Consider the following 121,627-nt stretch of genomic DNA (forward strand, 5'->3'; position numbering starts at 1 on the left):
TTTTCTTCTCTGATTGCAGGAGCTAAAACTTCCAAAACTATGTTGAATAATAGTGGCGAGAGTGGGCAACCTTGTCTTGTTCCTGATCTTAGTGGAAATGGTTTCAGTTTTTTCAACATTGAAGATGATGTTGGCTGTGGGTTTGTCATATATGGCCTTTATTATGTTGAGGAAAGTTCCCTCTATGCCTACTTTCTGGAGGGTTTTTATCATAAATGGGTGTTGAATCTTGTCAAAAGCTTTCTCTGCATCTATTGAGATGACCATATGGTTTTTCTCCTTCAGTTTGTTAATATGGTGTATCACATTGATAGATTTGCGTATATTGAAGAATCCTTGCATTCCTGGAATAAACCCCACTTGATCATGATGTATGATCCTTTTAATATGCTGTTGGATTCTGTTTGCTAGTATTTTGTTGAGGATTTTTACATCTTTGTTCATCAGTGATATTGGCCTGTAGTTTTCTTTCTTTGTGACATCCTTGTCTGGTTTTGGTATCAGGGTGATGGTGGCCTCGTAGAATGAGTTTAGGAGTGTTCCTCTCTCTGCTATATTTTAGAAGAGTTTGAGAAGGATAGGTGTTAGCTCTTCTCTAAATGTTTGATAGAATTCGCCTGTGAAGCCATCTGGTCCTGGGCTTTTGTTTGTTGGAAGATTTTTAATCATATTTTCATTTTCAGTGCTTGTGATTGGTCTGTTCATATTTTGTATTCCTGGTTCAGTCTCGGCAGGTTGTGCATTTCTAACAATTTGTGCATTTCTTCCAGGTTGTCCATTTTATTGGCATAGAGTTGCTTATAGTAATTTCTCATGATCCTTTGTATTTCTGCAGTGTCAGTTGTTACTTCTCCTTTTTCATTTCTAATTCTATTGATTTGAGTCTTCTCCCTTTTTCTCTTGATGGGTCTGGCTAATGGTTTATCAATTTTGTTTATCTTCTCATAGAACCACCTTTTAGTTTTATTGATATTTGCTATCATTTCCTTCATTTCTTTTTCATTTATTTCTGATGTGATCTTTATGATTTCTTGCCTTCTTCCAACCTTTGGGTTTTTTTTGGTTCTTCTTTCTCTAATTGCTTTAGATGCAACATTAGGTTTGTTATTTGAGATATTTCCTGTTTCTTAAGGTAGCATTATATTGCTATAAACTTCCCTCTTAGAACTGCTTTTGCTGCATCCCATAGGTTTTTGGTCGTCATGTTTTCATTGTCATTTGTTCCTAGGTATTTTTTTATTTCCTATTTGATTTCTTCAGTGATCTCTTGGTTATTAAGTAGTGTATTGCTTAGACTCCATGTGTTTGTATTTTTTACAGATCTTTTCCTGTAATTGATATCTAGTCTCATAACGTTGTGGTCAGAAACGTTACTTGATACAATTTCAATTTTCTTAAATTTACCAAGGCTTGATTTGTGACCCAAAATATGATCTGTCCTGGAGAATGTTCCAGGAGCACTTGAGAAAAATGTGTATTCTGTTGTTTTTGGATGGAATGTCCCATAAAAATCAATCAAGTTCATCCTGTTTAATGTATCATTTAAAGCTTGTGTTTCCTTTTTTATTTTCATTTTGGATGATCTGTCCATTGGTGAAAGTGGGGTGTTAACGTCCCCTCCTATGAATGTGTTACTGTAGATTCCACCTTTTATGCTTGTTAGTATTTGCCTTATGTATTGAGGTGCTCCTATGTTGGGTACATAAATATTTACAATTGTTATATCTTCTTCTTGGATTGATCCCTTGATCATTATGTAGTGTCCTTCTTCGTCTCTTCTAATAGTCTTTATTTTAAAGTCTATTTTGTCTGATATGAGAATTGCTACTCCAGCTCTCTTTTGATTTCCATTTGCATGGAATATCATTTTCCAACCCCTCACTTTCAGTCGGTATGTGTCCCTAGGTCTGAATTGGGTCTTTTGTAGACAGCGTATATACAGGTCTTGTTTTTGTATCCATTCAGCCAGTCTGTGTATTTTGGTGGGAGAATTTAATCCATTTACATTTAAGGTAATTATTGATATGTATGTTCCTATTATCACTTTCTTAATTGTTTTCTGTTTGTTATTGTAGGTCTTTTTCTTCTCTTGTGTTTCTTGCCTAGAGAAGTTCCTTTAGCATTTGTTATAAAGCTGGTTTGGTGCTGCTGAACTCTCTCAGCTTTTGCTTGTCTTTAAAGGTTTTAATTTCTCCATCAAATCTGAATGAGATCCTTGCTGGGTAGAGTAATCTTGGTTGCAGGTTTTTCTTCTTCATCACTTTAAATATGTCCTGCCAGTCCCTTCTGGCTTGCAGAGTTTCTGCTGAAAAATCAGCTGTTAACCTTATGGGGATTCCCTTGTATGTTATTTGTTGTTTTTCCCTTGCTGCTTTTAATATGTTTTCTTTGTGTTTAATGTGTGATAGTTTGATTAATATGTGTCTTGGCGTGTTTCTCCTTGGATTTATCCTGTATGGGACTCTCTGTGCTTCCTGGACTTGTTTAACTATATCCTTTCCCACATTAAGGAAGTTTTCAACTATAATCTCTTAAAATATTTTCTCAATCCCTTTCTTTTTCTCTTCTTCTTCTGGAACCCCTATAATTCAAATGTTGGTTCATTTAATGTTGTCCCAGAGGGCTCTGAGACTGTCCTCAGTTCTTTTCATTCCTTTTCTTTATTCTGCTCTGCAGTAGTTATTTCCACTATTTTATCTTCCAGGTCACTTATCTGTTCTTCTGCCTCAGTTATTCTGCTATTGATCCCTTCTAGAGTATTTTAAATTTCATTTATTGTGTTGTTCTTCATTGCTTGTTTCCTGTTTAGTTCTACTAGGTCCTTGTTAAATGTTTCTTGCATTTTGTCTATTCTTTTTCCAAGATTTTGTATCATCTTTACTATCATTATTCTGAATTCTTTTTCAGGGAGACTGCCTATTTCCTTTTCGTTTGTTAGATCTGGTGGGTTTTTACCTTGCTCCTTCATCTGCTGTGTATTTTTCTGTCTTATCATTTTGCTTATCTTACTGTGTTTGGGGTCTCCCTTTCGCATGCTGCAGGTTCATATTTCCCGTTGTTTTCAGTGTCTTTCCCCAGTGGCTAAGGTTAGTTCAGTGGGTTGTGTCGGCTTCCTGGTGGAGGGCACTAGTGCCTATGTTCTGGTGGATGAGGCTGGATCTTGTCCTTCTGGTGGGCAGGTCCACGTCTGGTCGTGTGTTTTGGGGTGTCTGTGGCCTTATTATGATTTTAAGCAGCCTTTCTGCTAATGGATGGGGCTGTGTTCCTGTCTTGGTAGTTGTTTGGCATAGGGTGTCCAGCACTGTAGCTTGCTGGTCGTTGAGTGAAGCTGGATGTTGGTGTTGAGATGGAGATCTCTGGGAGATTTTCACCCTTTGATATTATGTGAAGTTTGGAGGTCTCTTGTGGACCAGTGTCCTGAAGTTGGCTCTCCTACCTCAGAGGAACAGCACTGACTCCTGGCTGGAACACCAAGAGTCTTTCATCCACACAGCTCAGAATAAAAAAGAGGAAAAATAGAAAGAAAGAAAGAAAGAAAGAGGATAAAGTAAAATTAAATCAAATAAAGTAGGATAAAATAGTTATTAAAATAAACAATTATTATGAAAATATTTTAAAAGTAAAAAAAAACAACAAAAAACGGACAGAACGAATCCTAGGCCAAATGGTGAAAGCAAAGCTATACAGACAAAATCTCACACAGAAGCATACACATACATAGTCACAAAAAGAGGAAAAGGGGAAAAAATATATATCTTGCTCAGAAAGTCCACCTCCTCAATTTGGGATGATTCGTTGTGTATTCATGTATTCCACAGATGCAGGGTACATCAAGTTGATTGTGGAGCTTTAATCCGCTGCTTCTGAGGCTGCTGGGAGTGATTTCCCTTTCTGTTTGTTCGCACAGCTCCCGGGGTTCAGCTTTGGATGTGGCCCCACCTCTGCGTGTAGGTTGCCTGAGGGCGTCTGTTCTTCACTCAGACAGGATGGGGTTAAAGGGGCAGCTGATTCAGGGGCTCTGGCTCACTCAGGCCGGGGGGAGGGAGGGGTATGGAGTGCGGGGCGAGCCTTTGGCCACAGAGGCCAGCGTGACATTGCACCAGCCTGAGGAGTGCCATGTGTTCTCCCAGGGAAGTTGTCCCTGGATCACAGGACCCTGGCAGTGGTGGGCTGTTCAAGCTCCCTGGAAGGGAGGTGTGGATAGTGACCTGTGCTCACACACAGGCTTCTTGGTGGCGGCAGCAGCAGCCTTAGCGTCTCATGCCTGTCTCTTCCATTTGAGCTGATAGCTGCGGCTCGCGTCCGTCTCAGGAGCTCCTTTAAGCAGTGCTCTTAATCCCGTCTCCTTGTGCACCAGGAAGCAAAGAGGGAGGAAAAAGTCTCTTGCCTCTTTGGCAGGTCCAGACATTTCCCCAGACTCCCTCCCAGCTAGCTGTGGCGCAGTAGCCCCCTTCAGGCTCTGTTCACGCTTGTAACCCCATTCCTCACCCTTTGATCCGAGCGAAGCCTGAGCCTCAGCTCCCAGCCCCCGCCCGCCCTGGCGGGTGAGCAGACAAAGCTCTCAGGCTGGTGAGTGCTGGTCAGCACCGATCCTCCGTGCGGGAATCTCTCCGCTTTGCCCTCCACACCCCTATTGCTGCACTCTCCTCCCCGGCTCCGAAGCTCCCCCTCCGCCACCCATAGTCTCCGCCTGTGAAGGGGCTTCCTAGTGTGTGGAAACCTTTGCTCCTTCACAGCTCCTTCCCACTGGTGCAGGTCCCATCCCTATTCTTTTGTCTCTGTTTTTCCTTTTTTCTTTTGTCCTACCCAGTTACGTGGGGAGTTTCTTGCCTTTTGGGAGGTCTGAGGTTTTCTGCCAGCGTTCAGTAGGTGTTCTGTAGGAGCAGTTCCACGTGTAGATGTATTTCTGATGTATCTGTGGGGAGGAAGGTGATCTCTGCATCTTACTCTTCGGCCATCTTCTCCTCCACCTCTTGTTATTGAGCTGTTTGTACATTTTGGAAATTAATCCCTTTTTGGTTGCATCATTTGAAAATTTTTTCCCATTCTGTAGGTTGTCTTTTCATTTTGTTTGTGGTTTCCTTTACTGTACAAAAGTTTGTAAGTTTGATTAGATCCCATTTGTTTAGTTTTGCTTTTACTGCCTTGGGAGACTGACTTAAGAATTAATTGGTACAATTTATGTAAGTTTATGTTTTGCCTGTGTTCTCTTCTAGTTTTATGGTGTCATGTCTTTAACTCTTTAAGCCATTTTGAGTTTATTTTTTGTATGGTGTGAGGGTGTATTCTAACTTCATTGATTTACATACAGCTGTCCAACTTTCCTAACACTGCTTGCTAGTGATGGACTGTCTTTTCTCTACTGTATACTCTTGCCTTCTTTGTTGAATATTAATTGACCATAAGTGAGTGGTTTATTTCTGGGCTCTCTATTCTATTCCATTGATTCTTGTCTGTCTTTATGCCGATACCATGCTGTTTTGATTACTGTAGCTTTGTAGTATTGTCTGAAGTCTGGGAAGGTTATGCCTCCAGCTTTGTTCTTTTTCCTCAGGATCTCTTTGCCAATTCTGGGTCTTTTATGATTTCATATAAATTTTAGGAATTTATTAGGAATTTATTAGGAATAAATTTAGGAATTTATTAGGAATAAATTTAAATTTTAGTTCTAGTTCTGTGAAAAATGTCATGGGTAATTTGATAGGGATTGCATTAAATGTGTAGATTGCTTTGGGTAATATAGCCATTTTAACAATATTAACACTTCCAATCCAAGAGCATGAGATATCTTTCCACATCTTTGAATCATATTCAGTTTCCTTTATTAATATTCTATAGTTCTCAGCATATGTCTTTCATCTCTTTGACCTAGACTGTTTTTATTTTTAAGACCATAATGTTCATTTTGGAAATTTATCCAAACACAGATAGTTATAAATAAACAGAAATTGCCTATAATCTGGAGATAACCGTTATTAATATTTTGGTTATTTAAAGTAGAATTGTTTGCTATGCTGATATCCATCACTATCCTCTCACCGTAAATTCTTTTTCTTCATGAGCTCATTATCATATTTATTTACTACTTTTTCTATCTTCTTTACTATGTTTAGCCCACTGCTGCAAACCCCAGGCCCTATAATAATGACTTGCACACGGGAGGTGCTCAGTAAGTTTCTGTTGAATAAATGAGTCTCTTTTAATATATAGAACAGAGCTGAGGTCATACTTTACATACAGGTCTAAATTTTTATTCATTTAACATTATATTTCATCATGCCACTGACTAGTTTAAAACCCTTCAGTGAAGGGTTTAAAACCCTTTCTCATTGCCCTTAGAACAAAGCCTAAAATCCTTACTATATCCTGAAAGATGTTGGTCTTTGGAAAGACACACCATCCTTATCTTTGGAGCTACAACATAGCCCAGCTCTAGGCTTTCTTTCCCATTTTCTCCCTTCCAGCCATGCTGGGCTCCTTATAATTTCCACCAACACACCATACCCTCTCTTGTCTTAGGGCATATTCGTTTTCTAGTGCTGCTGTAACAAAATTACACTGGGTGGCTTAACAACAGACATTATTTTCTCACAATTCTGGAGGCCAGAAGTCCAAGACCAAGGTGTCGGTAGGGTTCATTTCTTCCAAGGCCTTTCTTCTTGGCTTATAGATAGCTGTTTTCTTCATGTCTTCACATGGTCTTTCCTCATGCATATCTGTGTCCCAATCTCCCCATCTTATGAGGACACCAGACACTCTAATTACCTTATTTAACCTTAATTACCTCCTTAAAGATCCTGTGTCCAAATACAGTCACAGACTGACGTATTTGGGATTAGAACTCCAGCATAAGATTTTCGGGTACATGATTCAACCCGTAACACAAGGCTTTGAACTAGTTGTTCCTTCTGTCTCTCCTCTTATTTGAGATCTCAGCTTAAATTTCACTTTTCAGACTTTTCCATGACAGCGACCAGACTAGGTCCCTACTTTATATGCTCCCATAGCATCAGTGTCATCCCCTTTTAAAACCTTCATCACGGGCTCCCCTGGTGGCGTAGTGGTTGAGAGTCCACCTGCCGATGCAGGGGACGCGGGTTTGTGCCCCGGTCTGAAAGATCCCACATGCCGCGGAGCAGCTGGGCCCGTGAGCCATGGCCGCTGAGCCTGCGTGTCTGGAGCCTGTGCTCCGCAGTGGGAGAGGCCACAACAGTGAGAGGCCCGCGTACCACAAAAAAACCAAAAAACAAAGAACACAACCCTCATCACATTTGTAATTACTTGTTCCATGTCTGCCTTTTGGATTCGACTATAAAATACATGAGAACAAGACTTGGAACTGTGAACATCACCTTCTTCCCAGAGCTTAGTTCAGTGCATGGTGAATAGGAAGGGCAATAAATCTTTGCTCAATTAATCCAAACTGAAGAGCATGCTCTTAGATATTAAAAACTTTTTATAAACATTGGTTTAATGAATGCACATTATTTTTATTGAGGGGCCCTACTGTTCTTAGTATTTACCCCATAGACATCTATATTATATCCAAATTTTTTCTCTTATTCACAATATTAGGATGGAAATCTGTATCTGCCCCTCTGTTTCCTTAGATTCCTAGTAATAGGTAAACTGAGTTAAAAGGAAATAAACCATTTTAAGGCTTTAATGTATACTGCTGAGTTGATTTCTAAAGATTGAATGAACTTAATACTTCTGTTAGCAGTAAAAATAAGCACAAACTGATGAAAAGTATATGGAAAAGAGCTTGTTACATAAAATTTTGGTGAATATTTTATTGCCCAGTTCCTCAGAAAGGAATGTAAATCTGTGTTTTGTAGGTTTGGGGGAGAATTAGATTTCTGGATCTTGAATGAGGCATCCCTGTGTATGTATGGTGTCCAATATTTATTTTCACAACTCCCAGTTATGGAGATAATTTAATGCTCCCTTCAGTGTTAGAATATACATATGGGAGGGAATAGTAAGGGGGGGTGGGTGGGAATCCCTTCACCTTTGTGTTCGAGTCTAGCGGCCTGATTCTTCTATTTTTCAGTACCTCTAGTTCGAGTCTGGGGGTTCCTGCTCTCCAATTATCAAAGTAGATGATTGTCCTAGAATATGTGTAGGGAAATTTCCATCAAAATAAATGCAAATAAAGTCATGTGGATTCAGTAGGTAGAGAAGTTGGTGGAAGTTGAAGTCACGCTCATCTGCGTCTATTTTCTCAATGAAATATACGTGGTGAGGTCATCACGTGAGTGACGGGAGGAGCATAGGATATTTGAAAAGAAAGGTGGTGTGAAACTGTAGTCTCAGAGTGGGAAAATAAATTAGCTAGAGAAATGTGGTTGGAATTGCGGGAAGTATTGAATCTCATTTGAGATTTCTGTTCATGATTTAAAGTCAGGCCAGTCAGCACTGGTGGTGTGATTTCATCCAGTTCCAACAGCTACTTAAGTTTAGGTGAAAATCAGTGAGTAGTTGGGTTTAATAAGATTTAAAGTTTTGCCAAGTTTGTTCAAAAGGAGAAGAGACATTAATGGTGGGTAAATTGGGAAGTGAGGTCATGGGGAGGGGTGATGGATTCTGAGAAACTGGAAGGATCGGTGGATTGGAGGTCCTGAAGAACTATCCAAGAGCGTGGACAAGGCTGAGTTGAAAGTAATGATTAGAGACTGAGATCACAGGGCTTAAAGATATTTACATATTTTATTAAATATTAATAATGTAATAAGACAATTGGGGCTGGAATTCTCTTAGCTTAAGACCTCAGGTAATAAAGGACTAATGAACGGATTAGCCCTTCTAAAGGTAGCAGCTGTCTAGGACTGCCTTGAGAACTTCATCTACTCTACAGTGGAGGAAGCTCGATTGGGAGAGTGGGGAAAGAGAGTTTAGGACAAGCTAGCTGGCAGTGTTTGTCAGAATGCCTCTTGACCCAAGGTCAGTGGCTTTTCCCAGAAATTGGGAAAAGATAAAGTAGGGGGTTCTCGTGTGGGATGTGCCTCCAGTTGCTGCACAACTCCAACACCAGTGTGGTGGTGGTGATGGTGGTGGGAGGGTAGCAGTCAGTCCCTTGGTGTTAAGTTCTTCTTCCTCTATTTAATGACTTTGGTTCTCTCCCTTAACCTGTGAGGAAGGTTTTCAATCTTTTCATTTTAAGAAACCCCATCCTACTATTACATCCAAAGTATTTTTTCGTTATTACCTGCTGCTGCTATTTCTGAAGACAATACCACTTCTTAGACAGCTGAGACTGAAACAAGGATAGAAATGCGCTCTAACACCATAGGACTTCTAAAGTTATTTCTCCCACTATCATCTGGGATGATGAGTGCATTCTTTTATGGATTAAGAGAATCACCAGGGTTCTACCAATCAGTGGCCTCCCATTGACTACTTCACTGTAAAGGATGGATAGAAACTATAGACCTCCAGGCTTATTAGGCTAAGTTAAGAGCAAGGCTTTGAGAAGTATAAGCCTTCCTAGCAGGTAGATGCTGACACTCGTTTCAACCCTTAAATTACTTAGCTTCTCTTAGTAGACAGACCTCTTAAAGCTTGCTTTACCCAGAAAAGAGAAGCAACCTCCCCTTTGAAATCTTCCAAGAGATACTCCTGGATCCTTTAACTCTTCCTGAAATAGCAGTGCTTTGTCCTAGAGGAATGGAGGCACGCTGAGACTGGAATTAATGCCCAGACAACCTGAGAATGGATGCTAACATTTCTAAACTTCAATCCCAGGTGGGGAGAAAGTGGTCAGGTGGGAAGGGAGTGGCTGAGCAAAAGGTGAGCAGAAACTGAAATGGGGGTGGAAGGAGGGGAGAGAAGGACTGAGAAAGGAAGGGAGAGGGTGGCACACCGGAAGGAGCATAGGCTCTGGAAATAAACCAGGGCTCCTGTTCCACTGCCCAGGCACAAAATGTCGGACTTCACGTAAGATGCTTAGAACTTGTTCAACTCTCAGTTTGCTGATCTTAAAACAATTATCAATAAATAATAGTGATCATTATCAGATCTTTCAAGGTATCTGTGTTCAGAAACCCTGGAACAGTACAGATGAAAAGCATAGTATCACAGTATCTGAAAGTGGCTGCTAAATGAAATGGTCTCACTGGAATTAACAAGAGAGGTCAGTATTACTCTTGATGACAATATTAAAAGGACAAATGATTTTATTAAATATTAGTAAACTCAAAAAATACGTTACCAATATTGACACTGTGAATTACTAACTCCACTCTGAGGGTCCTAGTTGAGTTGTGGAACTGTTCAACATATGTTTGCATGTCTATACTCTAAGTTGTCCCCCAAATTTACTCTCGTAGGGTAAAATGAAAATTAAAGGGAAGACAGTGGTGAAAAAAGTTTAAAGATATCAAAGATATGCAAAGTGATGCTAAAAATTAAAATTAGACCAGGATATTTACATATTTTATTAATCTTTACAGTCATTATAATCAAATACACAACTATGTACAAGGATTATATACATTTTGCCCAGACTTTTACATCACAGTACATAGTTTCCCTTAGAAATATTGTATACATTTATCACCAAACAATAAAATCCAACAACAGTAGTGTTACAGCACCTGTTAGTACAGACATCTTTTTCATAAATTACATCATAAGAAAATATACGGCTGTAAATTGGGCTTTTAAAAATGTCTTTTATAAAATCTGAACATACAATATTTCATTCACAGAATGTTATTTTTTTCTATGTTCTGACTGAAGCCTTGTGCATAAAACGACCGGTTGGAATATTTATTAAATGCCCCCACCCCCGCCTCTACAATTATAAGCACTATTTGAATTACTGACGCTGAGCTTTCTTTATGATGAATTTGGCATGGGGTTTGGTGAGGGAACAAATGCTGGTTTTACTATTATAAGGGCTGTGAGATGGTAATTTAAATTAAAAAAATCTCGAGAGCATATTAGAAGTTAAAATTACAGAGTGCACAATTTTTTATTTTACCCTCTTAACACTGTGAAGAAAAAGGGAAAAGTATAATGTTAAAAAAAAATTGTTCTGAAACAATTGTATTCTTGTTGGAAGCCTATTAAAAGTTAAAAAGAAAACCTACCCAACAAAATATCCCATCCCAAACATATCTGGTAAATTACAATTCTTTCACATCTAAAACTTTATGGGAAAAGCACTGCAAATTAGGGTATATCAATCATTTTAATGGACCTTCCTAAGCAGAAAAAACTATTAACTATTTTTAGTAGGTAAACAAGAAGTTTTAAAACTTGAAAATACCTGAATTAAATACTTTCTCTAATATCTAACTTTTAACTTTCAGATAAAATCCTTACTTGATTCCGGGTTTGTAAACATTGTATAAATCCTTCTTAGTCAATCAATCTTATGGCTGTGGTGATCACTTCAGCTCTATCTCTATGCAGTCAACATCTAACTGAGGTAGACCAGATGTTTCTAAAATTCAGGGTTACATAGAATCCCCTGAATCTTTAGGAAGTAAATAAAATGCTATAAAAGATTTAAAAACAAAACATTTAAAAAAATGCCTAATGATGTTGAAATTTTTTAATGAAATAAAAAACTTTGTGGCAGTATGTCAATTAAGAATGGAGAGTCAATGACAATGTTGGAGTTTTGAAGCTGAACACTATACCTTCTTTTCCTAGCTAGGGAAAAATCACATATAATTCCTTCTGGGTATTAAGTATAATTTGTTAAATTTTTTTCCTTTCTTTTTTTTTAAGGATTCATTTTTCTAAACAAGCCAGCAATTTGCTTCTAAACCACAATGAATTGCAACAACTCCCCCTAATGGCCAAAGAAAGGGTAAGTGGCAGTAAGCTGGCTTTTCCTTGTATGCCACAAGATCTCTGCTGGAAATAAAATTATGTTGCTTTGATAACTTAGAAAATTTAGATTTAGACAACAATGGCTCTGAGATACAAAAAGAAAATCAAATCAATGTATATACGGCTTCTGTAATCCAAGTCTTAAAGGAACATCTCCTTTTCTCCAAGCCCCAGTCCTATAAATCAAGGCAAGTCAAGTAATTAAGCTTCAGCTATTTTGGCAGCTTTGCAACTAAGATGAACAAAGCACTATGTCTATCCTTCTGTATACTATATGTATTATAGTTCTATCTTCTTACACCAAATTTCACATGCAGAGAGACTAAAAATATCCATTTTGGTGTCAGGTTTAATTAAGGGCCAATAAAGGTCTGGTATACTACTCTTTTTCCCCTATTAGGTTTATTACTCACTGATTTCCCCCCCCCCCTCAAAGTGAATTCTCTATTAGGTTTATTACTCACTGACCCAATTAAGTTTAGCTGGAATTTTTGAAAGCAGCTATTTATCCCCTTATAAAATAACATGTTTACCTGGGATCTAAGACATACTGTACATGAATATACATAACTACAATACAGCACTGCTGTTCTTTTAACAGCTCCATATACAGTTTAAGTTCATCAGTACCTCAAAAACTGTGTTTTAAGAAAAAGGGTCGTTATACAATGTCATGGTACAGAAAAAAGAAATTAAGTCTCAAATATTCCTTTAGAACTGGTTCAGGTAAGTTTAAAAAAATAAATAAAATGAGTAAAGCCATGATTTCAATTACAGGGCTGTCTACAGATATCAACAAAGTTTTTAAAACTTAAATGTGGCCAGCACCAGACTGCCCCCCCCCCCCCCCACACACGCAAAGGAAAAAAAATTCTCATTAAGCTATATGGCTATATGTTAGTTGCTACTGTGTGTTTTACACAGGTTACTGTAGACTAATTTTCAAGTCCATATCAAAAGGAATATTTGTTTAAAAAAAAAAGCAAACTTAAAAAAACCATGATTCCACAGAAAATGTGACAGACTCCGTAGGTGCAACTTTAGAAACTAGTTTCAAAGAAGGAAAAATAGTAGTTACTCCAGAATTTTTAGATCACTACCACAGTTTTATCATGGCTCCCTAAGACAGAAAAATGGAACAAAATGTATTCAGCTATTGGCAACATAGGCCTTGTGGCTCAAAATGCATTCTAAACATGGGATGGAGTAAGGCTGATGGCTAGAGGTAAACACCTCCAATGAAATGAACTGGAAAAGATTTATAATTTACCCTACAAAGATATAACTAAGTTCCATTTCAGAGTAGTCACAGCTTTCCTTACGGAAGGCCCAATGGCAAGTTCATATTGCAACATTATAGTTTCTCCCTTGCTCCATTTTTCCAAAAGTATTAAGTAACCAATTTCCACGATATATGACCTTTTTACCTGGTCCCAATGATTAGTCTTTATGCAGAGAACTCACTGAGAAAGTACACTGGCTTCACCTTTGGTTTAAATGAAAAGGGCACTGTTAAAGAGGGAAAAAAAAAAAAAATCAAGTCATCTTGATCATGTTACACAATGAAGCAAGTGAAAATGATGAGCAAAGACTGTTTTCACCATGAATGTATTTGCTTCATAACCACTTAGGTCACTTTTGAGTGTTTCTGTGAAGGCAGCATAACCAGAATGCCCAAAATACTCCTATGTGTTTTCCCCAAAGAGCCTCTGACCCCAGAACCAAGCAAACCGAGAGCTTCCTTCAATTAGAAAGTTGTACAAATTCGTATTCCCCACCTCACAGTTAACTGAATTTGTTTCTTATCTACCGTCTAGAGAGTGCAGAAATCTGGTTCCTAGAAACGCCCCATAATCTTTTCCTGGCCTGAGATGCAGCAGGATGGTGCAATGCTGTCACCTGAGGGGGAACTGTGAGTTTGCATGTTTGACGGGACAGTTATAAACAAGGTCAGTTCTAACACAGCGTGGTCCAGATTCCTAGGATAACTAACTCTCCCAGTCAGAACGTGGCTGTTCATCACCATACTTAGAGCCTCCCACGAGAGCCTGCTTAGTATCAGGGTATCTATTATCCACAGTTTACCTTTTCTTTTGAAATACCGACCACCAGGTAGACTTTAGTGAGTCAGAGCTCATCCTTCTCCATCATTTCAAATGCTTCTATATCTTCATTCCAGTCTGCTAATATGGAGTCTATAGGTTGGACCTTTTTACCCCAGCTAACATTAGGATTGGAATCCTCTTCAGTTTCTGATTGTTCTTTAAGTTGGTTATCTAAATCTGTACATTCACCATCAAGACTTGTAGTCTCATGGCTTTCCGTGGGATTAGAATTCTGTTCAGAAGGAGAAATGCTTGCAGCATTGTCCGTATCTGCCGGAGACAGAGATTCTGGGTGAGAGTTTAGAGAGCTCTCCTCAGGAGACTCCTGATCAACCAAATCAACCTCCTGAGAACTTGATGCAATCTGTTCAGCGCTCTGATTCTGAGACTCATTTTCAGAGGATGGTGGTTCTTCATTTTCCATCTCAGGATCTGTATATGAAAGAAACAAACTTCATGCTACTTTCCCGACAAAACATGTACTATCACATTCTCAAAACCATACTGGTTTTGATAATAAAAGTTAAAGAAAATCATGTTAATGCAGAATGACTCTAGTAACTAATAAGACTGCCTTCAATGGGTATTAGTAAATGCCAAGAAATATACTAAACAATAATACAATGAAAATGCATATAAATTTGTATTATGTCTCAGATTAAATATTTAAGTTCAGGAAAGCCTGCACATGAGAACATATTAAACAGAATACATTTTATTTATTTTAATTATTTATTTTAAACATCTTTATTGGAGTATAACTGCTATACGATGTTGTGTTAGTTTCTGCTGTATAACAAAGTGAATCAACTATATGTATACATATATCCCCATATCCCCTCCCTCTCCCACCCCGCCAGGTGGTCACAAAGCACCGAGCTGATCTTCCTGTGCTATGCAGCTGCTTCCCACTAGCTATCGATTTTACATTTGGTAGTGTATATATGTCAATGCTACTCTCTCACTTTGTCTCAGCTTACATTTCCCCTCCCCGTGTCCTCAAGTCCATTCTCTACATCTGCGTCTTTATAAATAGAATACATTTTAAACAGCACATGACATTGCTGTATTTTAAGATAATATTCTTTGAAAACTGAAATTCCCACTCAGTAAACCATGAAAATGCAGATAATACAAAACTTTGAATAATTCATGGATATCAATGTGATTGATCAAATGCAATATTTTCATAAACACAAAACCAGATTATTTACAAAACTTCTATTTCATTATTAGAGATCTATGAATTCTAAGATATAATCATCAAATCCACTGGAAAGATGAAAAGCAGTTTAAACTTCTTGTAATGAATATAAAATAAAACCACTAGAGGCATTTTATTTAGGGTTCCTACAAGAAAGTGCTTAAATATTAGCATCGACACCCACATGCTGCATTCTCAGACTCTGCAGGCAGTTGGTAAAGCTCTCCCGAGTGTCCACCGTGTGGCAGACACTGTGTAAGGTGCTAGGGATAAAACGAGGTGAAAACAAACATCTGACCTGCCCTTCTGAATCTTACAGTCCAGCTGGGGAGAACAACGTTTAGGAATAATCACACAATAGAAAACTCTGTGACACATGTCATGGTGTTAGGAAAGAATATGGAGATTTGAGGGCTTCCTTCAGAAAGTGATACTTAACTGTGATATAAAAGATAATCAGAGTTAATTAGTCAAAGAAGAAAGGGAAGATGGACTTATTATAAAACCAGAAAAACTGAAGCAAAATACAGGCATTCAGGGAGGTAGAGGAGGGTGTGTATACATATACTCTAATTAGGTAGGATTACCTGACGAGGGAAGTTTAAGATAGTTCTTAGGTGGGGTTTGTCAGGGGGAAGGAGGGCAAGGGGGAGGAGTCCCCACACATTCTCTCAGCTGTGGAAAGGGTACATTTTAATTTGACATCAAGGCAAACTATGGTGGGGCCCAAAGAAGAGAAAGCAGTGTCTGGCTGCTTAGGGCTCATTTATGCTAGGCTATCCTAAGTTCGAGGGAGAAGGGAAAGAAGAACCTTCAACTTTGTTTCTAGATTGCATTAATCTAGCTTAGAAGAATAGGAAAAAGTGTAAGGTTATTTCTTCTAGTAATAAAGACTAATTTTGGCAAAAAATCACTCTAGGGTTACATGTTATATAATATTATTTTGGAAATCTAGCTAATAAAATGGAATAAGAAAACAATAGTATAGGCTCCAATGAAGATGGCTGTGGTGAAGAACGTGGAACTCACCTCCTCCCACAAATAAACACATCAAAAATACATCTACAAATGGAACAATTCTCACAGAACACCTACTGAACACTGGCAGAAGACCTCAAACACCTGAAAGGACAAGAAAGAGCTCTACGTAACCGGGTAGGACGAAGGGGGAAAAAAAAAGAGGAAGTGGGACAGGACCTATGCCCCTGGGAGGGAGCTGAAAAGAGGAAAGGCTCCTGAGCCCTGGGAAGCCCCCTCAGATCAGCTGGGACAGAAAGGCAGCTTCGGAGGCGCAGAAGAGAGTGCAACAACCAGTTTGTGGCAGGCAGGAGAGAGACCCACACAGGCTGCTGTACCGCTACCCTGCGCGCCCCAGCCTGAGACGTGTGTCCGCTGGTACGGGCAGGGGCCGAGTGCTGATACTCGGAGTTTAGAGGACAGACCTAGGGGAGAGGACTGCTGTTGGATGTGCAGAGAAAGCCTGAAGGGGCTGGAGTGTGGTATGGCTACAGCCGGGGGTGTCTGCAGAAGCCCAGGCCTGCCACAGAACTGAAGAGCCATTGTTAAGTGGGGCACAAAGGGAAGGGTGCCATGGCAGCCCCTTTCTCCACATGCCAGCCTCTGCCTCCACAGACCCCGGGACACTGCACACCAGCCACAGCCTCAGGGGCTCCAGACTCAGCAGATTCCTGCAACCCAGCTGCCACCTCGGGCTCCCACCTGGGCAGGCTCAGGGGTCCCAGCCACCGCCTAGGCTGGCACCTGCACCAACCACCACCTCGGCAGGCCCCAGGAGCAGACACCAGTGAGCTGCCCACACACAGAAGCAGGCCTGAAACCACAGCTGAGCCCCAGGGGCCGCGTGACTTAGGATGCAGGGTTGCAATCTCTCCCTGCAGCCGTGTGAGCCGTGCATTTACACCTTCGCTGCTGACTTTGTAAATTCAGCACCTGCAGGACATCCGAGTAGACAATAGGTGCTCCCATGCTGGGATGGGTCTGGCCTTAGCAGCTGTGGGTTTTGTGGGCGCGTGCACATGGGGGCTGGGCTGCGCCTGGGTTTGAGCTGCCTCCGTGGCTCCCACAGCAGGTCCAGGTGTGCAACTACTACAGTCCTGGGACCCGGCTTTAGTGGCTCTGTGCTGGTGGCCTTGTGAAAACAACACCTGAGGGACACCAGGGCTGATTGCCAGCATTCCCAAGGTTGAGACGGGGCTGAGGGCAGTATACTTTGTGAGCCCACACAATGCGTGACAGGTGACACAACAGAGCACACTCACTGGTGAACAGCTCTGGTAGAGGAATACTCAGTGGCTCCTCTCCCTGTGGGAACACTCCAATCCCACCTACCTCACATTGCAGCTCAGAAACGGATCTGGGGGCTTCTACTCCAACAGCTAGGGAACAGACCCAGCCCCTGACAGGGCAGTAACAACCACAGAGCAAAAGAGGAGGCCCCGATCAATATCCAGTGCAGGCTCTGGTCACAACACCAGTCACACCTCCTATCAAGGGGATAACAGCCAGCATACACAGGAAAGAGGCAACAGGCATCCACACTAAAAACAGCCCTCACACCAAAAAATATTAAACCCACACAGGCTATACAGGGATGCTCCCACATAAAAACAGCCCTCCAAGACCACATCGATAATTGTTTCTCCTAAACTCATAGAGCAACAGAAGTATAAGTAAAATGAAGAAGCAGAGGAACCACTCCCAATTATTAAGATCAAGAGAATTCCCCTGAAAGAACAAACAATGAAACAGGCCTCTTCAGTCTAACAGACATCGAGTTCAAAAAGGAGATAAGAAGGACTATTGATAGAAATGCAGATTACTATTACTAGAAACTATAAAAAGGAACCAAGAAAAATTAGAGAACTTATTCACTGAGACAAAAGCTGAGCTAAAGGCAATGAATAGCAGAAAAAATGAACAAATAAGTGATCTGGAAGATAGAATAATGGAAATCACCCAGTCAGAACAACAGAAAGCCACATGAAAAATAAAATGAAAGCAATGTAAGAAAGCAATATAAGAATAAATAAAGCATGCCAGTGTACACTTAGTAGGGATCCCAGAAGAGAGAGAAAACAGGATTGAAGATGTCTTTTAAGAAACTATGGCTGAAAACTTCCCAAACCAAACGAAGGGAACAGATATCCAGGTACAGGAAGCACAAAGGGTCCCAAACAAGATAAACTGAAACAGACCTACACCAAGACATATTATAATAAAAATGTCAAAAGTTAAAGAGGATTCTAAAGGCAGCAAGAGAAAAACAGAGTTAATTACAAGGGAAACCCCCATAAGGCTATATATCAGTTGCTTTCTCTACAGAAATGTTGCAGGTCAGAAGGGAGTGGCAAGATACATTCAAAGTCCTAAAAGGGAAAAATGTGAAATGTAGGATACTCTGTCCAGCAAGATTATCAAATTTAAAATCAGAGAAAGAATTTCCTGGACAAGCAAAAACCAAAGGAATATAGCAATATTAAACCTATCCTAAAGGAAACATTGAAAGGTCTTCTCTAAATAGAAAAAAAGTTAGAATCTTTAGGGAAAAAATCATAAATGGAAAGTAAATCATTTAAATAAGCCAATACACAGATTTTTAAAAATCACAATTAAAAAAAATTTCTGTGAAAGCAATGATAACCAGAACGAACAGCAAAAGGATGAAGATGTAAAAGAGGACATCAAAATCATAAAATGTGGGGCAGGAGAGTAAGAAAATGTAGATTTTTTTTTCCTAGAATGTATTTAAGCCTACATGACTACCAGTCTAAAGCAAGCAGATATAGGAAGGGGTTAATATACTTGAAAAACAGGGTAACCACAAATCGAAAACATACAATAGATACACAAAAACCAAAACCAGATTTTATGAATCTATCACATACAACAGATTCATAAAACAAAAGAAAATCATCAGACCACAAAAGGAAAAACGAAAAGAAAAAGAAAGGGACAAAGAAATATAAAATCAACAGGAAAACAAGGTTTAAAATGGTAATAAATACATATCTATCAATAATTACCTTAAATGTCAATGGATCAAATGCTCCAATCAAAAGAGACAGAGTGGCAGATTAGATTAGAAAAACAAGGGCCTAAAATATGCTGTCTACAAGAGACCCACTTTAGAGCAAAGGACACACATAGATTGAAAATGAGGAGATGGAAAAAGATATTTCATTCAAACGGAAATGACAAGAAAGCAGGGGTCGCAATACTCTTTTATCAGGCAAAATAGACTTTAAAACAAAGGCTATAAAGAAAGATGAAGAAGGACACTACATAATGATAAAAGGATCAATACAAGGAGAGGATATTACACTTATCAACACATATGCACCCAATATAGCACCCAAACACATAAAACAAACACTAACAGACATAAAGGGAGAAACTGATGGGAATACAATAATAGTAGGAGACTTTAACACCCCACTCACATCAATGAAAAGATCTTTGAGACAGAAAATCAATAAGGCAACAGAGATCCTAAATAATACAATAGAACAGTTAGACTTAATTGATATTTTCAGGACATTACACCCCAAAAAAGCAGAATACACATTCTTTTCAAGTGCATATGGAACATTCTCTTAAGTCTGACCACATACTAGGCCACAAAACAAGCCTCAGCAAATTTAAGAGTATAAAAATTATTTCAAGCATCTTTACTGACCACAACAGCATGAAACTAGAAAACAATCACAAGAAAAGAAATGAGAAAAAACAATTACATGGAGACTAAACCACATGCTACTACAAAACCAATGAGACAATGATGAAAAAAGAAATTAAAAAATACTTTGATGCATTTCCCCAGTGGTCCAGTTGTAAAGAATCTGCCTTCCAATGCAGGGGACGTGGGTTCAACTCCTGGTCAGGGAACTAAGATCCCAAATGCTGTGGGGCAACTAAGCTGGGTGCCACAACTACTGAGCCCATGGGCTTCAACTAGAGAGCCTGTGTGCCACAACTACACAGCCCACACACTCTGGAGCCTGAGTGTCATAACTACAGAGAGAAAACCCACACGCCACAACTAGAGAGAAGACCGCGTGCCACAAGTAGAGAGAAGCCCGTTTGCTGAAATGAAGATCCCGCGTGCCTCAACTAAGACCTGACACAGCCAAAAATAAATACTTTGAGGTAAACGACAATGAAAACACAACCATACAAATAACATAGGATGTAGCAAAAGCAGCTCTTAGAGGGAAGTTCATAGTGATACAGGCCTTCTTTAAGAAACAAGAAAAGTCTCAAATAAACAACCTAACCCACCACCTAAAAGAATTAGAAAAAGAACAAACAAAACCTAAAGTCAACAGAAGGAAGGAGATAATAAAGATCAGAGAGGAAATAGAGATAAAAAAAACAATAAAAAAATAATCAGGGAGGAATCAAGATGGCAGAGGAGTAGGACGTGGAGCTTACCTTCTGCCACAAATACATCAAAAACACATCTACAAGTGGAACGATTCACACAGAACATCTACTGAATGCTGGCAGAACCCAGACTTCCGAAAGGGCAAGAAAACCTCCACGTAAACAAGTGGGATGAAAGAAAAAAAAAAGAGAGAAAGGAATCACGATGGGGCTTGTGCCCCAGGGAGGGACCTGTGAAGAAGGAAACGTTCCGCCACCCTGGGAAGTCCCCTCACCAGTGGGGAGATCAGCCTGGACAGAGGGGGTGCTTTGGAGACTCAGAGGAAAGTACAGCAACCAGTTTGCAGAAGGCAAAACGGAGAGAGACCTGCACAGCTGGTTGGTACCACCACCCTACGTTCCCCAGCCTGAGATGCTCATCTGCTGGTATGGAAAGGGGCTGGAAGCTGAAGCTCTGGCTCTGGAGGTCAGACCCGGGGAGAGGACCAAGGGTTGGCTGCAGGGAGACAGCCTGAAGAGGCTGGAGTGTGGCAGCTGAGGATACACTTGGAAGAGGTCTGGGCCTGACAGACAGGCAAGGCACCATTGTTGGGGGGCACACGAGGAGAGGTACGGGACTGCCATAGGAGCTTCTTTCTGTGCGTGTGGGCTCTCAGGCAACAGGACGCCACCTACACGAGCTCCAGGTGCAGGCACAAGCCACTGCTGCCATTGTGGGCTCCAGAGATGGGCATGGGCCATTGCCACAGCTAAACAACCTGTGAGCAGGCACCAAGTGCTGCCCCAGCTGTCCCGGGAGTGTGCCAGCCACCTCCACCATTGGGAAACCTGCAAGCAGGCGCCAATCACTTTCCCTGCTGCCCCGGGACGTCACCACTGCTGGGAGACACCGCAGTGGGTGCCAAGCACTGCCCCTGCTGTCCTGGGAGTGCGAGGGCAGCTGCTGACGCTAGGCGACCCAGGAGCAGGCGCCAGTTGCTGCCCCTGCTGTTCCAGGGGTGCGTGGGCCGCCGCCACAGTTAGGGGACCCACGAGCAGACTGCAAGCACTTGCCCCTGCTGTTCCGGGCACTCACAGCCCACTGGCACTGCTGGGAGTCCCGCAGGTGGGCACGAATTGCTGCCCCACCGTACAGGGAATGCACACAGGCCACCGCACCTAAACATCCCATATCACGGGGTAACGGCCAGCACATGCTTAGGAAAGAAGCAGCAAGCATCCAAACCAAAAGCACCCCTTGATTCTGGACGTGATGGTGGAGTAGAAGGACTTGAGCTCACCTCTTCTCATGAAAACACTAAAACCACAACTAACTGCTGAACAACCATCAACAAAAGACTGGAACCTACAAAAAAAGGTACATCCAAAGACAAAGAAGAAGCTACAATGAGATGGTAGGAGGAGCTTCTGCAATATAATCAAATCTCATAGTCACTAGGTGGGCAACCCACAAAACTGGAAAATCATTATATGGCAGAGGTACTCCTGCAGCAGTAAGTTCTGAGCCCCTTGTCAGGCTCCCTAGCCTGGGGGGCTGGCATTGGGAGGCGGAGCCCCCAGAGCATTTGGCTTTGAAGCCCAGCAGGACTTGAGTGCAGGTGCTCCACAGGACTGAAGGAAACAGAGATTCCACTCTTGAGGGTGTACACAAGATTTCACGTGCACTAGAACCCAGCACGAACTAGTGACTCCATAGGAGCCAGAGCTAGACCTACATGAGGATCTTGGAGGGTCTACTGGGGAGGTGGGGGTTGGATGTGGCTCACTGTGGGGGCAAGGACACTGGTGGTGGAGGCTCCAAGGAATATTGGTCAGCCAAGCTCTCCTGGAGGTCGCCATTTTGGTACTGAGACCTGGCCCCACCCAACAGCCTGCAGGCTCCAGTGGTGGAACGCCTAGGCCAAACAATCAGCAGGGGTGGAACACAGCTCCACCAATCAGCAGACAGGCTGCCTGAAGTTGTACTGAGCTCACAGCCACCTCTATACACACCCCTTGACACGGTCCTGCCCACCAGAGGGACAAGACCCAGCTCCACCAAACAGTGGAGAGCCCCAGTCCCTCCCACCAGGAAGCCTGCACAAGCCACTGGACCAACCTCATCCACCAGGGGACAGGCACCAGAAGCAAGAGGAACTACAGTCCTGCAGCCTGTGGAAAGGAGACCACAAACACAGTAAGTTAGACAAAATGAGACGGCAGAGAAATATGTTTTAAACTAAGGAATAAGATAAAAACTCGGAAGAACAACTAAGTGAATTAGAGATAGTCAATCTACCTGAAAAAGAATTCAGAGTAATGACAGTAAAGGTGGTCCAAGATCTCAGAAAAAGAATGGAGGCACAGACCAAGAAGATACAAGAAATGTTTAACAAAGACATAGAGGACTTAAAGAACAGAGATGAATAATACAATAACTGAAATGAAAAAATACACTAGAAGGAAACAACAGCAGAATAAATGAGGCAGAAGAACGAATAAGTGTGCTGTAAGACACAGCGGTGGAAATCATTGCCGTGGAACAGAATAAAGAAAAAAGAATGAAAGGAAGTGACGACAGTTTAAGGGACCTCTGGGACAACGTTAAACACACCAGCATTCGCATTATAGGGGTCCCAGAAGGAGAAGAGAGAGAGAAAGGACCTGACAAAATATTTGAAGAGATGATAGTGGAAAACTTCCTTAACATGAGAAAGGAAACATTCACTCAACTCCAGGAAGCACAGACAGTCCCATACAAGATAAACCCAAGGAGGAACAAGGCAAGACACATATTAATCAAACTGACAAAAATTAAAGACAAAGAAAAAATATTAAAAGGAAAAAGGGAAAGCAACAAATAACATACAAGGAAATCCCCATAAGGTTATTAGCAGATTTTTCAGCAGAAACTCTGCAGGCCAGAAGAAAGGTGGCATGATATATTTAAAGTGATGAAAGGAAAGAACCTTCAACCAAGAATACTCTACCCATCAAGGCTCTCTCTCTTTCAGATTTGATGGAGAAATGAAAAGCTTTACAGACAAGCAAAAGCTAAGAGAATTCAGCACCACCAAACCAGCTCTACAACAAATCCTAAAGGAAGTTCTCTAGGTGGAAAAGAAAAGGCCTACAACTAGAAACAAGAAAATTATGAATGGGAAAGCTCACCAGTAAAGGCAAACATAAAGGTAGGAAATCATCCACACAAAAATATGATATCAAAACCAGCAATCATGAGAAGAGAGTACAAATGCAGGATACTGGAAATGCATTTGAAATTAAGAGACCAGCAACTTTAAAAAGTCTTGTGTGTAAACATATATATATATATATATATATACTCCTATATCAAAACCTCATGGGAACCACAAACCAAAAATCTACAATATATACACACACAAAAAAGAAAAAGCAACCCAAACATAACACTAAAGATAGTCATCAAATCACAAGAGATACACACACAAAAAAAGAAAAAGCAATCTAAACATAACACTAAAGATAGTCATCAAATCACAAGAGAAGAGAGCAAAAGAGGAAGGGAAGAAAACAGACCTACAAAAACAATTCCTAAACAATTAACAAAATGGCAATAAGAACATATATATCAATAATTACCTTAAATGTAAGTGGATTAAATGCTCCAACCAAAAGACATAGACTGGCTGAAGGGATACAAAAACTAGACCCCTATATATGCTGTCTACAAGAGACCCACTTCAGATCTAGAGACACATACACACTGAAAGGGAGGGAATGGAAACAGATATTCGCAAATGGAAATCAAAAGAAAACTGGAGTAGTAATACTCCTATCAGACAAAATAGACTTTAAAACAAAGACTATTACAAGAGACAAAGAAGGACACTAAGTAACAATCAAGGGATCAATCAAAAGAGAAGATATAACAATTGTAAATATATATGCACCCAACATAGAAGCACCTCAATACGTAAGGCAAACGCTAACAGCCATAAAAGGAGAAATCGACAGTAACACAATAATAGTGGGGGCATTTAACACCCCACTTTCATCAACAGACAGATCATCCAGACAGAAAATCAATAAGGAAACACAGGCCTTATATGACACATTAGACCAAACAGACTTGGTATTTACAGAACATTCCATCCAAAAGCAGCAGAATACACTTTCTTCTCAAGTGCACATGGAAAATTTTCCAGACTAGATCACATCATGAGCCACAAATCAAGCCTCAGTAAATTTAAGAAAACTGAGATCATATCAAGCATCTTTTCAAACAGCAACACTACGAGATTAGAAATCAATTTCAAGAAAAAAACTAAAAAACACAAACACGTGGAGGCTAAACAATATGTTACTAAACAACCAATGGATCACTGAAGAAATCAAAGAGGAAATCAAAGAATACCAAGAGAAATGACAATGAAAACATGACAATCCAAAACCTATGGGATGCAGCAAAAACAGTTCTAAGAGGAAAGTTTATAGTAATCTTACCTCAGGAAACAAGAAAAATCTCCAAAAAGCAACCTAACCTTATACCTAAAGCAACTAGACAAAGAACAAACAAAACTAAAAGTTACAAGGAAAGAAATCATAAATATGAGAGCAGAAATAAATGAAATGGAGATGAAGAAAACAATAGAGAAGATCAATGAAACTAAAAGCTGGTTCCTTGAGAAGATAAACAAAATTGATAAACCATTAGCAAGACTCATCAAGAAAAGAAAGGAGAGGGCTCAAGTCAATAGAATAAGAAATGAAAAAGAAGTTACAATGGATACCACATAAATACAAAGGATCATAAGAGACTACTACAAGCAACTATATTCCAATAAAATGGACAACCTAGAAGAAACGGACATCATAGAAAGGTACAACCTTCCAAGACTGAACCAGGAAGAAACAGAAAATATGAACAGACCAATCACAAGTACTGAAAGTGAAACTGTGATTAAAAAACTTTCAACAAACTAAAGTCCAGGACCAGATGGCTTCACAGGCGAATTCTATCAAACATTTAGAAACTGAAACTCTTCCAAAAAACTGCAGAGGAAGGAACACTCCCAAACTCATTCTATGAGGCCATCATCACCCTGATACCAAAACCAGATAAAGATACCACAAAAAAAGATTACAGGCCAATATCACTGATGAACATAGATGCAAAAATCCTCCACAAAATACTAGCAAACTGAATCCAACAATACCTTAAAAGGATCAGACACCATGTTCAAGTGGGATTTATCCCATGGATGCAAGGATTCTTCAACATATGCAAATCAATTATTGTGATATACCACATTAACAAACTAAAGAATAAAAACCATATGAGCATCTCAATAGATGCAAGAAAAGCTTTTGACAAAATACGACACGAATTTATAACTCCAGAAAATGGGAATAGAGGGAACCTACCTCAACGTGATAAAGGCCATATATGACAAACCCACACCTACCATCACTCTCAACAGTAAAAAGCTGAAAACATTTCCTCTAAGATCAGGAACAAGACAAGGATGTCCACTCTCACCACTTTTATTCAACATAGTTTTGGAAGTCCATAGTTTTGGCAATCAGAGAAGAAATAAAAGGAATCCAAATTGGAAAAGAAGAAGTAAAACTGTCACTGTGTGCAGATGACATGATACAATACATAGAAAATCCTAAAGAGGCTACCAGAAAACTACTAGAGCTCATCAATAAATTCAGTAAAGTTGCAGGATACAAAATTAAAACATAGAAATCTCTTGCATTCCTATACACTGACAACAAAAGATCAGAAAAAGAAATCAAGGAAACAATCCCATTTATCATCACACCAAAAAGAATAAAATACCTAGGAAAAAACCTACCTAAGGAGGCAAAAGACCTGTCCTCTGAAAACTATAAGATGTTGATGAAAGAAATCAAAGATGACTCAAACAAATGGAAAAATATACCATGTTCTCGGATTGGAAAAATTAATATTGTCAAAATGACTATACTTCCTAAAGCAATCTACAGATTCAGTGCAATCCCTATCAAATTACCAGTGGCATTTTTCACAAAACTAGAACAAAAAAATTTGAAATCTGTATAGAAATACAAAAGACCCCAAATAGCCAAAGCAATCCTGAGAAGTAAAAATTGAGTTGGAGGATTCAGATTCCCTGACTTCAAACTATACTACAAAGATATAGTAATCAAAATTGTATGGTACTGGCACAAAAACAGAAATACAGATCAATGGAACAGGACAGAAAGCCCAGAAATATATCCACACACCTATGTTCAATTAATCTATGACAAAGGAGGCAAGAATATACAACAGAGAAAAGACAGTCTCCTAAATAAGTGGTGTTAGGAAAGCTGGACAGCTATACATAATAGAATGAAATACGAACATTCTCTAACACGACCCAAAAAAAACCCCCTCAAAATGGATTAAAGACCTAAATGTAAAGCAGGATACTGTAAAACTCTTAGAGGAAAACACAGGCAGAACACTCTTTGACATAAATCGTAGCAATATCTTTTTGGATCCACCTCCTAGAGTAATGAAAATAAAAACTAAAATAAACAAATGGGACATAATTTAACCTAAACACTTTTGCACAGCAAAGGAAGCCATAAACAAAATGAAAAGACCACCCACAGAATGGGAGAAAATATTTGCAAATGATGCTACTGATAAGGGATTCATCTCCAAAATACACAACAAGCTCATGCAGCCCTATACCGAAAACCAAACAACCCAATCAAAATATGGGCAGATCTGAACAGACATTTCTCCAAAGAAGACATACAGATGGCCAACAGGCACATGAAAAGATGCTCAGCATTGCTAATTATTAGAGAAATGCAAATCAAAACTACAATGAGGTGTCACCTTACACAGGTCATAATGGCCATCATCAAAAAGTCTACAAACAATAAATGCTGGAGAGGGTGTGGAGAAAAGGGAACCCTCCTACACTACTGGTGGGAATGTAAATTGCTGCAGCCACTATGGAGAACAGTATGGAGGTTCCTTAAAAAAACAAAAATAGAACTACCATATGATCCAGCAATCCCACTCCTGGGCATATATCTGGAGAAAACCATAATTCTAAAAGATATATGCACCCTGGGGAGACCTTCAAGATGGCGGAAGAGTAAGATGTGGAGATCACCTTCCTCCCTACAAATACATCAGAAATACATCTACATGTGGAATACCCCCTACAGAACACCTACTGAATGCTGGCAGGAGACCTCAGACCTCCCAAAAGGCAAGAAACTCCCCACGTACCTGGGTAGGGCAAAAGAATAAACAGAGACAAAAGAATAGGGACGGGACCTGCACCAGTGGGAGGGAGCTGTGAAGGAGGAAAAGGCCCTTCACTGGTGGAGACGGTGGGTGGCGGGGAGGGGTAGAAGCTTCGGAGCCACAGAGGAGAGTGCAGTAACAGGGTGCAGAGGGCAAAGCGGAGAGGGAGAGATTCCCGAGGTGCTGACCAGCACTCACCAGCCCAAGAGGCTTGTCTGCTCAACCGCCGGGGCAGGTGGGGGCTGGGAGCTGAGGCTCCGGCTTCCGAGGTCAGATTCCAGGGACAAGACCGGGGTTGGCTGCGTGAACACAGCCTGGGGGGGGGGGGGGGGGGCTAATGTGCCACAGCTAGCCGGGAGGGAGTACGGGAAAAAGTATGCAACTGCTGAAGAGGCAGTAGACTTTTTCTTGCCTCTTTGTTTTGCAGTGCGTGAGGAGAGGGGATTAAGAGCACCACCTAAACGAGCTCCAAAGATAGGTGCAAGCCGTGGCTATCAGCAAGGACCCCAGAGATGGGCATGAGACACTAAGACTGCTCCTGCAGCGACCAAGAAGCCTGTGTGCGAGCACAGGTCACTCTCCACACCTCGCCTCCCAGGAGCCTGTGCAGCCCGCCACTGCCAGGGTCCCATGATCCAGGGACAACTTCCCTGGGAGGAAATACGGCGTGCCACAGGCTGGTGCAACGTCACGCCGGCCTCTGCCACCGCAGGCTCACCCTGCATTCCGTACCCCTCCCTACCCCCTGCCTGAGTGAGCCAGAGCCCCCTAATAAGCTGCTACTTTAACCCCATCCTGTCTGAGTGGGAACAGATGTCCTCAGGTGACCTATATGCAGAGGTGGGGCCAATCCAAAGCTGAACCCCAGGAGGTGTGGGAACAAAGAAGAGAAATGGAAATTTCTCCCAGCAGCCTCAGGAGCAGCGGATTAAATCTCCACAATCAACTTGATGTACCCTGCATCTCTGGAATACCTGAATAGACAACAAATCATCCCAAATTGAGGTGGTGGACTTTGGAAGCAATGATATGTATATTTTTTTCCTTCTTCTCTTTTGGTGAGAGTGTATGTGTATGCTTCTGTGTGTGATTTTCTCTGTATAGCTTTGCTTTTACCACTTGTCCTAGGGTTCTGGCTGGGCTTTTTTAGTATAGTTTTTAGTGCTTCTTATCATTGGTTGATTCGTTTTTTGGTTGGGTGGCTCTCTTCTTTCTTCCTTTTTTAAAATTACTTTTTAATTTGTAATAATTATTTTTTATTTTAATTATTTTATTTATTATTTATTCTTTCTTTCTTTTTTCTTTCTCTCCCTTTTATTCTGAGCCATGTGGATGACAGGGTCCTGGTGCACTGGCTGGTGTCAAGCCTGTGCCTCTAAGGTGGGAGAGCCGAGTTCAGGAAATTGGTCCACCAGAGACCTCCCAGCTCCATGTAATATCAAATGGCGAAAATCTCCCAGAGATCGCCATCTCAACGACAGACCCAGCTCCACTCAAGGACCAGCAAGCTACAGTGATGGACACCTTATGCCAAACAACTGGCAAGACAGGAACACAACCCCACCCACTAGCAGAAAGCCTGCCTAAAATCATAATAAGGTCACAGACACCCCAAACCACACCACCAGACGTGGACCTGCCCACCAGAAGGACAAGATGCAGCCTCATCCACCAGAACACAGGCACTAGTCCCCTTTACCAGGAAGCCTACACAACCCACTGAAACAAACTTAGCCACTGGGGACAAACACCAAAAACAACGGGAACTACAAACCTACAGCCTGCAAAACGGAGACCCCAAACACAGTAAGTTAAGCAAAATGAGAAGACAGAGAAACACAAAGCAGACGAAGGAGCAAGGTAAAAACCCACCAGACCAAACAAATGAAGAGGAAATAGGCAGTCTACCTGAAAAAGAATTCAGAGTAATGATAGTAAAGATGATCCAAACTCCTGGAAACAGAATGGAGAAAATACAAGAAACATTTAACATGGACCCAGAAGAACTAAAGAGCAAACAATGATGAGCAACACAACAAATGAAATTCAAAATTCTCTAGAAAGAATCAATAGCAGAATAACTGAGGCAGAAGAACGGATAAGTGACCTGGAAGATAAAATAGTGGAAATAACTACTGCAGAGCAGAATAAAGAAAAAAGAATGAAAAGAACTGAGGACAGTCTCAGAGACCTCAGGGACATTAAACACACCAACATGCAAATTATAGGGGTCGCAGAAGAAGAAGAGAAAAAGGGACTGAGAAAATATTTGAAGAGATTATAGTTGAAAACTTCCCTAATATGGGAAAGGAAATAGTTACTCAAGTCCAGGAAGCACACAGAGTCCCATACAGGATAAATCGAAGGAGAAACACACCAAGACACATATTAATCAAGCCATCAAAAATTAAATACAAAGAAAAACTATTAAAAGCAGCAAGGGAAAAACAACAAATAACATACAAGGGAATCCCCATAGGTCAACACGTGATCTTTCAGCAGAAACTCGGCAAGCCAGGAGGGAGTGGCGGAACATATTTAAAGTGATGAAAGGGAAGAAACTAAAACCAAGATTACTCTACCCAGCAAGGATCTCATTCAGATTCGATGGAGAAATTAAAACCTTTACAGACAAGCAAAAGCTAAGAGAATTCAGCGCCACCAAACCAGCTTTACAACAAATGCTAGAGGAACTTCTCTAGGCAAGAAACACAAGAGAAGGAAAAGACCTACGATAAGAAACCCAAAACAATTAAGAAAATGGTAATAGGAACATATATATCAATAATTACCTTAAATGTAAATGGATTAAATGGTCCAACCAAAAGACATAGATTGGCTGAATGGATACAAAAAACAAGACCGGTATATATGCTGTCTACAAGAAACCCACTTCAGACCTAGGGACACATGCAGACTGAAAGTCAGGGGATGGAAAAAGATATTCCATGCAAATGGAAATCAAAAGAAAGCTGCAGTAGCAATTCTCATATCAGACAAAATAGACTTTAAAATAAAAACTATTACAAGAGACAAAGAAAGACACTACATAATGATCAAGGGATCGAACTAAGAAGAAGATATAACAATTGTAAATATTTATGCACCCAACATAGGAGCACCTCAGTACATAAGGCAAATGCTAACAGCCATAAAAGGGGAAATGGACAGTAACACAACTACAGTAGGGGACTTTAACACCCCACTTTCACCAATGGACATCATCCAAAATGAAAGTAAATAAGGAAACACAAGCTTTAAATGATACATTAAACAAGATGGACTTAATTGATATTTATAGGACATTCCATCCAAAAACAACAGAACACACTATCTTCTCAAGTGCTCATGGAACACTTTCCATGATAGGTTATATCTTGGGTCACAAATCAAGCCTTGGTAAACTTAAAATTGAAATTGTATCAAGTATCTTTTCCAACCACAATGCTATGAGACTAGATATCAATTAACAGGAAAAAATCTGTAAAAAATACAAACACATGGAGGCTAAACAATACACTACTTAATAACCAAGAGATCACTGAGGAAATCAAAGAGGAAATCAAAAAATACCTAGAAAAAAATGACAATGAGAACACAATGACTCAAAACCTATGGGATGCAGCAAAAGCAGTTCTAAGAGGGAAGTTTATAGCAATACAATCCTACCTTAAGAAACAGGAAACATCTCAAATAAACAACCTAACTTTACACCTAAAGGAACTAGAGAAAGAAGAACATAACAACCCAAAAGTTAGCAGAAGAAATCATAAAGATCACATCATAAATAAATGAAAAAGAAATGAAGGAAGCAATAGCAAAGATCAATAAAACTATAAATTGGTTCTTTGAGAAGATAAACAAAATTGATAAACCATTAGCCAGACTAATCAAGAAAAAAAGGGAGAAGATTCAAATGAATAGAATTAGAAATGAAAAAGGAGAAGTAACAACTGACACTGCAGAAATACAAAGGATCATGAGAAATTACTACAAGCAACTCTATGCCAATAAAATGGACAACGTGGAAGAAATGGACAAATTCTTAGAAATGCACAACCTGCCGAGACTGAACCAGGAAGAAATAGAAAATATGAACAGACCAATCACAAGCACTGAAAGTGAAACTGTGATTAAAAATCTTCCAACAAACAAAAGCCCAGGACCAGATGGCTTCACAGGCAAATTCTATCAAACATTTAGAGAAGAGCTAACACCTATCCTTCTCAAACTCTTTAAAAATATAGCAGAGGGAGGAACACTCCTAAACTCATTCTATGTGGCCACCATCACCCTGATACCAAACCAGACAAAGATGTCACAAAGAAAGAAAACTACAGGCCAATATCACTGATGAACATAGATGCAAAAATCCTCAACAAAATACTAGCAAAGAGAATCCAACAGCATATTAAAAGGATCATACACCATGATCAAGTGGGGTTTAGTCCAGGAATGCAAGGATTCTTCAATATGTGCAAATCAATCAACATTATACACCATATTAACAAATTGAAGATGAAAACCATATGATCATCTCAATAGATGCAGAGAAAGCTTTCGAAAAAATTCAACACCCATTTATGATTAAAAACCCTGCAGAAAGTAGGCACAGAGGGAACTTTCCTCAACATAATAAAGGCCATATATGAAAAACTCACAGCCAACATCATCCTCAATGGTGAAAAACTGTAACCATTTCCACTAAGATCAGGAAAAAGACAAGGTTGCCCACTCTCACCACTCTTATTCAACATAGTTTTGGAAGTTTTAGCCACAGCAATCAGAGAAGAAAAGGAAATAAAAGGAATCCAAATTGGAAAAGAAGAAGTAAAGCTGTCACTGTTTGCAGATGACATGATACTATACATAGAGAATCCTAAAGATGCTACCAGAAAACTACTAGAGCTAATCAACGAATTTGGTAAAGTAGCAGGTTACAAAATTAATGCACAGAAATCTCTGGCATTCCTATACACTAATGATAAAAAATCTGAAAGTAAAATCAAGAGAACACTCCCATTTACCACTGCAACAAAAAGACTAAAATACCTAGGAATAAACCTACCTAAGGAGACAAAAGACCTGTATGCAGAAAACTATAAGACACTGATGACAGAAATTAAAGATGATACAAATAGATGGAGAGATATACCATGTTCTTGGATTGGAAGAATCAACATTGTGAAAATGACTCTATTACCCAAAGCAATCGACAGATTCAATGCAATCCCTATCAAACTACCACTGGCATTTTTCACAGAACTAGAACAAAAAATTTCACAATTTGTATGGAAACACAAAAGACTCTGAATAGTCAAAGCAATCTTGAGAAAGAAAAACGGAGCTGGAGGAATCAGGCGCCTCGACTTCAGAGTATACTACAAAGCTACAGTAATCAAGCCAGTATGGTACTGGCACAAAAACAGAAATATAGATCAATGAAACAGGATAGAAAGCCCAGAGATAAACCCACACACATATGGTCACCATAGTTTTGATAAAGGAGGCAAGAATATAAAATGGAGATAAGACAGCCTCTTCAATAAGAGGTGCTGGGAAGAGTGGTCAGCTACATGTAAAAGAATGAAATTAGAACAGTCTCTAAGAGCATACACAAAAATAAACTCAAAATGGATTAAAGACCCAAATGTAAGGCCAGACACTATCAAACTCTTAGAGGAAAACATAGGCAGAACACTCTATGACACAAATCACAGCAAGATCCTTTTTGACCCACCTCCTAGAGAAATGGAAATATAAACACAAATAAACAAATGGGACCTAATGAAACTTAAATGCTTTTGCACAGCAAAGGAAACCATAAACAAGATGAAAAGACAACCCTCAGAATGGGAGTAAATATTTGCAAATGAAGCAACTGACAAAGGATTAATCTCCAAAATTTACAAGCAGCTCATGCAGCTCAATAGCAAAAAACCAAAAAACACAATCCAAAACTGGGCAGAAGACCTGAATAGACATTTCTCCAAAGAAGATATACACATTGCCAACAAACACATGAAAGAATGCTCAACATCACTAATCATTAGAGAAATGCAAATCAAAACTACAATGAGGTATCACTTCACACCAGTCAGAATGGCCATCATCAAAAAATCTACAAACAATAAATGCTGGAGGGGTGTGGAGAAAAGGGAACCCTCTTGCACTGCTGCTGGGAATGTAAACTGATATAGCCACTATGGAGAACAGTATGGAGGTTCCTTAAAAAACTAAAAATAGAACTACCATACGACCCAGCAATTCCACTACTGGGTATATACTCTGAGAATACCATAATTCCAAAAGGGTCATGTACCACAATGTTCACTGCAGCTCTATTTGCAATACCCAGGATATGGAAGCAACCTAAGTGTCCATCAACAGATGAATGGATAAAGATGTGGCACATATATACAATGGAATATTACTCAGCCATAAAAAGAAACGAAATTGAGCTATTTGTAATGAGGTGGATAGACCCAGAGTCTGTCATACAGAGTGAAGTAAGTCAGAAAGAGAAAGACAAATACCGTATGCTAACACATATATATGGAATCTAAGAAAAAAAATGTCATGAAGAACCTAGGGGTAAGACAGGAAAAAAGACACAGACCTACTAGAGAATGGACTTGAGGATATGGGGAGGGGGAAGGGTAAGCTGTGACAAAGCGAGAGAGAGGCATGGACGTGTATACACTACCAAACGTTAAGGTAGATAGCTAGTCGGAAGCAGCTGCATAGCACAGGGAGATCAGCTCAGTGCTTTGTGACAGCCTGGATGGGTGGGATAGGGAGGGTGGGAGGGAGGGAGAAGCAAGAGGGAAGAGATATGGGAACATATGTATATGTATAACTGATTCACTTTGTTATAAAGCAGAAACTAACACACCATTGTAAAGCAATTATACTCCAACAAAGATGTAAAGAAAAAAAGAAGATGTGGCACATATATACAATGGAATATTACTCAGCCATAAAAAGAAACGAAATTGAGTTATTTGTAGTGAGGTGAATGGATCCAGAGTCTGTCATACAGAGTTATGTGAGAAAGAGAAAAACAAATACTGCATGCTAACACATATATATGGAATCTAAAAAAATAAAAAGGTCATGAAGAACCTAAGGGCAAGACGGGAATAAAGACACAGACCTACTAGAGAATGGACTTGAGGACATGGGGAGGAGGAAGGGTAATCTGGGACTTAGTAAGAGAGTGGCATGGACATATATACACTACCAAATGTAAAATCGATAGCTAGTGGGAAGCAGCTGCATAGCACAGGGAGATCAGCTCAGTGCTTTGTGACCACCTAGAGGGGTAGAATAGGGAGGGTGGGAGAGAGGGAGATGCAAGAGCGAAGAGGTATGGGGATATATGTATATGTATAGCTGATTCACTTTGTTATAAAGCAGAAACTAATACAACATTGTAATGCAATTATACTCCAATAAAGATGTTAAGAGAAAAAAGAGATATATGCACCCCAATGTTCATTGCAGCACTATTTAAAATAGCCAGGACATGGAAGCAACCTAAATGTCCATCAATAGATGAATGGATAAAGAAGATGTGGTGTACACACCATTGTAAAGCAATTATACTTCAATAAAGATGTAAAAAAAAAAAAAGATGTGGTGTGTGTATACACACACACACACACACACACACACACACACACACACACAATGGAATATTACTCAGCCATAAAAAAGAATGAAATAATGTCATTTGCAGCAACATGGATGGACCTAGAGATTATCACACTAAGTGAAGTAAGTCAGAGAGAGAAGGACAAATACCATATGATATCACTTAACATGTGGAATCTAAAATACGACACAAATCAACATATCTACAAAACAGAAATAGACTCTCAGACACAGAGAACAGAGTTCTGGTTGCCAAGGGAGAGGGGAGGTGGTGGAGGGAAGGACTGAGAGTTTGGGATTAACATATGCAAACTAGTGTATATAGGATGGATAAAGAAACAACAAGGTCCTACTGTATAGCACAGGCAACTATATTCAGTATCCTCTGATAAACGACATTGGAAAAGAATATATATAACTCAATCAGTTTGCTGTACAACGGACATTAACACAACATTGTAAATCAGCTATATTTCAATTTAAAAAAGTAACAGTGTAATATAGGAAAAGGAAAGATCAAGTGTATTTTCAGATTGTGTTTTATACTTAAACTCAAAGCAACTCAATTTTTAAAAACACTATCAAGATAAAAGAATTTGATAAGGAGGGTAAAAATAAGTAGGCAAATAACCCCAATAAAATACAAATAATGCTAATAAAATACAAATAACCCCAATAAAAGTGGAAGCTACAACACAGAATTAAATTTATTAAGAAATCTTATTGCTTAATACTATAAAATCTCAATGAAAACTTAAAACAAGATCTGATTCAATTTACAGGTAAGTGTATGTTCCTTGATGGAAAGTCAATATTTAACAAAATTTTCCTGTTTATATGTAAGGTGTGCAATTATACAATTCCAAAATGAATCCCAATTCTACTTCTCTTTCTTTTCTTTTGGGACCAGATGGAATTATTTTTAAATTCCTATGGAAGAGTATACATCACAGAGAAGTCAAGAAATTCTGAAAAGTATTTGTGACAGGAGAGTTGCCTTATCAGATATTAAAATTTATTCAAAATAGCAAACTTTTATTATTGGCACAGGAATAAACAAACAGATTAGTGGAAAAGAAGAGCAAGTCCAAAAACAGTTCAAATATATAAGAATATCTGATATATAGCAAAGTGGCAACAACCAGCTAAATAAAAATGGCAGTTGGAGAAGTACAAAAAGGAAGAAAGAATCTACCACACCACTACAAATCTTCATTCTAAGGTGCCTGCTGTCACAGTATGGAGTATCATAGTCCTAAGAGTGTAATGACTATACATCATTAAATTCAGGAATGGTGTATCAGAAACACAGGAAGCAAAAAGAAAAAAAAGAATGAAGAAAATCTCAAGATACCAAAAAAAAAAAAAAAGAGAAAAGTACTAAGTTTTAATAATGAGAGGACAAAGGAACCTTGGCAAAGACTTCGAGACTGGATGTTCTACAATCATTCATTCATCCACACAACCAGCATTTACTGAAAGCAAGGAATACAGAGCTGACACACAGGTAAAGAAGTACAATGTAATATAAATGTCAAAGTATCTGTGCAACCATATTAAGAAGATGTCCATACATTTTATCTATGAAAATAAGAGAAAAGTTCATAGAAAAGATAGCATTTAAAATACTTGGTATTTAGAATGACTGAACGTTTTTAAAGAGGAAAAGGTTGTGGGAGTGGGATAGGGATTAACAAGGATTAATTTCCAGAAAGAGGGAAGAGATGTGCAAATGCAAAAGTGCATGAGAAAACACGCGGTGGTTGGAGAAGAGAAGCTGGGGTAGGTAAGTATTGATTCTGCTAATGTTTCAGTTGCCCCTTTCCAGGCAAAGATGCCATCTGTTTGCATACTAGATTTGTCTCCTCAGAATCAAATTCCTTCCAATAGCAATCTAAGTTCTACAGATCAACCAAAGGACAGATTCACTGCAATCAAGCTGAGTGGAGGATAATCTTAGGAAAAGTAACACTGCCACACTTAAATCTTGAGCAGTTCAAACCATGAGACCTTTCTTTTATTTCCTGTTTTCTCTGTCTGCCTCTTTACCAGACAGACACAAATATAGGAGTAGCCCTGAGAATATCTGTCTATAGCTCTTAAGGCACTGGAATTCTACACTATAAACTGTAAGTATGACAATGTATTGAAATTTTTAAATGCTGATGTTTTTTTCCCCGTTGAGAAATACTACTGGGAAAAGTCAATTGAATCTCAATTGTAAATTGTTTCAATTTGGATCTAAGGGTAAACAACACAGTGTCCTTTGTTTGTGGGCACAGGGTGGGAATTATTATTAAGTACCTTTACAAATTCTTGAAATTTTGGAAACGGACACATGACAGACATGATATTAACACTCCTATGGATAACTTAATTTTTAGAAGTGTGACTGGTTTGATCTGAGGAAGCAGCATTTCCACTTGATAAATTACTAATGCTTTATTTCTGAAGAAGAATGTGTAGTCATTTATCTGGACATTTTTGCTAGCAGATAGGACTGTTGCAGATACTTCTATATTAATAGCTGGGACTTAGAAGGTGGGAGTGGGGGCTTGTTCTGGGGTTTCTGTTTTCTGTCTTAATACGTGGGAAGAATGCCTCAATCAAAACTGTGTGACTTTTTAAGGGAAATACGTATCTGTGGAATGAGATTTTTAGAAAAGCCAATCTGGATGACATTTTATCGTTCAGATTTAAGGCTGCTATTATTTGGTGTACTTATGTAATCCCACCTAGTACCCTTGATGGCACAATATGGCCAGATACAGAGCTAGGAGATAAAAAAAGAGGGGCGTGGGGTGCCTTCTTGGTCTTGTTTAGTGTTTCTCAAAGTATAGCTGTGTGCAATTAACTGGGATGCTTGTTTAAAATTTCAGATTCTGATCCCCCACTTTCAGAGAGTCTGATTCAATACTCTGGAGCAGGACTCAAGAATCTACACTTTTAACTACTACATCAGCTGATTCTGATGCAGAAGAGAAACACTGATGCATGCAGTAATGGCAAAGGACAAATTAATGATAACCACTACAGACGTTAACTTAGAATATTTTCCTAAGTGAATAAAGCAGTTGATTTAATAAAACTATTATCATTGACTTTAGTTACACTGATAAATATTACCAATTATACTATAACTCATTGCTGATAGTTAATAATGCCGTACAGTTCTTTAAAAAGCTATACCAAAAGGGCAATTTTTCAAGACTCTGTCAAAATATCACTCTATAACAGAAATACAGTTCAAAAAATTGACTATCAAAACTTAAAAAAAATATATAATTTAAATAAAGCCCTTTTATTTCAAGGTCCTTAAGGGAATACTGTTACGCTGTTCAGACTTTTTTTAAATAGTAGAACTGATCTTTTTTCATATCTTTTCTCTGGTATAAGAAGCACATGCTTTACCAGTCTTCCAGTCCTCACCCCACACACTCCTACACATATACGGGTTTTTTAAACAAGTCGATCTTTTAAATATTTTACACTGCATTCAAATAAAAAGTAATCAAAAATAACACGTGCCATACAACGTCTTTGTTAGAGTGACTCTTGCGTTGGTACGGACTACTGAATTCACCTATTGGATATTTCATTTATATGTAAATAAACTGATTTATAGATCAATAAAGAATCATGATTATGGGGGCTTCCCTGGTGGCGCAGTGGTTGAGAATCTGCCTGCCAATGCAGGGGACATGGGTTCGAGCCCTGGTCTGGGAAGATTCCACATGCCGCGGAGCAACTAGGCCCGTGAGCCACAACTACTGAGCCTGCGCATCTGGAGCCTGTGCTCCGCAACGAGAGAGGCCGCGACAGTGAAAGGCCCGCGTACCGTGATGAAGAGTAGCCCCTGCTCACTGCAACTAGAGAAAAGCCCTTGCACAGAAACGAAAACCCAACACAGCCATAAATAAATAAATAAATTTTTAAAAAAAAGAATCATCATTATGGGACAGCTGACTAGACATGAAAATAATCTAATTACTTTAAACCAGATATTATCATGGTAGCCACTGAAATATATATATGTGCACACACATGTGTGTATATACATGTATATATACACATACATATATGTAATTTAAGGCTTATTAAAGATACTTACTACTATTAATAATGTAGCTCGGAATCATTTTACCTTTTAATATTGCTGCTGAAATTCCAATGGTAGCACAAAATAGGGGGGAAAAAAGCAAAGGCATTAAAGAGTTATATGGAATAATATTTTGCCTGTGTTTGATGTGCTTAAATGCATGTATACAGGAAAGAAGATCTGAGTTGGAAAAAAGGGCTCAGAAAAAAAAAAAAGCAGGCACATAGGCGGATTTAAGAAGATCAGAAATCCTTTCTACTGTTTCTATTTATACATCCTTACATACATCCTACTCACTCCACAGTCCTTAAATAGTTGACATCTCAATGAATCTCAAAGAATAAAGCAATACAAGAAGACAAGACAAAACACTAATTTGGCTAGCACTAGATTATTGCTAAGCTTTTTTTTTTATTGTTCCACTTGGAAGATATACTGAATTGAAAATGAATAAGTTTCCTACCTATCTGCCAAGCAAACATCCCAACATCAACAACCCTGTGCAGATTATACAACTTTATCCATTTAAGGGGGGATGGGAGGAGTACTGCTCTCTCTATAGGTATCTCCAGTGGATAAGAAAGACTGCTGTTATAAGCAGGATTTCAGTCTATATCTGATGGTTCACTTTCCCTCATTTCTCCTCTATTCCTAGATGTGAAACTATGAAAGAATACTAGTTAAGACCTTGCATTTATACAGCAATTTGGGTTTCAAAGAGCTTTCAAGTTACTAACAAACATTTTGGCCTAGAGAGGACTATATCATGAATTAAGGCATGCTATCTTGTTCTTCAGGCATCTGCCATGTATAACTCTTGTAACTTATAAATACCTATGTGATGAACTTGGATCTCAATGGAAAGAAGCTGCTAGATTTCTATTGCCTTCATCAAGACAGTGGTCATTTGATTATAGGTGGCCTGGTAAAACCCCACTACTATTATATTGTATACAACACCCTTCTATACAATCTCTTTTTATTCCTTATTAAAAAAATAGAAGATGTAGCATCAGTGAAATTGAATGGTGAACATCTGTGGATATTAAAAATGACTCAGTGTAATCTCTTGTATTTTTATCACTGGGCAGAATTATAGCAAAAATTATAAATTACATACAAAAATATAATTCTAGAAACATTCTAACTCACCGAACAAAGCAAAATAAACATTTTACTACCCTTTTTTCCAAAAGAAAAATATATTTTGAAACCATCTTCTAAAAAGTTTACTTCTTTTACCAGTGAATCATAAATAATCTTTTTGTAACTCATTTTTGTTATCAAGTTAGGAAAATTAATGCTACGCTGAATACAAATGATTTTTTACCCTTACCTCGATCTTTTGCTTTGTCAGAAAGGAGGACCTCTACCTCCTCATATTCCCGGATGGCGTCCAATATGATACTTCCTTCTTTACTGAATAAGAACAGCATGGGGATTGTGATGTCATCTGTGTCCTTTCCATCACCTGCCATCTGGAACAGAGGGGCAGTATCACTGCTGCTCCCCTCATTGTCATCTAGCCAGAAAATGAATACAGCAAACATAAAAACGTTCATCCATTAAAAAGGTCTAGCTACCAATCTTTACCGTTGTTTACCTGTTGACAGCATTAATTTTCTGCATCAAGAACCATAGAAACACTCATACTTTTGGGGCCCACTAATTCTACTCCTAGAAATCTATTCTGAGGAAATAATTCAAAAGAAGCAAAATGATCTATGCCTGAAAAAGTTTACTGGAGTGCTTTTTGTAACTGTCAACAACTGTAAACTATTATAAGTAAATTATAACGAACTACCTGAGGGAACACACAGAAAAACAAAATGTTATTATTACATAAAAAAAGTAGAACACAAAATTCTAGGATTATGACTATAAAGATTTCACATGCTTGTGAAAAAGCCTAAAAATGGAAAAATTCAAAGACTTGAATTACAATGATAGAACTATGAAATTTTATTGTTTAGGATTTCTTCGAATGGCATTATATTGTTTTACCAAACTACAAATTGACGGTTCTTTTTAATATACTGTTCACAAGGAATAATTATGACTATACTGTTTTTTCCTCTGTAAGCTGAATGACACACTATTGTTACTTTACGCCGGCTAAATAATAGGAGTACGACTGCTCAATACTGTTTTACTGGCGATGCCAGTTATGTCCAGCCCTAATCTTACATGCCAGTCTCCCTGGAGAACTTGCCCATCCCTTCACAGGCAGCTTGCGTGGATAGGCCCTTCTAGGTGGAGAATACCATGTAGAACCCATCCCCTTAGCAGTAACTGACTAGACAAAGGATGGTTACCTGACCCTCAGTCTCTCTGCTGCTTGTCACTGTTACAACCACTCAACTCCACCACTGTAGCTTGAAAGTGGCTATAGATGACATGGAAACAAACTGACATGCTGTGTTCTAGAAAACTTTCATTTACAAAAACAGGCAGTGAGCTGAACTTGGCTTGCAGGCTGTAGTTTGCCAACCACTCATTTAAGTTATGAAGCAGAATTTCTCCTAATACTTACTTAGACTAATGAAATTCATGCATTCATTAAATTAACACTGGCGTGCCGATATGAGATAAGCAAACGGCAAAGTAAATAATGTTTCACTGAACTAAATCCTACTGTTTTATTTTAAATCTCTTAATGTTTATTTACCCTGAGTTCAAAAAGGAAATCTATCCTAATTAGAAAGAACAAATTCAAAATGGAGTTCCCCTGGGAGACAATCTATACAGAAGAACTAACTTCAAAAATAGGATGTGACCTCAGGTTTTCCAGTTCTTTCTGAATGTAAACTCATATTTACTTAAAGCATAGAAAAATTTATATTTTCCCTGATAGTCATGCCCTGCTTGTCAGGATATCAGTGATTTTTCTGTGGAAAATGAAAAGGCAAACACACTGGTTGAAATACATGCGTAAAATGATTTGAAGTTTATAATTTCAGTGGAAAAAGACCCAAGGAGATAAAAACTTGCTAGCAACTAGTGCTTATACCCATGGTATGTCAGTTATTTTAGGAAATTTTATATATACTATCTTCAAACCTTACAACCACCTAAAGGATATTTATTACCATTTTCACTGGAGCTAAAAAATACGCTATGGAATAAACAGATAAAGAAACTAAAGCTGGGCCAAGGTCACACCATGATTTTGTGGTACAGCCAGGAACTACAACCCCACGTGTCTGACTCCAAAGCCGGCACCTATGTGGAGTCATGGATACTTTCAGTGACTCCCCACTGGAGGTGGCAGGGTGTAATTCTTGCTCCTAGAGGGCTTTGGATCTCGTGGGCCCATTTTTTTATCCGTGGTATTGGGTGTTTTTAGCACTCACTCCTACTGCACCTTCACACCGGACCCCAAGTACTTTTATTGGCATTAATATACAGAAACCCAAATCTAGACTTTCAAACAAGATATGAGATATATACACATTCTTAAGAGTCATTGGATTACCTATCCATTATGCTGGCTAGTGAAGTAAAAATAATGCCAAACTCTGATAAAAGTTTGGAAAATGAAAGGAAAAATCCTAAAAATTATGTCTTAGTCAACACAATGACATGGAGGCTTACTTACCAATAACAATGCCACCAATGGCTCCAGCATTCTGGATGTTGCGTGCCTTTTCTGCAAACATGCACTGTCCTCTTTGTATCAAAGCAATCTTTCCCATCACTGCCTCAGGGTTAGTAAGCTCTGAACAACCATTGTACGGTTTACTGCTTGCAACAAATCCTCTTGTCTGGCAGAAATAAAAGTAACTTAAGTAATCTTTTATCTTCTCCAATCACTACCTAGCCATTAAAATTCAATATCTAGAGCTTTAAGTAGACCTCACTTCTTTTCTAATGCTAACATATACAATATATATTTAGCATAAATTTTTGTTTTGAACATTTTGTATATTATAGTACCCAACCAATATTTCTACTGTGCTTTGCAGTTTATGAAGCATTTTTACGTAAATTACTAAACCAGATCTTTATAATGACTCTGAGTGAAGTAATACAGATAATATTTCCATTTTACGTATGGGAAAACTGAGATTCAGTTTACATAATTTGCTCAAAGTCACTATGTTAGTAAGTGGTAAAGTTGGAACCTCAGGCTGACTCACTACGTACCCATACCTACACTTACAAGAAGCTGGGAACCATTTTTAAACCATCACTGGTAACAGGAAAAATGGATTTAATCTACATGAATCTGCAAGCAGCTCTTCTTCCTAGAAAAATTAAATCCACCAGAGAACTGATTTTAAAGATGTGAGTGTAAAGATGTTTTAAGATCCTTCTCTCTCTTAGAAGGTAAACTCCACGAGGGCATAAATCTTCACTGGTTTTTGTAAACTTGATACATAGCAAATATCTAAAATACTACCTAGAATAAGAGTTATTGAATAAATGAATCAACTGTAAACATACATAGCTTTAAAATATACACTAGAAAAAGTTTAAATTGGGGGTAACAGAGTTCAAAGACCACTGGCTTTAGATGATCAGAATACTTGGGTTCTGGTCTAGTGGCTAGCTTTGCTACCACTTAGTCAGACAGTTGAACCTGTGAACTTCATTTCCTACAGTAAAACTAATACGATCGACTAGCTTAATGGCCTTCCAAATTTGCTCAGTGGAACCTCAGTGTCTGATGCTCTCCACAGCCACGTGTCCGGAGCACCTCTGCTTTAGCTGTTCCCTACATTAAGCCTCTGAGTTATTAGATTTTTGTTCAAAGAAAGGTTTCAGTAGTTAAAAAGTTTGAAAACCATTTTTAGATAAGTTAAAGGCATTGAATTAGAGAACAATATCTGAACATTTTAAGTAAAATTCTATAACCATACTGCATACATAAATTATGACTCAATATTTTCAACATACACTTTTAATTTTAATCTACTTTAATCTGGGAGATTAAATATTTAGGTGTTTTAAATAAGTTAAAACTACTAAATTAGAAAAGAGACTAAGAAATTAGACAATACTTAAATAATATTTGAGTTCAATTTCAACAAGCATATTATAGGTGTACATACCTCTTTATGTTTAGACAGATCTAGCCCAAACTGAGCTGGACCAGCAGTTAACACTACCCGGCCAAAAAATGGGTGAGAAACAATTTGTACAGCTCGTGGAGGTAGCTGCTGCTCTTTTTGTTGTTGACTTGACAATTCAATCATCTCCTGCATAAACCTCAACCCATCTTCCGCGTCAATTGAACTAGCAGCCTAGGAAAGAAACAAATTAATTTTATCCTTTCTTTCTGGAAACTTTCAACTTTTTGATTTCTTAAATACTACTGCACTATAGTTTTCTACTCTAAAATTTATCCTATCAGTTTTGGTCTCTACCAAATATTTATGGCCTTATTTGTTCTCAAAAATATTACTTCTGGAAATATTTTCTGAATATAACATCTGTAATTTTTATTAATGTCTCTTTCACTGTCCTATAAACCACTTTTGATACAAATTGAGAAGTGCACTTCCACTAAATGCTCACTTTGCTTGTTCTCTCCTCTGGTTGCCCTTTTAAGAAATAAACCTCATAACTGACCCACATTTCCCTCCTTCTTTGAAATTATGAACCAACAACCAGATTAAATTCAAAACATAAGTATGAGGCACCTATTACATCTAGTACTTGACTAGGCACTAGGGACATAATCTTTTACTTTAAGGAGTTTGTATCTAGAGGAGAGAGACATGTAAAATTAGCTATGATAAAATTTCTCAAGTGGGAAAGTAGACTAGTAACATAGACAAAGGAAGGACTGATTCTGTCAGTGTGTATCTGGGAAATATTTGGAATGATTCAAATTGAATCTTAATAGAGGAAAAGTTGAAGAGTGCCTGACTACAGGAGGAAAAGGATGAATTCCTAACACCTTATAGAAAAAGTCAATGGAACCTGACAAGGGATAGAGGATAGAGGAGAATGGAAAGGAGCTGGGAGAAAGAAATGCAAGCCCATTCTGAGATTTCTGGTTTTGGTGACTTAGAGAATGATGATAGGGTTGACTGAGATGGAGAACGAAAAGGCAGAGAGACAGACTGTAGTGGGAGCAGGGAGAGAGAACAGGTTTGGACAGATTGAGATTGAGATGCAGAAATGTACGACAGGCAGATTATAGCTGGGTTTAAAAAGTAAAGTAAAGTTGGGTTTAAGAAGTAAAGTAAAATCAGGATTACATACATGTATCACGTGTACAAAGATGACAGCAGAGCTTGTAGAAATAGATGACACTATTGAAGAAGAGTATAGTAAGAAAAACATACGATCCAGATTCTTTGGTAGTGCCTACACTGAGTCGTGCCGAGAAGAGCTGCAAAGGAATCTACAAAATATTGCACAGAGTATTTGGAAAGGTGTTGCTGGAATACCCTGGAAGCCAAGAAAGGGGTAGGTTTTAAAAAGAGGCCAGCCAACAGTTACATAAAAGTTCAATCAGAGGAGGACTAAGAGGCTACTGGCTGGCAATTATGTCACTGGTGACCCATGTGAAAGCAATGTCATCAGGGATGTCATTCCCACCGCTGGGGAGTGAGGATGAGTGAAACGTAAGGAAGCAGGCAGAGTCTTGTTAGGGAAGGAGGGATGATGTGGCAAGAATAGGGATGAGACAGAAACCTGAGGGGAAGGCAAGGTGAGGGGAAGGCAAGGTGGTGGGAAGGCTGAATCCGAGATTATGGGGTATCCGAATATGGTTCTATGTTGAAATTATTTCTCAAACTGTAGTTTTCTCAGAATTAATGCAGTAATAAGGTGAATAATTTAAAGCCCTTGGGTTATGAAAGCTTTTAAAGCAAAAATCAATAAAAATTTCCTTAAGAGGTATGTTATGTTTCCTAGGCATAGATAAATAAATGCATATTTTGATTTCTATAATGAATAAAGTATTTAAATTCAGCTCTTTGGAAACTAAAATAGTATAAATTAGAGATATAAATATTAAAATGAATTATTAGCTTTTAAGATTATGTTCTAAATAAAATAGTGGAAAGACAAGCGACTGAGAAACAGAAAACTTAAATCTGAGTCCTATATTTGACCATATTAACGTAAGCAAATTACTCAACCTACTTGTGACTTGATTGATTTATACTACAAAGGGGTTGAATCAGATGGCTTTCCAAAATACTTCCAAGTTCTAAAATTCTGATACTCTGACTTTAAACCACACACTGAAGGTTTTTAAAAAGCCAAATGTCATTATCTTATTAAAGCTACTGAGACCAAAGAGGACAGAGATGGTAGCTAATTAGTACAGCAATGTCTTACTTGGATTGCATGTTGAACCAACTGGACTCTCCCATCTTTGAGGTGAATCAAACTCACCCCCATCTTCTTCAAGATTTCTAAATGCTCAGGGTTAGTGGCCATGAAATCTCTGGCTCTCAGAGGGGGTTTAGCTCCACTCCTGAAACTCTCCTCTCTGCTAAAAGTAATTATAGGCAAGGCTTAAAAAAACCCACAAGTCAGAATTGGGAAAAAAAGCATAAGGCAAACAAATTGCTAGTTTTAAACTAGTGAAAAATGGAATAACTAGAAAGAGTTACTTACCTACATATAACTTAGGTTTTTAATAAGTGGTATAGCTTTCAAATATATTTTACAGTTACAAAAGCTTGTATATTATCTATAAGGCAGTATTAATCAACAGCATTACAATTATTTGAAGGTACACAATAGGTTGGCTTAGAGATTTATTACTATTTATTTCTCCCTCAAAAATCAGATGTTGGGGCTTCCCTGGTTGCGCAGTGGTTGGGAGTCTGCCTGCCGATGCAGGGGACCGGGTTCCTCCAGTCCGGGAGGATCCCACATGCCGCGGAGCGGCTAGGCCCATGAGCCATGGCTGCTGAGCCTGCGCGTCCGGAGCCTGTGCTCCGCAACGGGAGAGGCCACAACGGTGAGAGGCCCGCGTAACGCAAAAAAAAAACAACTCCCCCCCCCCCAAAAAAAAAACATGTTTCTCTCAATATTTTAAAAGCAAAACAATACTTATATCAGTGAACAATAACATTCACTTAAGAAAAAATAATTTTTAAAATTTTCCTAGTAATGGTTTTTCTAATGTAACTATTTGGAAGAAAATGCACTCATTAAGGCAAAAAGTTTTATTCAACAACCAAGAATAAGTACCTCATCAAAAAAATCAAATCAAAACAGTTATTTTTCCTATACAGAAACTACAGATGAAAGGAAAAATATTTTCTACATATACAAAATGTGGAAATATTTGATGAAACTGTTGTGTAAAAATGTGCTCTGGATCTAGAGGGGTGGGATAGGGAGGGTGGGAGGGAGATGCAAGAGGGAGGAGATATGGGGATATATGTATACGTATAGCTGATTCACTTTGTTATAAAGCAGAAACTAACACACCACTGTAAAGCAATTATCCTCCAATAAAGATGTTAAAAAAAAAATGTGCTGTGGAAGTTACAAACTATCATACGCTGCCATAATTACTTGGTTCATTAAACAAAAGATACACAGAAAATTTCCATAATAATAAAAAGACATTACTGCAGAATAAACTTTGCTATCTAACTTTACTCACCAATTTTTAATTTTAATCAGTGATAAGTACATACTCAATATTTTTAAAATCTAAATGAATGTCTTCTTGGCTGTTATATGTTCCTGACATTCTCCGTCATTTACTAAGAATTAATTTTGATATTAACAAATATAAAATAAGACATCTTACACTCTGATGATGCCTCTAGGACAGCTCTTGTCCACCACATTTTTCAAGGGTTCACGAATGCTCTGAGCATACAGTGGGTCATTAGGGAAGAGAATCTGAGTGTTTGGACAAGTCCAATCAAAATTACTGTCATCCAGTTCTGTATATTCTGAAGTCTAAAAATATAAAAGAATGTTATGTAAATAAAAATAATTATTTTACTTTATAGTTCGTTCAAAGGAAACATTAAGTGAAATGTAAGTATACACAGGATGTAATACAAGAAAACAAAATAAGAAAACATCAAGGGTACTTCTCCTACCACACTACATTTATAGAATTCTAGTCATGGATTACTTTTTCCTTGGAAAAACAAAACAAACACATAGGAGTAAAAAAGAGAGTAAGACATTTAGTTGAAAAACATAACCTACTGTGTTTTTTTTAGAGATTCTTTGATTTGTAGTAGAGAGCCAAAGAGGTAACAGATGAGCTTCTGTTGTAAAAATGTAATCTTCTATGTCAAAAATAACGTCTTCTTTATCCGCGAATAACAGGTAAAGATATTTAAACATTTCAGCCAAGAAGAAGGAATCCATTCTAAAATAAAAGGTTACAAATAAATCTAACAACATAAAAATATCCAAATGTCAACTCTCTGAAAGCCACAGAATCAAGGTCAATAAACCTGTCTACACCAGTACAGACATCCAAAGAACTATAGAATGTATCTATCCCCTGGTGGTAATAGCCTTGACTCCAAGCATATTCCAAGGAAATGAAAAAGACCAGAAGGGCTGCCTACCACACAGGTGCACTAAATCTTGTCAATACTGCAGACAAGGTTTTTCTATGGACCTTCTGGGGGAGAGTTTTCCATTTCTTCTACAGGGAGCCAATAGCAGGGAGGTAACACATATGATCTTTACTACTGAGGACCATATAAGAATCTTCAATAAATATTAATTGAACTGGATAAAGTAATATGATTTTGATGCAGCCATTTAAGTGATAATCAAGAAGGCTTAAAAGTAATCATTTACAAAAAGTTACATGAAAAAAGTACAACACAGAATCACATGGACTATGATGATAACTTTGTAAACATTTAAATACCTGCCCAGTGTGACTTTACAAATGATTTAATGTTATAACGTTTTAATAAACACTTTAAAGGAAAGCTTTTATAAAAAGTGGTAGGAAAAGAGCACAGTTGTTAGATGGAGTTACAATAACAAGGAATTTAATTATATGTGCTACTTCCCAAAGCATCCTAGCTTTTAGCAGTTACTAGACAGGCTGCATAGTTTCGCAACTGGCCAAGCACAATCCCTGGCACACAGCAGGCACTTGTTAAACGTTTGCGAATGCAAGTTTAAACAGCATTACTAAAGAATGAACTGGAGAGGCAGCTGGACATAGCGGTAAAGAGCTGGGGATTTGGAAATAGAAAAGAACTTCTGATGACGAGCTATGTGACCAAGGAGGATATTATATAAGGACGGTGAGCTTCAGTTTATTCTGAAAGGACATAACAACAATACATGCCTAACAGTGGTGCAAAGACTAAATGACGTACTATAATGTCAACTATTTAGCATAGCACCCGGCATGTGTATGAGCTCAAAAACAGCGCTATCATTATTTTTCCCAGACATAAATGATGTTTTATTTTGGAACAACAACTGTAACGTTTCAACACTTCTTTGAACATTTTGGATGTTAATCATTTTATAACGGATAAAATACTTCCCTGTCAATCTGCAATACACTTATGGTAATTTAACTTTTTCTGGAGGACTGACGGTTATTACCATAAGCAAATGTTAGCTTAAGAACTGTAAACTGATGTGCAAGATTTTGATTTTTGGCAAATTCCACAAGTGATTACGAAACAGATGATTTGTAAATGTTTAGAAAAGACTAGAGACGTGGTAAGATCACTGCAGTATGAGTTGGGTAAAGCTAGCAAGTTTGGGTATCGTATCACATAATCTATTTTGTACTTTAAAACCATAAATATGTACACAAATGCAAACACACAGGCATAAAAAATGTCTGGAAGACTGTTTCTAAAACTGCCAACAGTGATTATCTTAGGATGGCAAGCGGGGAAAGTATCATAGGGAAGATTTTCATATTTTTTTTGCCATTTAAATTCTTTAACTGATCATTTATTATAAGAAAAATACAGATATTTCTTTTTTGAAAACTGTGTGTGGGGGGCCAGGGAACGGAGACACTGGTGAGCCAGACAACAGCACTGGTAGCTCCGTAGGGGAACAAGCAACCAAATGCAAAGAGCATTACATGGAAAATTTTAAGGCATAATTATCTAAACCCCAGATTCCTGAAAACAGTAATTTAGCTAATACATTAGATGACTGAGATGAAATTTAAGCCTTCTTTTTGGTCTAGAAACGCACACACACACACACACACACACACAAAAACCCAACAAAATGAAATTTTGCTGGGATGAGTATTAAGTTCTAAGTTTGCACTTTTAAAAAATCAATCAGTTTCTTAAGAGCAGGGTAGAGAACACCCATTTGTCAGCAAGTCATTGTCAAGTATCTGAGGTCAACTGGCCACAAGTTCACTGTTAAACGTAAGAAAGCTGCTAAAGCACATCCAAGAACGTGGTAAGACAAAGATTAGGAATTCTCAACCTTTTGTTGGGCCAAATGCATGCGAGAGACGCAACACTACCACGAGGAACAGTGAGCAGACCAAGCGGTGATCCTCAAGTGGAGAAAGGGTGTAAGCCCACCAGCCCCTCAGAAGATGACCCGTCTTGCGCCTGGACCCAGACGGCAACAGCGCTGCTGCACCAAGTGCACCTCGGGCATCATTAACTCTGGACGTGATGCTTCAAGGGGTACTCTGCACACTGGACTGTGCAACCAGAGTGCGGCACGGGCCGTCAGAGATCCAGAAACAGCACCGCGGGAGGGACACTCAGCAGGAGGAAGAGGAAGGACGCTGAATTTAGAAACACGGAACTCTCTGAACAGAGCAAATCATGTCTTCCTCTGTAATTCCTCCACCTGCTATGTTTCCTTCTGCTCTAGCGCTCACCACGTGGCTGTGATTACTTCTTTACATACCTATCTTCTTCACTGACCATAAGTCACAGGCAGGCAGGGACTGATTCTAATTTATCTTTTCATCCTCTTACCCAAGTTCAGCGTCTGGCGCAGAGCGGGGCGATTAATTTACTGTTCCTTGAATGAGCTGCCAGTAGAGCATATAGTCAAAAGCCTATCTGCCTTGATTAGAATTAACCTTACTAACTGTGTGACCTCAGGCAAGCTCCCCAACTCCCTGTGCCTTGGTTTCTTCATCTATAAAATGAATATCATAATAGAAATTATACTTCAGAGGGTGGCTGTAAAGGATCAAATGAATTAAACATAGAAAGTGCTTAATTAGAAGAGTACCTGAAATGTAGGAAGCAGCCAGTAAATGTTACAGATAAATACAAAAGCTATCTGCTTTCATTTCTTGCTGTTTTCTGTGTGTCTGCTTCCAGAAACCTATCCATTTCTTATCAGCTGTGGTCGGGGAAGGAGGTCCCAAGCCTAATTAACTATTATCTAAATGCTCCAAGAGAAGGACTGAGGGTCAATTCTGTGAGTAGATAATGAGTGTTGTATTTCAGCTGTCCCTAGTTCCTCTGCCAGAAACTCCTTTTACTACTTTCCTTTTTCTAGTTTTCTAGTCCTGATCCTTCAGGACACAGGACGCTCAAGTGACTGTCATATCCCAATCTGCATTTCACGTCCCTTTAGTATGTTTCATAGCACATATACAATGCTTTAAAGCCTGTTTATCTGCCTGCCCCAGTGATTCAATGATAGAAAAGACATGTCTTTTTATCTTTAATCTTCAAAACCTAGTATAACTCTGGCACATAAGACACCTCAGTAAATATTTGTGGAATGAACACTTGCTAAGCAAATGAACAAACAAACTTTAGTGTTCATTTAGAAATGTGTTGCTATGTTCTGGACAGTTAAAATAACAGAATCAAATGATCTCAGAATAACTGGAATGTTAGTGAATGTCATATTAACCAAAGGGTGCTTTTCATATCTTGAATACTCCACGTCAACTACATCTATCCAGTATCCAATGAAATAGAAACTGCCAATGGGTCTCCCCAGCTCTCCAAATCAGCAACAGAATAAGAATATACACATTAACCACGACATTGCTTTTGAGGAATTCTTGACTGAACAGGAATCATAATCCAGATCATTAGTCATCATCTTGATAATTTCTAACATTTTACATAATATAAAAAACTATTAACAAAGAAGAAAACCCCAACTTTCCTAATACTCCAAAGACCAAGGTTCTGAGGTTTAACAATCATTTATTCATCTATTTAAAAATCATTTGAGCACCAACTATATGCCAGGCACTATGGTAAAAACACAGACTTTTCAAACAATTTAAAATAAGCCTATTCAAGAGAGTTTTAAAAATAAGCACAATGAACTAAGGTTTGCATCTTCAAATACCCTTTGTAAAAGCATTAAGCTGATCTGAAATCTGACTAATAACATTTTGTGTTGTTTCAGAGTTACCCTGAGGAAAGGGGAGGTTAGGAATTGTTTTACCTGTCCTCATGACTTCCAGTACGAACATCCTTCATGGCAGCAAATCCGCAAGGCACTCTAGCATATTTATTTAAATTTTCAATAAGTGTTTTCCCTACTTCAAGGTAGTAAGGATCTCCTGTAGCCTATTAAAAAGGAGAATATATGTATACATATACATAGCTGACACAGTACCATATAACCATTTATTTATCAAATATTTATTGAGTACCTGCCAGGTGCCAGGCATTATATCAGGCACTAGAACACATGTTACATAGAACCTAGTTCTGAAAGTAAGCCATGGATTTGCTTTATGAATTTCTTAAATACACAACTGGAAGGCTGCACAACTGTACCTCTGAGGCTTTGGATGAAATTTCTAATGCCCAGAAAGGCCGCCCGATTAAAGGAAGGCAAGAGACATGCTTTAGAAAGCAGCTCTAGGATATAAAATTTCTCTTTAAAGAAATGCTTCGTAAGTCTTCTGAAAAGGCATAAAACTTAGATGTCAATTCTTGCATCTTTCAATAACTCTATGAACTGGGTGAATAAGAACCATGATATATCCAACCATTATAATATTAAACAAGAACTTTGAAAAGCCGATACTATTACTATAAGATAGTGAGTTATCCAACAGAGAACAGGAGCTAAATAGCAAAAAGAGAGTTAAATTAGCTTACTTTATACAAGAAGTAGGTACTTTCTGCAAATTCTGGCCTTAAAGGATGTTGAGCCCAATGCACCCTGAAATCTGTGGTAAATGCCTAGACAAAACAACACACAAATAGGCATAACAATGTGATTTAAAAAAATAAGTAGTTCTAGAATATATAGTATATAAATTAGATCACAAACAAAAAAATAGTTAAAATATTGATAACAATTTTCATCTATAAAATGAAAATTATCACTGCTTAAAATCACAATTCATTTTTGTGAAGGCTGTTTTTTTACCAATTAAATGGAATTCCTTTTTTAAGTGATCACTTTGGCTATTAGGAAGCTTAGGAAAAGCTATGACCTCAGTAATGCCACTACACAGGTCCTCATTGTCTGCATAATTGTGTTCTCTTCTTTTTTCTTATCTCCACTTTTTTCTCTTAATTATTAAGTCTCTCACTCTCCTATTTCTATTTTAGCATATGCTTTTTTATGAGTCTCAAATCCTCTGTGGCTTGAAACAAACACTTTAGGAAGCCTTCTAAATTGGTGAGATGCTTAGATATCTCACAGAGAGTAGTCAATAAGTAGGGATAGAACAAGGCCATACACAAATTTGGAAATTTTTAATGGTACATTTCTGGAAAGCCAAAAGGTATGCTATTAAAATCTTATGGTACCAAGCTAGCAAGAATACTTATTACTAACATATAAAAACCAGGGAGAATAATTCTTAAGCAGTGTGAAGAAGAGCTAACATTTCCAAATTTCCAGGGAGCATGAGTGATCAGCAAGAGTATGTATGTTCAATGTATATTGTTTTCATAAAATAAGCTTTAGAAAATAAAAAGTACAAAAGTCTCCCTAGCTGGTGGGTAAGTGTAAAAGTTAGAATGAGACACTATGCAATGGCATGGATTAGAAAAGGTTGAGAAATACCAATTGGGGATTTTTTTTTAACATTAAATTAGTAAACTATCAGCATTATCCTAAACTAGACTTCTCTTAATACACGATGAAAAGGAAAAACATATACAATACTGTGTAAACCAAAAATATATTAAATAAGCTATTTAACCTGGAAAAATGAAAAAGAACACACCAACCTTGAAGATGGCATTTTCTACCTTTAAATTAGCAATCTATAGTATATGTAAATTAGAATTCCAAAGATGATTTGCTTACCTCTGGTAGAAAATTGTGTTTTTTAATCACCTGATACAACATTTCATGAGTTTCAATAGCAGGTCTAATATCCCCCTTTAAGACCTAGAAACCAACAATAACAACAAAATTATCCAGTAAAATATGAGTTGACTTTATCTATAATCATTATATAAACAGAAAAATGTAGATTAATACAATTTTGAAGTGTGACTCTGTTTTGGTAATTCAATTTTAGAGATGACAAATGCACTGAATTATAATCATTTTACTTTAATATTAAGAGAAATAAAAGAGGTTTTTTTTACCTGCAAACCTGGAAAAAAGGCAAGCAAAGCATCCATCCAAGTCCGAGCATTCAGCATTGGCTTGTGGATATGCACATCAAGTAGAAGAGGTGGCTGGCTTATGTACCTCATTATGGCATCGTAGTGCTATAAAAGATCACAATATGTGTTCATGAAAGTAGATAAAAAATGCTGTACTATTCTGAACACAGCGTATCATTAAATATATGAAGAAATGAAACCCCAATTTACATATGAATAAATTTACTAAGTAACTGTTAACTATGGAAATAGTTAAATTCCTTCAGATGGAAATCTTTGTAAAATATACTATATATACTCCCCTGTGTTCTTAAACTCTGATGCAGAATACTAAAAACTATAGATAAAATGGGACCTTCTGAAGGGTATAGACCTGAACATCACTATCCTGCAGGATTGTGGCCCAAGGATGCTCTTACGTCCTCTTGAAATATAGTTACAGGCTTCTATATCACAGAATTAGATTCATTTTCTCCTTTGTCTAGGAAGTTTGCTCCCTAGGCAGCTAACATAACATTCTGGTGCTTGTCTACCTAAACTAATGCATCCCATCACTGTTGCCACTCTTACAGTCCACTACCTCTGCCTTTTATGGTCTTAAAAACTCTTTTCCCCTTCTTTTATCTTCTCCTAGATATTTCTCAGCCTTGACAACAGGCTGAGCTGTCAGAGTCAATGACTGATAAAAAAAAAAACAAACAAAAAAAATCTGTCCTCATGCACCTCAAGAAAATCTTGTTATAATCTAATAAATGATATATTAAATGATATATGTAATAGTGTTTCTAAAAGTATTCAGTGATGACTTATTAGGACTTTTACCAGGTTTTTTCCCTAACTCATCTATTATTTATTAACTATTATTGAGTACATGATAGATCTCAAAGCACTGTTCTAATCAGTTCATATGCATTAGCTCATTTAATCCTCCCAATAAATAGTACTAGCATCCCCATTCTGTAGATAAGGAATAGAGGAAAATATCTAAGTTACTTGCCCAAAGCCAAGACCAGTGGCACAACCAGGATTTAAACCCACACAGGAGAACTCTCATACTTTTAACCACTATATTGTACTATCTCACAATAATGTGGGTGAACTCATGGGTGGGCAAAGAAATGGTAAATTATTTTGAAAAGAATGTACTGACACAGCTGATGAGTTTACTACAGTTAATTTCAATTTGCTTTAATTACAGACAAAGGCGATCCAATAGGGTTCAATAATCTCTCCCTTCTCCCCTAAAAACATGCCTGTGAGTCTGATCCACACTTAAGACTTAACGGATCTTCTTTTGAAATGAATACCCACTGGTTTGTTCAAGTCTCCAAAGCCCTGCACACTTGGTGTGGTCAAGGACTAGGCCAAACTTCCAAACTATTCCAAAAAGAATTAGAATCTAAAGGAGAAGGCTTTGGATTTCAATAAATTCCCTTCCTTGTGTAAAAGATTAGGTAAAACTCAAATCTACATATTACTCACTGGAAAATCTTGAAAATTTCTGATGATAGATGAAAATAAAACTACTTTGTAATCTAGTTTTTGCAATGTATGTAGTGTTTACCCTGTCCCTGTCCAACATCATCAGGGAATACTGACCAAAAAACTACTACACATTTAAAAATAATTTTTCAGAATGTCTCTTAGATGACTGAGTTTCTATCCAAATCCGGCAAATTAAATTGGCTCTAAACTTAATACAAAATTGGAACAACTTACTGTATTAAATCTTTCCAGAAAGCTGTCATCTCCAAGCAAGACGTAGGCTTTCAACAGATATTCATAATATGAATCAATCCCTGCTCCAACTCCACTATCTATGGAAAATACATATAAATGTGATTTTTTTATTAAACAAGTCTTAAAAATTCTTCATAGAATACAGTAAAGGTACTAGTACACTAAGAATGAAAAATTAGTCTAAACATGAAATCGTTGAAAGTAAAAATTACACATTTACAGAAATATTAACCTTACTATATGAATAATAGTTCCTTTGTTGACAATAGTTTGTATGTTAAAAAAATCGTGCTTTGCAAAATTGGCTACAGAAGTCTTATTTTAAAGTCTTATTTAAAAGCAGAAGATACTAGTTTTAAGAATATTTTTAAAGCTTATTTTCTTAATGAGGAACTTCAAAGAGGAAGCACTAGCAGGTATTATTATGCAACTACTGGATCCTTAATCAGTTAGACATCAATCTTTACAGTTATAATATATATGAAAACAACACTGCTGCTGTTTGGAGGTGACAGTTCTAATTGCTGAAGCTAGCACAACTGCTGGCTTCTTCCTTTAAGATCATCATAGAGGACCAAAGAAAGAAAATAACAAGAAGAAAACTGTTAAGAACTTGGTGGGGGATGGAGGGGGAGGGCTTTGTTCTGTAGCAGAAACAGCCAGGCATAGCTATGGAAGGCTCAAACAGTAGAAAAACTGCTGGAGCTTTGCTCCTGCCTCTCTCCTACCACTACCTTAAGATACAAAGTCTCCTCCCATGCCTGCTACAACTCAGATCTATGCTCCAGGTAGCCTCAGGAATAAAATCAGGGCACCATGAAAGTCCTGTGTGAGGAACTGAACTCAAAAAGAGGTGGGAACTAATTTTAGACATTCTCTTCCCCACCCTTTCCCCTCCAAACTCTTAAGGCTGGTGAATCACAATCTAAATTATAATTACAATTACAACCTTAGAAATCCCTGTACTCAGGGCACACTCCAGGCCAATCAAATCAGAATCCCTAGGCGTCAAGACATTGGTATTTTAAAAAACTTCTTAGAATTCACCCCTAAGATAACTGGGGCTGATAGGGATTGGAATTTGACCTCCCCACAAAGTAGGTGACAAGTGAATATGAACTTATAGGACAAAAACATTTAAGATGCATGACTTTTTGAAAAGAAGAAGAAAGTACTGGAGTAGGAGTTTATCAGAGGAAGAAAATATTAGAACAGGCAAACCAAGAATTTAAAATTAATCTAATAGGGGGGACGAGGGGAAGATGGCTGAAGAGTAAGAAGAGGAGATAACCTTCCTCCCCACAGATACACCAGAAATACATCTACACGTGGAATAACTCCTACAGAACACCTACTGAACGCTGGCAGAAGACCTCAAACCTCCCAAAAGGGAAGAAAGTCCCCAGCGTACCTGGGTAGGGCAAAAGAGAAAAGAATAAACAGAGACAAAAGGATAGGGATGGGACCTGCACCTCTGGGAGGGAGCTGTGAAGGAGGAAAGGTTTCCACACACTAGGAAGCCCCTTCACGGGCAGTGACTGCGGGTGGCGGAGGGGGAAGCTTCAGAGCGGAGCTGCGGAGGAGAGCACAGCAACAGGGGTGCGGAGGGCAAAATGGAGAGATTCCCGCACAGATCATCGGTGCAGACCAGCACTCACCAGCCCGAGAGGCTTGTCTGCTCACCCACCGTGGTGGGCGGGGCTGGAAGCTGAGGATCTGGCTTCAGAGGAGTGCAGGGAGAGGACTGGGGCTGGCGGGCGTGAACACAGCCTGCAGGGGGTTAGTGCGCCACGGCTAGCCGGGAGGGAGTCCGGGGAAAAGTCTGGACCTGCCAAAGAGGCAAGAGATGTTTTCTTCCCTCTTTGTTTCCTGGGGCGCGAGGAGAGGATTAAGAGCGCTGCTTAAAGGAGCTCCAGAGATGGGCGCGAGATGCGGCTAAAAGTGTGGACCCCAGAGACGGGCATGAGCCGCTAAGGCTGCTGCTGCCGCCACCAAGAAGCCTATGTGTGAGGACAGGTCGCTATCCACACCCCCCTTCCGGGGAGCCTGTGCAGCCCGCCACTGCCAGGGTCCCGGGATCCAGGGACAACTCCCCCGGGAGAACGCACGGCGCGCTTCAGGCTGGTGCAACGTCACGCCGGCCTCTGCCGCCGCAGGCTCGCCCTGCACTCCATACCCCTCCCTCCCCCCGGCCTGAGTGAGCCAGAGTCCCCGAAGCAGCTGCTCCTTTAACCCCGACCTGTCTGAGCGAAGAACAGACGCCCTCCGGCGACCTACACTCAGAGGCGGGGCCAAATTCAAAGCTGAGCCTCGGGAGCTGTGAGAACAAAGAAGAGAAAGGGAAATCTCCCCCAGCAGCCTCAGAAGCAGCGGATTAAAGCTCCACAATCAACTTGATGTACCCTGCATCTGCGGAATACCTGAATAGACGACGAATCATCCCAAATTAAGGAAGTGGACTTCGAGAGCAAGATTTATGATTTTTTCCCCTTTTCCTCTTTTTGTGAGTATGTATGTGTATGCTTCTGTGTGCCATTTTGTCTGTATAGCTTTGCTTCCACCATTTGTCATAGGGTTCTATCCGACCTTTTTGTTGTTGTTGTTCTTGGTGGTTTTCTTTTTTTCTTTAAAAATTTTTTTTTCTTAATAATTTTTATTTTAATAAATTTATTTTATTTGATCTTACTTTATTTTGTTTTCTTTCTTTCTTTCCTTCCTGCCCTCCTTCCTTCCTCCCTCCCTCCTTTTCTTTCTTTCTTTCCTTCTTTCTTTCTTCCTTCCTTTCTCTCTCTCTCTCCCTCCCTCCCTCCCTCTCTCTCTTTCTCCTTTTTCTCCCTTTTATTCTGAGCTGTGCGGATGCAAGGCTCTTGGTGCTGCAGCCAGGAGTCAGTGCTGTGCCTCTGAGGTGGGAGAGCCAACTTCAGGACACTGGTCCACAAGAGACCTCCCAGCTCCATATAATATCAAACGGCAAAAATCTCCCAGAGATCTCATTCTCAACACCAGCACCAGCTTCACTCAACGACCAGCAAGCTACAGTGCTGGACACCCTATGCCAAACAACTAGCAAGACAGGAACACAACAGCAGCCATTAGAAGAGAGGCTGCCTAAAATCATAACAAGGCCACAGACACCCCAAAACACACCACCAGACGTGGACCTGCCCACCAAAAAGACAAGATCCAGCCTCATCCACCACAACACAGGCACTAGTCCCCTCCACCAGGAAGCCTACACAACCCACTGAACCAACTTTAGCCTCTGGGGACAGACACCAAAAACAATGGGAACTACGAACATGCAGCCTACAAAAAGGAGACCCCAAACACAGTAAGATAAGCAAAATGAGAAGACAGAAAAACACACAGCAGATGAAGGAGCAAGATAAAAACCTGCCAGACCTAACAAATAAAGAGGAAATAGGCAGTCTACCTGAAAAAGAATTCAGAATAATGATAGTAAAGATGATCCAAAATCTTGGAAATAGAATAGACAAAATGCAAGAAACATTTAACAAGGACCTAGAAGAACTAAAGATGAAACAAGCAACGATGAACAACACAATAAATGAAATTAAAAATACTCTAGATGGGATCAATAGCAGAATAACTGAGGCAGAAGAACAGATAAGTGACCTGGAAGATAAAATAGTGGAAATAACTACTGCTGAGGAGAACAAAGATAAACGAATGAAAATAATGGAGGACAGTCTCAGAGACCTCTGGGACAACATTAAATGCACCAACATTCGAATTATAGGGGTTCCAGAAGAAGAAGAGAAAAAGAAAGGGACTGAGAAAATATTTGAAGAGATTATAGTTGAAAACTTCCCTAATATGGGAAAGGAAATAGTTAATCAAGTCCAGGAAGCACAGAGAGTCCCATACAGGATAAATCCAAGGAGAAATACACCAAGACACATATGAATCAAACTGTCAAAACTTAAATACAAAGAAAACATATTAAAAACAGCAAGGGAAAAACAACAAATAACACACAAGGGAATCCCCATAAGGTTAACAGCTGATCTTTCAGCAGAAACTCTGTAAGCTAGAAGGGACTGGCAGGACATATTTAAAGTGATGAAGGGGAAAAACCTACAACCAAGATTACTCTACCCAGCTAGGTTCTCATTCAGATTTGATGGAGAAATTAAAACCTTTACAGACAAGCAAAAGCTGAGAGAGTTCAGCACCAAACCAGCATTACAACAAATGCTAAAGGAACTTCTCTAGGCAAGAAACACAAGAGAAGGAAAAGACCTACGATAAGAAACCAAAACAATTAAGAAAATGGGAATAGGAACATACATGTCGATAACTGCCTCAAATGTAAATGGACTAAATGCTCCCACCTAAAGACACAGATTGGCTGAATGGATACAAAAACAAGACCCATATATATGCTGTCTACAAGCGACCCACTTCAGACCTAGAGACACATACAGACTGAAAGTAAGGGGATGGAGAAAGATATTCCATGCAAATGGAAACTGAAAGAAAGCTGGAGTCACAATTCTCATATCAGACAAAATAGACTTTAAAATAAGGACTATTACAAGAGACAAAGAAAGACACTACATAATGATCAAGGGATCGATCCAAGAAGAAGATACAACAATTGTAAATATTTATGCACCCAACACAGGAGCACCTCAATACATAAGGCAAATACTAACAGCCATAAAAGGGGAGATCAACAGTAACACATTCACAGTAGGGGACTTTAACACCCCACTTTCAACAATGGACAGATCATCCAAAATGAAAATAAAAAAGGAAACACAAGCTTTAAATGATACATTAAACAAGATGAACTTAATTGATATTTATAGGACACTCCATCCAAAAACAACAGAATACACATTTTTCTCAAGTGCTCATGGAACATCCTCCAGGATAGATCATATCTTGGGTCACAAATCAAGCCTTGGTAAATTTAAGAAAATTGAAATTGTATCAAGTATCTTTTCTGACCACAACGCCATGAGACTAGATATCAATTACAGGAAAAGATCTGTAAAAAAATACAAACACATGGAGGCTAAACAATACAGTACTTAATAACGAAGTGATCACTGAAGAAATCAAAGAGGAAATAAAAAAATACCTAGAAACAAATGACAATGGAGACACAACGACCCAAAACCTATGGGATGCAGCAAAAGCAGTTCTAAGAGGGAAGTTTATAGCAATACAATCCTACCTTAAGAAACAGGAAACATCTCGAATAAACAATCTAACCTTGCACCTAAAGCAATTAGACAAAGAAGACCAAAAAACCCCTATAGTTAGCAGAAGGAAAGAAATCATAAAAATCAGATCAGAAATAAATGAAAAAGAAATGAAGGAAACAATAGCAAAGATCAATAAAGCTAAAAGCTGGTTGTTTGAGAAGATACACAAAACAGATAAACCATTAGCCAGACTCATCAAGAAAAAAAGAGAGAAGACTCAATAGAAATAGAAATGAAAAAGGAGAAGTAACAACTGACACTGCAGAAGTACAAAAGATCATGAGAGATTACTACAAGCAACTCTATGCCAATAAAATGGACAACCTGGAAGAAATGGACAAATTCTTAGAAATGCACAACCTTCCAAGACTGAATCAGGAAGAAATAGAAAATATGAACAGACCAATCACAAGCACTGAAAGTGAAACTGTGATTAAAAATCTTGCAACAAACAAAAGCCCAGGACCAGATGGCTTCACAGGCAAATTCTATCAAACATTTAGAGAAGAGCTAACACCTATCCTTCTCAAACTCTTCCAAAATATAGCAGAGGGAGGAACACTCCCAAATTCATTCTACGAGGCCACCATCACTTGATACCAAAACCAGACAAGGATGTCACAAAGAAAGAAAACTACAGGCCAATATCACTGATGAACATAAGACGCAAAAATCCTCAACAAAATACTAGCAAACAGAATCCAACAGCACATTAAAAGGATCATACACCATGATCAAGTGGGGTTTATTCCAGGAATGCAAGAATTCTTCGATACATGCAAATCAATCAATGTGATACACCATATTAACAAATTGAAGGAGAAAAACCATATGATCATCTCAGTAGATGCAGAGAAAGCTTTTGACAAAATTCAACATCCATTTATGATAAAAACCCTGCAGAAAGTAGGCATAGAGGGAACTTTCCTCAACATAATAAAGGCCATATATGACAAACCCACAGCCAAAATCATCCTCAATGGTGAAAAACTGAAAGCATTTCCACTAAGATCAGGAACAAGTCAAGGTTGCCCACTCTCACCACTCCTATTCAATACAGTTTTGGAAGTTTTAGCCACAGCAATCTGAGAAGAAAAGGAAATAAAAGGAATCCAAATCAGAAAAGAAAATGTAAAGCTGTCACTGTTTGCAGATGACATGATACTATACACAGAGAATCCTAAAGATGCTACCAGAAAACTACTAGAGCTAATCAATCAATTTGGTAAAGTTGCAGGATACAAAACTAATGCACAGAAATCTCTTGCATTCCTATACACTAATGATGAAAAATCTGAAAGTGAAATCAAGAAAATACTCCCACTTACCACTGCAACAAAAAGAATAAAATATCTAGGAATAAAACTACCTAAGGAGACAAAAGACCTGTATGCAGAAAATTATAAGACACTGATGAAAGAAATTAAAGATGATACAAATAGATGGAGAGATATACCATGTTCTTGGATGGGAAGAATCAACATTGTAAAAATGACTCTACTACCCAAAGCAATCGACAGATTCAATGCAATCCCTATCAAACTACCACTGGCATTTTTCACAGAACTAGAAAAAAAAAATTCACAATTTGTATGGAAACACAAAAGACCCCAAATGGCCAAAGCAATCTTGAGAACGAAAAACGGAGCTGGAGGAATCAGGCTCCCTGACTTCAGACTCTACTACAAAGCTACAGCAATCAAGACAGTATGGTACTGGCACAAAAACAGAAAGATAGATCAATGGAACAGAATAGAAAGCCCAGAGATAAACCCACGCACATATGGTCACCTTATCTTTGATAAAGGAGGCAGGAACGTACAGTGGAGAAAGGACAGCCTCCTCAATAAGTGGTGCTGGGAAAACTGGACAGGTACATGTAAAAGTATGAGATTAGATCACTCCCTAACACCATACACAAAAATAAGCTCAAAATGGATTAAAGACCTAAATGTAAGGCCAGAAACTATCAAACTCTTAGAGGAAAACATAGGCAGAACACTCTATGACATTAATCACAGCAAGATCCTTTTTGACCCACCTCCTAGAGAAATGGAAATAAAAACAAAAATAAACAAATGGGACCTAATGAAACTTCAAAGCTTTTGCACAGCAAAGCAAACCATAAATGAGACCAAAAGACAACCCTCAGAATGGGAGAAAATATTTGCAAATGAAGCAACTGACAAAGGATTAATCTCCAAAATTTATAAGCAGCTCATGCAGCTCAATAACAAAAAAAAAAAACAACCCAATCCGAAAATGGGCAGAAGACCTAAATAGACATTTCTCCAAAGAAGATATAGACTGCCAACAAACACATGAAAGAATGCTCAACATCATTAATCATTAGAGAAATGCAAATCAAAACTACAATGAGATATCATCTCACACCAGTCAGAATGGCCATCATCAAAAAATCTAGAAACAATAAATGCTGGAGAGGGTGTGGAGAAAAGGGAACACTCTTGCATTGTTGGTGGGAATGTGAATTGGTACAGCCACTATGGAGAACAGTATGGAGGTTTGTTAAAAAACTACAAATAGAACTACCATATGACCCAGCGATCCCACTACTGGGCATATACCCTGAGAAAACCATAATTCAAAAAGAGTCATGTATGAAAATGTGCATTGCAGCTGTATTTACAAGAGCCCGGAGATGGAAACAACCTACGTGTCCATTATTGGATGAATGGATAAAGAAGATGTGGCACATATATACAATGGAATATTACTCAGCCATAAAAAGAAATGAAATTGAGCTATTTGTAATGAGGTGGATGGACCTAGAGTCTGTCATACAGAGTGAAATAAGTCAGAAAAAGAAAGACAAATACCGTATGCTAAGACACATATATGGAATTTAAGGGAAAAAAATGTCATTAAGAACGTAGGGGTAAGACAGGAGTAAAGACACAGACCTACTAGAGAATGGACTTGAAGATATGGGGAGGGAGAAGGATAAGCTGTGACAAAGCGAGAGAGTGGCATGGACATATATATACTACCAAACGTAAAATAGATAGCTAGTGGGAAGCAGCCACATAGCACAGGGAGATCAGCTCGGTGCTTTGTGACCACCTAGAGGGGTGGGATAGGGAGGGTGGAAGGGAGGAAGATCCAAGAGGGAAGAGATATGGGAACATATGTATAACTGATTTACTTTGTTATAAAGCAGAAACTAACACACCATTGTAAAGCAATTATACTGCAATAAAGAGGTAAAAATTAATAAATAAATGAAAAGAATAAAATTCGTCTAATAAACACACTAAAGAGATAGGGAAGATATCAGCAACACAAAAGGAGAAGAAAATAAATCATTAATTGAGAAGAAATTATGGAATAAAAATGTAACAAAATTCCATAATAGATGCGATGCATGGCATCTAGGATACAGCTGAGGAACAAATTAGCAAACTATAAGACTGCATGTAATAAAAGGAATTGCAAAAAGAGATAAATAAAAATGAAAGAGATAAAATAACTTTTAAAAAAAGATCAACTTTCAGCAATTAAAAACACAGATTTGAAATTGAAAGGGCCCACAGAATACCAAAAGGGGAGATAAAGAAAATTCTACACATAAAATTATTGTGACATTTTCAGAAATTTCTCTTTGTCGTTGATATTCTTAATTTTCCAGAGAAAAAGATCACAAATAAGGGCATAAAAATCAGAATAACAGATTTTTTAACAGGATGTAAGAAAACAATAGAGTTATATTTTCAAAGACTTGAAAGAAAAGAACTTGAACAGAAAATTATTTACAGCCTAACAGTCTCTCAAATATGAAAGCATAATAAAATTACTGTTAGACATGTAAGGCCTCAGAAGCTATTAAAAGCTACTGAAAACAGTTTGGGATAAATACTTATATAAGAAGAGAGGCAAATCTAAGAGATGCTGCAAGAAATATACAAAGTACAGGCGACAAAATACCTGGTTAAAGTTTATTATCTTTAAAGAAAGAGGGAGGGGGCAGCACTAAGACCAAAAGAAAAAAAAGAAAACATTCATAATCAAAAAGAACTAAATATCTATATGATATCATCATAACAGAGGATGAGGGTTGGAACAGAGGGAAACAAAAGGATGGGAGAGCATGCTAAAGTTCATGTCTCACTAGAAGGTAAATATAGCTTTCAATTAAAAACAAAAGGATTAAAAGGAAACAGAAAAGGTGAGACACACTGAAATAAAAAGGTAGTATAAATAAACCCAAATATATTAAAAATACCAATAAACATGAATGGACTAAATTTACCAATTAAAAGACAAAGACTGACAAATGGATTTTTGTCAGTAAATCTGTAAAATCTATAAATTTTACAGAAGCTACACTTATGGCATGAGAACCTGCAAAAATTGAAAGTAAAAGGACAGAAAAAGACTTATCAGGCAAATATTAAGCAAAATAAAGCCAATGTAGCTGCACTACCAACATATTAAATAGACTTTAACACAGTATTATTAGAGATGGTCACTGCATAAGGATGAAAGGTTCAACTAAGAAGAGACAGCAATTTTAAATGAATGCACCCAATATATAAAGCAAAAATACAACTACAAGGAGATACTAACAGGTCTACAATCATTGTCAGAAATTTTATCTACCTTCTTTAATTCTTGATATGTCAAGCAAACAGAAAATCAGCAAGGACCTGCACATTATTAACTGAACAAACTGACATATATAGAATTTTTTAACCAACAATTAGAAAAAATATATATTTTTTCTTAAGCACAAGTGAAAGCTGACCATGTTCTAGGGCAAAATGATAACCTTAATAAATTTCAAAGGTATAGGTATCACATAGATCATAAGTATCATATAATATCAATAATATTTTTTAAAAGCACAAGTAACCCAATAGAAAATGGACAATATATAAGAACATCCACATTAAAAAAAAAAAAAAGGAAACATATATAGCCAATAAATACGAAGAAGTGTTCAACATCATTGGTGATCAAAGAAATACAAATCTAACCACTATGGGAAATCATTTGTACACCCATTTGATTGGCAAAATCTTTGAGTATGACAATGCAAAGTGTTGGGAGAGGATGCTGATCCACAGGATCTCTTTTATGTTGCAGGTGAAAGTGTAAAGTGGTGAAACAACTTTAGAAAACAATTTGACATGTCTCCTGAAGTTGAACTTTAACTTATCCTATGACCTAAAAATTCTACTCCTAGATATACAGACAAAAGAAACGTTTATACACGTATAACAGAAGAAACAAAAATATTCACGGCGGCACTAGGGTTCACAAGAGTAAAATCGTAGAAACAATCTAAATGCTCATAAATAATGGTTTATTCACACAATAAAATATTATGCAGCAGTCAAAAAAGAAAGAACTACATGCAACAATGTGCAAGAATTTTAGCAATATAATTTTAAGTGAAAAGTCTCAAAATGTCTCATATGACATGATGCCATTTTATAAGCTAAAATCAAAACAAAAAATATATTTTTAAGGAATATAGATGCAATAAAACTGTACTAAAAGGAAAGCAAGGGAATGGTCAATACAATATCAGAATGATGGTTATTTCAGTTAGAGACAGAGGTATGAGATTACAGAGGTATGGAGAGTCAAGGACCATATGCAGAAGTAGTATGTTATCAAGTTAGTTGCTTTTATAATGGATGGTCCATCTGTGGGTGGTTACTACATTATTAAAAATGACTAAATAAAATAGGCCATGCATGGGCCAATGAGGAGAGTGAAATAAGAATTAAGAAAAGAAATTATAAAATTCTGAAGCCAGGATTCAGATCAGTTTCAGGAAGGGACCATTTAGATAACACTTTGAAAAATTTAGACAATATTGCCTCTATTAGTGAATAGAGGCAATAATTTTAATATGTTCAAATTAATATTTATATCATTTTCATTCATTTAAATACATGCAGTTATTTTTTATTTTATATATAACATAAGCCTTTAGGAAAACAGAGAAATGTGTAAATTAGACAATCAAATCTCATTAGGAAAAGTCTAGTATATTTCCATTTGTCTATGCCTGTTTTATAGGGGTGTCTTATAAAGATAAAATATTTTTTATATGATCTTACATCCTGTTTATTCATAAAACATTGTTATATGCTTTGTCCCCTGATCCAATTCAATTTAAAAACTTACTGTTTCAACACTGATGCGAAATAATTCTCAAACACTGATGTTATTCTTTACTGATGATCACTTAGACTGTTTCCAAGTTTTCCACTACTACAAATAATTTTATGTGATTAACATCTTTGGGAACAAATGATTTTCTACCTTTTATATTGTTTCCTCAGGCTAGATTCCCAAAAGTGAAATTATTAATCAAAGGAACTAACATCGTGAGCACTTACTTCATAGTAAGTGTAACATATGCCAGGCACTGTTATAAGTTCTTTACATTAACTCATTTAATCATAATTCTAACTGATTCACTTTGATGTATAGCAGAAACTAACACAACATTGTAAATCAACTATATTCCAATAAAGATTATATAAAAAAACAAAACAAAAATCATAATAACTCTATGAAGTAAGTACTATTATCCTCATTTTACAGATACAGAGGCACACAGAGGTTAAATAACTTGCCCCAGATCACATGGCTTCAATTCCAACAATATGAATCCAGGGTCTATGATCTTAGCTACCACGCTATATACTATTTCTGGAGGTAGGAAGAAAAAACATAAGTGTTGGTGATAATATTATTAAATACAGATTTCCACTTAATTACACCTTGATATGAGACGGCTGAGGCATTCTGATCCTCTAATCTTCAAAGAAATTAGTTCTATTGTTTCATCTATAATGCTATAAGGCATAAAATAGTACACTTAGCCATCTAGATTAAGTGTGCTATTATTATTTGGCACCAAGGAAGAAAATTTGGCTACACTGGTTAAAATTCTAGCAATCTTGTTGAGAAACTATGCTTTATACTGTCATAAAGACTATTTTAACAAATAAAAATCCTTTATTTCCCAACCATTTTGAGGATGTCAAGGCTTAATTTGAAAAGCCCAACTTACATACCTTTTCGTACCCAATCTCCAGTATGAATATTTATAGTCACGCCCACTAAATTACTACTTCGCTGTCTTTTCTCCCAGAGAAAATCAAGAGCTTTTCTTGCATATTCCTATAATAAAAAAAGAAAAGCATACTTGAAGAATTGCATATCTTTGGCAAACAGGAAACGAAACAAAAATCAAAGGCCCATAGTATATTTCAAGGATTAAGAAAAATTCCAAAGATACTTATAACATACATTAAATTTCCTTGCAAGTCAAAACTACTGGCTTTTTCAGCCAATTGAGTTTAGTTAAAAAGAATGACTCTAAAAATGCTATTTAGTGCCAATGATCTCACTTTGAGACCATCCTTGTTCATCTACTCTTGTAGTACAGGTTTGCATTCACACACATGTATTATTAAAGTAAAAAGAACTGGCATAATTAAATTAACTTATTAAAATAATTTCTATCTTTTTTTTTTTTTTATTATTTTTTTTTGCGGTGCGCAGGCCCAGCGGCCATGGCTCACAGGCCCAGCCGCTCCGCGGCATGCAGGGTCCTCCCAGACCGGGGCACAAACCCACATCCCCTGCATCGGCAGGCAGACTCAATTTCTATCTTTCAAATGCAAAGTAAAAATCTCCTTAGATACTCTAATTTACAAAACTGGAAGAGAATTTCAAAGTTGGTATGCCATCTTTGAAACAGAATAGACATTTCAAATCCTACATTTTAAACAGCCAGCAACTTCATTAGTGAAGAGTAAGTAAATCAACTAGTATTCATTTGACAATACCAAAATTATAACCTTATAATAATATTTTTCTCTTCTTTTTTCATTTATTTTTGTCGCTTAGACACTAAATTAAAATTATTTCTGGTCAAATTCTTGGCTTTGGATGAAAAGATGTTACAAAACAAAAGCAAAGAACATGTACAAAAGAGTTTCTAAGTTAAAATTAATTTCAGAGCATGAATCTACTCAGCATTGCAGAAGTACTTCTATAAAAGAAATCATTAAACCAATTTGTCACTCTGCAGATTGAAGAATAGGATGTAAAACAGTCTTAATTCTTGACTATTTATGCTGAATTTTTTAAACAAAGCAGATTGCAACTTTACTTAATGGTATAATTTCAGAGCTGGAAAGTTTCATAAAGATTACATTTCCCTATTCCTATCTTATAGCTAAGGAAAGAGGCCCAGTGAAATCAAAGAATTAACAAAAGTTTAAAACTGAATTATAGGACAACTAATAGGAGAATTCAGATCTCTTTAAATAGCAATATATTAGACCAAAAAGTCAACAACCTTTTTTCTGACAGGGGCCAGACAGTAAATACTTCAGGCATTATGGGCCATTCAGTCACTGTCACAATTACTCAACTCTGCCACTGTAGCATAAAATACAGCCACAGACAAAAATAAATAAATGAGCATGGCTGTGTTCTAATAAAACTTCATTTACAAAAACAGGCAGTGGCTGGATTTCACCTCAGACTGTAGTTTACCAGCCCTGTATTAGCTTGAGTCTCTGTCAACTGCATTAGGTTGCTTCTCTCATAATAAATCACTGTATATTCAAGAAGTTAAAGAAAAATCACAGTTTTAAAATATAAAATAACCCAGTGAAAAAAGGTTGGGCTTTGAATTCAGAAAGGCATGGATTCTAATTCTGGTTCCACTCATTCACCCTTTAGTCAAATATCTTTGAACCTCACTTTGCTCACGTGTAAATGCATCAGTATCTCAGAGTCTTGTAGGTCAAATTAAATTAGAAAGTATGCAAAAATGATATTTTTGTAAATGAAGGGAAAATATCAGTCAGCAAGTTAGAGAACAAAAATTAAACCAAACAAGATAAACTTGTCCTTAAGATACTTTGAACATACAACCACACAAAGACCATTTAACTTGTTTTATTTACACTCAGATCCAAGGTCTCTAATGCTAGTATATAGTCCCTATTTCTGATTGTTCTATGTGTACCATTTGCTGAACTTTAAAAAATTCTTCTAGGCCTTCCCTGGTGGCGCGGTGGTTGAGAGTCCGCCTGCCGATGCAGGGGACACGGGTTCGTGCCCCGGTCCGGGAAGATCCCACATGCCGCAGAGCAGCTGGGCCCATGAGCCATGCTGCTGAGCCTGTGCGTCCTGAGCCTGTGCTCCGCAACGGGAGAGGCCACAACAGTGAGAGGCCAAGTACCGCAAAAAAAAAAAAGAAAAAAAAGAAAAAAAAGAAATTCTTCTAAGTTATATGTTTTAAAAATTGGCTGTTACTATTGCACTCCAATGACATGGTTCAACAATTAGCTAAAATTAAAACTGCAAGACATACCTAGTCCATAACAAACTATTTGGGGGATATTAAGTCTTTGGATGATGAATAATATTTCCCCTTGGAGTAAACAAACTTACAGATGAGACTTAAGTGCAAAAAACTAATTCAATGAGACTTAAGTGCAAAAATTTCACTATGTTTTAGAAGATAAGTGAAGTTTTCAGAAATGAAATAGACCATCTAGAAGTCTAACAATAAAACACAGATAGTATTTCATGTAAGACATTTGTGATATCAAATTTCATATAGGTAATATGGCTAAAACATTTTACAAGAATAAATCTAAAAATTTACTTTATAGTTCGTGAACAAAAAGCAAAGTTGTACTTCATATAACTTCTATGTTTTTCAAAATTAAAAACTATGTGCTGGAACTTAGACAAAAAGTTCACTACAATAACAGAAATCATCCAGTTCATTATCTTAATACTTGATCAATGAAGAAAAGCTATAAAGTTAGTTATGCCCAATACCCAGGAAATCAAAGACTATGAAAAGCAAACCTCAAATATCGTTGCTCCTGTGAATCGACTTAAAGCAGCAAACTCAAGGATCAAGGTACCTGCACAAGCTGTACAGGTATCTGTTTCAGTTCCCGTCCGAGCTTCTGGTTTTCTGATACCAAACTTTAAATTAATCTAAATAAAATCAGAAGATTATCATTAGCAATTATCAAGAGATAATGACTTCTGGATAAGAAACCATTTTTCAATCAAGACTTTTAATCAAGTCATGAAAATAACTGACAAAATAACTAAACACTGAAATTTTATCTGATGATCACTGTGACCCAATTAACATCTAGGGAAGTACATTCTAAGCACATAATATTCATGGGATAAATAAGTTTTCACTTAGCTCCTTCCTCAATGATATCAAAATTCAATATCATTATAATAATTACACAGAGGAAATACCTTCTATTACAATCCTGTTCTCTGGACAGTTTGAACTAGTTAGTACCAGAATAGGAAACCATACCAGTCCTAAAAGAAATTAGGTTTAATTGAGAATTTGTGAAAAAGCAGTACTATATTAAATAGTCTTTCACAGAGAAAAACCTAATTAAGTTATAGTATATATTTAAAAGGAGATTAAAATTTTATTTACAGGTTTAAATAATTTTGAAATACAGAGTATATTACCTTGCTGATAGACTAACAAATAACACAAAGAAAAATTTTTCAGCCAGCCAAATAATACCACAATATAAACCTGGATTAACCAAAACCAACCTGACCAGAAACTAGCTCTAAGGTTTTATGTGAGTTTTATAAATGACTATTGACAATTACAGTAGCATTTCTATCCAGCAAACACTTCTGAGTTAAACCCATTAATGCAAATGCTATCAATTATGTATTCATTTCCGAGAGGTTGATTGTACAGATTTTCATGAGCAAAAGAAGTATTTCCTAAGCGTGTTTAAGAAAGGATGGGAAGGCAGTTATAGTCTACCTGTAGTCCTCTTCTAAAAAAGTAATCTTTAAAATTTTCTTGAGAAGAATCAACATTGTGAAAATGACTCTACTACCCAAAGCAATCTACAGATTCAATGCAATCCCTATCAAACTACCACTGGCATTTTTCACAGAACTAGAACAAAATATTTCACAATTTGTATGGAAACACAAAAGACCCCAAATAGCCAAAACAATCTTGAGAACGAAAAACAGAGCTGGAGGAATCAGGCTCCCTGACTTCAGACTATACTATAAAGCTACAGTAATCAAGACAGTATGGTACTGGCACAAAAACAGAAAGATAGACCAATGGAACAGGATGGAAAGCCCAGAGATAAACCCACGCACATATGGTCACCTTATCTTTGATAAAGGAGGCAGGAGTGTACAGTGGAGAAAGGACAGCCTCTTTAATAAGTGGTGCTGGGAAAACTGGACAGGTACATGTAAAAGTATGAGATTAGATCACTCCCTAACACCATACACAAAAATAAGCTCAAAATGGATTAAAGACCTAAATGTAAGGCCAGACACTATCAAACTCTTAGAGGAAAACATAGGCAGAACACTCTATGACATAAATCACAGCAAGATCCTTTTTGACCCACCTCCTAGAGAAATGGAAATAAAAACAAAAATAAACAAATGGGACCTAATGAAACTTCAAAGCTTTTGCACAGCAAAGGAAACCATAAACAAGACCAAAAGACAACCCTCAGAATGGGAGAAAATATTTGCAAATGAAGCAACTGACAAAGGATTAATTTCCAAAATTTACAAGCAGCTCATGCAGCTCAATAACAAAAAAAACAAACAACCCAATCCAAAAATGGGCAGAAGACCTAAACAGACATTTCTCCAAAGAAGATATACAGATTGCCAACAAACACATGAAAGAATGCTCAACATCATTAATCATTAGGGAAATGCAAATCAAAACTACAATGAGATATCATCTCACACCAGTCAGAATGGCCATCATCAAAAAATCTAGAAACAATAAATGCTGGAGAGGGTGTGGAGAAAAGAGAACACTCCCGCACTGCTGGTGGGAATGTGCATTGGTACAGCCACTATGGAGAACAGTATGGAGGTTTGTTAAAACACTACAAATAGAACTACCATATGACCCAGCGATCCCACTACTGGGCATATACCCTGAGAAAACCAGAATTCAAAAAGAGTCATGTACGAAAATGTTCATTGCAGCTCTATTTACAATAGCCTGGAGATGGAAACAACCTAAGTGTCCATCATCGGATAAATGGATAAAGAAGATGTGGCACATATATACAATGGAATATTACTCAGCCATAAAAAGAAACGAAATTGAGCTATTTGTAGTGAGGTGGATAGACCCAGAGTCTGTCATACAGAGTGAAGTGAGTCAGAAAGAGAAAGACAAATACCATATGCTAACACATATATATGGAATTTGAGAAAAAAAAAATGTCATGAAGAACCTAGGGGTAAGACAGGAATAAAGACACAGACCTACTGGAGAACGGACTTGAGGATATGGGGAGGAGGAAGGGTGAGCTGTGACAAAGCGAGAGAGAGGGATGGACATATATACACTACCAAATGTAAGGTAGATAGCTAGTGGGAAGCAGCCGCATAGCACAGGGATATCAGCTCGCTGCTTTGTGATCACCTGGAGGGGTGGGATAGGGAAGGTGGGAGGGAGGAAGATGCAAGAGGGAAGAGATATGGGAACATATGTATATGTATAACTGATTTACTTTGTTATAAAGCAGAAACTAACACACTATTGTAAAGCAATTATACCCCAGTAAAGATGTTAAAAAAAATAAAAATAAAAAAAGATAAATTGAGTTTCATAAAAAAAAATTTTCTTGATACTTCAGAGGATAAGAAAATAATACAATTTTCTTTGTTTTACTATAGTGCTCTTAGTAGCTTCTGTTTCAATTTCTTGTCTGCTTCTCATGTTATGGCAAAAGTGAAGACATGCCGGATTCTTCAAAATTCAGTGCCTCCATTTATAACAAAAACTAAATATATTTACTAAAAGTAAATTTAATTAAATAAACATCAGATGGTTTAAAATAACTTTGCTTTCAATTTTAATATGCTAAGAAAACAAAACGATTAACAAGTTTAAACCACACTAATAAGCAAAGAAATTTCAAATTTTAAACCACACAAGCAAAGAAATTTCAAATTAGAACATGTTTCCATTTTTTTCCTCCTTAAATTGGCAAAAGAATGATAATATACAGTGTGGGCAGCAGTAGGACACATGCACTTTTACACAACACAGGAAGTATAAAAGTAGAACCTTTCTGGAGAGCAACTGATCAGTAAGTACACAAAACCTTAAAAAGCTCTCCCTGTTTTATGACTTATTATTTCCTCTTCTAGTAATTTATCCTAAGGGAGAAATAAGTTAAAAAGATGTATATAAGGATATTCAAAGAAGAGCTGTTTAAAAATATCACAAACTAGAAATTTAAACAAGAAATTTAATACTAGTCTGTTTCTTAAAAAAAAAAAAAAAATGGTGTTGGTCACGATCCACTAAATCAATGGGTAAACGAATGAGCTGTGACCTCCCAATTTGAAAAGCACGCTATATCACGCTGGATCTCCAGTCAGAGATTTCTTGATGGAGGAAATGAGTCTTATTTATATTGGTAGAGAAGTTACTCCAGCAAGCCAAAAGGCATGGAAATGAAAACAAAAACAAAAACAAAAAATCCCTAGGTGCTTTGGGGAACACAAATAAGATTATTTTGGCTGAAATGGGACATTCATTTCATTGGAGTATGGGGTATGAAAGAACTTCAGAAAGAAAGTCTATTGCCAAACCATAAAGAAACCTGAAAGCTAAAGGACATTCAGTGCAACAGGCAGAGTCAGTAAAATTCTGAGAGTAGTGTAATTTGATAAAAGTTATGTTTTAGTAAGATTAATTTTTTAAGTCTCTGAAGCAAAAACCAGAGAGAAAAGAGTAAAATAGGTATTTATAATAGCTTAGGAATAAAATTATATTAGTTTCAACAAGCATAGCAGCAGTAGGAAGAGAAAAAAATTAATAGAGCTTGGTAATGGCTGAGGTGTCTGGCCTGGATAAGAGGGAAAGAGTAATAGTGTTAATAAAGAATGAAATATACACACTAACAAACGTAGTAAGGTAGATAGCTAGGGGGAAGCAGCCACAAGGCACAGGGATATTAGCTTGGTGCTTTGTGACAGCCTGGAGGGGTGGGATAGGGAGAGTGGGAGGGAGGGAGACGCAAGAGGAAAGACATTTGCGAACATATGTATATGTATAACTGATTCACTTTGTTATAAAGCAGAAACTAACGCACCATTATAAAGCAATTATACCCCAATAAAGATGTTTAAAAAAAAAAAAGAATGAAATATACCAGGAGAGCGTTCTTTCCATCTCAATGGCTTCTTTCCCTCTGCCTTAAATATACAATTTTCTTGGGGAGAAAACAACAAAACTCCCTCAACTGACTCTGCTGCCAACTGTCTTTAACTACCAACATAGAGGAAATCTCAAAATGAATGGTCCTATACTTTCACCTACTTTGAATCCCTCTTCCCCCTTTATTCTGCCACGTTATATCCTTCAAGGCTCTGTTTGCACCTAATTCTCCTAATGTTTGCTGGAACATCTCCTTTTGAAACTCTCTTTTTAAGAATTTAGGGCTTCCCTGTTGGCACAGTGGTTGAGAATCTGCCTACCAATGCAGGGGACACGGGTTTGAGCCCTGGTCCGGGAAGATCCCACATGCCACGGAGCAACTAAGCCCGTGCGCCACAACTACTGAGCCTGTGCTCTAGAACCGGCGGGCCACCACTACCGAAGCCCATGCGCCTAGAGCCTGTGCTCCGCAACAAGAGAAGCCACCACAATGAGAAGCCCGTGCACCACAACGAAGAGTAGCCCCCGCTTGCCGCAACTAGAGAAAGCCGGCTCACAGCAACGAAGACCCAACGCAGCCAAAAATAAAATAAATTCATATATATAAAAAAAAAAAAAAAAAAAAAAAAAAAAAAAAAAAAAAGAATTTATAATACCTTACACTACTTTGTGGTTCTCCTCCTCAGTCTCCGAACAATCTCTTTTTCACTGCTCTACTTCCTCCTCATTCCTCTCTGTTCTATATTCTCTTTATACCCTCTCCTCTGGAGAGTTAACACCTACTCTTACGCTTCCACCGTATCTCCTGCACAAATAATTCTGTGCCCAAATTCCAGTCTGGCATCTGTTTCTTCCTTCTGCAGCATAATCTATTGTGTTATGCAATGACACATAAAAGGCTTTAACTAATCTAAATTCTCACACCATTCAAATGCAAACTAACTGAAATGTCAATATAAATTTCTTATATAGCTTGAAGAATTTTTTTTCCAGCCTCAAGCAGGTGAGGAACAATGGCTGGATCACAAAAATTGATTTTTTTACAATAGTGAAGAAGTACACAAAGACTGCCATATTTTTCAGAATTACTTACTCTTGGATAAGGAAGGCCACTGGTAGTATTGAAAGCTGGTAAAAGTTTGTAACCCAATTGCTTTGCCATTTGGAGAAGTTCATCATTGTACCACTGCATGTACTCGCCTTTTTCTTTCAGCATGATGGCCAATGAGTGTCCACCCAAAAGACCCCTAAAATCAGAGAGGTGAAACATTAGCCACATTGTACAGATACTTAAACATCATCACCTAAAAAGATGTGGGTATCTTATCAACAATTTAGAGTACATAAGCAAAGATCACAGAAGAACTTAACTTTTTCCCTAACTCTGGCTACTCATTTTGTGGCAAACCATATTACATAGCCAGTATTAAAAAAAAAAAAAAAAAAAAAAAATCAGATGTTTTATTTGTTGTAAAGTGTTTGGCATTCTTAAATACCTTAAATTTTCTTAAAATAAAAAACATCCTGGGCTTCCCTGGTGGCGCAGTGGTTGAGAGTCCGCCTGCCGATGCAGGGGATGCGGGTTCGTGCCCTGGTCCAGGGGGATCCCACATGCCGCGGAGCGGCTGGGCCTAAGAGCCATGGCCGCTGAGCCTGCGCGTCTGGAGTCTGTGCTCCGCAACGGGAGAGGCCACAGCAGTGAGAGGCCCGTGTACCGCAAAAAAAAAAAAAAAAATCCTAGAAATCATTTAGCTTAACAAATTTAACAGATTTGATTTTAAGAAATTTTAAATTTAATTATAGTATCATGAAATCTCTGACTCTTAGCATAACATTAAAAAAAAACAACTCCCCACTCTGTATTAAATGTAATAGACTAATACACTCTGTGAAAACCTACAAAGCTATTTCTTAAATTTAACTGAATAGATTCACTTTGTCTGAAAAAGGAAATGAGTTACAATAACACAAAAGTAACCATTAAATATAAAACTACATGTTGAAACGTGAATTAATAAATCCTGTAATTCCTGTGTTCCAAGAATATTTCAAACTGTTTAGTTCAAAGGTAATCCTATAAATTCAGTTTCATTTGGCTCGAAGAGGTGCTGCTTAAGCTTAGTAAACTAGATAATCTGGCGAAAAACCTGCGACGTAGCTAATACTCAAATATTCGACCTATAGTCAGTCATTTTTTAACAACAAACAAAGATTGCCTTTGATTTGAGTCTACAACTATTCCCAAAGCCTGTTGCTCTCTGTGCCTCATATAATGCAGGGTCATCCCACAGCCTCTGTGTTTTATAATACCCCAACTTTTATCTTTTAAACATAAGAAATTTCTTGCTTTATTACCATCAAGAAATAAAGAGTGTACCCTTGGCTTTTCTGTTATTAAAATTAGAGCTTTAGTGTCTCACATACTTACCCAAGAACTCTGATGTTTGTTTCAAAGACTGATACAACTACATCATTATCTAAATTAACATCTCTTAAAACTTTTCTCACCGCATCTTCAAATTCTTTAGTTTTATTTAATACCTAGGAGAAGAAAATTATTGAAAACAAAGTCCTTTTTGACCAAGACATAGAGAAATACCCTCAAAATGAGCTGCTAATAGCAAGTTAATACCTTAAGACTCTAAAAAGTAACACATACAAAAAACTTTTCTCTTAAACCTATTATAAAAATGTGATACTATCGAAAACTGAAAAAAATTAAATGCTTATATTGCAAGGAATCTTTATTTAGACACACTTCTTTTTTCAGACACACTGAAATATCACTAGGACTTTAAAACAATCATCATCTGAACTGTTAGCTGGTGTGTATGACCCATGACTTAGAGCTACAAGAGGTGAGCTCTACTGGGATTTGGCTTCCAAGTCAAAACAAAACAAAACAAAAACCACCCTATTCACCAAACATCATTTAAAAAGTTGCTTAGTCTCAGAAGAAAGCACATCCTTCAACTGATCCTAAATCATACACCACTTGCCGTCTTCACCCCATTGATGCCGCAGCCCCTAACTAAGGAGGCAGTGCAATGTTGGGGTCAAGACCAAGCCCTGATTTGAATTGTGGTTCTTACTTCTATCTCTGAGCCTATTCCTTCATCTACAAAAAGAGGGAACACCTACTCTCATAGGTTTGTTTTCCTAAATGAGGTAATGTATGTAAAGTACTTTTAGTAGAGCACCTGACTTAGTTAAGTGCTTGATATCATTACTATTATTACCATTATTACCATGAGGGTCTACAATCCTAAGTTAAGAACTCATTATCTTTAATTTGTTCAATATCTTTCTTTCTGTAGATTTCATGGCCATGTTGAATTTAGTGGTAAATTTAAAGTTTTAGTGCTTGACTTCATTACAATCAATAGAAACTAGATGGCTAGAATTATGAACAAGAGTTTAAATTGAAAGATCAAACTATGACAAGAGAAGTTCTACTTAACATATTATGGTATGACCAAAATAAAAACAATAAGGTTGCATCCTGTCCCAAGTGATATGTCCTCTAAGATTTTCAAATAAACAAACCACAAATCAAAAAATGATCACAAAAAAAAAAAAAAGAAAAAAAAAAAAATGATCACAGGGGCTTCCCTGGTGGCACAGTGGTTGAGAATCTGCCTGCTAATGCAGGGGACACGGGTTCGAGCCCTGGTCTGGGAGGATCCCACATGTCGCGGAGCAACTAGGCCCGTGAGCCACAACTACTGAGCCTGCGCGTCTGGAGACTGTGCTCCGCAACAAGAGAGGCCGCGATAGTGAGTGGCCCCCGCTTGCCACAACTAGAGAAAGCTCTTGCACAGAAACGAAGACCCAACACAGCAAAAATTAATTAATTAATTAATAAACTCCTACCCCCAACATCTAAAAAAAAGATCACAAAGTAAATTAGAAATATTAATCGTTGTATTGATAAAATGTACAAGATAACTTTCCTTCTAAACGTAGGAAACAACTTCTAAACTACTTTAATTTCTTCTACTACTTCTGTTTAAATAGATATCTATTGATAGATATCTTAGATATCTAATCTAGGTCCTTCTGAAGTGAAAACAGGGGCCCAGAGAAGCTAAATAATTTGGCCAAGGTCACATATCAATATTAGGTGATCACTTCTTGGTACTCCCGGCTGCGAGGAGTTAGAACTCAAGTTACACCAAACATTACTGAACGTGTGGTCCACGGACCAGCAGCAACAGCACCACCAAGTGGCAAGTTACTAGAAACACATGTCCTTGGGCCCCATCTTCAGTCTACTGGATCACAATCTGCATTTTATTTTAGCAAGATCCCCAGATGACTTGTAGTACACTGAAGTTTAAAAAGCACTGCATTATTACACAGTGGTTCTCAAAGTTTAGCATACGTTAGAATCATCTGGAAGCTTGTTAAAAAAACAGACTGCTGGGCCGTACTCCCAGACTTTCTGATTCAATAATGTCTGGGATGAGGCCCTACAATTTGCATTTCTAACTAGCTGCCAAGTGATGCTGATGCTGGTGGTGCTGGAATCATATTTTGAGAACCAATGTCGAAGTGGTATAACTTCAAAGCAGAACAGAACCTTTATAATAATGGCTGCTCAATTAGAGACCAATAGGTTTCTAAATATAGGAAAGTTAGGCAGCCTAGAACCACATTTTCTCCTTCATTTCTGATAAAAATTTTAAAAATACAGAGAATATCTGAGGTCCATGTTCATAAAAATCAATAAGAGCTTACAGAGAGATGATGGAGAACCTACTGTATATAAGGATAAAGCCAAGATGACAGAATGAGAAACAAACTTAAGTCCACCTATGGTCTTTCCTAATACACAGCTACTGCTCCTCACTCACCCTACCATATCAAGATTGAGCTGATGTGCATCATCCAGCTATACTTATAAATAAATAACACCACTTAGTTTCTCCCAGGGTGGTAATTTGTGCCTCCTGGGATACTTGTTTATCTTTTTCTCTTCTATTACAGCAGAACACTATACCAAAAATAAGACCACTAAACCAAAAATAAGGTACACAATATTCTCTCTCGTTCTCATAGCCATTATAACATGGTTCACATTCCTTTAATCTCTGAAAAATGAAGTCACAACTTTCAAAACCCTGATACAGCTAAAAAGGTCTAAACAACCACGGTCTTCTCAACAAAAAAGGTCTTCTCAACCATGGCTGAATTTTATAAGCAAGAAGAAGCTTTAGAGGAATAAATAATAATGCCCAGTCCCACTCCAGGAAAATTAAATCAGAGTAACTTGGGAGAGAAGTATATTTTTTAAAACTTCATAGGTAATATTTCCAAGGTGCTGATATAGTTGACAGTCTCTGGTTAAAAAAGAAAAAGAAAAAAGAATCACCCAGTGAAAGAAGAATGTAGAATCAATACTGGGAAGAAAAGCCAGGTTCTGAAAAATTTCTGCCACCACAAAGGTTGTCTTTTTTAAAAAGTATTAATCAATACTTCAGACATTAACTCAAAGTTGAGAACTATGCCTTAAGGAAAATCCTGAAACAAGCCTAATTTTTATACCATAAATGATCTGAGAGTGAAGAACTAGAAAGACACTACCTTTAGAAATCATGACATCTGGAATTCGATCATTCCCCTCTGCCATCACAAACTGTCCCCAACTAGAATTAATTTAAATGATTTTGTACCTCATGAGGTTTAAAAGGAGTGCCAAGTAGTGATCACTTGGTGCTAAAAATCACTTCTGATAAAAAATTTAATTTTTAATGAACATAACACATAAAAATTCTAATTTAACAATTTTAGTATGATTGTGGCACGTCTTTCTGGAACAAGAATATCAAGGGCATTTTCTAGAATTACTTTCTTCCAATATCATCAACCTCCTTGTCCAAAGGGAAACAACTTTCCTGATTAAGGGGCCATCACACAAACTGACAATACCTATAAATTATTTGAGTATCTCCATGATTCTACATAATTTCACTTGACATTCACATGACGTTATCAATTCAAGAGTGTGAAAGATTTATTTAGAAGCAAAGATCAAATCATCTGAAATTCTGAAGGCTTCTATTTCAGACTTACTGTGTAACGATTATATTCGTAATACTTGAGTGCACATATTAAGAAATATATAAAATAATTCAAGAAGAATCAAACCTACCACAAGAGTGTCCAAAGAATCAATCAGTGTCAGGGAAAATCTAAGAAACAAGTATAGTAAGATATACATTAGAATTCTGAATATCTTATCCATGAATGTATAAGCAGACATATCTACATCCTACTGACTGGAAGCTTCCATTAACTAGTACTTCCATGCATCTACAGTACCGTGTAACTTGTAAAACACTGAAAGAACCTGAAAAGCCTTAACATCACATTTATGTTCAGCATTAACTACATATCTTTCAAAATGAACAGAAATATTCATTAGCTCTTTTAAAAGCAAATAAAAATACTAAAGCATCAACATCTTATAACACATCAATGACTTTATATACATTCTAAAAGTTACATCCATCTTAACTACTCAACTTTTCACTGATCTAAGAGGTAAACTGATTAATATTTTACAAAAGATAACAGAAAGGAATAAAGGAACTTAATGTAATACTTAAAGCAGTCTTTGAAATTTAACCAATCCCCAGATACACAACTGTACACTGTCTCTGAGATGTCTTAAGACTTGGGAACTCTTAGATGCCATGCCATCCCTTTGTTAATACTCACTTTCCCAAGGCATCATCAACATCACCCCGACTTGGCTCTTGGCCTCTAACTCGACCTCTGCAGGTCAAAGGCATGAGTTCATCAGCTGGGTATGCATGTTCCTGCAAGGAAAATCTCAGTGAGTCACTAAGGAAAACAAGAGAAAGCACCCATCATTTAGAGAACACAACTTTTCACAGGTTTTTTTTTTTTAAGTAAAATAAAAGTTAATCAAAAATTCTACTATCCTTACAGTGTATGGAACCTTAAAAGAAAAAAAAAACTTTTTAGCTATAAATACAATACATGCTTGGAAAAAAAATACAGGAAAATATTTCTTTGAAAATCTGACAATCCATTTCCCCTCCACCCAATCTCACTCCCCAGAGATAATTACTGTTACAATTGCATTTATCCTTCCAGATTTATCCACACACACTGAAATACATGCACATATATCATTTAAAAATTTCATTTACAAATAGGTACTCATGCCATATGCATACACTGTCCTAAAATTTGTTTACTTAAATCACTATGGGGTTTTCCATGCTGGAATTTTACAGATGTATTTTATTCTTTTTAATAACTGCAAAGTGATAATTTAATATTAGTTAGTATTATTGAGTACTTATGTTCTAAGCACTGTTCTATATACTTTATCTATCACACAACCCTCTGAAACAGATTCAATTATTTCCATTTTATAGATGAGAAAACTGAGGCCCGGAAAAGTTAAGTAAGCCTATGCTATGCAACTAGTAAATGATGGATCCAGAATTCGAACCTGGCAACCTGACTCCAGAGCCTATACACTTACTTCATAGTACTTGCTCCTCATATTCTATTCCAAAGAATGAATATGCTAAAATTTATTTATTTATTCCTCTATTGATGAATGTGCAGGTTGAACTCAATTTTTCACTGTATAAAAAATGCTTCAATAAACAGCTATATGCCCATGTCTTTTGTACATATGCTTGTATTTCTACGGATTAAATCCCTAAAGCCAGACCCAATGGGTCGAAGGTATGGATATTTAATTTTTGATAGCTACTATCAAACTGAAGACACCGATTTACACTCCTACAATACTCTAACATAGGAGATGATCAATAGTTTACATTTTGCCAATAGCGTGGATAAAAAATGGTATCTCAAGTTTCATTATTAATGAGGATAAATATCTTTTTGTATTAGCCATTGCTATTTCTTTTTTTGAAATGTCTGTTTATACCCTTTGTTCATTTTCTATTGGTTGTCTTATTAGCCAAGAGACTCCTTATACACTGTTATACACAGTAAGCATTTTTCTCCTGTCTTTCATTTGGCTTTTAACTTTGTTTATGGTACTTTTTATTTTAAGCTTTATATATGTAGTTATATCTATTAGTCTCTTTCTTCATAGTTTCTAAATTTCAGGTATGGTTAAGAAGGCTATCTTGAGTCTCTGAAAACAGTACTCTTATAATTTTATTTTTATTATGTCTAGATATTTACTCCACCTGGAATCTAATCTTGTTTATGATGTGAAATAGGGATGTAACTGTATTTGTTCCCCCAAATAGCCAATTTCTTACAAACCACCTTTTAAAATATTCATCCTTTCCCTAATTGCTTGAAATACAGCTTTATTAGTTCAAAAGTGTCTACACAAACATACAGTTGTATAGCCTCTACTTTGTTCCACAAACCTACTTCCTGCTTCAAAACCATTATCTTAATCATTCTATCTTTGCAACATGCCTTGCTACTTGGTTAAGCAGTTCACTCCCCTCAATTATTTTCTTCTAAATTTTCTTAATGACTTTTTCAAGTTTACTCTTCTGGATAACTTTAAAATTTCCTTAAAATTCCATTGAGAGTTTAATTGGAAGAGCTTAATTGGGGAGAATTGATATCTTTACCAATGAAATCTTCCAATCTAGGAATACTACATCAATGTATTAATTCAGATCTTCTTTTATGAATTCAGTTTCCTCATATAGGTCTCACATATTTCTTAATATTTCTTAATAGGTGCTTTTTTATTGAAATAGGTTGATGTACAAAATTATGTCAGTTTCAGGTGTACAACAGAGTGATTCAACTAATAGGCACTTTATAGTCTGGCATACTACTGAATAGATATTTTTAATGAATGATCATGACACAGTATTTCTAGTCCAGGTGATAATGAAGCACATGCAAGAATCCTTCCTCCTGTCTACTACACACAGTGAAATGTTGTATAAATTTTTAAAATTCTTTTTAATACATAGCTGAGCTTGAGAATGAGGAAAGAAATGTTCAAGTACTAAAGCTGAATAGCTGAGTATAGAAGGTGAAGCTGCACTGACCACAACATGGGCATTAGGAATAAAAAGACAGGCCTTAGTGGGAAATATGTTAATGCCCAAAGGGTATGAGATTTGATGCTGTTGGCCCTGCATGCATGGCCATAAGCCAGTGAAGTAGGTTCTTTAAGTTGGGTAGTTGCTTCAATGAAACTGGACTAGAATATCTCCACCTACTGGTTGAGGGTCTTAACAGAAAAGGAGGGAAATAAGAAAACCCTGCTGAAGTTTGTATTTTCTTCACCAGGGGAGTGCCCCTAAAAGATTCTTCTAAAATTAATAAAATGTGACTATGAGAAACATTTAGAAGCTAGAATCACTGTGTTTACATATTTCAACTTTAGACAATATTTACTGACTACTTGACAAGAATAATAGGATTAATATACTCTTACCTTTCCCCAATTCAACTCAGGATTTTTATCAATTATATTATTATAGGCAGTTTTCACTTTGCATGTTTTCACTATACACTTAAAAATTGATATCCACAATTTACTTAAATAAACTCTCAAAAACATAGTTCAAATCTCAGGTACCACTGTATTATTAAGTAATTGCACAGAATGCAAACTTTGATGCTTGTTCTTCAACCCACAGATCACTATGTAAATAATCAGTGATCAATCACACAACTCCTTTCAAAGTGGAATTAGTGACTGATCACTGTGTATCTATTGTTTAGTTCACAGACAGCAAGCATGAAGTTATGTGCCTCCTTGTCACCTAGTGATAATCCTACATGACAGTTTGACAATTTATAAAAATAATCAAAAGAGGAAATTAACCAACGAGGATGAAAGTTCACAAAGAAATGAAAAGTGATAACACTGTAAGTGAAATTCAAATTGAACATAAAAGGGGTTACAGAAGAAACAGCTGACCATGGAATGTTGATACTGCTGCCATTCAAACAGTATCTAGATATGGAGCCAGAGGAATTTAGTGAAGGCCAAATTATCCACATAGATGAAAAAACTGGTTGTGACATAAAAGGATAAGGACATTGCAGAGGAAATATTGCCTGCAGAAAACTCCCCATTAAAGGAATTCCCAGAGATATTTCATGACACAGAGGGCAAAGGCTAAAATTTTTGAAGCTGATCCAAATATTGAAATTTTTATACCTTCTATACAAGGTATAGCAGAGATGTATGGCCCATATCTTGAGTTATACAATGAGAAGAAGGCAAGCAAGGCAAGCACTGTTCTAACTTAGTGAAGTTTTTGCAAAGAAATAACAATTTCAAAGTCTCTAATATTTTGAATTATGGTATACTAAATAATAGTTTCAGCTATTTAAAAAATTTCTCTGTACATTTATATTCATCAGAAAGAAAATTTTTAATGTTTGACAAAGATTTTAAAAGGTTTATAACATTTGTATTCTGGTCTGGAACTATAATTCCCACAGTTGCTAGTGTTAGAATTCTACTTAAATGGAGTCAACACACACCATTTTTCTTTGGCTTCTCCATTCTTGAGTTTTTATTTTGATTCATCTCTTGGTTGACTGAACTTTGTTCTCATGTAAGTTATTTTTGTTTAGTTATTTTTAAATAGTGTCATCGGTACTGTTATTTTTCTGGTACTTCTGGGTTAGGCTGGCTCTTGCCTTATACTTGAAGAACAATCTGAATGGTTATAAAATGCCTGCAACATATGTTCTTTCCTTCAGAAATCTGAAAATACTATTCCACACCCTTCTTGTTCATTAAGTATCACCTTGGCAAAGTTTCTAAGACTAGTCTGATCTTTTGTACCTTGAAGATGACTTGCTCCTCCTATACCTGTATGTCCACATGATTCTTAATTCTTAAAATTCAGCAAAAATATTCCTGATTCCCAATGTCCAACTCTATCCTACTGCCTCTCACTAAACTCGATTATCTAGATTCCAAACTCACAGCACATTAGCAGCAGAAAAACAGAACAGAGGTCAGGAACACTAAACACATGGTGAACACAAAGGGAAAGATCAAAAATAATTTTTTTAAATTAAAGGGCTTCCCTGGTGGTGCAGTGGTTAAGAATCCGCCTGCCGATGCGGGGGACACGGGTTCGAGCCCTGGTCCGGGAAGATCCCACATGCCACGGAGCACCTAGGCCCATGTGCCACAACTGCTGAGCCTGCGCTCTAGAGCCCACGTGCCCAGAGCCCGTGCTCTGCAACAAGAGAAGCCACCACAATGAGAAGCCCGCACATCACAACGAGGAATAGCCCCCACTCGCCGCGACTAGAGAAAACCTGTGCGCAGCAACAAAGACCCAATGCAGCCAAAAATAAATTAATTAAAAATTTTTTTAAATTAAAGTAGACTAAATACAAAAAGCACCGCAGACTGCAATCCTTCAGGTATTTTAAAAAGTTTTGTGCTCTACAATGATTTATTTCCTGAGGAAAGGATTCCAGGCAACAAATGTTTTGATATAATTAGAATCCACATGCAGCTACTAAATTCTGAATTCAATATTTCATAATATTAATACTATATATTTTTAGTATAAATTCCTAATTACTTTTACATGTGTCTTTTAGATGTCAAGTTCCTAACTACTTTTTCAGTTAATTCCAATAGAACCGTGAGTTATCAGAATGCACAATGTTTTTATTGCTTTATAGTTTTGTTTTTGTTTTTACATCTTTATTGGAGTATAATTGCTTTACAATGGTGTGTTAGTTTCTGCTTTATAACAAAGTGAATCAGTTATACATATACATATGTTCCCATATCTCCTCCCTCTTGCGTCTCCCTCCCACCCTCCCTATCCCACCTGCTTTATAGTTTTATATCTAACACATATAAACAACACTTAGAAGTAACTCAAGATAAGTAATATTTTTTAAAACTTGCTGATATATTTTGCAAGGTACTTTGTAAGAGATCATTCAAATGTTAATCTGATTGTAAAGAGCTCTTGACTTTTTAAACCGCTGCTTGTAAAGCTTAATACTACTATTTTTAGGGTTTTGCAAAACACTCACAAACATACACAAACACCTTTGTCTGAAATAAACTCAAACCCGAAGCTCATCCAGGTAAGAAAAATATTAATAGCAACTGCAAACCGGAATAATCAAATAAGGGAGTTTTGAACCAGGTGTAAAAATACTTTATGTTCCCCGTTTCAACATTAACGATAGCAACAAAACCACAGCCTTTTCTTTGGGTTAACCACAAAGCTAACTACAGTTGGTTTGCATAAATTCAGAGAAATGCATACATGGCACATAAACAGCTGTATTACACTTCAAACATCCTGGCTATTTGAGGTTACAGTAATGCCTTCTCTTCACAATGTATTGCCAAGACAAAGGATAAGAAATTCATACTGCTATGACTCAGAGCCAGAAAAAAAAACCTTTCAAAATTATCACTCAAAATAAAACTCAGGTGATAAAAGAGTCCTATATCAATTAAGTAGAACAGGTGCCTAGCTAAAAGTAAGAGCAAAAACATAAAATAAAACAAAACATAGTAGACTCTCCACATCAGATTCTAAATTTACTGCCACTTTGATATAACTCTGCTTCAAAACACTCAAATCAAAGTGGCATCCAAAACTGACTTTTTAGTAAAACCAATTCCAAAAACTAGGCAAAGGGAAGAGACTTTATTCTACTAATAAGACAAAAGTATTATTTATAATAGTGAGTTACTGAAGATATCAAATCTATTTAATTTCCCATAAAGTTACATACATTTCAAATGGTTTATTCCAGATCCTTATTGTTAAACACCTCCCTCCTTGAGGCAGGTAAGGTATTCCTTCCTAAAATAAAAACTAAATGATACTTAATAAAAGATAGATGTATCATATATTGATAGCATATGCTAATTACTGACTGAACTTGCATAATTTCTCAGTTCTCTTTCCACTCCAAGTCAAATTTTCCTTTTTCCTTTTGTTCACTATTTATACTCACTTATTAAACCATTTTTCAGGTGTTAAGGATTCCATTTATCTAAACTATTAAATTATTAATACTTCTACATTGAACATATGATCCTTGGAGGTAACATATTTTCTGGAATGTTTCTCAGCGCTGAGGAGAAATAAGTAACAAAACTGCAGTTGTCTCATAAAATTTTAAATTAATCACAACAGAGTGTTAGCATGCTTTAAAAGTTTCTAATCAAAATACGATGAGAACAAAAGTTTCCAAATTCTTCAATATATGTTAATCAATTTGGTTTTGATCAATGATAAAGTTAGTTGAACTTATGAAATAATATTATATGAAATAAATGATAATAAATAATGTTATAATGAAATAAAGTCCTGCTACCAACAGATTGTTTTAGGAAGATTGTTATCAATAATGCAGGAAAAGCATTTGACATAATTCAGTAAATACCCTGTGATGATGAAAATTCTCAGCAAACTAGAAATAGAAAGGAACTTAATATAGAGCATCTATGAAAAACCTACAGCCAATATCATACTTAACAGTGAAAGGCTAACTGCTTTCTCCATAAGATTAGGAATGAGACAAGGATCTCACCACTTCTTTTCAACATAATACTGTAAGTCCTAGCCACTGCTATAATAAGAAATAAAAGGCACATAGTTTGGAGGAAGGAAGAACGAAAAGTCTTTGTTTGCAGATGACATGATTGACCATGTGGGAAATCCTAAGGAATCTACCAAAAAAGCTACTAGAAATAAGTGAATTTAGCAAGGATCTAAGGTTATCAGAAAAAAGTTGTATTTCTGTATAACATGGACAATTGGAAATTAAAATTTGAAAAACTACCATTTACAATTGCATAAAAAATGTGAAATAATTATGAATAAATTTAACAAAAGATGTGCAAGACCTGTACACTGGAAAGTACAAACCATTGCTAACATTAAGAACTAAATAAATGGACAGAGACATCATGTTCATGGATTGAAAGACTTGATACTGTTAAGAAGTCAATCTCTCCAAATTGAGCTATAGATTTCAACATAATCCCAATCAATAGCTCAATAGGCTTTTTTTTGTAGAAACTGACAACACGATTCTAAAATTTACATGGAAATGCAAAGAACCTAAAATATTCAAAACAATTTTGAAAAAGAACAAAGCTGAAAGACTTACATTGCCTGATTTCAGGACTTAATATCACGTAACTCAAGACAGGGTGATACTGACGTACAAACAGATATTTACCAGTGGAAAAAAATACAGTCTACAAACAGATCCATGCAGATACAGCTAATTGATTTTACAAAGGTGCCAAGGTAATTCAGTGGGGCAAGGAAATACTTTTTTCAACAAATAGTGCTGGAATAATTGGATATCCACATAGAAAAAATATATATATAAAGAAACCTTTACCTCACATCATATATACAAACATTAACTCAAAATGGGTAATAGATCTCATTGAAAAAGCTAAAATTATAAAACAGCTAGAAGAAAACAAGAAAATCTTTGTGACCCTGGGCTAGGCAAATATTCTTTTAGGTAGGCTATAAAAGAGATGAATCATAAAAGAAAAAGGATAAATTGGACTTGGTCACAATTTAAAACATTTGCACTTCAAAAGACATTAAGAAATTAAAAGGCAAAGTACAGACGGGGAGAAAATACCTGCAAAACACATATGTGATAAAGGACTGATATCCAGAAAATATATATCTCTTATGACTCAGTTATAACAGGACAAATGACCTGATTTTAAAATGGCAAGAGATCTGAACAGATGTTTCACCAAAAAAAGATTTACTAAGCACATGGAAAGATTTTCAACATCATTAGTCATCAGAAAAATATCAAATTAAAATCACAACAAAATACCACTACACACCCACTAGAATGGCTAAAATTAAAAAGACTGAAAATACATAGTGTTGGAGAAGGTGTGGAGCAACTAAAATTCTTATAATTGCTTGTGTGGAATGCAAAATGTTACAGTCACTTTAGAAAAGTTTGGCAGTTTCTTATAAAAAGTTAAACTTAACCTTCCCATATGACCTAGCAATCCCATTCCTAAGTATGAAAATGTATGTCCACATAAAAATTTGCATTCACAGATTCACAGCAGTCTTTTAGTAATAGCCAAAGACCAGAAACAAGCTAAATATTTATCAACTGGTGAATGAATAAATAAACTGTGTTCTATCAAATCAACGAATACTACTGAGCAATAAATAGGAACTACAATATCTCCAACAACATGGACAAATCTCAAAAACAGCACGCTACAGGAAAGAATGTGAACCAAAACACTACATACGTATTTTAAGGTGCCACTGATATGAAATCCTAGAAAAGGGAAAACTAGTGACAAAGAGCCAATCACAATGGTTGCTAGAGGTCAGAGGTGGAGAAAAGGAACTGACTGCATAGGAGCATGAGGAAGCTTTTTGGGGTGATGGAAATGTTCTAGATCATAAATGTGGTGGTGGTTAAACAACTATATACAACTGTCTGACTCAGAACCATGCATTTGAAATTGGAAATCTTTTTCTCTATAAATTCTACCTAAATAAATAGAAAGACCTGGTTCTATTAAAATCCTACATGGAATATCAGAGTGTGATTTAAAAAAACAAAAACTATGAGAGGATACTAGAGAATTTCTTAAGTCATTTTGGCAGATTTTTAGGATGTTCTATAAGTAGAGGCCAAGGAACAATGGTTAATAAAAGGTAGTCCTACAATCGTCTATGCAAAAAAATGTACATACATTTATATCTTCCCTCCTCCCAACTATTAATATCACTTCGAAACTACTTTATTTACAGAAGTACTCTTTTTGATGAAGAAACTATCAAAAAGAAACATTAGGTACACAGTTTCAAAAAGGAAATATGAAAAAGTTCTAGAGATGGATGGTGATATTTACACAACAATGTGAATGTAATTAATGCCATAGGACTGTACACTTAAAAAGGGTTAAAATGGTAAATTTTATGTATATTTTACCACAATAAAAAATGTTTTTAAAAAATTAGAAAAAAAATAATTCTAAGAAAACTTACATAAATCTAGAAATCCACAAGAAAGTTACATTTTAAAACAGTTCCTTTTATTTAAATGATAAAGATTGATCTCTTTCTCTGAACTGTGCACTCACAAAATCAAGCTTAAAAGTGGTTATTGGTATGATGCTACTAGTTAAAGGAAACTGTGCTTACCAACGATTTTAGAGTTATTTATAATGTTTAGGGCTCTACCAAAGTAGTTTCTGCTTATAACAGTGAATAACTGAGTTATCTACAGTAGACAGGAAAAACATTACAAGACAAAGATCAGATCAGAGAGCTCAGATCCAAAATGGTTATTTGGTAGCCTAAATACACGTATTTTGTCATCTAAATTAATCTGCAAACAGACCTCAGCACAAATACTAAAAACATGCTAATAGAAGCCCTAAAGTAGCTGTGGTCTAAAGGTAAATAAGGTCACTCAAGAACTGCCAAAACAAACATCTAATTTCATGCTATTTGGGGAAAAGAGAAAGCCATCTGTGCAATTCATTGTGGATAAACTGCAGTCTAATTGGGGCTAGAGATCTGTCAAGTACAGTTGTTACGACTGTCAGTACTTATGCTATTAATTGATAAAATCAGAAAATTCCTGGATGTAACACCAAGAGATGGTAGAGATGCAGTAATCTACCTAAGGCTGGCAGGGCATTGTTATTGAAAAACAGCATTAATAGAACCTGGGGAGTCATTAAAAAAAAAATAAAAGCTCAAAGGCTGCACGCCTAGAACAAGGAAAGAATGAGTGTGTTTGAAGAAAGTTCTATGCACAATCTGGGGAATGAGTTCTGAGTTAAAGCCTCGACAAATTTTAGGAGGGCAATTTCAATCTCAGGTAGAGAATGAATTACTAGTAGCAGTGATGGTAGCAGCAGCAGTTGGTAGCAGTAAACTCTTACACAGTGCTTCCTATTTGCTGGACACAAGTTCTAAGCACTTTAATTGTATTAACTTGTTTAATCCTTACAACATTGTGAGGCAGGTGAACCATTTTAGAGAGATGAAGAAATAGGTTCAGGGAGATCTGGTAACTTTCCCATTGTAACCCAGCTGGTAGGTGGCAGAGCCACCTCAGGGTGTCCTGCTTCATTTCCAGAGTTCTTGCTCTTAATCATATTATTTTGCTTGTCTTTGGAAAATAACAGTGTTTTCCCGGGAACCAAGAAAGTTAAAAGGAATTGCTGTAATTGTATACTAGACTGGAGAGAAATATTTTTAAAAACTAGTAAGAAATGAAAGGTTTTCAACATTTATTAAATGCCTACCATGTGCCAGGCATTTTACATTTTAGCATAGGAGGCAACTGAGTACACCAAAGTAAACAGAGTTATAGATCCCCAAATTTACCATTAACTTGTATTTTTAATAAAATTTACGAAATGATTTCTTTGATTTTAAAAGGCAAAGATATATCACAATAATCAAATGCAAAAAAAAAATCTGATTACACCTTCACAAGAATTCAATTCAGTTCTTTCAAAACCAAAAAACCAAAACATAAAACATTTATGTACCAGGCATGATGCTAGCTAGGCACAGGCACAGAAGATGAATTTATTAAAAATTAAAGAAAATGGTCTCTTGCTCTCAAAAATCCTAGAATCTACAATAATCCTTTGTACTTATCCCCATTTTACATAGGAAGACACTGCTCAGGGGGATTAAATGATCTGTTTAGGGTCCAAGCTAAATAGCTGAGATAGGATTTGAACTCAAACCCATCTCACTATAAAACCTATACAGCAAGCTAACAGTGTTTCTGAGTATAGGAACTAGAAAAAATTTTCAGCTGACTTCATATAACAAGTACAGGGCACCTGGTCTCTGTTTAATATTTTAGAACTGTTTCATGTTAGTTGAGAACTTGAAAAGGGGAAGTGTGAATTCTAGACTAAATCTTGGGTTACAAACCTCACATAAATTGAACATAGCACAAGTACATTGCAAGAGTCACTCATGTTGTAAAACAGTTGAATATTTAAAAATACATATTGCAGTACACTGCAGGTGGGTGTGACTCCACTGGAAAAATGGAGAGGGGTGTTAATTCCAGGAGTTTCCAGTCTTTGGAATTGAAATCCCTCTCTTTTAGATCTTGTAGGCAGGTGGGTATAATAGAAAGTTACCCAGTTAGGGTCCAATAAATAGGAATTGGACCAGGAAGTCCTCTGAGGGCTGCCCTTGGTACCTGCTCTGTCAGAAACCCATTTCTATAGTAGGAAAAAATGTACTGATATAACTTTCAGCTGTTTACCTATTAAGGAACAAGATGTTAAAGATACCATGCTTTACAAAGAGAGGATCCTATTCAGAGTGAGATGTATTGAATTAATCCAGCTGTACACCACTGCATTCAACTTTGGAACGAAAAGTACACATTTATGACATGGCTTAGGTTTGAGGGTGTACCCTGGACCCACTTGGCCGCCTTAAAACTACTAGCTTAGATTTGTTAAATTATGCTTTGCCCAAACTGAATTAACCAGGGATAAATGATTTTGAAAGAAATGTTAAGGGAATGGCTGAGTCTTGAGAAATGAATTCAAAACTGTGTTTTCAACATGGTTAAAAATACCTGAAACTTCATCTCCATCATGTCCTAAAAACATTTAAGAACTCAGTATGTGCTCTTAAAAACTGTACAGTATAAAAGGGAATAAGAATTATCAAATATAAGACATGTTTAAAAAATACAAAAATGCATAAAAGCATATGTACTTACGTGTTCATAAAGATAATGTCAATATATAAAGATTTTTGGGTAATAGAAAAATAGACTCAGAATCAGTTGAAAAATTCTTAAAGCAGAATCAATTAAAGTTAGTGCTCTGCCAAACTTTTCCCAACTACATTTTATAGGCTTTAATCATAAAAGAAGATCTGCTGACATAATAAGGCATAAGAAGTAATTCTCAGAATAATTTGATTAAACTCTTCAAAATTACACAAATTTACATGTAAAATTATGTTTTGAATTCTAAAATTTACTGGCTAGTTATCTTTTAAAAATTATTATCACTATGTTTTTGCAGTTTAAGATCATTTTATTGAGTGGCAAGAGGTGGCCAGGGCGGGGGAGCAGCTACAGATGTCCTTCCCCACCTCCTACCCCTGTACTAGAGGGGGATTAAATTTTTAATTGTGGTTCAAAACATGTAACAGAAAATTTACCATCTTTAAGTGTAAGTTTAACAGCATTAAGTATATTCACCATGGCGCAACAGGTCTCCAGAACTTTTTCATCTTGTAAAACTGAACTTGCTACTTCATCTCAAGTGAGCACTAAGACATTTTAAAACAATATGGATCAGCATATCTAGAAAGCAAAATATATTCAAATCAAGGCATACTATGAGGATATAATTTGGACAGAAACTAGGTGACAGTTTGACTCTCTTAAGCAATTGTTTTTTTCAGAGTGAATAAAGTAATTTTGTAAATAGTTTTTTTTTTTAATTAAGAGAATCAATTTCCTTAGGGCCAGAGATAACATCTTACTCATGTTTACATCCACCTTAACTATATATTTAATAAACACTGTTGATAGCATCAAAGGAAACTATTTAGATACAAAGTTTCATAATCTAATTCAATTTATTCTTACCTATTCAATAAATTGGTTCTCTAAGAACCACTATCAGGAATACTCTGTTAGCCTATGTTTGTACTATTTTTTTAAAACTTCCTTTAAAAAAATTAATGACAATTTTTTAAAGGAAATAAAACATATTAATTCAGGTTTTAAAATTCCTAGTTGACTGTGCTCACATAATAATCAGCTCTCATAAATGGTATATAAAGATAAGCTTTCTACTTACCATGTAGTTACCATAAGCATGATCAAACATTTCCAGTACTTGATTCCTAATTTTAAAAGAGCAGAAATGGGAAAAAGTTAAGTATATTCTATTTATTGTCTTTCAAAAAGTTAATGCTCCTTCATAAACATATACCAATAAAAAACAAAAGAAAAATTTAGTTAGGAAGGAACACAAACAGGGTCAGGAAATACACCCATGTTAGTAGACAAGCTTTCACGAATCACGCAGAGATGAGCCAAACTTTTCCTATTCTAGCAATTTATGTAAAAGTCATTTTATAATATTTCCTAAGAAAACTGCTGAATGATACATGCCATGCAGAGAGAAGAAAATCTGATGATGAAAAACAATTACCTCTTAACAAAATTATTTAACATAAATGTCTTGAAAGGGGAAAATATTGAAGAGACCCAAAAGAAATAACTGTTACCATGTATTGTTTATACTATACATTCTACCAAAAGAAAGGGGTTGGTGTGTGTATTGCTATGAAATAACGATACTCTATGAAGCCTCTGCCTTTCCCCTTAAATGAATAAGATCACTAATGCCTAGTTTAACACATTTCTGTTAATGTTTGTCATATTTCCAAAAGATACATTTTATGATGTACCTTTGGCTCCTTTAAAAAACTTTGTCAAAAGTCAAATAAACAATATTCACCCCTGATATGAGAAAACTAATTCTCGAAAAGAGATCTGTGTATTTTGGCTAACTCTGTTTCTCAAAATCCCCAAAATGACTGTGTAAAATGGAAATTTCTGATCCCCACGCCAGATTTACTAAGTCAAAATCCACAAGATTGGGACCAAGGAATCAGTCTTTCAATTAAACACTCTCAAATTGGGGGAGTGAGGGTTATAGGAAAAACTGCAAAAAATGTTATGGCTAGGCAAGGCCAAGTCTCTCAATAATTAGCAGAAGAAAAATATTTTAATAATCTTTTATTAATTCTTACTATTATTCCCAAAGTTCCAATCACTAATGGCAAGAATTGAAGAGAATATTAAAGAAAATGGCTGGATATATTTTTACTTTACCTCCTGTTATATTGCAATTATCATTTTAAAAATTGTAATCATGGATGATGAAATACTGGTAATAATATAGCTAGCAGACAGAAAAGGACTAATTTCCAGATCCTGGCTATAATAACCAGCAGAATCAAGTACACTCAAACTTGTGAACTGAAGAAGCTAAGTCCTGACAACTTTTTACAAATAATAATCATTTAAAAACACCTAATCATTAACAAGGTGATAAGTCACTTTGCCAAAACACTAATTCTTTATATGTTTATATGTATGATAGAATATGGATCAAGTTATCTCAGAAAATTACAGAGTATCTCAAAAAATCCTTCTAGACGTTTTTTTATTATATTGCAGGGGATAAAGAGCTCTCAAATTAGCTAATAAACAAACCAAAAAAAAGGAGCTAAATTTTCCCTTCAAGCACTGATATCAATAAATGGAATATGGAAATTCTCTTTTCCTTCCCCTGAAATAAATACAAAATTATTGTCAAGAAGTAAATTTCTGTAACTGGTAATAGTAGTGCCTAGACACGTGTATTACAGGTAACATAAGCTTTAACTTGGTAACCCAACTTTGCAAGCATTCAAGCTTCAAGACTATGAATAAATCACGACTGCAAACAAGGACACATTATTTTCCAATCCTTACATTTATGCAGCACATGATCACCAAATTTCACAACAAATACTTCAAAGTGGAGGTATTTAATATCCCGTTGAGCTCTCTCTCTTTCCTAATTACACATATAAGTCCTAACACTCATTTAAATACAGAATGGTAGAATAATTACTATATTATACAGAGATTTTTTTTCTATAAGGTTTTATATCTATTCAACAACTGGATAAAAATGTATTGGAAATTAGATCTATAAATCAGCTTTTTCTATAGTTACATTGCTTGCCAAAATGCTACCGAAATTGAACTGTTTTATACTTCATTTTTTAAGTAAAAACATTAACAACTTTTGTAACATTTAAAACACAAAAACAAAAAATGAATTCCAGGAAGTATAAGACTACATATAACCAGGTAAATAATTCCATAAACTATAAACTGCAAGCAACCGAGCAATTGCTTACTATTCATGATAATTTCAGTCTTTATCATCAGTTTAGTTTGGGCGGGGGGTAGGGAAAGGGATAGGCATTTTCTGTTTTTTATCATAAATCATTATTTGGGTTTTCAAAAAAAATTGTACAGGTAAACCTAATAAATCATAGTTCCGTTTCCTGAAAATTCCTGGATGAGAAAGCAGTCAAGCAATGTGTATTTGTGGTTTGTAGCTATAGACTCTTATTCTACTCTTACCCTAGAGTAAGGCAATCTAAATTAACAAGCCTAAATAACTGTAACTTCACTTTCATAAATGATCTCAAAATTTGAGCTGAAATCTCAAGCCAATTTGGTTGGAGCTCTACAGTTAAAATTTTATTTTGGTCAAAAATGAGTTATCCAATGACTTTTCTTCAAACAAAAATTTTTAACAAAAAAAGGAGAAAGGGGAGTTGTGATCAAATAAAAATACTTGCTGTCCTTAACAGACTTGAAGCTTCTCTCTCCAAGTCTTATGGAAGTGTAGCAGAGTGGAGTGAGCACAGGCTCTGAAGTCATACAGACCCGGGTTTGAATACTGGCTCCAACATTTACTTAGCTCTGTAACGTTGAACAAGTCAACCTTGAGTCTCAATTTCCTCATCTGCAAAATGGGGATCGCATCCACCTCATTAAGAAGTAGAGAGGATTACAGAGATAGTATATGTAAAGTGCCTGGCACAGAGTAGGGTTTTCAGTAAAACAGTTATCAGTGATACATTAAATTCACAAAGAGAAAATTTAAGACACTTATTAGAGTTTACTGGTAATTTTGTTTTGATAACTGACACTTTAAATTTTCCAACAAGTGTCTTTTATTGCTATTTTATTTAAAAACTAATACAAGACTCTTGCAAAAATTTAAACAACATGGAAGTCTGTATACGTCGATAAAACAAAACCTGATGGTTTGACCTCACCTCCATTGTAACTCCGGGAGGTAGTCATCTTTCCATGTTTTTCTGAGCTTAAACAATTTCTTCTCCGTTTTTTTTAAAACATGGGATACTACAGATAGTATTCTACAGCTTACATCTTTTTGGCCTTGGGAGTATATTCTGGGTAGCCTTCCGATGACCGAACTCCTCCTTAATATCTGAATATTATTCCATAATATGGATGCTCCAAGGAACAGTTCTGTTCTTTCAAAATGCACATCCCTGTACACCTATTTCTACTTTAATAGTGCTTTTATTTCTGTAGGATAGATTCCCTGAGATGGGATTAATGAATCAAAGAATACATACAATTTAAATTTTAGGAGACGGTCAATAAATTACAGCAATTTACACTCCCACCAAGTTCCTTCTCACACCTCAACTATCCAGTCAGTACTCCATCCATGTATTGTGTTTTGTATTTACCAGCCTGATGGCAAAAAACCCAACTATTTCATTGTTTTAGTCTGCATCTCTCAGATTTATGAGGTTGAGTAACTTCATGTTTATTGCCCATTTGCATTTCCTCTTGTGTGAATTAACTCTTCACGCCCTTTGCCCATTTTCTACTGTCTCTTGGCTTTTTCCTTATTCATTTGTGGGACCTGGTGTGTATTAGGAACACTTACTTTAAATTAAATGCTGTACATATAACGGAAGATTTTTATGACTTTCAAGACTGATAAAACTACTTTGAGTAAAGTGAATAGGTATATTTAATTGAGGCTTTTGAATACTACCATCAAATACTGTTCTACTATGAAAATGCAGTGCAAAAAACCACTGCAAAGAAATAGTAAAATGTGTAAAGTTCAAGTTCCAATGAACGCCCCCTATTCCGTAACAGGTGTAAACATGATTTCCTTAACTGCTGTGAGATCAGCAACATTTCCCACCTGGGAGCTCACTTGTGCAAGAAATCTAACCACGTCTCTGATGAAAGGCAACCTCGGAACTCTCGCGCGCAGGGAAACGGTGTGTAGCCCCCTTCACGGGCCAGTGACATGGCAGCCGCGTTGACACACCGCGGCTGGCCTTAAGGAGCCTGCACGTGTCACAGACGGCCCGGGCGACACCCCGACAATCCCGCGAGGTAGCATCGCGGGCGGCGACCCCCACTTTCCCGGACCCTGTCCACCCCGCCAGGGTTCTCTCGAGGCAACAGCCGTCCCAATCGCGACAGGAGAGGCCACTGGGCGCCCGGGTCGCAATGACAGGCACCTCGCCCGTGGTCAGCCTCACGAGGAAACCCACCCCAGGCTTCCAAGCACCCTTACCCAAGCTTCTGTTTCTCCTCCCTACTCATGGGCGAGGCCCCCGCCGTCCACACGGACGTGGCCGACACCAGGCAGAGCGCGGCCGTCGCCGCCACCAGGCTCCATGGCGCTCGCTGGGGGACCGAGTACCCAAAGCCCCGGCCACCGCCGGCTTCGCTCATGGCCCCGCGGTTCCGCGCACGCGCACGCGCAGCTGCTACGCCCGGCCGGTGGGACACATTGCCGGACGCCGGTGGCAAAGGAGCTGCGAGCCGTGTCGAGGCCGGGATGCGGAGGAACGCGAGCTGCCGCCGTCGCCGAGCTGCTTCCCGAAGCCACTGAGCCGGTCCCCAGCGCCAGCGCTGCCACCGCCCTCCGCTCTCAGCAGCCCAGAGCGCCTCCCCCAGCTTTCCGGTGTCGTAGTCTAGGAAACCACCTCCCCAAATGCTACTTCCGGGTAGGGCCCAAGACGCTGAGCCTCAAGGCCAATGGGGGCCGGATCGGAGAGGGGCTGGCCCGGGGCACAGGAGAGAGCATTGGCTGGGAGAAGTGAGACGTGGACAAAAGGCGGGACCGGGGAGGGACCTTTCGCCTCGGCCATCCTCCGACCCGTGAACTTGAGGCCTGAAAACTACCGCTCCCATCGCTCACTGCTTCCTCCGCGGCTCTCTCGCAATCCGACTCCACCGGGCTAAATTTCCACTCTGGGTGGGCGCGCTGCACCCTGTGACGTGTGGTCCGCCGAGGGGCTCGGGCGGTTCCTGCGATCCCTCCTCCCCCGGCTCCCTGCAGCCAGCCGCCCTACTCCGTGGGCTGCCGAGTCCCGGAGAACCCGTCAGCTCTTTATCCCTCTTCCTACGTGTGCGTTTCGCTGAGGGCTGGCAGGATGAGGCTCAGACGGCCTCAGATCAGTGCTGCACGCCTTAGGGAAAAGTAGTCCTATTGGAGTAGTCTTCTACCTTCAGGGAGATTTCAATACTGTAACAGCAAAAATGAATTGAGCCTTTGACGGCAATGTGCTGAGAGTTTTACTTGCATTCTCTCATGCACTCTTCTCAACTCTAATAGGTGAGTACCACCGCCCCCATGTTGCAAACGAGGAAACCGAGGCCAGAGAAGTTAGGTAGTGAGCCTCGTCACACTGCTGGGTTAGATTCCAGCCAGCCTCTGTGACTTGGAAGCCCTCGCACGTAACCACAAGAGTGAAGGAGGGCACGGAGGGACCTCGTACTTGATTAATAATAGTCATCTAGAAAGCTCAATGTAAGAAAGCTAGTGTGAGCTGCAAAGAAAGTTTAATGAAAATTGGAACTTGCAATTAATTTTGATGGCCGAGGGAAAATGAGGAGTAAAATCCTCTTGAAAAACCACACTGTTTTTCTTGTGTAATAATTCAGTAGGTAGGTGCGGAGTTTAGGAGCTTGGTCGTGACCTCTGTGACCACAGGAAATCGCTTACTCTTACCCTCAGCAGCTCAGCTGTTCTTCCTTGATTTCTGTCATCTTACATCCTCTGCTTCCCTCTCAGACCGACCATTCAGGTGACACCAATGACTCCTCTGCCTTTATTACCCCTCTCTGTCTTAAAATTTTAAGGTTTTCTTTTCATCGGTTTCTCTTTGTACCATCATATCCCTGTGGTTGATTTCTAACTCAGTGTCTGTCCTGATCTCCAGACCCACATTTCCACCTCCCCAATAGAAATTCCCTTCTGTCTGGTCCAAGGGTAAGCTCAAATATAATAACGTTAACTGACTCAATATGTCAGAATCATCTTCAACTCATCCTCCTCCTTCACAGTCTATGCCCAATCACTTGACAATTACATAGATTCTACTTCTGCTATCACTACCTTTCTTTCTACTCCTGCTTCTGCTCAGTTCAAGCCTCCATTACCTCTTTCCTGAACCATCACAATAGTCTCCTAAATTATCTCCTTGCCACCCTAACTCTTCTCTACATTGCTACCAGAGTTGGCATTCAAGGACATCTACAAATCCTCTGAACATGTTATCTCCCTTCTACCCCTGCCCTGCACTCAAGTTCTATGAGAAAACTAACAGATTCTCATACTATATCCTTTCTATGCCTTTGCTGTTACCATCCCCTCTGCTGTCCCTCCATCTTTGTCTGTAGAATACTCACTACCCATTAAGTCTCTGCTCAGATTCCACCTCCACAAAATCCTTCCAAAGCCTTCCAGCCATTAGACATCATCCTCCCGTTGTATTCTGTGTCCTTATTATTGTGTTTTTCACAGTCAGCCGTGTCCACTACGTTGTGACTGCATGGAGGGTATTGACTTTACCTTATTTATATGTATGTTCCAAAACTCAGCACTGTGCCTCTTATATTACACATGCTCAATAAATGTTGGGTATACTTACCTGTTTCCTTATCCCTTCAGTTTCCGTATCTATAAAGTGGGAATAATAGTTCTTATCTACTTACATGGAGGCTGTGAAAACACATGAGGTCACTTCTGTACAATATTTCATTTTATGCTTTGTACAGACCTGCAACCCTATGTTGGTTCCATCCTGGATCCTCTTTGGCAGCTTTAATGATGAAGTTAGCTAAGTAAATAATACCTGTGAATTGTTCTTGGCTCTGGCACAGAGAACACGGCAAGCTAAAGGTCAACACGAATCATTCAGAATTTGAAAACTAGAAACAAAGAGAATAGAAAAACAGTCAGCAACCTTCAATTATATTGAAATGTGGTCAATCTTCTTTGCCTTCCTGATGTTCCAATCCTTTATAAGAAGTCAATATTGACTAGTAACTGTCACTGAGAAACAATGTTCTCAAAAAGAAAAAGTACTGGCTTTTAATGTGTAGCATTTTCTGGGATTATTTTTTCCCTTGGCTTATTTGTTTTTAAGCTAACACTGCACTTTAAGGTGTATAATGATAACACAGAACATATTCTTTGTTGACTTGCTAAATAATAAGCATCTTTTTCTCTCTTACTGAAATTCAATTTCTAGCCAATGGTTGAGTCCATTTTTCACTAATCTCTACAAAACCATAAGGATAAAAGGTGTGGCCTAAAACCATTGCAAGTTAACGTATCTAAAGTGGAGCCTGTGGAAGTGAAATAAAAATATATTCACAAAGTGCATTTCAAAAAAGAACCCATTTAAACCCCTTACTGGAAATAATAGAAATTCTTAGCTAACTGGCATTTTGTGAACACCAGGAAAGTTTGACATTCATTATTTCAAAACCTACACACAGTATTTTACAACTTATATACTTAGTGATAAAATGCATATAGGAAACACAACCTTCCGAGACTGAACCAGGAAGAAATAGAAAATATAAGGAGACCGATCCCAAGCACTGAAATTGAAACTGTGATTTAAAATATTCCAACAAACAAAAGCCCAGGACCAGATGGCTTCCCAGGCAAATTCTATCATCTAGAGAAGAGCTAACACCTATCCTTCTCAAACTCCTCCAAAGTATAGCAGAGGGAGAGACACTCCCAAACTCATTCTACAAGGCCACCATCACCCTGATACCAAAATCAAAGTTGTCACAAAAAAAGAAAACTATAGACCAATATCTCTGACGAACATAGATGCAAAAATCCTCAACAAAATACTAGCAAACAGAATCCAACAGCACATTAAAAGGATCATACACCATGATCAAGTGAGGTTTATCCCAGGAATGCAAGGATTCGTCAATATATGCAAATCAATCAATGTGATACACCATATTAACAAATTGAAGGGTAAAAACCATATGATCATCTCAATAGATGCAGAAAAAGCTTTTGACAAAATTCAACACCCGTTTATGATAAAAACTCTCCAGAAAGTAGGCATAGAGGGAAGCTACCTCAACATAATAAAGGCCATATGTGACAAACCCATGGCCAACACCATTCTCAATGATGAAAAACAAACCATTGCCACTAACATCAGGAACAAGTCAAGGTTGCCCACTCTCACCACTATTATTCAACATAGTTTTGGAAGTTTTAGCCACAGCAATCAGAGAAAAGAAGAAGTAAAACTGTCACTATTTGCAGATGACATGATACTATACATAGAGAATCCTAAAGATGTTACCAGAAAACTACTAGAGCTAATCAATGAATTTGGTAGAGTAGCAGGATACAAAATTAATGCACAGAAATCTCTTGCATTCCTATACACTAATGATGAAAAATCTGAAAGAGAAATGAAGGAAACACTCCCATTTACCATTGCAACAAAAAGAAGAAAATACCTAGGAATAAACCTACCTAAGGAGACAAAATACCTGTATGCAGAAAACTATAAGACACTGATGAAAGAAATTAAAGAAGATACAAACAGATGGAGAGATATACCATGTTCTTGGATTGGAAGAATCAACATTATGAAAATGACTCTACTACCCAAAGCAATCTACAGATTCAAAGCAATCCCTATCAAACTACCAATGGCATTTTTCACAGAAGTAGAACAAAAAATTTCACAAGTTGTATGGAAACACAAAAGACCCCGAATAGCCAAAACAATCTTGAGAAAGAAAACGGAGCTGGAGGAATCAGGCTCCTGGGCTTCAGACTGTACTACAAAGCTACAGTAATCAAGACAGTATGGTACTGGCACAAAAACAGAAATATAGATCAATGGAACAGGATAGAAAGCCCAGAGATAAACCCACACACATATGGTCACCTTATCTTTGATAAAGGAGGCAAGACTATACACTGGAGAAAAGACAGCCTCTTCAATAAGTGGTGCTGGGAAAACTGGACAGCTACATGTAAAAGAATGAAATTAGAACACTCCTAACACTATACACAAAAATAAACTCCAGGGGTTTCCCTGGTGGCGCAGTGGTTGAGAGTCCGCCTGCCGATGCAGGGGACACAGGTTCGTGTCCCGGTCCAGGAAGATCCCACATGCCACAGAGCGGCTTGGCCCGTGAGCCATGGCCGCTGAGCCTGTGTGTCCGGAGCCTGTGCTCTGCAACGGGAGAGGCCACAACAGTGAGAGGCCCGTGTGCCGCAAACAAACAAACAAACAAACAAAAACTCCAAATGGATTAAAGACCTAAATGTAAGGCCAGACACTTTAAAACTCTAAGAGGAAAACATAGGCAGAACACCCTATGACATAAATCACAGCAAGATCCTTTTTGATCCACCTCCTAGAGAAATGGAAATAAAAATAAATAAATGGGACCTAATGAAACTTAAAAGCTTTTGCACAGCAAAGGAAACCATTAAAAAGACAACCCTCAGAATGGGAGAAAATATTTGAAAATGAAGCAACTGACAAAGGATTAACCTCCAAAATATACAAGCAGCTCATGCAGCTCAATATCAAAAAAACAACCCAATCCAAAAATGGGCAGAAGGCCTAAATAGACATTTCTCCAAAGAAGCTATACAGATTGCCAACAAACACATGAAAAGATGCTCAACATCACTAATCGTTTGAGAAATGCAAATAAAAACTACAATGAGGTATCACCTCACACTGGTCAGAATGGCCATCATCAGGAAATCTACAAACAATAAGTGCTGGAGAGGGTGTGGAGAAAAGGGAACCCTCTTGCACTATTGGTGGGAATATAAATTGATGCAGCCACTATGCAGAACAGTATAGAGGTTCCTTAAAAAACTTAAAATAGAAATACCATATGACCCAGCAATCCCACTACTGCGCATATACCCTGAGAAAACCATAATTTAAAAAGAGTCATGTACCAAAATGTTCATTGCAGCACTGTTTACAATAGCCAGGACATGGAAGCAGCCTAAGTGTCCATCCGCAGATGAATGGATAAAGAAGATGTGGCACATATATACGATGGGATATTACTCAGCCATAAAAAGAAAAGAAATCGAGTTATTTGTAGTGAGGTGGATGGACCTAGAGTCTGTCAGACAGAGTGAAGTAAGTCAGAAAGAGAAAAACAAATACCGTATGCTAACACAGATATATGCAATCTAAAAAAAAAAAAAGATTCTTATGAACCTAGGGGCAGGACAGGAGTGAAGACATAGACATAGAGAATGGACTTGACATGGGGAGGAGGAAGGGTAAACTGGGACAAAGTGAGAGAGTGGCATGGACATATATACACTACCAAATGTAAAATAGCTAGTGGGAAGCAGCTGCATGGCACAGGGGGATCAGCTTGGTGCTTTGCAACCACTTAGAGGGGTGGAATAGGGAGGGTGGGAGGGAGACGCAAGAGGGAGGGGATATGGGGATATACATATGCATATAGCTGATTCACTTTGTTGTACAGCAGGAACTAACACCACACTGTAAAGCAATTATACCCCAATAAAGATGTTTTTAAAAAATGCATATAGGAGTTAAACGAGAGACTTTGGTGTGTTATACAGGAAAAACACTGGTGGAAAGCATTAAAGAGAATAGGGATAAGGACTTCTAAAGACTATGGAAGAGATTTTAGATGCATTAAGCCCATTAAAAATGGTAGGAAATAAGAGCCATTTATAAAATGCCCTTTAATTGGATAAGAGTTTGTTTGCACAGCCTTGCAGCTTATGTAAATATGTATGCTCACCTGGTGTTCTCATTACTTGCTTGCGTGGATGAATCAGGAAATAATAGGGAGGGGTTGGAGCCCTGGTTACAATCAGGAAATAGGGAGGGGTTGGAGCCCTGGTTAGAATCATATGGATTCACAGACATAAAGGAGAGTCTCCACTTTAATATGGCTGAGGAATTGTCCCAGGAGGCTGCGACCAGTTGTGTGAGACTGACCTATAGCAGCAGGTCCTAAATGGCTTGAATTCTTTAGTATGACAGATCTAATTACTCCTAAAACTCTAGTGTAGAATTTGGGAGTGGTGATTTTGTCATTCTTCAAATTGCTTTTCCTGTTATTTGAGAATGTATGGAATTTACAGAACATTTTTTTTTTCTGAGAACTCAGTCTTGCAAACATTAAATAAATAAAGACAGTACTTATTCTACATTTACAACCAAAGAGTACTTCATGAAAAAGGTACTCGGTGAATGTTGTGGCCTGACTCCATTATTGGCTCTCTGACTGAGGTTTCTAAATTCCAAGAAAGAGAATGGGAAATTTGAATGATTCACTGCCCCCAGAGATGTCCCCAGGGCTTTTTCCGCCTCTCAGTCAGAGTTGAGATCTTCCACATTGCTTCAGCTTTAGATTATTATCTCGCTTCTCTCAGTGGCACCTGCACCAACTCTCTCCGGCAAGAAGAGGTTTTTCTCCTACGGCATGTTTAAGGTTGATCTCACCCTTGTGCTTGTGTCTCTCATTCTGTAGCCATTTTTCGTGTACTTCATGTATCAGAAACAACTCCAAGTCACATGGCTCTTCACAAGCAAGTGTATCTTGCCTCTGGCCCCTCTCCTAAGTCCACATTTTGTACTACCAATTTAGTTTCTACTTCACGTGTTAGCCTGGCCACAAGGTTTTAAGTCAGCACCATTCAACAACATTCTGCACAGCTTGCATTGGTAGCTTAATGGTGACTCTGAGCCAGCTCTGCTGCTTATTAGCCATGTATCATATGCAAATTACACAACTTTTTGTGCCTTCGTCTCCTTATTTGTAAAATGGGAATAATAGTACCTACCCCCGTATTTTTTAGGAGGATTTAACTGTTTAATTGTTGTAATACCTTCATTATCGGGGTGTTGTGAAGATGTTAAGATGATGTGTGTAAAATATTTAGCACAGTTTGAAAGAGCTCAATAAATAATAGCTATTGATATTCTCATTATTATGGAGTAGAAAATTTGCCATTTTCAGAGTAGGAGTCAAGGGTGCAAATGAACTATTCTTAGTCCACGGCTGAAGATTAATGGACTTTGTAATTTAAAAAAAATTTTATTTTATATTGGAGTATAGTTGATTTACAATGTTGTGTTAGTTTCAGGTGTACAGCAAAGTGATTCAGTTATACATACACACGTATCTATTCTTTTTCAGATTCTTTTCCATTATAGGTTATTACAGAGTATTGAGTAGAGTTCCCTGTGCTATACAGTAGGTCCTTGTTGATTATGTATTTTATATATAGTAGTGTGTATATGTTAATCCCAAACTCCTAATTTATCCCTCACTTCCACCTTTCCCCTTTGGTAACCATAAGTTTGTTTTCTAATGGACTCTATTATTATTTATAGAACTAGTTCTTGAACAAATATCTTCAGAGCTTTCCTATCCCGTCTTTGGGGGCTTAACCCCAATTTTAGCACCCTCTTTGGGGTCCCAGGGCACCGCATTCTAATGTCTAATTTTTTTCTGGTTTTTCTCCATGTCCCCTCACGTCACTTCCCTTTCCTTCCTATTCCTTCTCTTCATCTGACATGGATGTGTGACACACACACACACACACACACACACACACACACACACACTTGTTTTGTGCCCACTGCTGAGCATTGAACTTCAAATCACATGACTTGAGTTCTCGACCTGGATCTGCCATTTACCATTCTATGCACATCAGTTTCTCTAAGACCCAGTTTTTCGTTTTGTTTTGTTTTTTCATTCCATATGGCCAACAGAGATAGGCTGAAGTTCTAGCTGTGGAATCACATTAGTGGTCAATGGTTAAGAAGGAGCAAATAACTTGCAAATAATTTAATTATGCAAAACTGCCGGCTTATTGTTGGTAGATAGTGATAGCAACCAAAATACAGGAATCAGGATTTTGACAACCTGTTTGATCCGACAACCTCATAACCAGTTTATAATTAAACCAAGTCTTAGGCCAGTTTCTGTCATACAGACATTTGTTAAACATTTGTTTAGCAAGCAGAGACAAGTTAACATATACCACCTGTTCTGTGAGTCTGATGAAATGCCAGGTCTTGGTCCTTTTGGATTCTGTAATCATGACCTTGCATGAAAGATTCACTGGGGGCATATGAACAATATGCCAGAGCCAGGATTCTATCATCCTTTAGTAAGCATCAACCAACTGGAATCCCTTCATCCCCCACACCATTTCTAATGGTCCAGCTTTTTACAACTTGTTCATGCCAGGGTGGAAGTACCTCTAAAATAGTTTAACTAGTCCGTATATCTTGGAAATCACAAATTCTATCAATGAGAGACTATTTCTAACATTCATTATGATGACTAACCATTAATTTCAACAATGAAAATTCATTTTTGACATTTGTTATATTAAATAAAATGATCTTTGATGTTAATAGAGATAAGATGGAGAAATGTACTTGTAGTACCCACCTCTACAGGGAGTCTCCCTGATGAGATCTCTGGCTGCCATCCAGGAGTGGGGATTTGTGATGGGGCAACTGACTGCACCTCAAGTTCAATTTAACCTAATCCATTCATAATATCATACTGCCTATGGTAAAGAATTTTAGATATACAGGCAGACATCATTATGATAATATTTACAAAGGATATATAGTACGCCAGGTACATGCCCCTGCCCTGACCACATGAGAATTATTATCCTTGTTTTACTGATGTAGAAAGTGAAGTTCAGAGAGGTTATATCACTTTGCACAGGTCAAAAGCAGGGAACTGGTACAGTCAAGATTTGGATATAAGTCCAGACCATTTCTACCATATTAGGATGACCCTAAATTCTGGTTTGCCTGTGACAGTCTTGATTTACAATATTATCCTATCTGATTAGTGCCCCCTTTCATTTTCAAAACTGTCCCAGTTTAAATAATAACATATAATCATCCAAACTATATTACATGGCCTTCAAAATCTAGGGCTCTCCATTCCCCAACTATGTCAGATTCTCTCAGATGTATGAACACACCAAGCAAGTGCTCCTGGCCTGGCTTTTTCTTGCCCCATCAGGCTATTTTGAATAAAAGGGAGAAAAAACAGTATAATTAGGTGGCACAAATTCAGGAAAAGAAAATCCTGCTAACAGGAAATATAAGTCTCCTCCTTTATTAAGAAAGATGTAATAATGAGTCACTAAGAAATTGGACAGACTGAAGTAACTGATTATAAAATGCGATGAAAATTATGGGAAAAAGAATAAGACCATTATTGAAGTTAAGCTATATTTTCAACCGTGTTTGCCCAAAAACATTCATATTGACTAAATTCGGTGTCTGTTTTGTCTGTTTCCATTTATCCTTACTAAAAGAGAAAAAAATTGCACCCAATTTTTACCACCTTAGGTATAATATAAAAATCATACCTTTGGTTACAAACTTCCAGTTATAAAATCAATGTCATGGGGATGTAATGTACAACATGACTGTAGTTAATAATACTGTAATCCATATTTGAAAGTTGCTAAGGGAGTGATCTTAAAAGTTCTCACCACAAGGAAAAATTTTGTAACTGTGGTGACAGATGTTAACTAGACTTATTGTGGTGGTCATTTTGCAATATATACAATATTGAAGCATTACATTGTCACTTGAAACTAATGCTATGTGTCAGTTATACCTCAAAACACACACACACACACACACACACACACACACACACACACACATGCGTGCGCGCATCTTCGGTATAGAATTAGATTTACCTCCGTTGTGGGAACTAGAAAGCACTTCTCTAGGATTCCTTGAAAATTGTCTCAGAGCATTCCTTCTCTAAGCAATACTAAAATTCCTTACCCTGCCATGACCTTTTCTTACAAGATAAATACAGCCATCTGTGGATGTATATGGGTTGAGAAATGCTGGCCTTTGCTCATCAGTGGGCTCCCCATGGCAGAGACACATCACCACGTGATCCCATAGTGAGCGGGCCTCCAGAACTGAGAAGCGCTCTTGTGTGAGGCAAAGGCAGCCCTCTGTCACTCATCATCCCATGACTGGGTTGACTATCAGAGGCTATTGTTCCAGTGTTTCTAATGGTCCCCTCTCTGAAGTGTACTATTCTTTGTAGCTTCTGCACTAAGGTTAAGCTGCAGCCACACCCTCTTCCCACCTGTGATATTGCCTGAAGTCTTGCCAACAGTGGGCTGGCAGCAATGGCAGATTGAGAACATTCTAGAAGGCCAACAAGACCAACTAGACAACTTGGGATTCACTGATTAATTCTTTGCATTGTGCCCTTGGTTAGATCCAGCCTCTTCCTTTAAATTCTAGGAAGCTTTTTGGAGTAAAGGGTGGGGCAGATGGGAGAAGGGGACAACCACACGGTAAAATCTGTTACCTTGGTCTCGGAGGGGAAATGAGTCTTTTGAGTAGGGAATGCTAAAAAGGATAGAACATGGTTTGTGTGAAATTTACACCTATTTGATTGATAATAAAATGTGTTTCAACTCTTACCTACATCTTAAAAATACCCACTAGGCATTTGTGGTGTCATGGTCAAGGCGGGGGTCCTGGGAGTGTTTCGAGCTTGGAAGATAGGACAGATCTTGTCTATATCATATTTCCAAAGAAGAAAATCTCATTCTTTCTTAATCTAATAATGTGATCGTGATCCCCCCCCTTTCTTCTTGTTGGGATTGTAAGAAAATGATGGCTAGTGTCTAATGAATTTGAACACCATTCTGTGTGCATTGTGTGTATACATTATTTTTTGTCCTTTTAACAATTCTGTGAAGTAAGTACTATTATGATTCTCATTTTCCAGATGAGGAAAGTGAGACACCAAGAGGCCCTCAGCCTCCCAGCCACTGAATGGCAAAGCCAGGTTTCAAAGGCACGCAGTCTGGCCCTGGAGGCGGCGTTCAACCAGCCAATTCCTTGCTTCATGACAAACTTTCTAAAATGGGTTAGCATGTTCCCCGCTGCCTTAAAGAACTAAAACAAACATCTGTAATTTGCTTAATTGTTCCATATGCAGCTGTCATATTGGAAAACATGACAAACTTTATAACACCAATTTCCTTGACTTATAGGACATTTGATATTATCTTTAAATGGGTTTTTGACATTGAAAAACATTCATTGACTCAATATTTTCTGTTCGCCTTCCAGATATAAGACACAAAATTGGGTAAGCACAGAGTCTTTGGGCAGAGTGGTGCCTGGGGGACCTGTCTAAGGAGATAAGAGATGCCCACAAATCATTATAAAATGAAACAGAAAATAAGTGCCATCAGAGAAGGGCAAATAAAGAGCTAAGGGAGTTCAGGGAGGCAAAGCTGCCCAATCTAATGATCTTAAACTCCAAAGAGTGTCCCATTTCCTTGAGTATCCATTGTCATAGCTGCTATGTGCAAACTATGATGAAATCTGTGAAAGTATCATAATAAGGACCTAAAGAAGCTGTTAATAATTTAGCATTTCTTGGTCATGAGGTAAGATTAATTGGATTTAAGTAAATAATATTTATCTCATTTGAAATACTGAGATTACTCTTTTCTGACAAACCATACTCCTCATTTCCTTGAAAATATTGTTAAAGTCTAATCCTTAATGAAATCAGTGCCTCGCCCTAATAGGTGCTTAATAAATACATATTCATTTGGTTGAAGACTTTGCTTAATTAAGCCAGCCTTTAGCACTCATTTGTACAGTTGAACATAAGTCTCATTATATCATTCTCAATAGTTATCCTCTGTTGTCTTCATCATACTTGATCCATCTTTCCATTCTTTTAGTCATTTGACAAACTCTTTTTCAGAGGTAGTAATCAGGGTTGATGCTTTTATTTCTTTACAACTTGAGCAATTTATTGGATGGTGGTGCCACTCACCAAAACGGAAACCATAGGATGGGGGCAATTGGGGAGAGAGTGACAGATGGTAAGTTTAAATGGGACATACTGAGTTTGAGTTTAAGGTACCTATTTGACATCCAAGTGAAGGAATGCATTAAGAAGCTGGATGTCTGGGTCTGGAGAGAGCCCATCTAAATATAAAAGATTTGAGAGTCATCAAGTAGTAGTAGTTCAAGCCATGGAAAAGTAGTTCTTCACCTGAGGGGTAAGGACCCACAGGGAGTCACCAGGTGCTTCAGGATGTCCATGTAATCCTAAAATTATATGCAACAAGCCCTCCCCCACAGGACGTATGTCATCACATTCTCCAAGGAATTTGTGACTCCAAAAAGGCTAAGAATGAAGGGTGAAAAGAAAAGGTTCAGGAAGAAACAGCAGGGATCTCCAACATTTAAGAAGTGGAAGAACAGCAAAGAAAAGATCATAAAATTTGGAAAGAGTCACAGAAGTCAAAGGATGAGAAAGTTTCATGGAGGGAGTGGTCAATAGTGTCCCATGTGGCAGAAAGGTCAAATGAGATAAGGACAGAAAGGTCCTTATCTTTCTTGCCAATTCCCTCAGGAGTGTTCTGTACGCAGTGGATACTCAGTAAATGTTGACAGAAAAATTGTATCCATTAAATCATTTGAGAGGGGTGAAAGAAAAATTAATAGAGTGATGTGCCAATGGCAGGTTTAATTAGGTTTGCTGTCACATTAACACATGAAACATATAAGAACTTAGACAGTTAAGATCTTATGAGGCCACTTTATAAAGTCTCTTTTAAGTGGTGAACTGAATCAATCTCCCAAATAACTAGAGCTAGCTCCAGTTGGCTCTAAAGCTGTTTAGTAAACAGCCCCTTCTATGAAGTGAATGAAAAGACAATGTCTCTGTATACTTCATTGTCCCTCCTGCTATACTACAGTGCCTGAAAAACTGATTATTCTGGAAGCAGGTGCACGTCGACTGGATTATGTCACCTGGGAGGTGGGCTACAAATATTAGCTGGCTAAAATGTTTGCAGAAATACCATTAACCCACTACTATTGTGGATTGTTAGCTTGAGATTAACATCCTGACTTTTTATTTGCAACCCTTTTAAGTTTATAAAGATTTCATAAACACTGTATAGTATCATTTAATACTAAGAGTCGCCCACCACCCCCCTAAGCAAGTAGTCATAGAAGCCTTTCTTATAAGCTAAAAAAAAAAAAGTCCCTATGTCTTTTAAGGATGTAGTCTCATATAGTATAAAGATGGTTAAAAATAATAGACAATGGCTTCCCTGGTGGCACAGTGTTTAAGAATCCGCCTGCCAATGCAGGGGACACAGGTTCGAGCCCTGGTCCGGGAAGATCCCACATGCCGCGGAGCAACCAAGCCCGTGCGCCACAACTACTGAGCCTGCGCTCTAGAGCCCACGAGCCACAACTACTGTAGCCCGCACACCTAAAGCCTGTGCTCCGCAACAAGAGAAGCCACTGCAATGAGAAGCCCGCGCGCCACAAAGAAGAGTAGCCCCCGCTCGCCGCAACTAGAGTAAACCCGTACGCAGGAACAAAGACCCAACAAAGCCAAAAATAAATTAATTAAATTAATTTAAAAGTAGACAGAAGTTTTGAACATAGTTCAAATGATAGTGGTGCTGATGGTAAACCCTTTTATTAATTATGATATAAGCCAAGGGACTGCAAGAAAGAGATGCCAGATACAGTGATTTATACAAGTTAGAAAGTTGTTTCTCTCCCAGGTAATATTCAGAAGCAGATGCGTGATTCAGGCCTGATGGACAATTCTACTCCACGAAGTCATTCAGAAACTCAGGATGCTATTCTGTCCCCTGGTAGGCATCTCAACAGTAGAAACTGGTTCACCAGCATCATATAAACCTTCCAGCTCCCCTGAAGGGAAAGAGAGAGAGGAGGGCAAGCAGTTTCCTTCATAAAGGAATGTGACCAGGAAGGTGCACACAACACTTAGGCTCACATCTCATCGGAAAGGAGTTATTCATTTGGTCACACAGAGCTGCAAGGAAGGCTGAGATTTTTAGCCTCTAACTGAGCAGCCATGTGCCAAGCTTAAACTCAGGAGATTCTGTTACCGGACAGGAGAAAAGGATAACAAATATTGGGAGACACTTGGCAGTCGGTGCCAAACTCTTGCTATGGTGTTCTTACAGTCATGATTATACTTACAGATGCAAGTATGAGTTTTTTTTTTTTTGTTTTTGTTTTTTTTGCGGTACGCGGGCCTCTCACTGTTGTGGCCTCTCCCGTTGTGTGGCACAGGCTCCGGACACGCAGGCTCAGCGGCCATGGCTCACGGGCCCAGCCGCTCCGCGGCACGTGGGATCCTCCCGGACCGGGGCACGAACCCATGTCCCCTGCATCGGCAGGCGGACCCTCAACCACTGCGCCACCAGGGAAGCCCCAAGTATGAGTTTTTTAGATTAAAAACTAAAATAGGATAACTCTGGAATATCCTGTTTTACTTTTAATTTTGCTTATTATATATAGTTTATCTGTCAAATCCCCAAATACTCTAAATAAATAATAGAGTCTCCTGGGAGAGGTGTTAAAAAACACTATTTTGACTGAACCTTGGAGAAAGTTTGGTTACAGAGGTAGCCCAGCTTATCATTATGACTTTCTTTATCCTGTCTCATGTGTATAAGATGCATAGAGACGGTGTGTTACTAGAAATACTGCGAGACAGCTTCCCTTGAGAGTACTTAAATCCTGTGGGGAGAAGAGACAGCTAGTAAACAGTAAAAGCTATATTATCAGTAATTGCAGTCGCTCCTGGAATAAAAGAATAAAAGAATTAAATATAGTAGGATTAACATAAAAGTACTAGAGGGCTATTATTTACTGTTTCACTTTTGGAGAGTGGATCCTGTTGGAAGTTGATAAGAAAACTTAGTGGTTTGCAAAGTTATTTACTTTACTTAATATTAGGTTTTCGTAAGAAAGTAGGGAAATTATGAGAATAGTCACCCAAGTAAGTGTGAATCAGAAGTGTTTTCCCAACACTTGCATTCTTCCAGTATTCCAGGAAACCTAGATTTTAGAACCATTTTTATGCATTTATGAAGTTTTTTCCAACTCCCAGAAATCTGATTTGTGATGTCATTAACAGCAAGTTCAAGAACTGTGCTATTCAACATGGTAGCCAGTAGCCACGTGTGGCTGTCGAGCACTTGAAATGTGGTTAGTCCATAAATGTAAATATATACTGGATTTCAAAGCCCTGTTGTGAAAGAATAATGTAGACTATCTGATGATTTTTTAATATCGATTCCATGTTCAGGTAATACTATTTTAAATACATCAGGTTAAATCAAATATATTATGAACACTAATTTGATCTGTTTCTTTTCACTTTTTTAATGGGACTACTAGAAGAATCTTAATTATATTATGATTTCATACCATATTTCTATTGAACAGTGCTGATTTAGAAGCTACATCAGGGAGAGGATAGACAATCTCTTTTTCCAGGCTTGAACTGATCTAGTCTAGGGCACACTGTCTTCATTCAAAGGTTATCGAGTTTTAAACCAACAGCCTCTCTACCCTGTACTCTCTCATTCCCCAAATCAACGGAAGGACACTGATAATGTACCCCAGAGTCATCGGCCTTGGGTTGAAAAATTTCTAATGGTGGCTGCTTTACTATTCTGCACGATGATCCTTTCCATCTATGGACAATCCTATCAGAAACCCTTTCTTCACAGTGGGAAGAATATTGGCTCTCTGTAATTTCAACTTCTTCTAAGACTTTCTCCTTTCGCATGATTAAAATAAATCTTATCCTTCTTGCCATATGAGTCCTACCATTTGATTTAACTTAAAAAGTGTGAGGTACTGTATAAGTAACTGTAAACAGTATCATGCCCCCTTCATGTGCCCCAGCTCAAGTTGACTCCACCCCAGAGCAATTCCTGTTCCCTTTACCTGTTTGACACATTCTCATTTGTTAATAGAAGTTCTTTTATCAGAATATTCAATCTCTATAGATACAACTTTGTGGAGAAAAGCAAGAGTCGTTATAAGATAAAAATATTCACTAATGAACTGACCTCTAAAAATGTTAGCCCGCACTAACTTCATTTTCGGTTTAACACTGGTGTCTCTAGGACACAATAGTTTCTTCCAAAAGGAGTGATTTCAATACCGAAGGATTGAGAAGCGCCAGGGGAAAACTGATGAAGCCCTTTCAAAGAATGATTTTTTATGATGGTGTAGCAAAATTCATATGATGTGAATTGTCTCTCATACAATCAAACAATTTTTTTCCTCAGGAAAATTTTTTTACAAGCAAAAAACAGCCCCATACTTGTGTGATAGGTTGAAAAACATGGCCCAAATGTTAGATTAATTAATGAATTAGTAAATATCTAGGAATGTAAATTTTATATCCTGGAAAACAGGATATTGTATTTTCTTGAAATTCTACTACATTTTCTTCCTCCATTCTGCATCCTTTATGTTTGAGAAGAAAAATACCAAATCATTACCCTTTCATCCCTTCCCTTTTGCCACCCTCTTGATGTTTTTAAGTACCATATGGTACCTTATAAGGTCTTTGTAGTGGTATGAATGGTGGCCCCCAAGAGATATGTTCATATCCTCACCCCTGCAACCTGTGAATGTGAGCTTATTTGGATAAAAGGGTCTTTGCAGATGTAATTAAATTAAGGATCTGTGGATTATCTTTGGTGGGTCCTAAAGCCAATGATAAGCATCCTTAAAAGAAACAGAGGAGAAGACACAGAGGAGAAGGCCACGTAAAAACTGAAGCAAAGATTGGAGTTGGGTGGCCACAAGCCAAAGAACACCTGGAGCCACCAGAAGCTGGAAGAGGCAAGGGAGGCTTTGCCCCTAGAGCCTTCAGAGGAGGCACTGCCTTGCGGACACCCTGATTTCCAACTTCTGGCTTCCAGAACTGTGAGAAAATAAGTTTCTTTTGCTTTAAGCCACCAAGTTTGTGGAAACTGTGATGGCAGCCCTAGGACACTAGTATAGCCTTGCTTGTGATAAAAAGCCTTAACTTGTAAACTAGCTGAGGAGGGGGGAAGGAAATAGTCAACTTTCAACCTTCACTTTTGGCCCAGGTAGCCATTATACTTTTATTGGTATTAAGGTTGGATTGAAGGTATAACATGTCAAATTACTCAGCCCTATTCATATTAATTACTGAATAATAATCATTACTCATAATCCCTACTCTGCCATTATCTTGATAATTTAAGCAAGTTATTTATTTTTTTATTTTTTGTGGTAGGCGGGCTTCTCACTGTTGTGGCCTCTCCCGTTGCAGAGCACAGGCTCCAGACGCATAGCTCCGGACGCACAGGCTCAGCGGCCATGGCTCACGGGCCCAGCCGCTCCACGGCATGTGGGATCCTCCCGGACTGGGGCACGAACCCATGTCCCCTGCATCAGCAGGCGGACTCTCAATCACTGCGCCACGAGGGAAGCCCCTAAGCAAGTTATTTTATCTCTTTAGGTCTATGTTTGCCTTTCCCTAAAATTAAAGGAGTTAGATCAGAACATCCCAAACTGCTATCTTGAGAAATTGTCTTTTGAAGGATATAAACGGGTATACCCCACAATACCCTTACCCAGAGCCAGGGACTGGGGGTGGGTAGTGTTCTGTGTTCAAATAAATATAGGAAGCTCTGGGCCAGATGTCTGCTATGTCACCTTACCCCCTGGCTATCGCTGATTTCGATACTACAGGGCAACTAAGCAAACTGGGCCCAGAAATTATAGTCTTTGCTGGTTCCTAGAAATGTGAATAAATAAACTCAGGGGCCATTAGTTAGTCACAGTCCTACCTATGTACAGAAAAGTGGAGAAAGCTACTCTGCAGATAGATGATAATGGAACAGATGAGCAGAGAGGCAAAAATGGGAGATCAGGTAGCCTCAGAGATGGGAAAAATGGAGAAATTATCTCCTGATGGATTTGGGGTACTTTAGTTCCAGCGAGATACTTCTATAATCATAAAATCAACTCTCTTCATTTTTCCTACATAATTTGAGTAGGATTTTGTTACTTGCATCCAAAATAGCATTTACTGAGACAGGAAGGTTAGCATTTGGTAACTAACATCTTATTGGTGCATCTAAAATACTACAGAGAGAAAAAGCTGAAGGCCTAGGGATGGGAATTAAAGTTCCAAATAAAGAAAAGAAAGGAAATTTTGCATACTTCACAATTAACTTTATCACTTACATTTTAGCACTAATTTAGTTAGCAAAAGTTCTAGCATAAAATTTAATGCATAATCCCTGTTCTCGGGGATTTTACTATAATGCTACTGATTCCAAACTAATATTAATCCCAATAGTCTCAGGTACAGCTGTGTGTAATTGATAAAGGGTCACCAGTTTTAATTAAGTGGAATAAGGTTACTGCTTCCATGATAGCCATTGTATAACTAGAAGTGAAAAAAATATTTCATTTAAAGGAGTGTCCCTACAAATTTTATAGGTTTACTAAATTTTAAAGAGATTATCTTTTTCATGTAGAAGTATTTAAAATGCTTTGTGTCCTGAAGTAACTAGGGGTAAGACGGGAATAAAGACACAGACCTGGGCTTCCCTGGTGGCGCAGTGGTTGAGGGTCCGCCTGCCGGTGCAGGGGATATGGGTTCGTGCCCCGGTCCGGGAGGATCCCGCATGCCACGGAGCGGCTGGGCCCGTGGGCCATGGCCGCTGGGCCTGTGCTTCCAGAGCCTGTGCTCCGCAACGGGAGAGGCCACAGCAGTGAGAGGCCTGCGTACCGCAAAAAAAAAAAAAAAAGACACAGACCTACTAGAGCATGGACTTGAGGATATGGGGAGGGGGAAGTGGAAGCTGTGACAGTCAGAGAGTGGCATGGACATATATACACTACCAAACGTAAAATAGATAGCTAGTGAGAAGCAGCCGCATAGCACAGGGAGATCAGCTAGGTGGTTTGTGACCACCTAGAGGGGTGGGACAGAGAGGGTGTGAGGGAGGGAGACGCAAGACGGAAGAGATATGGGAACATATGTATAACTGATTCACTTTGTTATAAAGCAGAAACTAACACACCATCGTAAAGCAATTATACTCCAATAAAGATGTTAAAAAAAATGCTTTGTGTCCATGTGTTTAATGTCATCCCTTTAATGGAGTCTAGCAACGTTATCTTCAGGCATTTTTTACCCACTGAGGGAAAGTTTCCATCTGTGGTTTTGATCTAGAAACCCTTATTTTTCAAAGAATCAGAAAGGACACGGTTATACACCAAAGGATATTCGGATGAAAAATTTTAAACTCAGCAATTTTTTCAGACTTCAAGTGACCATACGTTGTGTTTTTCATAGCACGTCACATTGTGCTTTAATGAGTGTGACCTCTTTCGTATTTGCAATTCCTTAAGGCGTAACAAGCAAGCGGTAATGGGCTTAAATAAATTGTCTTTCATGTAAAACCTCTTGGGGGATCCCTCAGTAATACACGGCTAAAAATAGAACCTAGGAGGTCCTAACTTCCCACGGGACAGTCTGCCAGAACTTGCATGCCGAGGCGCCTGGCTCTTCATGGTGGGAAGAAAGTGCTGGCAAGGTGGTCTGGCAGAAGCCGGGGCATCACCTTAGGGATCCTGATGAAGAAACTTTGCATCAAGATCAGAACTTCAGGACTTCCCTGGTGGCACATTGGTTGAGAGTCCGTCTGCCGATGCAGGGGACGCGGCTTTGTGCCCCGGTCCGGGAAGATCCCACATGCCGCGGAGTGGCTGGGCCCATGGCTGAGCCTGCGCGTCCAGAGCCTGTGCTTCGCAACGGGAGAGGCCACAACAGTGAGAGGCCCGCGTACCGCAAAAAAAAAAAAAAAAAAAAAAAAATCAGAACTTCAAAAGAAGCAGCGGAGCCCTTCAGAACAGTACTCATCAAATGGTTATTGTGAGGCCAATTTTAACTTGGCAAAGGTTTCCAGTGACTATCTCCCTTTTGCTGATATATCATTCCCAGTTATGGGAGTCAACAGGCTTAAGACTACAAGTAAATGCACCCAAAGAATCCCTTAATGTATGGGATTCTAGGAAAACAGGACATTTTCGCTGAATTTAAATTCAAATTTCAGATATTTCGAAACATTCATGTTTTTCTGATTTTTGACAGTAAGACATCTTCATTTTGGAACATGGAAGGGGAGAAGGGAGGCGGCTGCAAAAGACAATAAGAACCATTTAAAATCTCACCAGCCCAAGCCACTGTTTCCATTTCAGCAAATTTTCTTCCAGGCTTTTTTGACTATACATTTATATTTAACTTCCTTGTGATTTCTTTATTTTAAACTCAAAACCATGGCTAAGCCTCTCCTACATTGTTGCAAACTCTTTATAAATGATTCTTTTCAAGGATGGTACACCTAGATATATTGAAAATAAAATAGCTCAGCAGAAAGATTTAAATGGTTCTTCTCGGTGTTCTGAAGTTCAGTGCAGCTATGTGTTTGGAAACCTATAGGTGAAGACAGTTCTTTCTCCTCTCTCTTCTTCCTGCAGTTTA

The 121,627-nt window shown here is 37.8% G+C and overlaps 1 protein-coding gene across 6 annotated transcripts; it reads right to left on the minus strand.

The window, feature by feature from the left end:
* Positions 1 to 10,412: 10,412 nt before the first annotated feature.
* EDEM3 (ER degradation enhancing alpha-mannosidase like protein 3) lies at positions 10,413 to 100,852 on the minus strand. 6 transcript variants are annotated; one of them, XM_032640189.1, is made up of 21 exons: positions 100,458 to 100,849; positions 96,108 to 96,153; positions 82,991 to 83,091; positions 82,422 to 82,461; positions 78,696 to 78,808; positions 77,361 to 77,514; positions 71,908 to 72,042; positions 69,084 to 69,189; positions 56,768 to 56,865; positions 55,028 to 55,153; positions 54,741 to 54,824; positions 53,576 to 53,659; positions 52,911 to 53,035; positions 48,717 to 48,882; positions 48,304 to 48,458; positions 46,869 to 47,022; positions 44,624 to 44,815; positions 43,168 to 43,333; positions 40,906 to 41,091; positions 13,930 to 14,381; positions 10,413 to 13,353 (listed from the first exon to the last, which is right to left on the minus strand). In XM_032640189.1, the coding sequence occupies exons 1-20, from the start codon at positions 100,616 to 100,618 to the stop codon at positions 13,972 to 13,974; spliced, it is 2,802 nt and encodes a 933-aa protein (XP_032496080.1). In that variant the 5' UTR covers positions 100,619 to 100,849; the 3' UTR covers positions 10,413 to 13,353; positions 13,930 to 13,971. The 6 variants fall into 6 exon arrangements, with proteins under 6 accessions (XP_032496080.1, XP_032496062.1, XP_032496054.1 ...); XM_032640171.1 differs by having other exon boundaries at positions 46,869 to 47,025; XM_032640206.1 differs by adding an exon at positions 95,501 to 95,571 and having other exon boundaries at positions 10,418 to 14,381; positions 100,458 to 100,852.
* Positions 100,853 to 121,627: the final 20,775 nt, after the last annotated feature.

The sequence above is a fragment of the Phocoena sinus genome, chromosome 1 (assembly GCF_008692025.1).
Source record: "Phocoena sinus isolate mPhoSin1 chromosome 1, mPhoSin1.pri, whole genome shotgun sequence".
Classification (NCBI taxonomy): Eukaryota; Metazoa; Chordata; class Mammalia; order Artiodactyla; family Phocoenidae; genus Phocoena; species Phocoena sinus.

Excerpts from the sequence above, each read along its gene's own strand:
- EDEM3 (XM_032640171.1), bottom strand. The coding sequence starts at position 100,618 with ATGAGCGAAGCCGGCGGTGGCCGGGGCTTTGGGTACTCGGTCCCCCAG. Across the intron at positions 44,816-46,868 it reads TGGTTCAACATGCAATCCAA|GCTGCTAGTTCAATTGACGC; the intron begins GTAAGACATTGC and ends TTTCTTTCCTAG. Across the intron at positions 14,382-40,905 it reads TGACAAAGCAAAAGATCGAG|ATCCTGAGATGGAAAATGAA; the intron begins GTAAGGGTAAAA and ends TTTCATATACAG.